Raw genomic sequence first — 144179 nt, 5'->3', positions numbered from 1 at the left:
CTATCATGCTACTAGTTAGCCAGTCGAGCTGATCCCCATTCGACTGTATTAGCTATCATGCTACTGGTTAGTCAGTCGAGCTGATCCCCATTCGCCTGTATTAGCTATCATGCTACTGGTTAGCCAGTCGAGCTGATCTCCATTCGACTCTATTAGCTATCATGCTACTAGTTAGCCAGTTGAGCTGATCCCCATTCGACTGTATTAGATAGCTATCATGCTACTAGTTAGCCAGTCGAGCTGATCCCCATTCGACTGTATTAGCTATCATGCTACAAGTTAGCCAGTCGAGCTGATCCCCATTCGACTGTATTAGATAGCTATCATGCTACTAGTTTGCCAGTCGAGCTGATCCCCATTCGCCTGTATTAGCTATCATGCTACTGGTTAGTCAGTCGAGCTGATCCCCATTCGCCTGTATTAGCTATCTTGCTATTGGTTAGCCAGTCGAGCTGATCTCCATTCGACTCTATTAGCTATCATGCTACTAGTTAGCCAGTCGAGCTGATCTCCATTCAACTGTATTAGCTATCCTGCTACTATTCGACTGTATTAGCTATCATGCTACTGGTTAGACAGTCGAGCTGATCCCCATTCGCCTGTATTAGCTATCTTGCTATTGGTTAGCCAGTCGAGCTGATCTCCATTCGACTCTATTAGCTATCATGCTAATAGTTAGCCAGTCGAGCTGATCCCCATTCGACTGTATTAGATAGCTATCATGCTACTAGTTAGCCAGTCGAGCTGATCCCCATTCGACTGTATTAGCTATCATGCTACTGGTTAATCAGTCGAGCTGATCCCCATTCGCATGTATTAGCTATCATGCTACTAGTTAGCCAGTCGAGCTGATCCCCATTCGACTGTATTAGCTATCATGCTACTGGTTAGTCAGTCGAGCTGATCCCCATTCGCCTGTATTAACTATCATGCTACAAGTTAGCGAGTCGAGCTGATCCCCATTCGACTGTATTAGATAGCTATCATGCTACTAGTTAGCCAGTCGAGCTGATCCCCATTCGCCTGTATTAGCTATCATGCTACTGGTTAGTCAGTCGAGCTGATCCCCATTCGCCTGTATTAGCTATCTTGCTATTGGTTAGCCAGTCGAGCTGATCTCCATTCGACTCTATTAGCTATCATGCTACTGGTTAGTCAGTCGAGCTGATCTCCATTCGCATGTATTAGCTATCATGCTACTGGTTAGTCAGTCGAGCTGATCCCCATTCGACTGTATTAGCTATCATGCTACTGGTTAGTCAGTCGAGCTGATCTCCATTCGCATGTATTAGCTATCATGCTACTGGTTAGTCAGTCGAGCTGATCCCCATTCGACTGTATTAGCTATCATGCTACTGGTTAGTCAGTCGAGCTGATCCCCATTCGACTGTATTAGATAGCTATCATGCTACTAGTTAGCCAGTCGAGCTGATCCCCATTCGACTGTATTAGATAGCTATCATGCTACTAGTTAGCCAGTCGAGCTGATCCCCATTCGCCTGTATTAGCTATCATGCTACTGGTTAGTCAGTCGAGCTGATCCCCATTCGCCTGTATTAGCTATCTTGCTATTGGTTAGCCAGTCGAGCTGATCTCCATTCGACCCTATTAGCTATCATGCTACTAGTTAGCCAGTCGAGCTGATCTCCATTCAACTGTATTAGCTATCCTGCTACTATTCGACTGTATTAGCTATCATGCTACTGGTTAGACAGTCGAGCTCATCCCCATTCGCCTGTATTAGCTATCTTGCTATTGGTTAGCCAGTCGAGCTGATCTCCATTCGACTCTATTACCTATCATGCTAATAGTTAGCCAGTCGAGCTGATCCCCATTCGACTGTATTAGATAGCTATCATGCTAATAGTCAGCCAGTCGAGCTGATCTCCATTCGACTGTATTAGCTATCATGCTACTAGTTAGCCAGTCGAGCTGATCCCCATTCGCCTGTATTAGCTATCATGCTACTAGTTAGCCAGTCGAGCTGATCCCCATTCGCCTGTATTAGCTATCATGCTACTGGTTAGTCAGTCGAGCTGATCCCCATTCGACTGTATTAGCTATCATGCTACTGGTTAGCCAGTCGAGCTGATCCCCATTCGCCTGTATTAGCTATCATGCTACTAGTTAGCCAGTCGAGCTGATCCCCATTCGCCTGTGTTAGCTATCATGCTACTAGTTAGCCAGTCGAGCTGATTCCCATTCTCCTGTATTAGCTATCATGCTACTGGTTAGCCAGTCGAGCTGATCCTCATTCGCCAGTATTAGCTATCATGCTACTGGTTAGTCAGTCGACCTGATCCCCATTCGCCTATATTAGCTATCTTGCTATTGGTTAGCCAGTCGAGCTGATCTCCATTCGACTCTATTATCTATCATGCTACTAGTTAGCCAGTCGAGCTGATCCCCATTCGACTGTATTAGATAGCTATCATGCTACTAGTTAGCCAGTCGAGCTGATCCCCATTTGACTGTATTAGCTATCATGCTACTGGTTAGTCAGTCGAGCTGATCCCCATTCGCCTGTATTAGCTATCATGCTACTAGTTAGCCAGTTGAGCTGATCCCCATTCGAATGTATTAGATAGCTATCATGCTACTAGTTAGCCAGTCGAGCTGATCCCCATTCGCCTGTATTAGCTATCATGCTACTAGTTAGCCAGTCAAGCTGATCCCCATTCGACTGTATTAGATAGCTATCATGCTACTAGTTAGCCAGTCGAGCTGATCCCCATTCGCCTGTATTAGCTATCATGCTACTGGTTAGTCAGTCGAGCTGATCCCCATTCGACTGTATTAGCTATCATGCTACTAGTTAGCCAGTCAAGCTGATCCCAATTCGACTGTATTAACTATCATGCTACTAGTTAGTCAGTCGAGCTGATCTCCATTCGACTCTTTTAGCTATCATGCTACTAGTTAGCCAGTCGAGCTGATCCCCATTCGACTGTATTAGATAGCTATCATGCTACTAGTTAGCCAGTTGAGCTGATCCCCATTCGACTGTATTAGCTATCATGCTACTGGTTAGTCAGTCGAGCTGATCCCCATTCGCCGGTATTAGCTATCAAGCTACTGGTTAGCTTGTCGAGCTGATCTCCATTCGACTGTATTAGCTATCATGCTACTAGTTAGCCAGTCGAGCTGATCCCCATTCGACTGTATTAGCTATCATGCTACTGGTTAGTCAGTCGAGCTGATCCCCATTCGCCTGTATTAGCTATCATGCTACTGGTTAGCCAGTCGAGCTGATCTCCATTCGACTCTATTAGCTATCATGCTACTAGTTAGCCAGTTGAGCTGATCCCCATTCGACTGTATTAGATAGCTATCATGCTACTAGTTAGCCAGTCGAGCTGATCCCCATTCGACTGTATTAGCTATCATGCTACAAGTTAGCCAGTCGAGCTGATCCCCATTCGACTGTATTAGATAGCTATCATGCTACTAGTTTGCCAGTCGAGCTGATCCCCATTCGCCTGTATTAGCTATCATGCTACTGGTTAGTCAGTCGAGCTGATCCCCATTCGCCTGTATTAGCTATCTTGCTATTGGTTAGCCAGTCGAGCTGATCTCCATTCGACTCTATTAGCTATCATGCTACTAGTTAGCCAGTCGAGCTGATCTCCATTCAACTGTATTAGCTATCCTGCTACTATTCGACTGTATTAGCTATCATGCTACTAGTTAGACAGTCGAGCTGATCCCCATTCGCCTGTATTAGCTATCTTGCTATTGGTTAGCCAGTCGAGCTGATCTCCATTCGACTCTATTAGCTATCATGCTAATAGTTAGCCAGTCGAGCTGATCCCCATTCGACTGTATTAGATAGCTATCATGCTACTAGTTAGCCAGTCGAGCTGATCCCCATTCGACTGTATTAGCTATCATGCTACTGGTTAATCAGTCGAGCTGATCCCCATTCGCATGTATTAGCTATCATGCTACTAGTTAGCCAGTCGAGCTGATCCCCATTCGACTGTATTAGCTATCATGCTACTGGTTAGTCAGTCGAGCTGATCCCCATTCGCCTGTATTAACTATCATGCTACAAGTTAGCGAGTCGAGCTGATCCCCATTCGACTGTATTAGATAGCTATCATGCTACTAGTTAGCCAGTCGAGCTGATCCCCATTCGACTGTATTAGCTATCATGCTACTGGTTAGTCAGTCGAGCTGATCCCCATTCGCCTGTATTAACTATCATGCTACAAGTTAGCGAGTCGAGCTGATCCCCATTCGACTGTATTAGATAGCTATCATGCTACTGGTTAGTCAGTCGAGCTGATCCCCATTCGCCTGTATTAACTATCATGCTACAAGTTAGCGAGTCGAGCTGATCCCCATTCGACTGTATTAGATAGCTATCATGCTACTGGTTAGTCAGTCGAGCTGATCCCCATTCGACTGTATTAGCTATCATGCTACTGGTTAGTCAGTCGAGCTGATCTCCATTCGCATGTATTAGCTATCATGCTACTGGTTAGTCAGTCGAGCTGATCCCCATTCGACTGTATTAGCTATCATGCTACTGGTTAGTCAGTCGAGCTGATCCCCATTCGACTGTATTAGATAGCTATCATGCTACTAGTTAGCCAGTCGAGCTGATCCCCATTCGACTGTATTAGATAGCTATCATGCTACTAGTTAGCCAGTCGAGCTGATCCCCATTCGCCTGTATTAGCTATCATGCTACTGGTTAGTCAGTCGAGCTGATCCCCATTCGCCTGTATTAGCTATCTTGCTATTGGTTAGCCAGTCGAGCTGATCTCCATTCGACCCTATTAGCTATCATGCTACTAGTTAGCCAGTCGAGCTGATCTCCATTCAACTGTATTAGCTATCCTGCTACTATTCGACTGTATTAGCTATCATGCTACTGGTTAGACAGTCGAGCTCATCCCCATTCGCCTGTATTAGCTATCTTGCTATTGGTTAGCCAGTCGAACTGATCTCCATTCGACTCTATTACCTATCATGCTAATAGTTAGCCAGTCGAGCTGATCCCCATTCGACTGTATTAGATAGCTATCATGCTACTAGTTAGCCAGTCGAGCTGATCCCCATTCGACTGTATTAGCTATCATGCTACTGGTTAGTCAGTCGAGCTGATCCCCATTCGCATGTATTAGCTATCATGCTACTAGTTAGCCAGTCGAGCTGATCCCCATTCGCCTGTATTAGCTATCATGCTACTGGTTAGCCAGTCGAGCTGATCTCCATTCGACTGTATTAGCTATCATGCTACTAGTTAGCCAGTCGAGCTGATCCCCATTCGACTGTATTAGATAGCTATCATGCTACTAGTTAGCCAGTTGAGCTGATCCCCATTCGACTGTATTAGCTATCATGCTACTGGTTAGTCAGTGAAGCTGATCCCCATTCGACTGTATTAGCTATCATGCTACTGGTTAGACAGTCGAGCTGATCCCCATTCGCCTGTATTAGCTATCTTGCTATTGGTTAGCCAGTCGAGCTGATCTCCATTCGACTCTATTAGCTATCATGCTAATAGTTAGCCAGACGAGCTGATCCCCATTCGACTGTATTAGATAGCTATCATGCTACTAGTTAGCCAGTCGAGCTGATCCCCATTCGACTGTATTAGCTATCATGCTACTGGTTAGTCAGTCGAGCTGATCCCCATTCGCCTGTATTAGCTATCATGCTACTAGTTAGCCAGTCGAGCTGATCCCCATTCGCCTGTATTAGCTATCATGCTACTGGTTAGCCAGTCGAGCTGATCTCCATTCGACTGTATTAGCTATCATGCTCCTAGTTAGCCAGTCAAGCTGATCCCCATTCGACTGTATTAGATAGCTATCATGCTACTAGTTAGCCAGTCGAGCTGATCCCCATTCGCCTGTATTAGCTATCATGCTACTAGTTAGTCAGTCGAGCTGATCCCCATTCGCCTGTATTAACTATCATGCTACTGGTTAGTCAGTCGAGCTGATCCCCATTCGCCTGTATTACCTATCATGCTACTGGTTAGTCAGTCGAGCTGATCCCCATTCGACTGTATTAACTATCTTGCTACTGGTTAGCCAGTCGAGCTGATCCCCATTCGCCTGTATTAGCTATCATGCTACTGGTTAGTCAGTCGAGCTGATCCCCATTCGACTGTATTAACTATCTTGTTACTAGTTAGTCAGTCGAGCTGATCCCCATTCGACTGTATTAGCTATCATGCTACTAGTTAGCCAGTCGAGCTGATCCCCATTCGCCTGTATTAGCTATCATGCTACTAGTTAGCCAGTCGAGCTGATCCACCCCCTCGACTGTATTAGCTATCATGCTACTGGTTAGCCAGTCAAGCTGATCCCCATTTGACTGTATTAGATAGCTATCATGCTACTAGTTAGCCAGTCGAGCTGATCCCCATTCGCCTGTATTAGCTATCATGCTACTGGTTAGTCAGTCGAGCTGATCCCCATTCGACTGTATTAGCTATCATGCTACTGGTTAGCCAGTCGAGCTGATCCCCATTCGCCTGTATTAGCTATCATGCTACTGGTTAGCCAGTCGAGCTGATCCCCATTCGTCTGTATTAGCTATCATGCTACTAGTTAGCCAGTCGAGCTGATCCCCATTCGCCTGTATTAGCTATCATGCTACTGGTTAGTCAGTCGAGCTGATCCCCATTCGCCTGTATTAGCTATCTTGCTATTGGTTAGCCAGTCGAGCTGATCTCCATTCGACTCTATTATCTATCATGCTACTAGTTAGCCAGTCGAGCTGATCCCCATTCGCCTGTATTAGCTATCATGCTACTGGTTAGTCAGTCGAGCTGATCCCCATTCGACTGTATTAGCTATCATGCTACTAGTTAGCCAGTCGAGCTGATCCCCATTCGCCTGTATTAGCTATCATGCTACTAGTTAGCCAGTCGAGCTGATCCACCCCCTCGACTGTATTAGCTATCATGCTACTGGTTAGCCAGTCAAGCTGATCCCCATTCGACTGTATTAGATAGCTATCATGCTACTAGTTAGCCAGTCGAGCTGATCCCCATTCGCCTGAATTAGCTATCTTGTTACTAGTTAGTCAGTCGAGCTGATCCCCATTCGACTGTATTAGCTATCATGCTACTAGTTAGCCAGTCGAGCTGATCCCCATTCGCCTGTATTAGCTATCATGCTACTAGTTAGCCAGTCGAGCTGATCCACCCCCTCGACTGTATTAGCTATCATGCTACTGGTTAGCCAGTCAAGCTGATCCCCATTTGACTGTATTAGATAGCTATCATGCTACTAGTTAGCCAGTCGAGCTGATCCCCATTCGCCTGTATTAGCTATCATGCTACTGGTTAGTCAGTCGAGCTGATCCCCATTCGACTGTATTAGCTATCATGCTACTGGTTAGCCAGTCGAGCTGATCCCCATTCGCCTGTATTAGCTATCATGCTACTGGTTAGCCAGTCGAGCTGATCCCCATTCGCCTGTATTAGCTATCATGCTACTAGTTAGCCAGTCGAGCTGATCCCCATTCGCCTGTATTAGCTATCATGCTACTGGTTAGTCAGTCGAGCTGATCCCCATTCGCCTGTATTAGCTATCTTGCTATTGGTTAGCCAGTCGAGCTGATCTCCATTCGACTCTATTATCTATCATGCTACTAGTTAGCCAGTCGAGCTGATCCCCATTCGCCTGTATTAGCTATCATGCTACAAGTTAGTCAGTCGAGCTGATCCCCATTCGACTGTATTAGCTATCATGCTACTAGTTAGCCAGTCGAGCTGATCCCCATTCGCCTGTATTAGCTATCATGCTACTAGTTAGCCAGTCGAGCTGATCCACCCCCTCGACTGTATTAGCTATCATGCTACTGGTTAGCCAGTCAAGCTGATCCCCATTCGACTGTATTAGATAGCTATCATGCTACTAGTTAGCCAGTCGAGCTGATCCCCATTCGCCTGTATTAGCTATCATGCTACTGGTTAGTCAGTCGAGCTGATCCCCATTCGACTGTATTAGCTATCATGCTACTAGTTAGCCAGTCGAGCTGATCCCCATTCGCCTGTATTAGCTATCATGCTACTGGTTAGTCAGTCGAGCTGATCCCCATTCGACTGTATTAGCTATCATGCTACTGGTTAGCCAGTCGAGCTGATCCCCATTCGCCTGTATTAGCTATCATGCTACTGGTTAGCCAGTCGAGCTGATCACCATTCACATGTATTAGCTATCACGCTACTAGTTAGACAGTCGAGCTGATCCCCATTCGCCTGTATTAGCTATCATGCTACTGGTTAGTCAGTCGAGCTGATCCCCATTCGCCTGTATTAGCTATCTTGCTATTGGTTAGCCAGTCGAGCTGATCTCCATTCGACTCTATTAGCTATCATGCTACTAGTTAGCCAGTCGAGCTGATCCCCATTCGCCTGTATTAGCTATCATGCTACTGGTTAGTCAGTCGAGCTGATCCCCATTCGACTGTATTAGCTATCATGCTACTGGTTAGCCAGTCGAGCTGATCCCCATTCGCCTGTATTAGCTATCATGCTACTGGTTAGCCAGTCGAGCTGATCCCCATTCGCCTGTATTAGCTATCATGCTACTAGTTAGCCAGTCGAGCTGATCCCCATTCGCCTGTGTTAGCTATCATGCTACTAGTTAGCCAGTCGAGCTGATCCCCATTCTCCTGTATTAGCTATCATGCTACTGGTTAGCCAGTCGAGCTGATCCCCATTCGCCTGTATTAGCTATCATGCTACTGGTTAGTCAGTCGAGCTGATCCCCATTCGCCTATATTAGCTATCTTGCTATTGGTTAGCCAGTCGAGCTGATCTCCATTCGACTCTATTATCTATCATGCTACTAGTTAGCCAGTCGAGCTGATCCCCATTCGACTGTATTAGATAGCTATCATGCTACTAGTTAGCCAGTCGAGCTGATCCCCATTTGACTGTATTAGCTATCATGCTACTGGTTAGTCAGTCGAGCTGATCCCCATTCGCCTGTATTAGCTATCATGCTACTGGTTAGCCAGTCGAGCTGATCTCCATTCGACTCTATTAGCTATCATGCTACTAGTTAGCCAGTTGAGCTGATCCCCATTCGAATGTATTAGATAGCTATCATGCTACTAGTTAGCCAGTCGAGCTGATCCCCATTCGCCTGTATTAGCTATCATGCTACTAGTTAGCCAGTCAAGCTGATCCCCATTCGACTGTATTAGATAGCTATCATGCTACTAGTTAGCCAGTCGAGCTGATCTCCATTCGCCTGTATTAGCTATCATGCTACTGGTTAGTCAGTCGAGCTGATCCCCATTCGACTGTATTAGCTATCATGCTACTAGTTAGCCAGTCAAGCTGATCCCAATTCGACTGTATTAACTATCATGCTACTAGTTAGCCAGTCGAGCTGATCTCCATTCGACTCTTTTAGCTATCATGCTACTAGTTAGCCAGTCAAGCTGATCCCCAGTCGACTGTATTAACTATCATGCTACTAGTTAGTCAGTCGAGCTGATCTCCATTCGACTCTTTTAGCTATCATGCTACTAGTTAGTCAGTCGAGCTGATCTCCATTCAACTGTATTAGCTATCCTGCTACTAGTTAGCCAGTCGAGCTGATCCCCATTCGACTGTATTAGATAGCTATCATGCTACTAGTTAGCCAGTTGAGCTAATCCCCATTCGCCTGTATTAGCTATCATGCTACTGGTTAGTCAGTCGAGCTGATCCCCATTCGCCTGTATTAGCTATCTTGCTATTGGTTAGCCAGTCGAGCTGATCTCCATTCGACTCTATTAGCTATCATGCTACTAGTTAGCCAGTCGAGCTGATCTCCATTCAACTGTATTAGCTATCCTGCTACTAGTTAGCCAGTCGAGCTGATCCCCATTCGACTGTATTAGATAGCTATCATGCTACTAGTTAGCCAGTTGAGCTGATCCCCATTCGACTGTATTAGCTATCATGCTACTGGTTAGCCAGTCGAGCTGATCCCCATTCGACTGTATTAGCTATCATGCTACTGGTTAGTCAGTCGAGCTGATCTCCATTCGCATGTATTAGCTATCATGCTACTGGTTAGTCAGTCGAGCTGATCCCCATTCGACTGTATTAGCTATCATGCTACTGGTTAGTCAGTCGAGCTGATCCCCATTCGACTGTATTAGATAGCTATCATGCTACTAGTTAGCCAGTTGAGCTGATCCCCATTCGACTGTATTAGCTATCATGCTACTGGTTAGACAGTGAAGCTGATCCCCATTCGACTGTATTAGCTATCATGCTACTGGTTAGACAGTCGAGCTGATCCCCATTCGCCTGTATTAGCTATCTTGCTATTGGTTAGCCAGTCGAGCTGATCTCCATTCGACTCTATTAGCTATCATGCTAATAGTTAGCCAGTCGAGCTGATCCCCATTCGACTGTATTAGATAGCTATCATGCTACTAGTTAGCCAGTCGAGCTGATCCCCATTCGACTGTATTAGCTATCATGCTACTGGTTAGTCAGTCGAGCTGATCCCCATTCGCCTGTATTAGCTATCATGCTACTAGTTAGCCAGTCGAGCTGATCCCCATTCGCCTGTATTAGCTATCATGCTACTGGTTAGCCAGTCGAGCTGATCTCCATTCGACTGTATTAGCTATCATGCTACTAGTTAGCCAGTCAAGCTGATCCCCATTCGACTGTATTAGATAGCTATCATGCTACTAGTTAGCCAGTCGAGCTGATCCCCATTCGCCTGTATTAGCTATCATGCTACTAGTTAGTCAGTCGAGCTGATCCCCATTCGCCTGTATTACCTATCATGCTACTGGTTAGTCAGTCGAGCTGATCCCCATTCGACTGTATTAACTATCTTGCTACTGGTTAGCCAGTCGAGCTGATCCCCATTCGCCTGTATTAGCTATCTTGTTACTAGTTAGTCAGTCGAGCTGATCCCCATTCGACTGTATTAGCTATCATGCTACTAGTTAGCCAGTCGAGCTGATCCCCATTCGCCTGTATTAGCTATCATGCTACTAGTTAGCCAGTCGAGCTGATCCACCCCCTCGACTGTATTAGCTATCATGCTACTGGTTAGCCAGTCAAGCTGATCCCCATTTGACTGTATTAGATAGCTATCATGCTACTAGTTAGCCAGTCGAGCTGATCCCCATTCGACTGTATTAGCTATCATGCTACTGGTTACTCAGTCGAGCTGATCCCCATTCGACTGTATTAGCTATCATGCTACTGGTTAGCCAGTCGAGCTGATCCCCATTCGCCTGTATTAGCTATCATGCTACTGGTTAGCCAGTCGAGCTGATCCCCATTCGCCTGTATTAGCTATCATGCTACTAGTTAGCCAGTCGAGCTGATCCCCATTCGCCTGTATTAGCTATCATGCTACTGGTTAGTCAGTCGAGCTGATCCCCATTCGCCTGTATTAGCTATCTTGCTATTGGTTAGCCAGTCGAGCTGATCTCCATTCGACTCTATTATCTATCATGCTACTAGTTAGCCAGTCGAGCTGATCCCCATTCGCCTGTATTAGCTATCATGCTACTGGTTAGTCAGTCGAGCTGATCCCCATTCGACTGTATTAGCTATCATGCTACTAGTTAGCCAGTCGAGCTGATCCCCATTCGCCTGTATTAGCTATCATGCTACTAGTTAGCCAGTCGAGCTGATCCACCCCCTCGACTGTATTAGCTATCATGCTACTGGTTAGCCAGTCAAGCTGATCCCCATTCGACTGTATTAGATAGCTATCATGCTACTAGTTAGCCAGTCGAGCTGATCCCCATTCGCCTGAATTAGCTATCTTGTTACTAGTTAGTCAGTCGAGCTGATCCCCATTCGACTGTATTAGCTATCATGCTACTAGTTAGCCAGTCGAGCTGATCCCCATTCGCCTGTATTAGCTATCATGCTACTAGTTAGCCAGTCGAGCTGATCCACCCCCTCGACTGTATTAGCTATCATGCTACTGGTTAGCCAGTCAAGCTGATCCCCATTTGACTGTATTAGATAGCTATCATGCTACTAGTTAGCCAGTCGAGCTGATCCCCATTCGCCTGTATTAGCTATCATGCTACTGGTTAGTCAGTCGAGCTGATCCCCATTCGACTGTATTAGCTATCATGCTACTGGTTAGCCAGTCGAGCTGATCCCCATTCGCCTGTATTAGCTATCATGCTACTGGTTAGCCAGTCGAGCTGATCCCCATTCGCCTGTATTAGCTATCATGCTACTAGTTAGCCAGTCGAGCTGATCCCCATTCGCCTGTATTAGCTATCATGCTACTGGTTAGTCAGTCGAGCTGATCCCCATTCGCCTGTATTAGCTATCTTGCTATTGGTTAGCCAGTCGAGCTGATCTCCATTCGACTCTATTATCTATCATGCTACTAGTTAGCCAGTCGAGCTGATCCCCATTCGCCTGTATTAGCTATCATGCTACAAGTTAGTCAGTCGAGCTGATCCCCATTCGACTGTATTAGCTATCATGCTACTAGTTAGCCAGTCGAGCTGATCCCCATTCGCCTGTATTAGCTATCATGCTACTAGTTAGCCAGTCAAGCTGATCCCCATTCGACTGTATTAGATAGCTATCATGCTACTAGTTAGCCAGTCGAGCTGATCCCCATTCGCCTGTATTAGCTATCATGCTACTGGTTAGCCAGTCAAGCTGATCCCCATTCGACTGTATTAGATAGCTATCATGCTACTAGTTAGCCAGTCGAGCTGATCCCCATTCGACTGTATTAGCTATCATGCTACTAGTTAGCCAGTCGAGCTGATCCCCATTCGCCTGTATTAGCTATCATGCTACTGGTTAGTCAGTCGAGCTGATCCCCATTCGACTGTATTAGCTATCATGCTACTGGTTAGCCAGTCGAGCTGATCCCCATTCGCCTGTATTAGCTATCATGCTACTGGTTAGCCAGTCGAGCTGATCACCATTCACATGTATTAGCTATCATGCTACTAGTTAGACAGTCGAGCTGATCCCCATTCGCCTGTATTAGCTATCATGCTACTGGTTAGTCAGTCGAGCTGATCCCCATTCGCCTGTATTAGCTATCTTGCTATTGGTTAGCCAGTCGAGCTGATCTCCATTCGACTCTATTAGGTATCATGCTAATAGTTAGCCAGTCGAGCTGATCCCCATTCGACTGTATTAGATAGCTATCATGCTACTAGTTAGCCAGTCGAGCTGATCCACCCCCTCGACTGTATTAGCTATCATGCTACTGGTTAGCCAGTCAAGCTGATCCCCATTCGACTGTATTAGATAGCTATCATGCTACTAGTTAGCCAGTCGAGCTGATCCCCATTCGCCTGAATTAGCTATCTTGTTACTAGTTAGTCAGTCGAGCTGATCCCCATTCGCCTGTATTAGCTATCATGCTACTGGTTAGTCAGTCGAGCTGATCCCCATTCGACTGTATTAGCTATCATGCTACTGGTTAGCCAGTCGAGCTGATCCCCATTCGCCTGTATTAGCTATCATGCTACTAGTTAGCCAGTCGAGCTGATCCCCATTCGCCTGTATTAGCTATCATGCTACTAGTTAGCCAGTCGAGCTGATCCCCATTCGCCTGTATTAGCTATCATGCTACTGGTTAGTCAGTCGAGCTGATCCCCATTCGCCTGTATTAGCTATCTTGCTATTGGTTAGCCAGTCGAGCTGATCTCCATTCGACTCTATTATCTATCATGCTACTAGTTAGCCAGTCGAGCTGATCCCCATTCGCCTGTATTAGCTATCATGCTACAAGTTAGTCAGTCGAGCTGATCCCCATTCGACTGTATTAGCTATCATGCTACTAGTTAGCCAGTCGAGCTGATCCCCATTCGCCTGTATTAGCTATCATGCTACTAGTTAGCCAGTCGAGCTGATCCACCCCCTCGACTGTATTAGCTATCATGCTACTGGTTAGCCAGTCAAGCTGATCCCCATTCGACTGTATTAGATAGCTATCATGCTACTAGTTAGCCAGTCGAGCTGATCCCCATTCGCCTGTATTAGCTATCATGCTACTGGTTAGTCAGTCGAGCTGATCCCCATTCGACTGTATTAGCTATCATGCTACTAGTTAGCCAGTCGAGCTGATCCCCATTCGCCTGTATTAGCTATCATGCTACTGGTTAGTCAGTCGAGCTGATCCCCATTCGACTGTATTAGCTATCATGCTACTGGTTAGCCAGTCGAGCTGATCCCCATTCGCCTGTATTAGCTATCATGCTACTGGTTAGCCAGTCGAGCTGATCACCATTCACATGTATTAGCTATCATGCTACTAGTTAGACAGTCGAGCTGATCCCCATTCGCCTGTATTAGCTATCATGCTACTGGTTAGTCAGTCGAGCTGATCCCCATTCGCCTGTATTAGCTATCTTGCTATTGGTTAGCCAGTCGAGCTGATCTCCATTCGACTCTATTAGGTATCATGCTAATAGTTAGCCAGTCGAGCTGATCCCCATTCGACTGTATTAGATAGCTATCATGCTACTAGTTAGCCAGTCGAGCTGATCCCCATTCGACTGTATTAGCTATCATGCTACTGGTTAGTCAGTCGAGCTGATCCCCATTCGCCTGTATTAGCTATCATGCTACTGGTTAGTCAGTCGAGCTGATCCCCATTCGACTGTATTAGCTATCATGCTACTAGTTAGCCAGTCGAGCTGATCCCCATTCGCCTGTATTAGCTATCATGCTACTAGTTAGCCAGTCGAGCTGATCCACCCCCTCGACTGTATTAGCTATCATGCTACTGGTTAGCCAGTCAAGCTGATCCCCATTCGACTGTATTAGATAGCTATCATGCTACTAGTTAGCCAGTCGAGCTGATCCCCATTCGCCTGTATTAGCTATCATGCTACTGGTTAGTCAGTCGAGCTGATCCCCATTCGACTGTATTAGCTATCATGCTACTAGTTAGCCAGTCGAGCTGATCCCCATTCGCCTGTATTAGCTATCATGCTACTGGTTAGTCAGTCGAGCTGATCCCCATTCGACTGTATTAGCTATCATGCTACTGGTTAGCCAGTCGAGCTGATCCCCATTCGCCTGTATTAGCTATCATGCTACTGGTTAGCCAGTCGAGCTGATCCCCATTCGCCTGTATTAGCTATCATGCTACTAGTTAGCCAGTTGAGCTGATCTCCATTCGCCTGTATTAGCTATCATGCTACTGGTTAGTCAGTCGAGCTGATCCCCATTCGCCTGTATTAGCTATCTTGCTATTGGTTAGCCAGTCGAGCTGATCTCCATTCGACTCTATTAGCTATCATGCTACTAGTTAGCCAGTCGAGCTGATCCCCATTCGACTGTATTAGATAGCTATCATGCTACTAGTTAGCCAGTCGAGCTGATCCCCATTCGACTGTATTAGCTATCATGCTACTGGTTAGTCAGTCGAGCTGATCCCCATTCGCCTGTATTAGCTATCATGCTACTGGTTAGCCAGTCGAGCTGATCCCCATTCGACTGTATTAGCTATCATGCTACTAGTTAGCCAGTCGAGCTGATCCCCATTCGCCTGTATTAGCTATCATGCTGCTGGTTAGCCAGTCGAGCTGATCCCCATTCGCCTGTATTAGCTATCATGCTACTGGTTAGTCAGTCGAGCTGATCCCCATTCGACTGTATTAGCTATCATGCTACTGGTTAGTCAGTCGAGCTGATCCCCATTCGCCTGTATTAGCTATCTTGCTATTGGTTAGCCAGTCGAGCTGATCTCCATTCGACTCTATTAGCTATCATGCTACTAGTTAGCCAGTCGAGCTGATCCCCATTCGCCTGTATTAGCTATCATGCTACTGGTTAGTCAGTCGAGCTGATCCCCATTCGCCTGTATTAGCTATCTTGTTACTAGTTAGTCAGTCGAGCTGATCCCCATTCGACTGTATTAGCTATCATGCTACTAGTTAGCCAGTCGAGCTGATCCCCATTCGCCTGTATTAGCTATCATGCTACTAGTTAGCCAGTCGAGCTGATCCACCCCCTCGACTGTATTAGCTATCATGCTACTGGTTAGCCAGTCAAGCTGATCCCCATTTGACTGTATTAGATAGCTATCATGCTACTAGTTAGCCAGTCGAGCTGATCCCCATTCGACTGTATTAGCTATCATGCTACTGGTTACTCAGTCGAGCTGATCCCCATTCGACTGTATTAGCTATCATGCTACTGGTTAGCCAGTCGAGCTGATCCCCATTCGCCTGTATTAGCTATCATGCTACTGGTTAGCCAGTCGAGCTGATCCCCATTCGCCTGTATTAGCTATCATGCTACTAGTTAGCCAGTCGAGCTGATCCCCATTCGCCTGTATTAGCTATCATGCTACTGGTTAGTCAGTCGAGCTGATCCCCATTCGCCTGTATTAGCTATCTTGCTATTGGTTAGCCAGTCGAGCTGATCTCCATTCGACTCTATTATCTATCATGCTACTAGTTAGCCAGTCGAGCTGATCCCCATTCGCCTGTATTAGCTATCATGCTACTGGTTAGCCAGTCGAGCTGATCCACCCCCTCGACTGTATTAGCTATCATGCTACTGGTTAGCCAGTCAAGCTGATCCCCATTCGACTGTATTAGATAGCTATCATGCTACTAGTTAGCCAGTCGAGCTGATCCCCATTCGCCTGAATTAGCTATCTTGTTACTAGTTAGTCAGTCGAGCTGATCCCCATTCGACTGTATTAGCTATCATGCTACTAGTTAGCCAGTCGAGCTGATCCCCATTCGCCTGTATTAGCTATCATGCTACTAGTTAGCCAGTCGAGCTGATCCCCATTCGCCTGTATTAGCTATCATGCTACTGGTTAGTCAGTCGAGCTGATCCCCATTCGCCTGTATTAGCTATCTTGCTATTGGTTAGCCAGTCGAGCTGATCTCCATTCGACTCTATTATCTATCATGCTACTAGTTAGCCAGTCGAGCTGATCCCCATTCGCCTGTATTAGCTATCTTGCTATTGGTTAGCCAGTCGAGCTGATCTCCATTCGACTCTATTATCTATCATGCTACAAGTTAGTCAGTCGAGCTGATCCCCATTCGACTGTATTAGCTATCATGCTACTAGTTAGCCAGTCGAGCTGATCCCCATTCGCCTGTATTAGCTATCATGCTACTAGTTAGCCAGTCGAGCTGATCCACCCCCTCGACTGTATTAGCTATCATGCTACTGGTTAGCCAGTCAAGCTGATCCCCATTCGACTGTATTAGATAGCTATCATGCTAATAGTTAGCCAGTCGAGCTGATCCCCATTCGACTGTATTAGATAGCTATCATGCTACTAGTTAGCCAGTCGAGCTGATCCCCATTCGACTGTATTAGCTATCATGCTACTGGTTAGTCAGTCGAGCTGATCCCCATTCGCCTGTATTAGCTATCATGCTACTGGTTAGCCAGTCGAACTGATCCCCATTCGCCTGTATTAGCTATCATGCTACTAGTTAGCCAGTCGAGCTGATCCCCATTCGCCTGTATTAGCTATCATGCTACTGGTTAGCCAGTCGAGCTGATCTCCATTCGACTGTATTAGCTATCATGCTACTAGTTAGCCAGTCGAGCTGATCCCCATTCGCCTGTATTAGCTATCATGCTACTAGTTAGCCAGTCGAGCTGATCCCCATTCGCCTGTATTAGCTATCATGCTACTGGTTAGTCAGTCGAGCTGATCCCCATTCGACTGTATTAGCTATCATGCTACTGGTTAGCCAGTCGAGCTGATCCCCATTCGCCTGTATTAGCAATCATGCTACTAGTTAGCCAGTCGAGCTGATCCCCATTCGCCTGTGTTAGCTATCATGCTACTAGTTAGCCAGTCGAGCTGATCCCCATTCTCCTGTATTAGCTATCATGCTACTGGTTAGCCAGTCGAGCTGATCCTCATTCGCCTGTATTAGCTATCATGCTACTGGTTAGTCAGTCGACCTGATCCCCATTCGCCTATATTAGCTATCTTGCTATTGGTTAGCCAGTCGAGCTGATCTCCATTCGACTCTATTATCTATCATGCTACTAGTTAGCCAGTCGAGCTGATCCCCATTCGACTGTATTAGATAGCTATCATGCTACTAGTTAGCCAGTCGAGCTGATCCCCATTTGACTGTATTAGCTATCATGCTACTGGTTAGTCAGTCGAGCTGATCCCCATTCGCCTGTATTAGCTATCATGCTACTGGTTAGCCAGTCGAGCTGATCTCCATTCGACTCTATTAGCTATCATGCTACTAGTTAGCCAGTTGAGCTGATCCCCATTCGAATGTATTAGATAGCTATCATGCTACTAGTTAGCCAGTCGAGCTGATCCCCATTCGCCTGTATTAGCTATCATGCTACTAGTTAGCCAGTCAAGCTGATCCCCATTCGACTGTATTAGATAGCTATCATGCTACTAGTTAGCCAGTCGAGCTGATCCCCATTCGCCTGTATTAGCTATCATGCTACTGGTTAGTCAGTCGAGCTGATCCCCATTCGACTGTATTAGCTATCATGCTACTAGTTAGCCAGTCAAGCTGATCCCAATTCGACTGTATTAACTATCATGCTACTAGTTAGTCAGTCGAGCTGATCTCCATTCGACTCTTTTAGCTATCATGCTACTAGTTAGCCAGTCGAGCTGATCCCCATTCGACTGTATTAGATAGCTATCATGCTACTAGTTAGCCAGTTGAGCTGATCCCCATTCGACTGTATTAGCTATCATGCTACTGGTTAGTCAGTCGAGCTGATCCCCATTCGCCGGTATTAGCTATCAAGCTACTGGTTAGCTTGTCGAGCTGATCTCCATTCGACTGTATTAGCTATCATGCTACTAGTTAGCCAGTCGAGCTGATCCCCATTCGACTGTATTAGCTATCATGCTACTGGTTAGTCAGTCGAGCTGATCCCCATTCGCCTGTATTAGCTATCATGCTACTGGTTAGCCAGTCGAGCTGATCTCCATTCGACTCTATTAGCTATCATGCTACTAGTTAGCCAGTTGAGCTGATCCCCATTCGACTGTATTAGATAGCTATCTTGCTACTAGTTAGCCAGTCGAGCTGATCCCCATTCGACTGTATTAGCTATCATGCTACAAGTTAGCCAGTCGAGCTGATCCCCATTCGACTGTATTAGATAGCTATCATGCTACTAGTTTGCCAGTCGAGCTGATCCCCATTCGCCTGTATTAGCTATCATGCTACTGGTTAGTCAGTCGAGCTGATCCCCATTCGCCTGTATTAGCTATCTTGCTATTGGTTAGCCAGTCGAGCTGATCTCCATTCGACTCTATTAGCTATCATGCTACTAGTTAGCCAGTCGAGCTGATCTCCATTCAACTGTATTAGCTATCCTGCTACTATTCGACTGTATTAGCTATCATGCTACTGGTTAGACAGTCGAGCTGATCCCCATTCGCCTGTATTAGCTATCTTGCTATTGGTTAGCCAGTCGAGCTGATCTCCATTCGACTCTATTAGCTATCATGCTAATAGTTAGCCAGTCGAGCTGATCCCCATTCGACTGTATTAGATAGCTATCATGCTACTAGTTAGCCAGTCGAGCTGATCCCCATTCGACTGTATTAGCTATCATGCTACTGGTTAATCAGTCGAGCTGATCCCCATTCGCATGTATTAGCTATCATGCTACTAGTTAGCCAGTCGAGCTGATCCCCATTCGACTGTATTAGCTATCATGCTACTGGTTAGTCAGTCGAGCTGATCCCCATTCGCCTGTATTAACTATCATGCTACAAGTTAGCGAGTCGAGCTGATCCCCATTCGACTGTATTAGATAGCTATCATGCTACTAGTTAGCCAGTCGAGCTGATCCCCATTCGCCTGTATTAGCTATCATGCTACTGGTTAGTCAGTCGAGCTGATCCCCATTCGCCTGTATTAGCTATCTTGCTATTGGTTAGCCAGTCGAGCTGATCTCCATTCGACTCTATTAGCTATCATGCTACTGGTTAGTCAGTCGAGCTGATCTCCATTCGCATGTATTAGCTATCATGCTACTGGTTAGTCAGTCGAGCTGATCCCCATTCGACTGTATTAGCTATCATGCTACTGGTTAGTCAGTCGAGCTGATCTCCATTCGCATGTATTAGCTATCATGCTACTGGTTAGTCAGTCGAGCTGATCCCCATTCGACTGTATTAGCTATCATGCTACTGGTTAGTCAGTCGAGCTGATCCCCATTCGACTGTATTAGATAGCTATCATGCTACTAGTTAGCCAGTCGAGCTGATCCCCATTCGACTGTATTAGATAGCTATCATGCTACTAGTTAGCCAGTCGAGCTGATTCCCATTCGCCTGTATTAGCTATCATGCTACTGGTTAGTCAGTCGAGCTGATCCCCATTCGCCTGTATTAGCTATCTTGCTATTGGTTAGCCAGTCGAGCTGATCTCCATTCGACCCTATTAGCTATCATGCTACTAGTTAGCCAGTCGAGCTGATCTCCATTCAACTGTATTAGCTATCCTGCTACTATTCGACTGTATTAGCTATCATGCTACTGGTTAGACAGTCGAGCTCATCCCCATTCGCCTGTATTAGCTATCTTGCTATTGGTTAGCCAGTCGAGCTGATCTCCATTCGACTCTATTACCTATCATGCTAATAGTTAGCCAGTCGAGCTGATCCCCATTCGACTGTATTAGATAGCTATCATGCTACTAGTTAGCCAGTCGAGCTGATCCCCATTCGACTGTATTAGCTATCATGCTACTGGTTAGTCAGTCGAGCTGATCCCCATTCGCATGTATTAGCTATCATGCTACTAGTTAGCCAGTCGAGCTGATCCCCATTCGCCTGTATTAGCTATCATGCTACTGGTTAGCCAGTCGAGCTGATCTCCATTCGACTGTATTAGCTATCATGCTACTAGTTAGCCAGTCGAGCTGATCCCCATTCGACTGTATTAGATAGCTATCATGCTACTAGTTAGCCAGTTGAGCTGATCCCCATTCGACTGTATTAGCTATCATGCTACTGGTTAGTCAGTGAAGCTGATCCCCATTCGACTGTATTAGCTATCATGCTACTGGTTAGACAGTCGAGCTGATCCCCATTCGCCTGTATTAGCTATCTTGCTATTGGTTAGCCAGTCGAGCTGATCTCCATTCGACTCTATTAGCTATCATGCTAATAGTTAGCCAGTCGAGCTGATCCCCATTCGACTGTATTAGATAGCTATCATGCTACTAGTTAGCCAGTCGAGCTGATCCCCATTCGACTGTATTAGCTATCATGCTACTGGTTAGTCAGTCGAGCTGATCCCCATTCGCCTGTATTAGCTATCATGCTACTAGTTAGCCAGTCGAGCTGATCCCCATTCGCCTGTATTAGCTATCATGCTACTGGTTAGCCAGTCGAGCTGATCTCCATTCGACTGTATTAGCTATCATGCTCCTAGTTAGCCAGTCAAGCTGATCCCCATTCGACTGTATTAGATAGCTATCATGCTACTAGTTAGCCAGTCGAGCTGATCCCCATTCGCCTGTATTAGCTATCATGCTACTAGTTAGTCAGTCGAGCTGATCCCCATTCGCCTGTATTAACTATCATGCTACTGGTTAGTCAGTCGAGCTGATCCCCATTCGCCTGTATTACCTATCATGCTACTGGTTAGTCAGTCGAGCTGATCCCCATTCGACTGTATTAACTATCTTGCTACTGGTTAGCCAGTCGAGCTGATCCCCATTCGCCTGTATTAGCTATCATGCTACTGGTTAGTCAGTCGAGCTGATCCCCATTCGACTGTATTAACTATCTTGTTACTAGTTAGTCAGTCGAGCTGATCCCCATTCGACTGTATTAGCTATCATGCTACTAGTTAGCCAGTCGAGCTGATCCCCATTCGCCTGTATTAGCTATCATGCTACTAGTTAGCCAGTCGAGCTGATCCAACCCCTCGACTGTATTAGCTATCATGCTACTGGTTAGCCAGTCAAGCTGATCCCCATTTGACTGTATTAGATAGCTATCATGCTACTAGTTAGCCAGTCGAGCTGATCCCCATTCGCCTGTATTAGCTATCATGCTACTGGTTAGTCAGTCGAGCTGATCCCCATTCGACTGTATTAGCTATCATGCTACTGGTTAGCCAGTCGAGCTGATCCCCATTCGCCTGTATTAGCTATCATGCTACTGGTTAGCCAGTCGAGCTGATCCCCATTCGCCTATATTAGCTATCATGCTACTAGTTAGCCAGTCGAGCTGATCCCCATTCGCCTGTATTAGCTATCATGCTACTGGTTAGTCAGTCGAGCTGATCCCCATTCGCCTGTATTAGCTATCTTGCTATTGGTTAGCCAGTCGAGCTGATCTCCATTCGACTCTATTATCTATCATGCTACTAGTTAGCCAGTCGAGCTGATCCCCATTCGCCTGTATTAGCTATCATGCTACTGGTTAGTCAGTCGAGCTGATCCCCATTCGACTGTATTAGCTATCATGCTACTAGTTAGCCAGTCGAGCTGATCCCCATTCGCCTGTATTAGCTATCATGCTACTAGTTAGCCAGTCGAGCTGATCCACCCCCTCGACTGTATTAGCTATCATGCTACTGGTTAGCCAGTCAAGCTGATCCCCATTCGACTGTATTAGATAGCTATCATGCTACTAGTTAGCCAGTCGAGCTGATCCCCATTCGCCTGAATTAGCTATCTTGTTACTAGTTAGTCAGTCGAGCTGATCCCCATTCGACTGTATTAGCTATCATGCTACTAGTTAGCCAGTCGAGCTGATCCCCATTCGCCTGTATTAGCTATCATGCTACTAGTTAGCCAGTCGAGCTGATCCACCCCCTCGACTGTATTAGCTATCATGCTACTGGTTAGCCAGTCAAGCTGATCCCCATTTGACTGTATTAGATAGCTATCATGCTACTAGTTAGCCAGTCGAGCTGATCCCCATTCGCCTGTATTAGCTATCATGCTACTGGTTAGTCAGTCGAGCTGATCCCCATTCGACTGTATTAGCTATCATGCTACTGGTTAGCCAGTCGAGCTGATCCCCATTCGCCTGTATTAGCTATCATGCTACTGGTTAGCCAGTCGAGCTGATCCCCATTCGCCTGTATTAGCTATCATGCTACTAGTTAGCCAGTCGAGCTGATCCCCATTCGCCTGTATTAGCTATCATGCTACTGGTTAGTCAGTCGAGCTGATCCCCATTCGCCTGTATTAGCTATCTTGCTATTGGTTAGCCAGTCGAGCTGATCTCCATTCGACTCTATTATCTATCATGCTACTAGTTAGCCAGTCGAGCTGATCCCCATTCGCCTGTATTAGCTATCATGCTACAAGTTAGTCAGTCGAGCTGATCCCCATTCGACTGTATTAGCTATCATGCTACTAGTTAGCCAGTCGAGCTGATCCCCATTCGCCTGTATTAGCTATCATGCTACTAGTTAGCCAGTCGAGCTGATCCACCCCCTCGACTGTATTAGCTATCATGCTACTGGTTAGCCAGTCAAGCTGATCCCCATTCGACTGTATTAGATAGCTATCATGCTACTAGTTAGCCAGTCGAGCTGATCCCCATTCGCCTGTATTAGCTATCATGCTACTGGTTAGTCAGTCGAGCTGATCCCCATTCGACTGTATTAGCTATCATGCTACTAGTTAGCCAGTCGAGCTGATCCCCATTCGCCTGTATTAGCTATCATGCTACTGGTTAGTCAGTCGAGCTGATCCCCATTCGACTGTATTAGCTATCATGCTACTGGTTAGCCAGTCGAGCTGATCCCCATTCGCCTGTATTAGCTATCATGCTACTGGTTAGCCAGTCGAGCTGATCACCATTCACATGTATTAGCTATCACGCTACTAGTTAGACAGTCGAGCTGATCCCCATTCGCCTGTATTAGCTATCATGCTACTGGTTAGTCAGTCGAGCTGATCCCCATTCGCCTGTATTAGCTATCTTGCTATTGGTTAGCCAGTCGAGCTGATCTCCATTCGACTCTATTAGCTATCATGCTACTAGTTAGCCAGTCGAGCTGATCCCCATTCGCCTGTATTAGCTATCATGCTACTGGTTAGTCAGTCGAGCTGATCCCCATTCGACTGTATTAGCTATCATGCTACTGGTTAGCCAGTCGAGCTGATCCCCATTCGCCTGTATTAGCTATCATGCTACTGGTTAGCCAGTCGAGCTGATCCCCATTCGCCTGTATTAGCTATCATGCTACTAGTTAGCCAGTCGAGCTGATCCCCATTCGCCTGTGTTAGCTATCATGCTACTAGTTAGCCAGTCGAGCTGATCCCCATTCTCCTGTATTAGCTATCATGCTACTGGTTAGCCAGTCGAGCTGATCCCCATTCGCCTGTATTAGCTATCATGCTACTGGTTAGTCAGTCGAGCTGATCCCCATTCGCCTATATTAGCTATCTTGCTATTGGTTAGCCAGTCGAGCTGATCTCCATTCGACTCTATTATCTATCATGCTACTAGTTAGCCAGTCGAGCTGATCCCCATTCGACTGTATTAGATAGCTATCATGCTACTAGTTAGCCAGTCGAGCTGATCCCCATTTGACTGTATTAGCTATCATGCTACTGGTTAGTCAGTCGAGCTGATCCCCATTCGCCTGTATTAGCTATCATGCTACTGGTTAGCCAGTCGAGCTGATCTCCATTCGACTCTATTAGCTATCATGCTACTAGTTAGCCAGTTGAGCTGATCCCCATTCGAATGTATTAGATAGCTATCATGCTACTAGTTAGCCAGTCGAGCTGATCCCCATTCGCCTGTATTAGCTATCATGCTACTAGTTAGCCAGTCAAGCTGATCCCCATTCGACTGTATTAGATAGCTATCATGCTACTAGTTAGCCAGTCAAGCTGATCCCAATTCGACTGTATTAACTATCATGCTACTAGTTAGTCAGTCGAGCTGATCTCCATTCGACTCTTTTAGCTATCATGCTACTAGTTAGTCAGTCGAGCTGATCTCCATTCAACTGTATTAGCTATCCTGCTACTAGTTAGCCAGTCGAGCTGATCCCCATTCGACTGTATTAGATAGCTATCATGCTACTAGTTAGCCAGTTGAGCTAATCCCCATTCGACTGTATTAGCTATCATGCTACTGGTTAGTCAGTCGAGCTGATCCCCATTCGCCGGTATTAGCTATCAAGCTACTGGTTAGCCAGTCGAGCTGATCTCCATTCGACTGTATTAGCTATCATGCTACTAGTTAGCCAGTCGAGCTGATCCCCATTCGACTGTATTAGATAGCTATCATGCTACTATTTAGCCAGTCGAGCTGATCCCCATTCGCCTGTATTAGCTATCATGCTACTGGTTAGTCAGTCGAGTTGATCCCCATTCGACTGTATTAGATAGCTATCATGCTACTAGTTAGCCAGTCGAGCTGATCCCCATTCGCCTGTATTAGCTATCATGCTACTGGTTAGTCAGTCGAGCTGATCCCCATTCGCCTGTATTAGCTATCTTGCTATTGGTTAGCCAGTCGAGCTGATCTCCATTCGACTCTATTAGCTATCATGCTACTAGTTAGCCAGTCGAGCTGATCTCCATTCAACTGTATTAGCTATCCTGCTACTAGTTAGCCAGTCGAGCTGATCCCCATTCGCCTGTATTAGCTATCATGCTACTGGTTAGTCAGTCGAGCTGATCCCCATTCGCCTGTATTAGCTATCTTGCTATTGGTTAGCCAGTCGAGCTGATCTCCATTCGACTCTATTAGCTATCATGCTACTAGTTAGCCAGTCGAGCTGATCTCCATTCAACTGTATTAGCTATCCTGCTACTAGTTAGCCAGTCGAGCTGATCCCCATTCGACTGTATTAGATAGCTATCATGCTACTAGTTAGCCAGTTGAGCTGATCCCCATTCGACTGTATTAGCTATCATGCTACTGGTTAGCCAGTCGAGCTGATCCCCATTCGACTGTATTAGCTATCATGCTACTGGTTAGTCAGTCGAGCTGATCTCCATTCGCATGTATTAGCTATCATGCTACTGGTTAGTCAGTCGAGCTGATCCCCATTCGACTGTATTAGCTATCATGCTACTGGTTAGTCAGTCGAGCTGATCCCCATTCGACTGTATTAGATAGCTATCATGCTACTAGTTAGCCAGTTGAGCTGATCCCCATTCGACTGTATTAGCTATCATGCTACTGGTTAGTCAGTCGAGCTGATCCCCATTCGACTGTATTAGCTATCATGCTACTGGTTAGACAGTCGAGCTGATCCCCATTCGCCTGTATTAGCTATCTTGCTATTGGTTAGCCAGTCGAGCTGATCTCCATTCGACTCTATTAGCTATCATGCTAATAGTTAGCCAGTCGAGCTGATCCCCATTCGACTGTATTAGATAGCTATCATGCTACTAGTTAGCCAGTCGAGCTGATCCCCATTCGCCTGTATTAGCTATCATGCTACTGGTTAGCCAGTCGAGCTGATCCCCATTCGCCTGTATTAGCTATCATGCTACTAGTTAGCCAGTCGAGCTGATCCCCATTCGCCTGTATTAGCTATCATGCTACTGGTTAGTCAGTCGAGCTGATCCCCATTCGCCTGTATTAGCTATCTTGCTATTGGTTAGCCAGTCGAGCTGATCTCCATTCGACTCTATTATCTATCATGCTACTAGTTAGCCAGTCGAGCTGATCCCCATTCGCCTGTATTAGCTATCATGCTACAAGTTAGTCAGTCGAGCTGATCCCCATTCGACTGTATTAGCTATCATGCTACTAGTTAGCCAGTCGAGCTGATCCCCATTCGCCTGTATTAGCTATCATGCTACTAGTTAGCCAGTCGAGCTGATCCACCCCCTCGACTGTATTAGCTATCATGCTACTGGTTAGCCAGTCAAGCTGATCCCCATTCGACTGTATTAGATAGCTATCATGCTACTAGTTAGCCAGTCGAGCTGATCCCCATTCGCCTGTATTAGCTATCATGCTACTGGTTAGTCAGTCGAGCTGATCCCCATTCGACTGTATTAGCTATCATGCTACTAGTTAGCCAGTCGAGCTGATCCCCATTCGCCTGTATTAGCTATCATGCTACTGGTTAGTCAGTCGAGCTGATCCCCATTCGACTGTATTAGCTATCATGCTACTGGTTAGCCAGTCGAGCTGATCCCCATTCGCCTGTATTAGCTATCATGCTACTGGTTAGCCAGTCGAGCTGATCACCATTCACATGTATTAGCTATCATGCTACTAGTTAGACAGTCGAGCTGATCCCCATTCGCCTGTATTAGCTATCATGCTACTGGTTAGTCAGTCGAGCTGATCCCCATTCGCCTGTATTAGCTATCTTGCTATTGGTTAGCCAGTCGAGCTGATCTCCATTCGACTCTATTAGGTATCATGCTAATAGTTAGCCAGTCGAGCTGATCCCCATTCGACTGTATTAGATAGCTATCATGCTACTAGTTAGCCAGTCGAGCTGATCCCCATTCGACTGTATTAGCTATCATGCTACTGGTTAGTCAGTCGAGCTGATCCCCATTCGACTGTATTAGCTATCATGCTACTAGTTAGCCAGTCGAGCTGATCCCCATTCGCCTGTATTAGCTATCATGCTACTGGTTAGTCAGTCGAGCTGATCCCCATTCGACTGTATTAGCTATCATGCTACTGGTTAGCCAGTCGAGCTGATCCCCATTCGCCTGTATTAGCTATCATGCTACTGGTTAGCCAGTCGAGCTGATCCCCATTCGCCTGTATTAGCTATCATGCTACTAGTTAGCCAGTCGAGCTGATCTCCATTCGCCTGTATTAGCTATCATGCTACTGGTTAGTCAGTCGAGCTGATCCCCATTCGCCTGTATTAGCTATCTTGCTATTGGTTAGCCAGTCGAGCTGATCTCCATTCGACTCTATTAGCTATCATGCTACTAGTTAGCCAGTCGAGCTGATCCCCATTCGACTGTATTAGATAGCTATCATGCTACTAGTTAGCCAGTCGAGCTGATCCCCATTCGACTGTATTAGCTATCATGCTACTGGTTAGTCAGTCGAGCTGATCCCCATTCGCCTGTATTAGCTATCATGCTACTGGTTAGCCAGTCGAGCTGATCCCCATTCGACTGTATTAGCTATCATGCTACTAGTTAGCCAGTCGAGCTGATCCCCATTCGCCTGTATTAGCTATCATGCTGCTGGTTAGCCAGTCGAGCTGATCCCCATTCGCCTGTATTAGCTATCATGCTACTGGTTAGTCAGTCGAGCTGATCCCCATTCGACTGTATTAGCTATCATGCTACTGGTTAGTCAGTCGAGCTGATCCCCATTCGCCTGTATTAGCTATCTTGCTATTGGTTAGCCAGTCGAGCTGATCTCCATTCGACTCTATTAGCTATCATGCTACTAGTTAGCCAGTCGAGCTGATCCCCATTCGCCTGTATTAGCTATCATGCTACTGGTTAGTCAGTCGAGCTGATCCCCATTCGCCTGTATTAGCTATCTTGTTACTAGTTAGTCAGTCGAGCTGATCCCCATTCGACTGTATTAGCTATCATGCTACTAGTTAGCCAGTCGAGCTGATCCCCATTCGCCTGTATTAGCTATCATGCTACTAGTTAGCCAGTCGAGCTGATCCACCCCCTCGACTGTATTAGCTATCATGCTACTGGTTAGCCAGTCAAGCTGATCCCCATTTGACTGTATTAGATAGCTATCATGCTACTAGTTAGCCAGTCGAGCTGATCCCCATTCGACTGTATTAGCTATCATGCTACTGGTTACTCAGTCGAGCTGATCCCCACTCGACTGTATTAGCTATCATGCTACTGGTTAGCCAGTCGAGCTGATCCCCATTCGCCTGTATTAGCTATCATGCTACTGGTTAGCCAGTCGAGCTGATCCCCATTCGCCTGTATTAGCTATCATGCTACTAGTTAGCCAGTCGAGCTGATCCCCATTCGCCTGTATTAGCTATCATGCTACTGGTTAGTCAGTCGAGCTGATCCCCATTCGCCTGTATTAGCTATCTTGCTATTGGTTAGCCAGTCGAGCTGATCTCCATTCGACTCTATTATCTATCATGCTACTAGTTAGCCAGTCGAGCTGATCCCCATTCGCCTGTATTAGCTATCATGCTACTGGTTAGCCAGTCGAGCTGATCCACCCCCTCGACTGTATTAGCTATCATGCTACTGGTTAGCCAGTCAAGCTGATCCCCATTCGACTGTATTAGATAGCTATCATGCTACTAGTTAGCCAGTCGAGCTGATCCCCATTCGCCTGAATTAGCTATCTTGTTACTAGTTAGTCAGTCGAGCTGATCCCCATTCGACTGTATTAGCTATCATGCTACTAGTTAGCCAGTCGAGCTGATCCCCATTCGCCTGTATTAGCTATCATGCTACTAGTTAGCCAGTCGAGCTGATCCCCATTCGCCTGTATTAGCTATCATGCTACTGGTTAGTCAGTCGAGCTGATCCCCATTCGCCTGTATTAGCTATCTTGCTATTGGTTAGCCAGTCGAGCTGATCCCCATTCGCCTGTATTAGCTATCTTGCTATTGGTTAGCCAGTCGAGCTGATCTCCATTCGACTCTATTATCTATCATGCTACAAGTTAGTCAGTCGAGCTGATCCCCATTCGACTGTATTAGCTATCATGCTACTAGTTAGCCAGTCGAGCTGATCCCCATTCGCCTGTATTAGCTATCATGCTACTAGTTAGCCAGTCGAGCTGATCCACCCCCTCGACTGTATTAGCTATCATGCTACTGGTTAGCCAGTCAAGCTGATCCCCATTCGACTGTATTAGATAGCTATCATGCTAATAGTTAGCCAGTCGAGCTGATCCCCATTCGACTGTATTAGATAGCTATCATGCTACTAGTTAGCCAGTCGAGCTGATCCCCATTCGACTGTATTAGCTATCATGCTACTGGTTAGTCAGTCGAGCTGATCCCCATTCGCCTGTATTAGCTATCATGCTACTGGTTAGCCAGTCGAACTGATCCCCATTCGCCTGTATTAGCTATCATGCTACTAGTTAGCCAGTCGAGCTGATCCCCATTCGCCTGTATTAGCTATCATGCTACTGGTTAGTCAGTCGAGCTGATCCCCATTCGACTGTATTAGCTATCATGCTACTGGTTAGTCAGTCGAGCTGATCCCCATTCGCCTGTATTAGCTATCATGCTACTGGTTAGCCAGTCGAGCTGATCCCCATTCGCCTGTATTAGCTATCATGCTACTAGTTAGCCAGTCGAGCTGATCCCCATTCGCCTGTATTAGCTATCATGCTACTGGTTAGTCAGTCGAGCTGATCCCCATTCGACTGTATTAGCTATCATGCTACTGGTTAGCCAGTCGAGCTGATCCCCATTCGCCTGTATTAGCTATCATGCTACTAGTTAGCCAGTCGAGCTGATCCCCATTCGCCTGTGTTAGCTATCATGCTACTAGTTAGCCAGTCGAGCTGATCCCCATTCTCCTGTATTAGCTATCATGCTACTGGTTAGCCAGTCGAGCTGATCCTCATTCGCCTGTATTAGCTATCATGCTACTGGTTAGTCAGTCGACCTGATCCCCATTCGCCTATATTAGCTATCTTGCTATTGGTTAGCCAGTCGAGCTGATCTCCATTCGACTCTATTATCTATCATGCTACTAGTTAGCCAGTCGAGCTGATCCCCATTCGACTGTATTAGATAGCTATCATGCTACTAGTTAGCCAGTCGAGCTGATCCCCATTTGACTGTATTAGCTATCATGCTACTGGTTAGTCAGTCGAGCTGATCCCCATTCGCCTGTATTAGCTATCATGCTACTGGTTAGCCAGTCGAGCTGATCTCCATTCGACTCTATTAGCTATCATGCTACTAGTTAGCCAGTTGAGCTGATCCCCATTCGAATGTATTAGATAGCTATCATGCTACTAGTTAGCCAGTCGAGCTGATCCCCATTCGCCTGTATTAGCTATCATGCTACTAGTTAGCCAGTCAAGCTGATCCCCATTCGACTGTATTAGATAGCTATCATGCTACTAGTTAGCCAGTCGAGCTGATCCCCATTCGCCTGTATTAGCTATCATGCTACTGGTTAGTCAGTCGAGCTGATCCCCATTCGACTGTATTAGCTATCATGCTACTAGTTAGCCAGTCAAGCTGATCCCAATTCGACTGTATTAACTATCATGCTACTAGTTAGTCAGTCGAGCTGATCTCCATTCGACTCTTTTAGCTATCATGCTACTAGTTAGCCAGTCGAGCTGATCCCCATTCGACTGTATTAGATAGCTATCATGCTACTAGTTAGCCAGTTGAGCTGATCCCCATTCGACTGTATTAGATAGCTATCATGCTACTAGTTAGCCAGTTGAGCTGATCCCCATTCGCCGGTATTAGCTATCAAGCTACTGGTTAGCTTGTCGAGCTGATCTCCATTCGACTGTATTAGCTATCATGCTACTAGTTAGCCAGTCGAGCTGATCCCCATTCGACTGTATTAGCTATCATGCTACTGGTTAGTCAGTCGAGCTGATCCCCATTCGCCTGTATTAGCTATCATGCTACTGGTTAGCCAGTCGAGCTGATCTCCATTCGACTCTATTAGCTATCATGCTACTAGTTAGCCAGTTGAGCTGATCCCCATTCGACTGTATTAGATAGCTATCATGCTACTAGTTAGCCAGTCGAGCTGATCCCCATTCGACTGTATTAGCTATCATGCTACAAGTTAGCCAGTCGAGCTGATCCCCATTCGACTGTATTAGATAGCTATCATGCTACTAGTTTGCCAGTCGAGCTGATCCCCATTCGCCTGTATTAGCTATCATGCTACTGGTTAGTCAGTCGAGCTGATCCCCATTCGCCTGTATTAGCTATCTTGCTATTGGTTAGCCAGTCGAGCTGATCTCCATTCGACTCTATTAGCTATCATGCTACTAGTTAGCCAGTCGAGCTGATCTCCATTCAACTGTATTAGCTATCCTGCTACTATTCGACTGTATTAGCTATCATGCTACTGGTTAGACAGTCGAGCTGATCCCCATTCGCCTGTATTAGCTATCTTGCTATTGGTTAGCCAGTCGAGCTGATCTCCATTCGACTCTATTAGCTATCATGCTAATAGTTAGCCAGTCGAGCTGATCCCCATTCGACTGTATTAGATAGCTATCATGCTACTAGTTAGCCAGTCGAGCTGATCCCCATTCGACTGTATTAGCTATCATGCTACTGGTTAATCAGTCGAGCTGATCCCCATTCGCATGTATTAGCTATCATGCTACTAGTTAGCCAGTCGAGCTGATCCCCATTCGACTGTATTAGCTATCATGCTACTGGTTAGTCAGTCGAGCTGATCCCCATTCGCCTGTATTAACTATCATGCTACAAGTTAGCGAGTCGAGCTGATCCCCATTCGACTGTATTAGATAGCTATCATGCTACTAGTTAGCCAGTCGAGCTGATCCCCATTCGCCTGTATTAGCTATCATGCTACTGGTTAGTCAGTCGAGCTGATCCCCATTCGCCTGTATTAGCTATCTTGCTATTGGTTAGCCAGTCGAGCTGATCTCCATTCGACTCTATTAGCTATCATGCTACTGGTTAGTCAGTCGAGCTGATCTCCATTCGCATGTATTAGCTATCATGCTACTGGTTAGTCAGTCGAGCTGATCCCCATTCGACTGTATTAGCTATCATGCTACTGGTTAGTCAGTCGAGCTGATCTCCATTCGCATGTATTAGCTATCATGCTACTGGTTAGTCAGTCGAGCTGATCCCCATTCGACTGTATTAGCTATCATGCTACTGGTTAGTCAGTCGAGCTGATCCCCATTCGACTGTATTAGATAGCTATCATGCTACTAGTTAGCCAGTCGAGCTGATCCCCATTCGACTGTATTAGATAGCTATCATGCTACTAGTTAGCCAGTCGAGCTGATTCCCATTCGCCTGTATTAGCTATCATGCTACTGGTTAGTCAGTCGAGCTGATCCCCATTCGCCTGTATTAGCTATCTTGCTATTGGTTAGCCAGTCGAGCTGATCTCCATTCGACCCTATTAGCTATCATGCTACTAGTTAGCCAGTCGAGCTGATCTCCATTCAACTGTATTAGCTATCCTGCTACTATTCGACTGTATTAGCTATCATGCTACTGGTTAGACAGTCGAGCTCATCCCCATTCGCCTGTATTAGCTATCTTGCTATTGGTTAGCCAGTCGAGCTGATCTCCATTCGACTCTATTACCTATCATGCTAATAGTTAGCCAGTCGAGCTGATCCCCATTCGACTGTATTAGATAGCTATCATGCTACTAGTTAGCCAGTCGAGCTGATCCCCATTCGACTGTATTAGCTATCATGCTACTGGTTAGTCAGTCGAGCTGATCCCCATTCGCATGTATTAGCTATCATGCTACTAGTTAGCCAGTCGAGCTGATCCCCATTCGCCTGTATTAGCTATCATGCTACTGGTTAGCCAGTCGAGCTGATCTCCATTCGACTGTATTAGCTATCATGCTACTAGTTAGCCAGTCGAGCTGATCCCCATTCGACTGTATTAGATAGCTATCATGCTACTAGTTAGCCAGTTGAGCTGATCCCCATTCGACTGTATTAGCTATCATGCTACTGGTTAGTCAGTGAAGCTGATCCCCATTCGACTGTATTAGCTATCATGCTACTGGTTAGACAGTCGAGCTGATCCCCATTCGCCTGTATTAGCTATCTTGCTATTGGTTAGCCAGTTGAGCTGATCTCCATTCGACTCTATTAGCTATCATGCTAATAGTTAGCCAGTCGAGCTGATCCCCATTCGACTGTATTAGATAGCTATCATGCTACTAGTTAGCCAGTCGAGCTGATCCCCATTCGACTGTATTAGCTATCATGCTACTGGTTAGTCAGTCGAGCTGATCCCCATTCGCCTGTATTAGCTATCATGCTACTAGTTAGCCAGTCGAGCTGATCCCCATTCGCCTGTATTAGCTATCATGCTACTGGTTAGCCAGTCGAGCTGATCTCCATTCGACTGTATTAGCTATCATGCTCCTAGTTAGCCAGTCAAGCTGATCCCCATTCGACTGTATTAGATAGCTATCATGCTACTAGTTAGCCAGTCGAGCTGATCCCCATTCGCCTGTATTAGCTATCATGCTACTAGTTAGTCAGTCGAGCTGATCCCCATTCGCCTGTATTAACTATCATGCTACTGGTTAGCCAGTCGAGCTGATCCCCATTCGACTGTATTACCTATCATGCTACTGGTTAGTCAGTCGAGCTGATCCCCATTCGACTGTATTAACTATCTTGCTACTGGTTAGCCAGTCGAGCTGATCCCCATTCGCCTGTATTAGCTATCATGCTACTGGTTAGTCAGTCGAGCTGATCCCCATTCGACTGTATTAACTATCTTGTTACTAGTTAGTCAGTCGAGCTGATCCCCATTCGACTGTATTAGCTATCATGCTACTAGTTAGCCAGTCGAGCTGATCCCCATTCGCCTGTATTAGCTATCATGCTACTAGTTAGCCAGTCGAGCTGATCCACCCCCTCGACTGTATTAGCTATCATGCTACTGGTTAGCCAGTCAAGCTGATCCCCATTTGACTGTATTAGATAGCTATCATGCTACTAGTTAGCCAGTCGAGCTGATCCCCATTCGCCTGTATTAGCTATCATGCTACTGGTTAGTCAGTCGAGCTGATCCCCATTCGACTGTATTAGCTATCATGCTACTGGTTAGCCAGTCGAGCTGATCCCCATTCGCCTGTATTAGCTATCATGCTACTGGTTAGCCAGTCGAGCTGATCCCCATTCGCCTATATTAGCTATCATGCTACTAGTTAGCCAGTCGAGCTGATCCCCATTCGCCTGTATTAGCTATCATGCTACTGGTTAGTCAGTCGAGCTGATCCCCATTCGCCTGTATTAGCTATCTTGCTATTGGTTAGCCAGTCGAGCTGATCTCCATTCGACTCTATTATCTATCATGCTACTAGTTAGCCAGTCGAGCTGATCCCCATTCGCCTGTATTAGCTATCATGCTACTGGTTAGTCAGTCGAGCTGATTCCCATTCGACTGTATTAGCTATCATGCTACTAGTTAGCCAGTCGAGCTGATCCCCATTCGCCTGTATTAGCTATCATGCTACTAGTTAGCCAGTCGAGCTGATCCACCCCCTCGACTGTATTAGCTATCATGCTACTGGTTAGCCAGTCAAGCTGATCCCCATTCGACTGTATTAGATAGCTATCATGCTACTAGTTAGCCAGTCGAGCTGATCCCCATTCGCCTGAATTAGCTATCTTGTTACTAGTTAGTCAGTCGAGCTGATCCCCATTCGACTGTATTAGCTATCATGCTACTAGTTAGCCAGTCGAGCTGATCCCCATTCGCCTGTATTAGCTATCATGCTACTAGTTAGCCAGTCGAGCTGATCCACCCCCTCGACTGTATTAGCTATCATGCTACTGGTTAGCCAGTCAAGCTGATCCCCATTTGACTGTATTAGATAGCTATCATGCTACTAGTTAGCCAGTCGAGCTGATCCCCATTCGCCTGTATTAGCTATCATGCTACTGGTTAGTCAGTCGAGCTGATCCCCATTCGACTGTATTAGCTATCATGCTACTGGTTAGCCAGTCGAGCTGATCCCCATTCGCCTGTATTAGCTATCATGCTACTGGTTAGCCAGTCGAGCTGATCCCCATTCGCCTGTATTAGCTATCATGCTACTAGTTAGCCAGTCGAGCTGATCCCCATTCGCCTGTATTAGCTATCATGCTACTGGTTAGTCAGTCGAGCTGATCCCCATTCGCCTGTATTAGCTATCTTGCTATTGGTTAGCCAGTCGAGCTGATCTCCATTCGACTCTATTAGCTATCATGCTACTAGTTAGCCAGTCGAGCTGATCTCCATTCAACTGTATTAGCTATCCTGCTACTAGTTAGCCAGTCGAGCTGATCCCCATTCGCCTGTATTAGCTATCATGCTACTGGTTAGTCAGTCGAGCTGATCCCCATTCGCCTGTATTAGCTATCTTGCTATTGGTTAGCCAGTCGAGCTGATCTCCATTCGACTCTATTAGCTATCATGCTACTAGTTAGCCAGTCGAGCTGATCTCCATTCAACTGTATTAGCTATCCTGCTACTAGTTAGCCAGTCGAGCTGATCCCCATTCGACTGTATTAGATAGCTATCATGCTACTAGTTAGCCAGTTGAGCTGATCCCCATTCGACTGTATTAGCTATCATGCTACTGGTTAGCCAGTCGAGCTGATCCCCATTCGACTGTATTAGCTATCATGCTACTGGTTAGTCAGTCGAGCTGATCTCCATTCGCATGTATTAGCTATCATGCTACTGGTTAGTCAGTCGAGCTGATCCCCATTCGACTGTATTAGCTATCATGCTACTGGTTAGTCAGTCGAGCTGATCCCCATTCGACTGTATTAGATAGCTATCATGCTACTAGTTAGCCAGTTGAGCTGATCCCCATTCGACTGTATTAGCTATCATGCTACTGGTTAGTCAGTCGAGCTGATCCCCATTCGACTGTATTAGCTATCATGCTACTGGTTAGACAGTCGAGCTGATCCCCATTCGCCTGTATTAGCTATCTTGCTATTGGTTAGCCAGTCGAGCTGATCTCCATTCGACTCTATTAGCTATCATGCTAATAGTTAGCCAGTCGAGCTGATCCCCATTCGACTGTATTAGATAGCTATCATGCTACTAGTTAGCCAGTCGAGCTGATCCCCATTCGACTGTATTAGCTATCATGCTACTGGTTAGTCAGTCGAGCTGATCCCCATTCGCCTGTATTAGCTATCATGCTACTAGTTAGCCAGTCGAGCTGATCCCCATTCGCCTGTATTAGCTATCATGCTACTGGTTAGCCAGTCGAGCTGATCTCCATTCGACTGTATTAGCTATCATGCTACTAGTTAGCCAGTCAAGCTGATCCCCATTCGACTGTATTAGATAGCTATCATGCTACTAGTTAGCCAGTCGAGCTGATCCCCATTCGCCTGTATTAGCTATCATGCTACTAGTTAGTCAGTCGAGCTGATCCCCATTCGCCTGTATTACCTATCATGCTACTGGTTAGTCAGTCGAGCTGATCCCCATTCGACTGTATTAACTATCTTGCTACTGGTTAGCCAGTCGAGCTGATCCCCATTCGCCTGTATTAGCTATCTTGTTACTAGTTAGTCAGTCGAGCTGATCCCCATTCGACTGTATTAGCTATCATGCTACTAGTTAGCCAGTCGAGCTGATCCCCATTCGCCTGTATTAGCTATCATGCTACTAGTTAGCCAGTCGAGCTGATCCACCCCCTCGACTGTATTAGCTATCATGCTACTGGTTAGCCAGTCAAGCTGATCCCCATTTGACTGTATTAGATAGCTATCATGCTACTAGTTAGCCAGTCGAGCTGATCCCCATTCGACTGTATTAGCTATCATGCTACTGGTTACTCAGTCGAGCTGATCCCCATTCGCCTGTATTAGCTATCATGCTACTGGTTAGCCAGTCGAGCTGATCCCCATTCGCCTGTATTAGCTATCATGCTACTAGTTAGCCAGTCGAGCTGATCCCCATTCGCCTGTATTAGCTATCATGCTACTGGTTAGTCAGTCGAGCTGATCCCCATTCGCCTGTATTAGCTATCTTGCTATTGGTTAGCCAGTCGAGCTGATCTCCATTCGACTCTATTATCTATCATGCTACTAGTTATGCAGTCGAGCTGATCCCCCATTCGCCTGTATTAGCTATCATGCTACTGGTTAGTCAGTCGAGCTGATCCCCATTCGACTGTATTAGCTATCATGCTACTAGTTAGCCAGTCGAGCTGATCCCCATTCGCCTGTATTAGCTATCATGCTACTAGTTAGCCAGTCGAGCTGATCCACCCCCTCGACTGTATTAGCTATCATGCTACTGGTTAGCCAGTCGAGCTGATCCCCATTCGCCTGTATTAGCTATCATGCTACTAGTTAGCCAGTCGAGCTGATCCCCATTCGCCTGTATTAGCTATCATGCTACTGGTTAGTCAGTCGAGCTGATCCCCATTCGCCTGTATTAGCTATCTTGCTATTGGTTAGCCAGTCGAGCTGATCTCCATTCGACTCTATTATCTATCATGCTACTAGTTAGCCAGTCGAGCTGATCCCCATTCGCCTGTATTAGCTATCATGCTACTGGTTAGTCAGTCGAGCTGATCCCCATTCGACTGTATTAGCTATCATGCTACTAGTTAGCCAGTCGAGCTGATCCCCATTCGCCTGTATTAGCTATCATGCTACTAGTTAGCCAGTCGAGCTGATCCACCCCCTCGACTGTATTAGCTATCATGCTACTGGTTAGCCAGTCAAGCTGATCCCCATTCGACTGTATTAGATAGCTATCATGCTACTAGTTAGCCAGTCGAGCTGATCCCCATTCGCCTGAATTAGCTATCTTGTTACTAGTTAGTCAGTCGAGCTGATCCCCATTCGACTGTATTAGCTATCATGCTACTAGTTAGCCAGTCGAGCTGATCCCCATTCGCCTGTATTAGCTATCATGCTACTAGTTAGCCAGTCGAGCTGATCCACCCCCTCGACTGTATTAGCTATCATGCTACTGGTTAGCCAGTCAAGCTGATCCCCATTTGACTGTATTAGATAGCTATCATGCTACTAGTTAGCCAGTCGAGCTGATCCCCATTCGCCTGTATTAGCTATCATGCTACTGGTTAGTCAGTCGAGCTGATCCCCATTCGACTGTATTAGCTATCATGCTACTGGTTAGCCAGTCGAGCTGATCCCCATTCGCCTGTATTAGCTATCATGCTACAAGTTAGTCAGTCGAGCTGATCCCCATTCGACTGTATTAGCTATCATGCTACTAGTTAGCCAGTCGAGCTGATCCCCATTCGCCTGTATTAGCTATCATGCTACTAGTTAGCCAGTCAAGCTGATCCCCATTCGACTGTATTAGATAGCTATCATGCTACTAGTTAGCCAGTCGAGCTGATCCCCATTCGCCTGTATTAGCTATCATGCTACTGGTTAGCCAGTCAAGCTGATCCCCATTCGACTGTATTAGATAGCTATCATGCTACTAGTTAGCCAGTCGAGCTGATCCCCATTCGACTGTATTAGCTATCATGCTACTAGTTAGCCAGTCGAGCTGATCCCCATTCGCCTGTATTAGCTATCATGCTACTGGTTAGTCAGTCGAGCTGATCCCCATTCGACTGTATTAGCTATCATGCTACTGGTTAGCCAGTCGAGCTGATCCCCATTCGCCTGTATTAGCTATCATGCTACTGGTTAGCCAGTCGAGCTGATCACCATTCACATGTATTAGCTATCATGCTACTAGTTAGACAGTCGAGCTGATCCCCATTCGCCTGTATTAGCTATCATGCTACTGGTTAGTCAGTCGAGCTGATCCCCATTCGCCTGTATTAGCTATCTTGCTATTGGTTAGCCAGTCGAGCTGATCTCCATTCGACTCTATTAGGTATCATGCTAATAGTTAGCCAGTCGAGCTGATCCCCATTCGACTGTATGAGATAGCTATCATGCTACTAGTTAGCCAGTCGAGCTGATCCACCCCCTCGACTGTATTAGCTATCATGCTACTGGTTAGCCAGTCAAGCTGATCCCCATTCGACTGTATTAGATAGCTATCATGCTACTAGTTAGCCAGTCGAGCTGATCCCCATTCGCCTGAATTAGCTATCTTGTTACTAGTTAGTCAGTCGAGCTGATCCCCATTCGCCTGTATTAGCTATCATGCTACTGGTTAGTCAGTCGAGCTGATCCCCATTCGACTGTATTAGCTATCATGCTACTGGTTAGCCAGTCGAGCTGATCCCCATTCGCCTGTATTAGCTATCATGCTACTGGTTAGCCAGTCGAGCTGATCCCCATTCGCCTGTATTAGCTATCATGCTACTAGTTAGCCAGTCGAGCTGATCCCCATTCGCCTGTATTAGCTATCATGCTACTGGTTAGTCAGTCGAGCTGATCCCCATTCGCCTGTATTAGCTATCTTGCTATTGGTTAGCCAGTCGAGCTGATCTCCATTCGACTCTATTATCTATCATGCTACTAGTTAGCCAGTCGAGCTGATCCCCATTCGCCTGTATTAGCTATCATGCTACAAGTTAGTCAGTCGAGCTGATCCCCATTCGACTGTATTAGCTATCATGCTACTAGTTAGCCAGTCGAGCTGATCCCCATTCGCCTGTATTAGCTATCATGCTACTAGTTAGCCAGTCGAGCTGATCCCCATTCGCCTGTATTAGCTATCATGCTACTGGTTAGTCAGTCGAGCTGATCCCCATTCGACTGTATTAGCTATCATGCTACTGGTTAGCCAGTCGAGCTGATCCCCATTCGCCTGTATTAGCTATCATGCTACTGGTTAGCCAGTCGAGCTGATCACCATTCACATGTATTAGCTATCATGGTACTAGTTAGACAGTCGAGCTGATCCCCATTCGCCTGTATTAGCTATCATGCTACTGGTTAGTCAGTCGAGCTGATCCCCATTCGCCTGTATTAGCTATCTTGCTATTGGTTAGCCAGTCGAGCTGATCTCCATTCGACTCTATTAGGTATCATGCTAATAGTTAGCCAGTCGAGCTGATCCCCATTCGACTGTATTAGCTATCATGCTACTGGTTAGCCAGTCGAGCTGATCCACCCCCTCGACTGTATTAGCTATCATGCTACTGGTTAGCCAGTCAAGCTGATCCCCATTCGACTGTATTAGATAGCTATCATGCTACTAGTTAGCCAGTCGAGCTGATCCCCATTCGCCTGTATTAGCTATCATGCTACTGGTTAGTCAGTCGAGCTGATCCCCATTCGACTGTATTAGCTATCATGCTACTAGTTAGCCAGTCGAGCTGATCCCCATTCGCCTGTATTAGCTATCATGCTACTGGTTAGTCAGTCGAGCTGATCCCCATTCGACTGTATTAGCTATCATGCTACTGGTTAGCCAGTCGAGCTGATCCCCATTCGCCTGTATTAGCTATCATGCTACTGGTTAGCCAGTCGAGCTGATCCCCATTCGCCTGTATTAGCTATCATGCTACTAGTTAGCCAGTCGAGCTGATCTCCATTCGCCTGTATTAGCTATCATGCTACTGGTTAGTCAGTCGAGCTGATCCCCATTCGCCTGTATTAGCTATCTTGCTATTGGTTAGCCAGTCGAGCTGATCTCCATTCGACTCTATTAGCTATCATGCTACTGGTTAGCCAGTCGAGCTGATCCCCATTCGACTGTATTAGATAGCTATCATGCTACTAGTTAGCCAGTCGAGCTGATCCCCATTCGACTGTATTAGCTATCATGCTACTGGTTAGTCAGTCGAGCTGATCCCCATTCGCCTGTATTAGCTATCATGCTACTGGTTAGCCAGTCGAGCTGATCCCCATTCGACTGTATTAGCTATCATGCTACTAGTTAGCCAGTCGAGCTGATCCCCATTCGCCTGTATTAGCTATCATGCTGCTGGTTAGCCAGTCGAGCTGATCCCCATTCGCCTGTATTAGCTATCATGCTACTGGTTAGTCAGTCGAGCTGATCCCCATTCGACTGTATTAGCTATCATGCTACTGGTTAGTCAGTCGAGCTGATCCCCATTCGCCTGTATTAGCTATCTTGCTATTGGTTAGCCAGTCGAGCTGATCTCCATTCGACTCTATTAGCTATCATGCTACTAGTTAGCCAGTCGAGCTGATCCCCATTCGCCTGTATTAGCTATCATGCTACTGGTTAGTCAGTCGAGCTGATCCCCATTCGCCTGTATTAGCTATCTTGTTACTAGTTAGTCAGTCGAGCTGATCCCCATTCGACTGTATTAGCTATCATGCTACTAGTTAGCCAGTCGAGCTGATCCCCATTCGCCTGTATTAGCTATCATGCTACTAGTTAGCCAGTCGAGCTGATCCACCCCCTCGACTGTATTAGCTATCATGCTACTGGTTAGCCAGTCAAGCTGATCCCCATTTGACTGTATTAGATAGCTATCATGCTACTAGTTAGCCAGTCGAGCTGATCCCCATTCGACTGTATTAGCTATCATGCTACTGGTTACTCAGTCGAGCTGATCCCCATTCGACTGTATTAGCTATCATGCTACTGGTTAGCCAGTCGAGCTGATCCCCATTCGCCTGTATTAGCTATCATGCTACTGGTTAGCCAGTCGAGCTGATCCCCATTCGCCTGTATTAGCTATCATGCTACTAGTTAGCCAGTCGAGCTGATCCCCATTCGCCTGTATTAGCTATCATGCTACTGGTTAGTCAGTCGAGCTGATCCCCATTCGCCTGTATTAGCTATCTTGCTATTGGTTAGCCAGTCGAGCTGATCTCCATTCGACTCTATTATCTATCATGCTACTAGTTAGCCAGTCGAGCTGATCCCCATTCGCCTGTATTAGCTATCATGCTACTGGTTAGTCAGTCGAGCTGATCCCCATTCGACTGTATTAGCTATCATGCTACTAGTTAGCCAGTCGAGCTGATCCCCATTCGCCTGTATTAGCTATCATGCTACTAGTTAGCCAGTCGAGCTGATCCACCCCCTCGACTGTATTAGCTATCATGCTACTGGTTAGCCAGTCAAGCTGATCCCCATTCGACTGTATTAGATAGCTATCATGCTACTAGTTAGCCAGTCGAGCTGATCCCCATTCGCCTGAATTAGCTATCTTGTTACTAGTTAGTCAGTCGAGCTGATCCCCATTCGACTGTATTAGCTATCATGCTACTAGTTAGCCAGTCGAGCTGATCCCCATTCGCCTGTATTAGCTATCATGCTACTAGTTAGCCAGTCGAGCTGATCCCCATTCGCCTGTATTAGCTATCATGCTACTAGTTAGCCAGTCGAGCTGATCCCCATTCGCCTGTATTAGCTATCATGCTACTAGTTAGCCAGTCGAGCTGATCCACCCCCTCGACTGTATTAGCTATCATGCTACTGGTTAGCCAGTCAAGCTGATCCCCATTCGACTGTATTAGATAGCTATCATGCTACTAGTTAGCCAGTCGAGCTGATCCCCATTCGCCTGTATTAGCTATCATGCTACTGGTTAGTCAGTCGAGCTGATCCCCATTCGACTGTATTAGCTATCATGCTACTAGTTAGCCAGTCGAGCTGATCCCCATTCGCCTGTATTAGCTATCATGCTACTGGTTAGTCAGTCGAGCTGATCCCCATTCGACTGTATTAGCTATCATGCTACTGGTTAGCCAGTCGAGCTGATCCCCATTCGCCTGTATTAGCTATCATGCTACTGGTTAGCCAGTCGAGCTGATCACCATTCACATGTATTAGCTATCATGCTACTAGTTAGACAGTCGAGCTGATCCCCATTCGCCTGTATTAGCTATCATGCTACTGGTTAGTCAGTCGAGCTGATCCCCATTCGCCTGTATTAGCTATCTTGCTATTGGTTAGCCAGTCGAGCTGATCTCCATTCGACTCTATTAGCTATCATGCTAATAGTTAGCCAGTCGAGCTGATCCCCATTCGACTGTATTAGATAGCTATCATGCTACTAGTTAGCCAGTCGAGCTGATCCCCATTCGACTGTATTAGCTATCATGCTACTGGTTAGTCAGTCGAGCTGATCCCCATTCGCCTGTATTAGCTATCATGCTACTGGTTAGACAGTCGAACTGATCCCCATTCGCCTGTATTAGCTATCATGCTACTAGTTAGCCAGTCGAGCTGATCCCCATTCGCCTGTATTAGCTATCATGCTACTGGTTAGCCAGTCGAGCTGATCCACCCCCTCGACTGTATTAGCTATCATGCTACTGGTTAGCCAGTCAAGCTGATCCCCATTCGACTGTATTAGATAGCTATCATGCTACTAGTTAGCCAGTCGAGCTGATCCCCATTCGACTGTATTAGCTATCATGCTACTGGTTAGTCAGTCGAGCTGATCCCCATTCGACTGTATTAGCTATCATGCTACTAGTTAGCCAGTCGAGCTGATCCCCATTCGCCTGTATTAGCTATCATGCTACTGGTTAGTCAGTCGAGCTGATCCCCATTCGACTGTATTAGCTATCATGCTACTGGTTAGCCAGTCGAGCTGATCCCCATTCGCCTGTATTAGCTATCATGCTACTGGTTAGCCAGTCGAGCTGATCCCCATTCGCCTGTATTAGCTATCATGCTACTAGTTAGCCAGTCGAGCTGATCTCCATTCGCCTGTATTAGCTATCATGCTACTGGTTAGTCAGTCGAGCTGATCCCCATTCGACTGTATTAGCTATCTTGCTATTGGTTAGCCAGTCGAGCTGATCTCCATTCGACTCTATTAGCTATCATGCTACTAGTTAGCCAGTCGAGCTGATCCCCATTCGACTGTATTAGATAGCTATCATGCTACTAGTTAGCCAGTCGAGCTGATCCCCATTCGACTGTATTAGCTATCATGCTACTGGTTAGTCAGTCGAGCTGATCCCCATTCGCCTGTATTAGCTATCATGCTACTGGTTAGCCAGTCGAGCTGATCCCCATTCGACTGTATTAGCTATCATGCTACTAGTTAGCCAGTCGAGCTGATCCCCATTCGCCTGTATTAGCTATCATGCTACTGGTTAGCCAGTCGAGCTGATCCCCATTCGCCTGTATTAGCTATCATGCTACTGGTTAGTCAGTCGAGCTGATCCCCATTCGACTGTATTAGCTATCATGCTACTGGTTAGTCAGTCGAGCTGATCCCCATTCGCCTGTATTAGCTATCTTGCTATTGGTTAGCCAGTCGAGCTGATCTCCATTCGACTCTATTAGCTATCATGCTACTAGTTAGCCAGTCGAGCTGATCCCCATTCGCCTGTATTAGCTATCATGCTACTGGTTAGCCAGTCGAGCTGATCCCCATTCGCCTGTATTAGCTATCATGCTACTGGTTAGTCAGTCGAGCTGATCCCCATTCGACTGTATTAGCTATCATGCTACTGGTTAGTCAGTCGAGCTGATCCCCATTCGCCTGTATTAGCTATCTTGCTATTGGTTAGCCAGTCGAGCTGATCTCCATTCGCCTGTATTAGCTATCATGCTACTAGTTAGCCAGTCGAGCTGATCCCCATTCGCCTGTATTAGCTATCATGCTACTAGTTAGCCAGTCGAGCTGATCCCCATTCGCCTGTATTAGCTATCATGCTACTGGTTAGCCAGTCGAGCTGATCTCCATTCGACTCTATTAGCTATCATGCTACTAGTTAGCCAGTTGAGCTGATCCCCATTCGACTGTATTAGATAGCTATCATGCTACTAGTTAGCCAGTCGAGCTGATCCCCATTCGCCTGTATTAGCTATCATGCTACTGGTTAGTCAGTCGACCTGATCCCCATTCGACTGTATTAGCTATCATGCTACTAGTTAGCCAGTCAAGCTGATCCCCATTCGACTGTATTAGATAGCTATCATGCTACTAGTTAGCCAGTCGAGCTGATCCCCATTCGCCTGTATTAGCTATCATGCTACTGGTTAGTCAGTCGAGCTGATCCCCATTCGACTGTATTAGCTATCATGCTACTAGTTAGCCAGTCAAGCTGATCCCCATTCGACTGTATTAACTATCATGCTACTAGTTAGTCAGTCGAGCTGATCTCCATTCGACTCTTTTAGCTATCATGCTACTGGTTAGCCAGTCGAGCTGATCCCCATTCGCCTGTATTAGCTATCATGCTACTAGTTAGCCAGTCGAGCTGATCCCCATTCGCCTGTATCAGCTATCATGCTACTGGTTAGTCAGTCGAGCTGATCCCCATTCGCCTGTATTAGCTATCATGCTACTAGTTAGTCAGTCGAGCTGATCTCTATTCGCCTGTATTAGCTATCATGCTACTAGTTAGTCAGTCGAGCTGATCTCTATTCGCCTGTATTAGCTATCATGCTACTAGTTAGTCAGTCGAGCTGATCTCTATTCGCCTGTATTAGCTATCATGCTACTAGTTAGTCAGTCGAGCTGATCCCCATTCGCCTGTATTAGCTATCCTGCTACTAGTTAGCCAGTCGAGCTGATCTCTATTCGCCTGTATTAGCTATCATGCTACTAGTTACCCAGTCGAGCTGATCCCCATTCGACTGTATTAGCTATCTTGCTACTAGTTAGCCAGTCGAGCTGATCTCCATTCGCCTGTATTAGCTATCATGCTACTAGTTACCCAGTCGAGCTGATCCCCATTCGCCTGTATTAGCTATCATGCTACTAGTTAGTCAGTCGAGCTGATCCCCATTCGCCTGTATTAGCTATCTTGCTACTAGTTAGTCAGTCGAGCTGATCCCCATTCGCCTGTATTAGCTATCATGCTACTAGTTACCCAGTCGAGCTGATCCCCATTCGCCTGTATTAGCTATCATGCTACTAGTTAGTCAGTCGAGCTGATCCCCATTCGCCTGTATTAGCTATCTTGCTACTAGTTAGCCAGTCGAGCTGATCTCCATTCGCCTGTATTAGCTATCATGCTACTGGTTAGCCAGTCGAGCTGATCCCCATTCGCCTGTATTAGCTATCATGCTACTGGTTAGTCAGTCGAGCTGATCCCCATTCGCCTGTATTAGCTATCATGCTACTAGTTAGCCAGTCGAGCTGATCTCCATTCGCCTGTATTAGCTATCATGCTACTGGTTAGTCAGTCGAGCTGATCCCCATTCGCCTGTATTAGCTATCATGCTACTGGTTAGCCAGTCGAGCTGATCCCCATTCGCCTGTATTAGCTATCATGCTACTGGTTAGTCAGTCGAGCTGATCCCCATTCGACTCTATTAGCTATCATGCTACTAGTTAGCCAGTCGAGCTGATCCCCATTCGCCTGTATTAGCTATCTTGCTACTAGTTAGTCAGTCGAGCTGATCCCCATTCGCCTGTATTAGCTATCATGCTACTAGTTAGCCAGTCGAGCTGATCCCCATTCGCCTGTATTAGCTATCATGCTACTGGTTAGCCAGTCGAGCTGATCCCCATTCGCCTGTATTAGCTATCATGCTACTGGTTAGCCAGTCGAGCTGATCCCCATTCGCCTGTATTAGCTATCATGCTACTGGTTAGCCAGTCGAGCTGATCTCCATTCGCCTGTATTAGCTATCATGCTACTGGTTAGCCAGTCGAGCTGATCCCCATTCGCCTGTATTAGCTATCATGCTACTGGTTAGCCAGTCGAGCTGATCCCCATTCGCCTGTATTAGCTATCATGCTACTGGTTAGCCAGTCGAGCTGATCCCCATTCGCCTGTATTAGCTATCATGCTACTGGTTAGCCAGTCGAGCTGATCTCCATTCGCCTGTATTAGCTATCATGCTACTAGTTAGCCAGTCGAGCTGATCCCCATTCGCCTGTATTAGCTATCATGCTACTGGTTAGCCAGTCGAGCTGATCCCCATTCGCCTGTATTAGCTATCATGCTACTGGTTAGCCAGTCGAGCTGATCCCCATTCGCCTGTATTAGCTATCATGCTACTGGTTAGTCAGTCGAGCTGATCCCCATTCGCCTGTATTAGCTATCATGCTACTAGTTAGCCAGTCGAGCTGATCTCCATTCGCCTGTATTAGCTATCATGCTACTGGTTAGTCAGTCGAGCTGATCCCCATTCGCCTGTATTAGCTATCATGCTACTGGTTAGCCAGTCGAGCTGATCCCCATTCGCCTGTATTAGCTATCATGCTACTGGTTAGTCAGTCGAGCTGATCCCCATTCGACTCTATTAGCTATCATGCTACTAGTTAGCCAGTCGAGCTGATCCCCATTCGCCTGTATTAGCTATCTTGCTACTAGTTAGTCAGTCGAGCTGATCCCCATTCGCCTGTATTAGCTATCATGCTACTAGTTAGCCAGTCGAGCTGATCCCCATTCGCCTGTATTAGCTATCATGCTACTGGTTAGCCAGTCGAGCTGATCCCCATTCGCCTGTATTAGCTATCATGCTACTGGTTAGCCAGTCGAGCTGATCCCCATTCGCCTGTATTAGCTATCATGCTACTGGTTAGCCAGTCGAGCTGATCTCCATTCGCCTGTATTAGCTATCATGCTACTAGTTAGCCAGTCGAGCTGATCCCCATTCGCCTGTATTAGCTATCATGCTACTGGTTAGTCAGTCGAGCTGATCCCCATTCGCCTGTATTAGCTATCATGCTACTAGTTAGCCAGTCGAGCTGATCCCCATTCGCCTGTATTAGCTATCATGCTACTAGTTAGCCAGTCGAGCTGATCCCCATTCGCCTGTATTAGCTATCATGCTACTGGTTAGCCAGTCGAGCTGATCCCCATTCGCCTGTATTAGCTATCATGCTACTAGTTAGTCAGTCGAGCTGATCCCCATTCGCCTGTATTAGCTATCATGCTACTATATATATATATTGCTCTACATGTTGACACTTATGTAAACATATATAGAGAATTATGATTTTATTTACATGTGTAAAATGTTTTAGTTGTATTATTATATCTAGTATAAATTGTTTTAAATAAATAAAAATTATTAATTTTATTATTTTATTATTTTATTGTTGTTATTGTTGACTGGGTTTGTAACCAATATATTTTATATTATTTACAGACGTTCACAACACACAGTATAGACGCTGATAATAATCTGTAGTGTTTTAAGTTATATTATTGATCAAATATCTGTAATAATTTACTGATTTTATTAGATCTTTGTTTCCGCTGCTCCTTTAAAACCTCTCTCGGTTGCCATGACACCCAGCAGTCCTCCGCGCTTTACGACAAACCGTATTCTGCGCTGCTCACCGAGCCGCTAGGAAGATGCTAGCGTCCAGCGTTTAACCGTGAAAGTGCGCCTCCAGACAAGCCCCTGCAGCCCCGACCGCACAGCGGGAAAGTGTCCGGGCAGAGGCGAGGTGTCTGCGGCAGAGTGAGCGATAATGGACAGGTAGGCGAGAACGTGTGAGGGGATGTGTGCATGGATGCTAACGTAGCATGTTAGCTCACTAACGTTAGACAGACGGGAGGCAGGTTAGCACAAAGGGCAGGGATACAGCACTGCCTCCTCAGCTCTGGTCCTCCCAGCACCACCTACATATTGAGATTGACCTGAGGGAACCTCCTCTCATCCTCAACATACACTGCCACCATCCTTCCCCAGTCATTACTCTCAGTACTCTCAGTACTCCTCAGTACTCTCAGTACTCCTCAGTACTCTTAGTACTCCTCAGTACTCTCAGTACTCCTCAGTACTCTCAGTACTCCTCAGTACTCTTAGTACTCCTCAGTACTCTCAGTACTCCTCTACTCTCAGTACTCCTCAGTACTCTCAGTACTCCTCAGTACTCCCCAGTACTCCTCAGTACTCCTCAGTACTCTTAGTACTCTCAGTATTCTCAGTACTCCTCAGTACTCTTCAGTACTCCTCAGTACTCCCCAGTACTCTCAGTACTCCCCAGTACTCTCAGTACTCCCCAGTACTCTCAGTACTCTCAGTACTCTCAGTACTCCTCAGTACTCTCAGTACTCCTCAGTACTCCCCAGTACTCCTCCGTACTCCCCAGTACTCCCCAGTACTCCCCAGTACTCCTCCGTACTCTCAGTACTCCCCAGTACTCCCCAGTACTCCCCAGTACTCCCCAGTACTCCTCAGTACTCCCCAGTACTCCTCAGTACTCCTCAGTACTCCTCAGTACTCCCCAGTACTCCTCAGTACTCGTTACTACAGATCACTACAGAGCCCCTGAGGTGTCAGGGTAGAGCAGTAATGTGTAGAATCTCAAAACGTCCCCTAACCCCTAACCTGCCACTACCACATTCATCAGAGGACTGTTAAGTCTTTATTATTCATTATCAAAGACAGCTCAGGGGGGTAAATCCGAGGATGAGGAGGAAAGAAAAGGAGTGAAGACTAAACCAAGAGAACAATTTATACTAAACTGAGGGAACGATATACGTATATACTAAACTGAGGGAACGATATATGTATACTAAACTGAGGGAACGATATATACTAAACTGAGGGAACGATATACGTATACTAAACTGAGGGAACGATATACGTATACTAAACTGAGGGAACGATATACGTATACTAAACTGAGAGAACGATATACGTATACTAAACTGAGGGAACGATATACGTATACTAAACTGAGGGAACAATATATACTAAACTGAGGGAACAGTATACATATATTAAACTGAGGGAATGATATATATTAAACTGAAGGAATGATATATATTAAACTGAAGGAATGATATATACTAAACTGAGGGAATGATATATACTAAACTGAGGGAACGATATATACATATACTAAACTGAGGGAACGATATACGTATACTAAACTGAGGGAACGATATACGTATACTAAACTGAGAGAACGATATACGTATACTAAACTGAGAGAACGATATACGTATACTAAACTGAGAGAACGATATACGTATACTAAACTGAGGGAACAATATATACTAAACTGAGGGAACGATATACGTATACTAAACTGAGGGAACGATATACGTATACTAAACTGAGGGAACGATATACGTATACTAAACTGAGGGAACGATATACGTATACTAAACTGAGGGAACGATATACGTATACTAAACTGAGGGAACGATATACGTATACTAAACTGAGAGAACGATATACGTATACTAAACTGAGGGAACGATATACGTATACTAAACTGAGGGAACAATATATACTAAACTGAGGGAACAGTATACATATATTAAACTGAGGGAATGATATATATTAAACTGAAGGAATGATATATACTAAACTGAGGGAACGATATACGTATACTAAACTGAGGGAACGATATACGTATACTAAACTGAGGGAACAGTATACGTATACTAAACTGAGGGAACGATATACGTATACTAAACTGAGGGAACAATATATACTAAACTGAGGGAACAGTATACATATATTAAACTGAAGGAATGATATATACTAAACTGAGGGAACAGTATACATATACTAAACTGAGGGAACAGTATACATATACTAAACTGAGGGAACGATATATACATATACTAAACTGAGGGAACGATATACGTATACTAAACTGAGAGAACAGTATACGTATACTAAACTGAGGGAACGATATACGTATACTAAACTGAGGGAACAATATATACTAAACTGAGGGAACAGTATACGTATACTAAACTGAGGGAACGATATACATATACTAAACTGAGGGAACGATATACGTATACTAAACTGAGGGAACAGTATACGTATACTAAACTGAGAGAACGGTATACATATACTAAACTGAGGGAACGGTATACGTATACTAAACTGAGGGAACGATATACGTATACTAAACTGAGAGAACGATATACGTATACTAAACTGAGGGAACGATATACGTATACTAAACTGAGAGAACGATATACGTATACTAAACTGAGGGAACGATATACGTATACTAAACTGAGAGAACAGTATACGTATACTAAACTGAGGGAACGATATACGTATACTAAACTGAGGGAACAATATATACTAAACTGAGGGAACAGTATACATATATTAAACTGAGGGAATGAGATATATTAAACTGAGGGAACGATATACGTATACTAAACTGAGGGAACGATATACGTATACTAAACTGAGGGAACGATATACGTATACTAAACTGAGGGAACGATATACGTATACTAAACTGAGGGAACGATATACGTATACTAAACTGAGAGAACGATATACGTATACTAAACTGAGGGAACGATATACGTATACTAAACTGAGAGAACAGTATACGTATACTAAACTGAGGGAACGATTTACGTATACTAAACTGAGGGAACAATATATACTAAACTGAGGGAACAGTATACATATATTAAACTGAGGGAATGAGATATATTAAACTGAAGGAATGATATATACTAAACTGAGGGAACGATATACGTATACTAAACTGAGGGAACGATATACGTATACTAAACTGAGGGAACAATATATACTAAACTGAGGGAACGATATACGTATACTAAACTGAGGGAACGATATACGTATACTAAACTGAGGGAACAATATATACTAAACTGAGGGAACGATATACGTATACTAAACTGAGGGAACGATATACGTATACTAAACTGAGGGAACAGTATACGTATACTAAACTGAGGGAACGCTATACGTATACTAAACTGAGGGAACGCTATACGTATACTAAACTGAGGGAACGCTATACGTATACTAAACTGAGGGAACGCTATACGTATACTAAACTGAGGGAACGCTATACGTATACTAAACTGAGGGAACAGTATACGTATACTAAACTGAGGGAACAGTATACGTATACTAAACTGAGGGAACGCTATACGTATACTAAACTGAGGGAACGCTATACGTATACTAAACTGAGGGAACGATATACGTATACTAAACTGAGGGAACGATATACGTATACTAAACTGAGGGAACGATATACGTATACTAAACTGAGGGAACGATATATACGTATACTAAACTGAGGGAACGATATACGTATACTAAACTGAGGGAACGATATACGTATACTAAACTGAGGGAACAGTATACGTATACTAAACTGAGGGAACGATATACGTATACTAAACTGAGGGAACAGTATACATATATTAAACTGAAGGAATGATATATACTAAACTGAGGGAACAGTATACATATACTAAACTGAGGGAACAGTATACATATACTAAACTGAGGGAACAGTATACATATACTAAACTGAGGGAACGATATATACATATACTAAACTGAGGGAACGATATATACATATACTAAACTGAGGGAACGATATATACATATACTAAACTGAGGGAACGATATACGTATACTAAACTGAGGGAACAATATATACTAAACTGAGGGAACAGTATACATATATTAAACTGAGGGAATGAGATATATTAAACTGAAGGAATGATATATACTAAACTGAGGGAACGATATACGTATACTAAACTGAGGGAACAGTATACGTATACTAAACTGAGGGAACGGTATACATATATTAAACTGAGGGAATGAGATATATTAAACTGAAGGAATGATATATACTAAACTGAGGGAACGATATACGTATACTAAACTGAGGGAACGGTATACATATATTAAACTGAGGGAACGGTATACATATATTAAACTGAGGGAACGGTATACGTATACTAAACTGAGGGAACGGTATACGTATACTAAACTGAGGGAACGGTATACGTATACTAAACTGAGGGAACGGTATACGTATACTAAACTGAGGGAACGGTATACGTATACTACACTGAGGGAACGGTATACGTATACTACACTGAGGGAACGATACATATACTACACTGAGGGAACGGTATACGTATACTAAACTGAGGGAACGGTATACGTATACTAAACTGAGGGAACAATATATACTAAACTGAGGGAACGATATATACTAAACTGAGGGAACGGTATATACTAAACTGAGGGAACGGTATACGTATACTAAACTGAGGGAACAATATATACTAAACTGAGGGAACGGTATACGTATACTAAACTGAGGGAACAATATATACTAAACTGAGGGAACGATATATACTAAACTGAGGGAACGGTATATACTAAACTGAGGGAACGGTATACGTATACTAAACTGAGGGAACAATATATACTAAACTGAGGGAACGATATACGTATACTAAACTGAGGGAACGATATACGTATACTAAACTGAGGGAACAGTATACGTATACTAAACTGAGGGAACGCTATACGTATACTAAACTGAGGGAACGCTATACGTATACTAAACTGAGGGAACGCTATACGTATACTAAACTGAGGGAACGCTATACGTATACTAAACTGAGGGAACGCTATACGTATACTAAACTGAGGGAACGCTATACGTATACTAAACTGAGGGAACAGTATACGTATACTAAACTGAGGGAACAGTATACGTATACTAAACTGAGGGAACGCTATACGTATACTAAACTGAGGGAACGCTATACGTATACTAAACTGAGGGAACGATATACGTATACTAAACTGAGGGAACGATATACGTATACTAAACTGAGGGAACGATATACGTATACTAAACTGAGGGAACGATATATACATATACTAAACTGAGGGAACGATATACGTATACTAAACTGAGGGAACGATATACGTATACTAAACTGAGGGAACAGTATACGTATACTAAACTGAGGGAACGATATACGTATACTAAACTGAGGGAACAGTATACATATATTAAACTGAAGGAATGATATATACTAAACTGAGGGAACAGTATACATATACTAAACTGAGGGAACAGTATACATATACTAAACTGAGGGAACAGTATACATATACTAAACTGAGGGAACGATATATACATATACTAAACTGAGGGAACGATATATACATATACTAAACTGAGGGAACGATATATACATATACTAAACTGAGGGAACGATATACGTATACTAAACTGAGGGAACAATATATACTAAACTGAGGGAACAGTATACATATATTAAACTGAGGGAATGAGATATATTAAACTGAAGGAATGATATATACTAAACTGAGGGAACGATATACGTATACTAAACTGAGGGAACAGTATACGTATACTAAACTGAGGGAACGGTATACATATATTAAACTGAGGGAATGAGATATATTAAACTGAAGGAATGATATATACTAAACTGAGGGAACGATATACGTATACTAAACTGAGGGAACGGTATACATATATTAAACTGAGGGAACGGTATACATATATTAAACTGAGGGAACGGTATACGTATACTAAACTGAGGGAACGGTATACGTATACTAAACTGAGGGAACGGTATACGTATACTAAACTGAGGGAACGGTATACGTATACTAAACTGAGGGAACGGTATACGTATACTACACTGAGGGAACGGTATACGTATACTACACTGAGGGAACGATACATATACTACACTGAGGGAACGGTATACGTATACTAAACTGAGGGAACGGTATACGTATACTAAACTGAGGGAACAATATATACTAAACTGAGGGAACGATATATACTAAACTGAGGGAACGGTATATACTAAACTGAGGGAATGGCTTGTTAATCTCATGGAAAGATTAATTAACTGTGGAAATGGCTTATTAAACTAAACTCCTACAGAAAGGACTTACTTAACTTAGGGAAAGACTTATTAGAAATAAAATGATTTAATTAATTGATAGTTACTTAATTAATTGAGATAAGAGTGAATGTCATATTTTCTACCTTGATATGTTTATGTTAAGTTTTTTATTCGTTTCAGTCATAATCTCTCTTGATAGAATGACTTCTTTTTAACAATAATATCACTTATTGTCAGAAAGCAATTCCCTGAAAGAGGGAGTTGTGTTGCTACAGTACGCTGCATTCATGTGGAAATGATGTCTGTGTTCACAGTGTAATGGAGAACAGTGGCTCCCCATAGAAGTGCATTGCTTGGCTGGGTTAGCTGTCATTGCTACATGCTGTGTTGAGATCGGTGGAAGAGCCAGTGAGAAGGTCCCGAGGGCAGCACTTTTAAAGCCCATCCGACTGCCAGAGGGCTGGCATGCCTCACATGTGAGTACTGCTTTAGCTTTGAGGACTTTGTCTGGTAAGTATGTAAAGCACATTGCACTGAAGAACTCTGAGAGTATTTAAACTGTTACTGCTAAATATACGTTTACTTTATAATGACTGTATAATAAAGACAAAAAATATTCAGTAATAACCGGATAATAACCCAGAGTTCAATGCACCCTTTTTATGAATGTATATGAACTTTTGGGCTGAAGCCAGACCCCCCCACCCCTTGCTTAGTATATACCAAGCACAAGAAGTTAAGGGGAGAGGAGCATTTTATAGGGTGTGTTATAATGAAGAGGAGGATTTTGGGTGTGGTCCTTCTCTCCGTCTTTCTTAACTCCATTAAAACAGCGTCTCAGGTGTCAGACAGTGTATTCCTAACCATTTACTGTGAACAAAGAAGAAATTCACATAAATTAACCTTGATTATTTACTTCTGCACAAAATTAGAAAATCGATGAACTTCTCCTGTAAGTTCTAACAGCGAGGACTGGAGGTCTGGTTTCAGACCATGTAAAGCCCCCATTTTTCACACCGAACCCCTGTTTTCTAACCCTTTTAATTCCTTATATCCTCATTTTCTTCTTTCTTTTCTCCTGTAGGGTCCTGCTGTGGAGTTGCCATGCCAGCGAACTGAGAAGTCATGCAGTAGACATGAGGTCAGGAGGTATTTCCCCAGCGCTAACACACAGCACTCTATGCCTACAGCTCGTTCTCTCTCAGTGTAATGCCCAAAGCGACCCATGAGACATCGGAAAGGTCCTGCCTGTGGGCCTTCCTGAAGCCGGGGGCCTTCCCAGCCCACTCATGCCTGTGATCCCGATCCCGCGGCGGGTGCGCTCCTTCCACGGCCCCCACACCACCTGCATGCACTCGGCCTGTGGCCCGGCGCGCACCTCCCAGCTGGTGCGCACCAAGTACAACAACTTCGACCTGTACCTGAAGTCGCGCTGGATGTACAGCTTTGTGCGCTTCCTGCTGTACTTCGGCTGCAGCCTGTTCACCTCCCTCCTCTGGGTGGCGCTGTCTGCGCTGCTGTGCGTGCAGTACGTCTCCGTGCGAATCTTCCTGCGCCTCCAGTACAAGCTGTCGGTCATTCTGCTGCTGCTGGGGCACCGACGGCTGGACTTCGGGGTCCTGAACGAACTGTTTATCTACAGCATGCACGTCACCATGTTTCTAGTGGGGGGGCTAGGCTGGTGCTTTATGGTTTTTGTGGACATGTAGAGACAAATGACGTTAATGAGGCTTGATTTGAGCGTACAGTGAAAAGGGTGATGCTTTGAATTGGTGTGTTTCAATGTGTGCGTCAGTCCCACATGAATGAAATGCACTGTAATAACACAGCTATGACCAAGAGTGGAAAGAAATATGAGTGTATGTCCAGCAGTTCTTCTAAAATTTAGATTTCCAATAGGGAGAATGTCCCCATTTGCTGCAGTAACCGTCTCCACACTAGATAATGGAACATCTGTGAGGTCAGATACGGATGTTGGATGGTTAGTTCTTCAACTCTGGCTTATTTCAGAGGTATTGGATGGAGCTTCATCACTCCAAACCCCATAGAGAACCTTACAGCCCAATGTTTCCCATTCTGTTTATCAGTGCTTTTCTATAGAGATCATTATACAATCTGTGTGTAAACATCTGCCTCAGCAATAGGGGCACCTTATATTAGCTGAAACCATATTTTTTATGTATAGAGTATAAGGATGTATTGAATGGAGCTGCATTTCAGAGACTTCATAACCCTCTGGCCTATCTCTACCAGCTTTGGGCATGGTGAACTCATGGGCTCATCTGAAGCTCCTCCAGAGCATCCTGTCCTATTGGTCAGTGCTTTCCCAGACTGATTATCATACAAGCTGTGTGAAGGAATGTGTCAGCAAATTCAGGCTCCTTAAAGTAGCTAAAATCACTCATTAGAGAGGGTGTCTGGATACTTTTGGACATATAAGGAGGTATTTGATTGCTCTAGACCAGCCTCAGCTTTGGGCATGGTGACCTTAGGCTCATCTGAAGCTCCTCCTGAGCATCCTGTCCTATTAGTCAGTGCTTTCCCATACAGATTATCATACAAGCTATGTAAGCAAATTAAGGCACCTTAAAGTAGCTGAATAGTAGCTCACTCATTAGAGAGGGTGTCTGGATACTTTTGGACATATAAGGGGGTATTGAATGGAGCTGCATCACTCCAGCTCTCCATAGAACCTCGTAACCCAATGCTGGATGGCTTTCAACCCAATCTAGCCCACTCCTTCACCAGACGTGATGACCTTAGGGTGTTCCCATTCCCATTTTTAATGGATATTATACAAGCTGTCAGCAGTAGGTGCTGAATTCACTCATTAGAAGGGCTGTCTGGATACTTTTGGACACATCCTGTGTGGAATTCATGTGGAATACGTTTAAATCAATTTCAACGCATCACCTTTTTCAAGATCCGACTCGCCCGTCATTGTGCCATCTGTTTCATACACTAATGGACATAAGTACACAACCAAGCACTACTGAACATATTTAATGGCTTGAGGACCAACCCAGACCAGCTGATGAGGCTCGGTCCAGGTTCATCAGAGCTAAACCTGCTTGCATTGTTGTAGAACCGACTGTTTAGAATTAAGGCTGCAGTCACTATGTCTTAAAGGAGTACTTCAGCAGTACTAAACCCTGATCTATATTTGCTGGACCTGCAGCATTGTGTTGATCACCACAGACAATAATTTTGCTACATCCCCCAGAACTGAGGAAAGAACAGAAAACCTACTGACTTTCAATAGAAGCCAATGGGCAGATGCTGAAATCAGTATTTAGTCCAATTGTTGTTGTTTTATTTCCCCCACATACAGACAATAAAGATTAGGATAAAAAAACAATGATTTCTGCTAGTTACATTTAAAATGTTACATTTATTTAAAATATTTAAACACATTTTTAAGATGTACAATTGCCAAATATTGTACACAATTGTAATGATACACAAACGCCACGGTTCGTACCGCAGTTTATGGTACAAAGGAGCCGGGGTGGTGGACATCAGACTATCCCAGGTTTCTTTTCATTTAATTTGAACTATAAACAAGAAAGTCTGTTTGTCTGTCTAGTGCCATATAGCGCCCCCCTGAGGTAGCTAATACAGCCTGTGCTGTGTTACAAGGCGAACAGGACTACAGGTACCATAGCAGAACTATAGCTGTAGTACACACACTGTTATGCCCCTACTGCATCCAATTAAACGGCACTAATTACAGTCTCTGTAACGAAACTCGCAGTTGGTCGGTGTTCGTTAAGCTCTGACGATATCGGTGATAGACGTGTAAAAACACACAGCATTCACAGCAAACCTGAGCACAGTTCAGTAACAAAAACAATGGTTGTGTTGTCCTCCTGCAATTAAAACATAGTGACTGTAGTTTTAACTTACGTGTAGAAAGTGTCATATTGTCTCGTGATCACGCGTGACGGGGTGGTCTTTTTTTTGTTTGTTTTTTGTTGATATGTGCCAATGCATCATCTTGCATACCTTTGCTGTCATAGCAAAACCTCATTCTCTCTGGAATGGTTGCTTTATTGAGAAAGGAGATTGCAAGGAGAGTGTGTTAATGTCATGTTGAGTAATTGTGGAGCATTTCTAGTGGTCCGTTCAGCATCACAGAGCAACTGGTCATTTCTAATGGTGCATTAATATTAGGGATGTAGCAATATGGGAATCCTGTTGTTGTTGTTTTTTTGTAATGTACAAATTTCCCTGTGCCAATACATAAACGTAAATTGGGACTAAATTCATTTGGATCAGAATTACAGAGATACAGAGCATTTATTAGTAATAGGGCTGCACGATATTGGGGGGGGGGGCAACAGTGCAATATCTAAATATATAAATATATATAAACTTTTTAATATAAAAAAACAAACACCAGATTTTCCAGTTGTCTGTGATCCAACATGTCATGATATTAATAATGCATTCAGTATATTCAATATTGGAGGTAAAATCTGACTCATTGAAAGTCAGATCAGTGTGAATTGCTGTACAGGCTGTTAAAAAACAAACAATAAAAACAATTAAAAAAGAATAATTAGACATCGCACAAGACCTTGCACATCCTGCAGTGTGACGATCGTGTGTGCGCACACTGCAATAACCATGCAGAGACGATATATTGTGCAGCCCTATTTATTAATACAAAAAATGCAGGTATTTTACTGCAATACCCCAATCTCACGTATGCCGTCTTCTCTTCTGGAGCTCAGTAAACACATACCAGTCAGATCTGATCTCAGTTTACCGGTTTACATCAGTTAGCAGCTGATACTGATAACATTATTCATTACTGAAATAAATAATGAAATAAATAAATGAGTTTGTGAGGTTTTGATATGACAGCAATTAAAGGACTTCTCTCAAGAACACGATCAAGAACACTCTTAGGAAGCTGTTATTAGATTTATTCTAAAATTGGGCAGAAAAAATACTAAATACTGATGTTATTAGATTTTTCTAAATACAGGAGAAAAAAATCACAAAAAATAAAAGAATACTAATATTATTAGAATTTTTCTAAAATTGGGGAGAAAGAAATCACTAAATATAAAAGAATACTGATGTTAATAGAAATTTTCTGAAATTCAGGAGAAAAAAAATCACTAAATATAAAAGAATACTGATGTTATTAGAAATTTTCTAAAATTCGGGAGAAAAAAATCGATAAAAATAAAGAATACTGATGTTATTCGAAATTTTCTAAAATTCAAGAGAAAAAATCGCTAAAAATAAAAGAATACTGATGTTATTCGAAATTTTCAAAAATTCGGGAGAAAAAAAATTGCTAAAAATAAAAGAATACTGATATTATTGGAATTTTTCTAAAATTGGGGAGAAAGAAATCACTAAAAATAAAGAATACTGATATTATTGGAATTTTTCTAAAATTCAAGAGAAAAAAAATCACTAAAAATAAAGTATACTGATGTTATTAGAAATTTTCTGAAATTCAGGAGAAAAAAAATCACTAAATATAAAAGAATACTGATGTTATTAGAAATTTTCTAAAATTCGGGAGAAAAAAATCGATAAAAATAAAGAATACTGATGTTTTTAGAAATTTTCTAAAATTCGGGAGAAAAAAAATCACTAAAAATAAAGAATACTGATATTATTGGAATTTTTCTAAAATTCAAGAGAAAAAAAATCACTAAAAATAAAGAATACTGATGTTATTAGAAATTTTCTAAAATTCGGGAGAAAAAAAATTGCTAAAAATAAAAGAATACTGATGTTATTAGAAATTTTCTAAAATTCGGGAGAAAAAAATTGCTAAAAATAAAAGAATACTGATATTATTGGAATTTTTCTAAAATTCAAGAGAAAAAAAACACTAAAAATAAAAGAATACTGATGTTATTGGAATTTTTCTTATTAAAAACAGTTTCTGGGTTTCTGGAGGAATAACGTTCTTCTTAAGCATGACTTAAGTTTCTTATTTTAGACACTTGTGTGAATCCGGCCCCAAGTTCCTTAGACCAACAACACTAGACCCTTTTCTCCGAAGCCAAACAGACCATGATCTCCATGCCCCATGTGTCACTGCGCCTCGTTTAGGCGCCAGCCTGACACAATCTGCTATTGTTCGGGGATCAAGACATCATATGCCTCATACTTGGCCCAGCGTTCGCTTTTGTTTTTGTGAAAGTGAAGGCACTCCACTGACATTTAGGCCACTGTACACACGTCAGAGCTAACTGGGCGAATATGCCTGTGTGGAAGCGCTAACGCTACAGATATCATCAGTCAAGTACCAGCGCTGTGAGGGGAGCGTGGCCGGCGTGGCTAGAGCGGCCGAGTTCATGTCTTAATGCTTGGGAAATGCATTTACAGCGAAGTTCACCGGCCTCTCAGGAACAGCAGCTTTTTTATCAAATAAACCAGTTTTGAGTTGAAGGCCTCCTGTGCTCTCTGTGCTTGAGTTATACGAGTGTATACAGCACAGAAGTTTGTGGACACCCCTTTTAACGAATGCATTCGACTACTTTAAGTTGCACCCATTGCTGACACAGGTGTCAGTCCTATTCTTTTGGCAGTACTTCTCTACAGGGACTAGACAAGCTGTGTGTGTGTGTGTGCATTTGCACATCTGTGTCAGCAATGGGTGCAACTTAAAGTAGTCGAATGCATTCGTTAAAAGGGGTGTCCACAAACTTTTGGACGTGTAGTGTGTATGAATGGTGTATGTAGGTAAAATACATGAACCTTTAAAGTACTCCACTAAATTGGCCCAATCGGCACTCAGCACTCTTCTGTTTAGAACCCATGTCCAGACACTGTCAGTATTAACTGTGTGGACGTCCCCCTGCGTGAAACATCAGTAAATGAGCTGCAGCTGAAACTGCTGCTTAAACACTGTGTAAGATGTTCAGTCTTTGGCTCCGCCCCCTCAATCTGTTTACTGTTTATTCCCATCTGCAGGTTAGAGCTCCCCCTATCACATGGAGGAGGTTGTCTTATTCTTAGACTCCTGACCATGGAGGGCTGTGGTGTCGATTGTGGGATTTGAACTAGACCTCCTGAGTCTCTTGACCTGCAGGCAGTTAGACAGTCACTCCACTCTAAACCGGCCCTACAGTCTAACTGCTGCTCATCATCAAGTGTGAGAAGGTCAGAAGCTCAAATCCCAGCAAGGCCTCAGCTCTCCACTGTGAAAACCCATCCTCCCAGTCTAGAGATGTCATGTGAGATTACTTTAAAAAGCAGGCAGGTGTCTATAAACTTTTGGACATACTCCACCTCCATAATGTTATGTAGGTCCCCCAAATCAGCTCAGGCATGGACTCTCTAAGACCTCTAAGGGCGTCCTGTTGTATCTGGAGACCTTCAGACATTAGCAGCAGATCCTTAAGGTCTGAAGGTGTGAGGTGGGCATCAGTAAGCCTTAGCTGCCCATGACCCTGTTGCTGATCACCAGTTGTCCTTCCTTGTGGCACTTTTGGTCGGTGCTGACCCCTGCATACCAGGAACACCCCACAAGACCTGCCTGCCTGATGTTTTGGAGATGTTCTGACCCAGTCAATGTCTAGAACCTCACAGTTTGGTTCTTCTCAAAGTGTCTCAGATTCTTACTCCTGTCCATCACCCTCATCACCTGTTCACTCACTGCCTATTATGTAGAGCCAAAACTGGACATTTCAGTCATTTCACCAAGTATGTGACACATACAAGTAATTTTACTTAGAGTAACACAAGTATGACATTTAACAAACACACAAACTATAGTGTGTGTGGTCAGCTTAAAACAGCATACTCTACTCTACGCTAGTTTGTAGACATACATGTGTTTTAATGTTGTGTCTGGAGTACAGCTGTTCATATAGGGGTGACAGCCTGGCCCCAAAGCTGGCACCTTTCATCTTGGACACTTTCAGGACATTTTACTGTACCAAATTATACAGTAGGGTTTCTAGACATGCGTAGACATTTTAATGTTGTGTCTGGAGTACACAGGGGTCAAACAGCCAGGCCCTAGAGCTGGCACCCTTCAGCCTGGACACTTTCTGGACATTTCGAGCTGGTTAAAGTGTGTGTGGTCAGCCTAAAATGACATCCTCTACTGTAAAACTTTGTACAGTAGAGTTTATAGACATGCGTAGACATTTTAATGTTGTGTCCAGAGTACAGAGGGGTGAAACATCCAGCCCCTAAAGCTGGCACCTTTCATCTTGGACACTTTCTGGACATTTTGGGCTGGTTATAGTGTGTGTGGTCAGCCTAAAACGACATCCTCTACTGTCCAAAGTTGTGCAGTAGAGTTTGCAGACACTAGTTTCTAGACATACATATGTTTTAATATAATTTCTGGAATACAGCTGTTCATTTAGGGGTGACACTAAAGCTGGCAGCCTTCAGCCTGGACACTTTCTGGACATTTTGGGCTGGTTATAGTGTGTGTGGTCAGCCTAAAACGACATCCTCTACTGTCCAAAGTTGTGTAGTAGAATTTTCAGACATTAGTTTTTAGACATACATATAGTTTAACATCATTTATGGAGTACAGTTGTTCATATAGGGGTGACACAGGCAGGCCCTAGAGCTGGGACCCTTCAGCGTGGACACTTTCTGGACATTATTAGCTGGTTAAAGTGTGTGTGGTCAGCCTAAAATGACATCCTCTACTGTAAAACTTTGTACAGTAGAGTTTCTAGACATGCGTAGACATTTTAAAGTTGTGTCCAGAGTACAGAGGGGTGAAACATCCAGCCCCTAAAGCTGGCACCTTTCATCTTGGACACTTTCTGGACATTTTGGGCTGGTTAAAGTGTGTGTGGTCAGCCTAAAACGACATCCTCTACTGTCCAAAGTTGTGTAGTAGAGTTTGCAGACACTAGTTTCTAGACATACATATGTTTTAATATAATTTCTGGAATACAGCTGTTCATTTAGGGGTGACACTAAAGCTGGCATCCTTCAGCCTGGACACTTTCAGGACATTCAGGACATAGACATGCATAGACATGCCATAGGGGTGCACCTGGGGGGGGGGGGTGGTGAAACAGCCATGCCCTAGAGCTGGCACCTTCAGCTAGGGGCACAGTGCTAATAATGCTAGCTCACATGCTCTATAAGCTGTATTTCCCAGAGCTTTGAAGTGAATCTCTCAATCCCAAGAGTTTTGGGGGTTTTTTGGTGGGGGGCTCAGGTCTACCCTCTGCACACTGCCTGTGTCTTTAAAAAAAACAACACACTCCCTAAACGACTGGAGAATGATGTCAGGCTAGTCCATGTGAGCTGCAATCACTTCCTGGCCTGACTGAGAGAGAGAGAGAGGGGTGAGAGAGAGAGATGGGGGCAGAGCAGCTGAAGTGAAGCTGAGGGTCGTGCTAACAAACCCTGGAACAAGTTTGCATCTGAGCAGGCAGCCCTGGCAGCTCTGCTGTGTATGGAGGAGCCCCGGACTGGGTAAATCAGGCTGTTTATTATAATTTCACTCTCTTTTTCTGCTCCTCCGGCTGTGCTTGTGTCTTTACAGCACTGCTGGCATGCTCGCGTCTGGTTGCCATGTTTTATTTCCTAGTTCTCTGCTCTATATGAATGTAATAAGTGTATTAATAGGCTGCTGTTATTGTTATTAGAATTGCGGTGTCGAATGTGCAGCAGCTGGGTCGCGTGCACTTCGCTCGACCACCGCTGTGTTGTTTTTTTTTTTTTTGTTGTTTTTTTTTTGTGTGTTTTGTACTGTTTGTGCCCACCACCGACCCCGCAGTTGGCATCGACCCGACCCGCTGATGGTAAGAAAAATATACAGATAAAAAAAATCAGCGTTTTTAACGATGTGATGGAATGTGGGCAGAAACGCGAAACGCCTCGCGCCGCTTCGCACTTTATCCGTGCCAGCGTTGCATGATCTGAAATGCGCTGGTTGCGTCACCGCACAGTAACCAAACTGCAGCGCTATACACCACACATGAATATGCAGTCTCTCTCTCTCTCTAGCACACACACACTTACACACGTACACATACACCGTGCAACGGAATCTGGGCCATACCGTTGAGGGACGTTTGGAGCTATTTGAGCGAGCACGCGCAGCCTAAAACAGCAGCCCGTGCTGCACAGACCGCTGGAAAGTTTACCCTGCAAGAAAAGTTAGTGTCCCGTCATGGGACGCACACGTTTCTGGTACATGTGTGAAGCTGCACTGGGCTGAATTGCATATGCATGCTTACTTCAAGAGCAGGGGTCTCAGAAACCCACTTTTGCTCCTTTAAGATCATGTGAACACTGAGCTGCATTTTCTAGACGCACCAGGAAAGTTGGGCCTTGCTGGACAGTCATGTTTTATTGTGCAAATCTGCAAAGATTTGTACTGGAAGAAAGATGCTAAGAAAGTTGCTGGACACCCCTGCTAATGAATGCATGTGCACACACACGCACATGGCAAGTGGCGCCATGCTGCCTAATAATGCCAGGCGTGGGCTAGTAGAGGGGTATATAAAGCCCCCCAGCACTGAGGAGCAGTGGAAGAACTGTGTGGAGCTTCATCCAGTACTTTTGGGATACTGAATTGGGCAGTTGGGGATGAGGTGGGGGCCTGACCTCACTAACACACCTTGTCACTGAATGCAATCAAATTCTCACAGCAATGCTCCTTCAGAATCTAGTGGAAAGTCTTCTTCTGCTTCTCTGGACAGTAGAGACAGTTACTCCAATAAAAGGAGGATCAGCTTTTTTAAAAGCCTTGATTTTAGAAGAAGCAATGAATGAGCAGGTGTCCCAATACTTTTGTCCATATAGACAAAAACAACAGAACCTGGGCCATAACCTGATGGACACTGCCTTGAACACAAGTTAGTGTCCCTTGATATAAGGAATGATCTTCTGGTATATGTAAATATAGGTTGGCTGGATTCTCTGGCTCATGTCTAACCACAGAATATTTCTGTACTGAGTGTGAATGAGTGTGTGAACACTGTTAATTCTCACGTTCACGCCATAAAGTTCATATTTAAAAGTGAGCTGCATTTCAAATCAAGTCAAATTTCACATTTACTTTATAAGAATATATATATATATATAAAAATCTCTATATATAGACTATGTTTATAAGATAAATAAGAGTATATACTTAAGCTAAATATACATAAATATATAGAAGTATATAGTCTGAGTTAAGAGATTAATAAGAAGTGGATAAATTATAGTTATAAAATTATAAGTTATAGTATAAATATAGTATATAGTATAAATTATATATAATGATAGTAGATATGTAATCATTCATAGTGGTTGCTGAATAATTTGTAGTAGATTCTGAATAATGCCAAGCAGTAGCTGAATCCATTATATTGAATACTAAATAATTCATAGTGGTTATAGGATAAATGATTGGAGATAATTAATTATTTATAGTGGTTATTGGATAAACGATAGTAGATGCCTAATAATTCATAGTGGTTATAGGATAAATGATAGATAATTAATAATTCATAGTGGTTATTGGATAAATGATAGTAGATGCTTAATAATTCATAGTGGTTATAGGATAAATGATAGATAATTAATAATTCATAGTGGTTATTGGATAAATGATAGTAGATGCTTAATAATTCATAGTGGTTATTGGATAAATCATAGTAGATAATTAAGTAATTCATAGTGGTTCTAGGATAAATCATAGTAGATAATTAATTATTCATTGTGGTTATTGGATAAATGATAGTAGATGCTTAATAATTCATAGTGGTTATTGGATAAATGATAGTAGATGCTTAATAATTCATAGTGGTTATAGGATAAATGATAGTAGATGCTTAATAATTCATATTGATTATTGGCTAAATCATAGTAGATAATTAATAATTCATAATGGTTATAGGATAAATCATAGTAGATAATTAATAATTCATAGTGGTTATTGGATAAATTATGGTAGATGCTTAAGAATTCATAGTGGTTATAGGATAAATCATAGTAGATAATTAATAATTCATAATGGTTATAGGATAAATCATAGTAGATAATTAATAATTCATAGTGGTTATTGGATAAATTATGGTAGATGCTTAAGAATTCATAGTGGTTATGGGATAAATCATAGTAGATAATTAATAATTCATAGCGGTTATAGGATAAATCATAGTAGATAATTAATAATTCATAGCGGTTATAGAATAAATCATAGTAGATAATTAAGAATTCATAGTGGTTATTGGATAAATTATGGTAGATGCTTAAGAATTCATAGTGGTTATAGGATAAATCATAGTAGATAATTAAGAATTCATAGTGGTTATAGGATAAATCATAGTAGATAATTAAGAATTCATAGTGGTTATAGGATAAATCATAGTAGATAATTAAGAATTTATAGTGGTTATAGGATAAATCATAGTAGATAATTAATAATTCATAGTGGTTATTGGATAAATTATGGTAGATGCTTAAGAATTCATAGTGGTTATAGGATAAATCATAGTAGATAATTAAGAATTCATAGTGGTTATAGGATAAATCATAGTAGATAATTAATAATTCATAGCGGTTATAGAATAAATCATAGTAGATAATTAAGAATTCATAGTGGTTATTGGATAAATTATGGTAGATGCTTAAGAATTCATAGTGGTTATAGGATAAATCGTAGTAGATAATTAATAATTCATAGCGGTTATAGAATAAATCATAGTAGATAATTAAGAATTCATAGTGGTTATAGGATAAATCATAGTAGATAATTAAGAATTCATAGTGGTTATAGGATAAATCATAGTAGATAATTAAGAATTCATAGTGGTTATTGGATAAAAAAATTAATTAGGAGTGAGCACAGTCGGCTTAAAACAACTTCCGCTACGGTACAGATTACTGTACAGTTTACCCAGCAAGAACAGCAGTGTTTATGTGGGTGTATATATTTTCTATAAGGGTATATAGATATAGATATAGATATAGATATAGATATATATGTATATAGATGGATAGATGTATATAGTAGTGAATGCTGTATTACGCTGTAATGAGCCACACAGACTGTAGCTGAAGTGCTGAAGTTTACCCGGACTGCATGTGACAGTCAGTGTTATCAGCATCTCAGTGACCGTGTTTATGATCAGCGTACGAAAGGACGAGCTAACGCTAACGCTCAGCAGTGATCACGAGCTCGGCGTGTCTGTACAGCCGGAGTGGAGCTGGCTTAGCTGAGGTGTTTCTCCTCTCGGCCTCGGAGTCAATGTTGATTCAGAAGATGACTAACTTGGAGAAAGGAAGCTTGGTCATAGGAGAGAGTGTATGTCTGCATGGAACTTGATGACCCATGCGTGTGTGTGTGTGTGTGTGTGCGTGTGTGTGCGTGTGTGTGCGTGTGTGTGCGTGCGTGTGTGTGCGTGTGTGTGTGTGTGTGTGTGTGTGTGTGTGTGTGTGTGCTGTTTGCTGTCTGGTTTCCAAGACATGTGACTGTGCACAATGCTGCCTTTCCTATGCAACTAGCGTGTGTTCATCATGGCATTTCCTGCACTCTCTCTCTCTCTCTCTCTCTCTCTCTCTCTCTCTCTCTCTCTCTCTCTCTCTCTCCCTCTCTCTCTCTGTCTCTCTCTCTGTCTGGCTGGCTGTCTGGCTCTCTGTCTGTCTGTCTCACACTGAAGCAAGAGTTCATACACATTTTCATTAAACCCCCCCTAACAAAGTTAGTATCTGAACTTTGCTCCATTAGCTTTACACTGGAGCTACAGGGCTAATGTAGCTAACACACCCTCTCCTCGAACCGTGTGGAGGTGTTCACTAATAACCTGTAATAGACCTGATTATGTGTTTCTGACACTGTGCTGCTAAAATTCAGGCTCGTAGCTGTAGCCTCATAGTCGCAGTTCACTAATTTACTGGATAATTCATAGTGGTTTTCAGATACATTGCAGTAGACACTCAGTTCATAATTCATAGTGGTTGCTGAAGAATTTGTAGTAGATAATGAACAGCAAAGTAGTAGCTGAATCAGTCGTAGTAGATAATAAATAACTTAGTGGTAACAAAATAATTCATAGTGGAGACTGTAGAATTCACAGTAGTGTCATTCATACTAGTTTTAAATAATTGATTGTAGTAACTGAATAATTCATTTGTGTTTTTTAATATTTCATAGTAGTTATAGAATACAGATATATAGTATATAGCATACTACTACAGTAGTATTGAGAATAATTCATAGTGGACATTGTAGAAGTCACAGCAGTAACTAGAAATTCTGTATGTTTTTAAATAATTCACAGTGGATACTGAATTATTCATAGTGGTTTTCGTATACATTGTACTCAATTCATAATTCATAGTGGTTGCTGAATAATTCATAGAAAGACTAAATGTTTCATAGTGGTTATTGGATAATTCATAGTGGTTTTCAGATACAGTGTAGTACACACTCAATTCATAATTCATAGTGGTTACTGAATAATTCATAGTAAAGACTAAATGTTTCATAGTGGTTATTGAATAATTCATAGTGGTTTTCAGATACAGTGTAGTACACACTCAATTCATAATTCATAGTGGTTGCTGAATAATTCATAGAAAGACTAAATAGTTCATAGTGGTTATTGGATAATTCATAGTGGTTTTCAGATACAGTGTAGTACACACTCAATTCATAATTCATAGTGGTTGCTGAATAATTCATAGTAAAGACTAAATGTTTCATAGTGGTTATTGAATAATTCATAGTGGTTTTCAGATACATTGCAGTAGACACTCAATTCATAATTCATAGTGGTTGCTGAAGAATTTGTAGTAGATAATGAACAGCAAAGAAGTAGCTGAATCAGTCGTAGTAGATACTGAATAACTCTTAGTGGCTACAGAATAATTCATAATGGTATCATTCATAATATTTTTATAATAATTGATTGTAGTAACAGAATCATTCATAGTGTTTTTGTCATAGTAGTTATAGAATACAGATATATAGTATATAGCCTACTACTATAGTAGTATAGAAAGTAATTCATAGTGGATACTATAATTCATAGCAGTAACTAGAAATTCACAGTGGATACTGAAATAATTTACAGTGGATACTGAATAATTCATAGTGGTTTTCAGATACATTTCAGTAGACACTCAATTCATAATTCATAGTGGTTGCTGAAGAATTTGTTGTAGATTATGAACAGCAAACTAGTGGCTGAATCAGTCGTAGTAGATAATAAATAACTTTTAATAGTTACAAAATAATTCATAGTGGAGACTGTAGAATTCACAGTGGTATCAGTCATACAGTTTTTAACTGATTGTAGTAACTGAATAATTAATAGTGTTTTCAAATATTTTATAGTAGTTATAGAATACAGATATATAGTATATACTACTACAGTAGTATTGAGAATAATTCATAGTGGACACTGTCGAATTCACAGCAGTAACTAGAATTTCGTATGTTTTAAAATAATTCACAGTGGATACTGAATATGTCATAGTAAAGACAGAATAGTTCATAGTGGTTTTCTGATACATTGTAGTAGACACTCAATTCATAATTCATAGTGGTTGCTAAAGAATTTGTAGTAGATTATGAGCAAAGTAGTAGCTGAATCAGTTATAGGACATACTGAATAATTTAGAGGCTACAAAATAATTCATAGTAATAAATAATTGATTGTATATACTGAATGCATTGTAGAAACAGAATAATATATGTGTTTTAAATAATTCACAGTGGTTACTAAATAATCCATAGTAAATACAGAATAATCCCTGGTGGGTGCTAAATAAGTCATAGTAAATACTGAGTAGTTCATAGTGGTTACTGGATAATTAACAGTAGTTGCTGCAGAATTCATAATGGTTTATAGATCATTTATGGCATATACTGAATAATTCATAGTGGTTACTGGATCATTCATTGTATCTACTAACTCATTAGTAGTGATTCCTGGATTCCTGGATAATTAACAGTGTTTGCGGGAAAATTCATAGTGGTTTATGGATAATTTATGGCAATTTGTGGGTAATTCATAGTGGTTCCTGCATAGTTCATAGTAAATAAAAACTAGTATTAAATGAGTGAATATATTGCTATATAAACATATCACGTATATTTTTATATATTTTTCCTTATTATCAATGGAAATATGACACAGTCGTCCTGAAGCCTGAATTGTGTTCATACTTACACCATATTTATAGATAACTGTGAGTCATACAGGATCAGAAACCACATAATCAGGTCTGTTAGCGATTACTGAACACCTCCACACAGTTTGACGCAGTGTTGCTCCAATGCAGAAGTAAAAAGTCTGATTCAGACTCCGGACTGAACTGTGCTCTTCAGCATTCCTGCTACTGCTACAGAAGAGAGCTCGCAGTGCTGCTGTGTGATGTGCATTTGCAACTGTTTCTTCCTTGGCATCTTATCATGCTTCATTCCATCCCAGTGTGTGTGTGTGTGTGTGTGTGTGTGTGTGTGTGTGTGTGTGTGTATGCAGTAAAGATTTAGCTGGATTGTGTGTATCATTACTGCTGTAGCCCTGCGTTTGGGCCCACGGGGTACACACCAGTATTAAGTACAGCTGTTACTCCAGCAGGCATGAGCAGAACTCTGTACACACCAGATCCAGCCAGGCCGCCTTTATGAAGCCCTTCAGCTCAGACTGGAGGTTTATATAAACTCAGACACATACAGTCAGTTAACTCCTTAGACTCTCTCCTGTGAGAGAACTCTTCAAAACTCTTCTATTATTATAATTCATACTGGATACTGACTAATTCATAGGGGTTACTGAATCAGTTATAATGGTTATGGGCTTATTCCAAGTAGATACGGAATAATTCATAGTGGTTGCGGAATAACTCAGTAGGTACTGAATACATTTGTAGTAGTAAAAAATAATTCATAGTGGTTACAGAATCATTTATAGTTACTGGATCATTCATTAAAGTGAATTATCTGAATAATTTATGGTGGGTGCTGAAATATTTAAAAAGGTTATTGAATGAGTTTACTGGATAATTCATAGAGGATACTGAAGACTTATTGTGTTGAATAGTTCATAGTGCTTTTGAAGTCACAGTTATCTGTACTGGATAATTCACAGTAGATACTGAAGAATTCATAGTAGTTATTAAATATGTTGTAATAGTAATTAATAAGTAATAATAATTATGAATAAAAGTTATTAATAATAATTAATAAGTAATTAATACTAGTTAAGTAATTCATAGTTACTTAATCATAATTGTAACTGGGCAATTAATAAAAGATACTGGATAATTTATAGTGGGTGCTGTTTAAGTTACTGGAAAATCCATAGAAGATCATTAATAATTTATAGTAATTACTGAATAATTTATAGTACACAGTATTTTTTTTTATCATCCATAGTGGTTATTGAATAATTTTAGATACTGAATAATGCATAGTAATTACTGAATGATCTGTAGTAGATAATACTATGAATAATTCATAATGGTTACAAACTGATTCTTAGATGTTACTAAAGTATTCTTAGAAGATAATTAGTAATTGATAGTAGATACTGAATAATTCATAGTAGGTACTACATACTTTGTAGTAGTAATTAAATAATTCATAGTAGTTATTTAATCATAGTAGTTACTGGACAATTCATAGATACTGAATTTATAGTGGGTGCTGAATAATTGATAATAGATACTAAATAGTTTATAATAATTACTAAATAATTAATAGCAGTTGCTAGGTAATTCATTATGATTACTGAATAATGTATAGTAATTATTAAATATTTAAACGTGGTTACTGAATAATTAATAGTAGATAGTAAATAATTCATAGTAGATACTGAATAATTCATAGTGGTTACTGAATAATTCATAGTAGTTACTGAATAATTCATAGTGGATACTGAAGAATTCGTAGTAGATACTGAATACATAATAGTAGATACTGAAGAATTCAAAATACATACTACATAGTTCATTATAGTCAATAAATAATAGGTAATTCATTATGGTTGCTGGATAATTTATAGTATATTCTATCATAAACTGTGTTGTTGAGTAATACATAGTAGTTGCTGAATAATGCATAATAGAAACGTATAATAATTCTTAGTGGTTTTTAAGTAATTCATATTAAAAATTTAACAATTCATAATGGTTGCAGAATTGATATCTCTATGTCGTACATACTGAGTAATTCATAGTGGATGCTAACATATCGTGACATTACTGCAGTCCATAGCTACGGACGTATAGCCGCTCTGTAGCCCTGTAGCCGCCCTCGTTCTCAGGAGTCACAGGGAATCCAGTCATCTGCCCTGCACTCGGCCTGGCCCTCGTGTGTTCTCACACAACATACAAGGCCATGTTTTTCTTTCTCAACGCAAGCCTTTAACAACACCATCCTCGGCTTGGCTGGCTGCCAGCCCCGAGATGACGTGCAACAGCTGTATTTTTGCAGCATGTCCTGGGTTGCCCTATGCAGGCCGAACTCTACCAAGCATTCCACACGGGGGGCTGAAGGGGGCCGTGCCAAACGAACTGGGGCTTTAAGTTTACTTTACATGCTGTGTCCCACAGTGAACCCGTACAAACCTCCACTGAACCCCACCACGGCACCCCCCCTTCCCCCACCGCCTACACCACAGGATGCTCTTGTTACCCACAAGCAAGCCATTAGTCTTGGGACTCTATAATGGGTCTGTAAGCTTTGCACTGAGTTGCCAGTTTATCGGAAACACCTCCCATACAGAATGCAGCCAAGCTGTTACTGTAACCTTTATCAGCCCCCTCTAATCCATCCATCAATGAAAATGGACCACCATAGGACCAGAGGTTGTGTGTGTGGTTGACCGTTCTCTGCACAGCAGTGACCCTGATATGGTAGTGTGGCGTGTGTGTGTGGTACTGGTACCAGTTCTGTTTTCATACCGCGGTTCACACATACAGTCTTGTGCAAAAGGTTGAGCTCAAATTTCATTCATTTATTATTTATTAATTATTTATTTATTATTTATTGGTCAGGCTGGTTAGAGCTGACAGAAAGGCTACAGTAGCTCAGATATCCACTCTCTACAATTGCGGAGAGCAGAAAAGCAGCTCGGAATAAGCAACACCAACAACCCCAACCTTGAGGAGGGTGGATGAGCTACAACAGCAGAAGACCACGTCAGGTTCAGAAGACCACTTCTTTCAGCCAAGAACAGAAAGCTGAGGCTGCAGCAGCTCTATCGACTGGAGCTCGGTTGCTCCCGAGGAACATCACACAGATGGTCGGGTCAGAGTTTGGCGCCAACAGCATGAGTCTGTGGACCCAACCTGTCCAGGCTGGTGGAGGTGGTGGTGTAATGCTGTGGGGAAGGCTTTTTTTTTGGCACACTTCGGGCCGTTAACACCAATCAGTCATCACTTGAAGGCCACAGACTGTTTGAGACTGTTTGAGGTCTTCCCAGTCACCAGAACTGAATCCAGTAGAACCCATTTGGGGTTCTGTGGTAGGACTTTCCCAGAAGTTCTACCAACAGAAGCCACTTCCCAGAAGTGTAGAAGCCGCTAGGGCCGCAAAAGGAGGACGAACCCCCGTTAGAACCCTTTCAGAGTTCAGAAGAAACGCTAGACGGCGTCTCCAGACTTGCGTTCGACGTCCCGTCGCTTGTCTTTAGTGGCCGGCTGGTCAGATGGCTTACTTTAGGGAGTGTATATGAAATAGTCAGAGCGGCGCTGTTATGACAGGTGGTATGACATGTTTATGACACATTATAACAAGCACGGCCAGGAAGCATTTCCACACCAAACATCTATACCTCACAGTCGTCTCATGTGAGCTGTGTTTGTCCTTTTTTCCTCTGTTGTTTATTCAGAGCTGGCCAGACTCATGCTGCCTCTTGGCCCGTGCAGCTGCGTTGGCCCGGCGTGTATGAAGCGAGCGCAGAGCCCAGCACAGTTCATGTGTTCTCTCTCCTTTGCTGTCCTGATGAGACAACGGGAGAACAGTGGTCACGCTTTCATGAGACAAGGCATCCGTACGTGCTGTTAACAGCTCTAAGCAAGGCGACGACTCCAAGACCCACATTTAAATCAACACTACGTAGCAGCTGTACCTTCAGACAGCTCCTACGAGCTGCAGGAGGAGAACCTCTCTCCAGAACTGCTGCTGTGTAACGCTGCAGAACCCATAGAGTCATACTAGTGTAAAATCCTGTAGTATTACTCTCCTGCCTCAGCCTCTACCTTCAGATCAAGCTTCTGGAGCTTCTCTCAGCTTGTCCAGAAATGCATGTGTACAGCTGTCCCGATTTGCATTTACTGCAGTGGAGTAAAAAGGAATTACACTCTGCAACTGTAGGGGGAGCCCAGGAGCAAAACCATTAAATTATTGCGGGGGGGGGGGGCTATGGACACTATGGTAAATTTTTCACCAAATTATCAAATATTTTGTTGTTTTGCTCCTGGGCTCCCCCTATAGTTGCAGAGTGTAGTTTACTGTTACTCCACTGCAGTAAATGCAAATCTGGACAGCTGTACACTGTTCTTGGAGACTGATGTAGTTAACAAGTTACGACGTACCGATATAGGAATTTTGGGCTGTTCCTGATATCTGAGATATCTGCTAATGGTGATACATAAACATGTATTAAGAGTAGAGCAGGGCCTAAACCCACCTTGATCAGCATTACAAAGAAATATTACACCAAAGGACAGACAGGTGGACAAACAAATGGATGGACGAAGGTGAAGGCAGATGGACAAAAGAATGGATAGACAAATTAACAGACACACACAGAGGAATGAATGAATGAATGAATGGGTGAGTGTATAGACAGATGTAGCGATGAACCAACAAATGGATGAATGACGGATGAATATTTCCTGAATTAATGAATGCATGGATGAATGAACGAACAGAGGACTGATTGAATAAGGGAATGAGTATTCAGGTGGATGGACAGGTGAACAAACAGATGGCTGGATGAAGGAATTAATACATGATCTGACAGATGGACAGATGAATGAAGGAATGAACAGACATATCGATGATTGAATGAACAAATGGATGAATGAATGAACGAACAGGCTGATGGAGGAATGTGTAAATGGACGAATGTACTGACTGATGGCTCGATGAACAAACGGATGGATGAATAAATGGACGAATGTACAGACAGATGATTGAATAAACGGACAAATGTTTAGATGGATGAATGAACGGATCAGTTGTACAGACGGATGAAGGAATGAACGAACAGACCGATGGATGAATGTGTAAATGGATGAATGTACTGACATGATTGAATGAACGGACAAATGTACAGACGGATGAATGAATGAACAGATCAGCTGTACAGACAGGTGGATGGATGAACGGATGACTGTACAGACGGGTGGATGGATGAACGGATGACTGTACAGACAGGTGGATGGATGAACGGATGACTGTACAGACAGGTGGATGGATGAACGGATGACTGTACAGACAGGTGGATGGATGAATGGAGGACTGTACAGATGGGTGGATGGATGAACGGATGACTGTACAGATGGGTGGATGGATGAACGGATGACTGTACAGACGGATGAATAAACGGATCAATTGTACAGACAGGTGGATGGATGAACGGATGAACGTACAGATGGATGAATGATTCAACAGATCAGTTGTACAGACAGGTGGATGGATGAACGAATGACTGTACAGACGGGTGGATGGATGAACGAATGACTGTACAGACGGGTGGATGGATGAACAGATCAATTGTACAGACAGGTGGATGGATGAACGAATGACTGTACAGACGGGTGGATGGATGAACGGATCAATTGTACAGACAGGTGGATGGATGAACGGATGACTGTACAGACGGGTGGATGAATGAACGAATCAGTTGTACATACGGGTGGATGGATGAACGGACGAAAGTAATGACTGATGGCTCGATGAGCAAGCGGATGGATGGATAAATAAAATGGACGAATGTACAGACAGAGTGACGGATGAACGAACAGACAGTTGACTGAATAAATGGACAAATGTCAAGACGGCTAAACGGACGGACGGATGGATAAATACATGAATAGCCCAATGGGTGGACAGACAAACAGACAGACAGGCGACAGGCCAGTAGAGAAAGCAGGGATCTTGACTTCCCAGTGTTTGCTTCTTCAGCTTGGGCCTTGTCTGGTGGACTACAGGACTCTTGGGGTGGGGATGGTCTTAGTCCAGTCCGATGGCAGAGTTTTTGCCTCCCGCCTGCGCTTGTTAGTGACTTTGCGGAGGGGTCGTTTTTTACCTAAATAGGAAGCGCGGCAGGCAGTTCTTCTGACGTGCCTTCAAGGGCCAGAAGTTCAGGAGGACACGGTTCCTGCCATCTAATATTCAGCGTGAGTTGTTCAGAGTGCCTGAACCCTCGCTCGCGCGTATTAATAGAAACTACGCACCTCTCACTATGTCTACTATGTCATGAGATACTGGCATGCAATACTCAGACAGGCCTCGCTATACTGTACATCAGCCTGAACTCAGCTACACAAGCACTGGCTGATGCAGCCTGAGCCCGTTACTGGATACACGATCAGCCATTACATTAGAACCAGGTAATGAACCAGTGGATAACACTGATGATGTGGTTCCAGGTTAGGCAGCAGGTGAACAGTCAGTTCTTGAAGGTGATGAGTTGGAGTTGAAGCAGGAAAAAATAGACAAGAACCAAACTGTGAGGTTCTAGATGTTGACTGGGTCAGAACATCTCCAAAACATCAGGAAAGCAGGTCTTGTGGGGTGTTTCCAATATCCAGTGGTCAATACCTCCCAAAAGGTCATGGGCACCCAAGGCTCACTGATGCTCATGGAGGTCTTCAGAGGTTTTTGCAGAATTGTATATGGTTTTAATGTTCTGGCTGATCGGTGCAGCTCCTAAATAAGAAGAAATGTGAGCTCAGTAAGGCAGGAAAAATGGACAAGTCTAAGAATCTGAGACATTTGTCAAGAACCAAACTGTGAGGTTCTAGATGTTGACTGGGTCAGAACATCTCCAAAACATCAGGAAAGCAGGTCTTGTGGGGTGTTCCCAGTATCCAGTGGTCAGCACCCACCAACAGGTCATGGGTACCCAAGGCTCACTGATGCTCATGGAGGCCCCACCTCACAACTTACAGGACTATAACGATCCACATTACCGTCTAAAGGCGTCCAGAATCTGAGACATTTGTCAAGAACCAAACTGTGAGGTTCTAGATGTTGACTGGGTCAGAACATCTCCAAAACATCAGGAAAGCAGGTCTTGTGGGGTGTTCCCAGTATCCAGTGGTTGATACCTCCCAACAGGTCATGGGCACCTAAGGCTCACTGATGCTCCTGGAGACCCCACCTAACAACATAAGGTGTCCAGAATCTAAGTCCCTTCGTCAAGAACCAAACTGTGAGGTTCTAGACGTTGACTGGGTCAGAATATCTCAGGCAGGTCTTGTGGGGTGTTTCCGGTATGCAGTGGTCAGTCCCTACCAAAAGTGGCATGCCATACCAGGGGCACCCAAGGCTCACCGATGCTCATGGAGGCCCCACCAGAGGTCTTCAGAGGTCTTCAGAGGTTATTGCAGAATGTTACATGGTTTTAATGTTCTGGCTGCTCGGTGCTGTTCCTAAATAAGAAGAAATGTGAGCTCAGTGTGGCGCTCTACTAAGCGCCCGTCGCTCTGTAAACAGCCGATAGCTGCTGTGAGGTGGTGTAAGTTATTGAGGTATTGCGGTAGTGTGTGGGCGGTGTGTGTTCACGCCTTTCCTTTTGTTGGAGGATAAACAGTAACTTATCTCTCCCCATATGCTTTTCTTTTTTCGTGGAAAACCTGTTCACCCGCACTCAGTCATGATTCTGAGTACTGAAGTGAAAGGAAAGCACAGATCCGCTGAGGGGTGGAGGTGGTGGGTGGGGGTGGGGGTGAGGGTGGTGGAGAGGTCAGGGTGCAGTGTGTACAGCATGGAACCAGTGAAGGTATGCTTTCCAAGAAATGCTGCATTAAAGGGCCCGTTTTGTCAGTAAACTCTCCATAAAGCAACATTCTGGATCCGCTATGTCGCCAAATCCATGTCCAAAAGTTTGTGGACACCTCTTCTAATGAATGCACTCAGCTACACACAGCTTGTCTAGCCTATTGGCTAGATGCCTCCTAATGCCAGGTGTGGGCTAGAGGGGTATCAAGCCCCCCCCACCCCCCCCACCCTCCTCTACCCAGCATACAACTGTGATGCTTTTGGGATGAGTTGAGGAGACGAGGAGTAGATGAGGTGGGGTGGTGAGTATCTATCCAGCATCCTGACCTCACTGACGCTTTTGTTGCTGAATGCAATCAAATCCTCACAGCAATGCTCCTCCTCCAACGTATTTCCCTGGACAGTAGAGACAGTTACTCCAACAAAAGCAGGATCAACCCTTGATTTCAGAAGAAGCAATGAATGAATGAGCAGGTGTCCCAATACTTTTGGCCCTTTAGCGTATGCAGAGTCATTGCTGTTATAGAAGAACTTCCTAATTTAAAGAGAGCGCCTAAAAGAGTTGTAACGCTGAGGAGTGTCCAAATACTTTTGTCCATATAAGTGTATCGGACAAAATAAAAGTCCCTAATGCAAACGATGCAGTAACGGGGGCAAGCGCTCCATCACGCACAGGCCGTGTCAAAATAAAAGTCACTAATACAATCGAACAAACTGATCATGTCAAAATAAAAGTTGCTAATGCAAATTAACTGACCGTGTCAAAATAAAAGTCACTACTGCAAACAAACAAACTGACCGTGTCAAAATAAAAGTCACTAATACAATTAAACAAACTAATCGTGTCAAAATAAAAGTCACTAATGCAAACAAAGCAGTAACACAAAATACTTTCAAAACAAGCTAAAATTAGTGTCTCACATTTGTCTCCCTGATGGAAAAACAATTTTATTATATATTAGTAAATATATATAAATCAACCTCAAGCTAAAATTAAGATCTGATAGCTACATAAGAGTTATTTCATAATTGAGCAATTCATAATCTGAATAATTGATTATTTGTTTTAATAATCCATGGATGTTTAATAGGTTTAATGTAGATATATTTGACTATTAAAAATAATCCGAAATGCTGTTTATCTTTGTTTATTGTGTAAAATAATTAAATCTACTTCCATTAGAAGTTAGAAAACTGCTGTTTTGGAGGTTTTGAGCGACAGTGACTGAGGTGTGAGAGATTTAAGACTGTATAACGTTTTCCAGAATGATCCGGAAGCAGCAGATGATCAGATCATGTGAAGCCTTTAGCCTTTAGCCTGTAGCTGCTACAGTAAGAGTCAGAGTGAGTACAGGAAGCACCTCTGTGGAGCCGTAGATTATTGTACAGGGCTCTGTAGCCTCGACTGTAGAAGTTTGGTATGGCCTTTGTGTGTGTGTGTGTGTGTGTGTGTGTGTGTGTGTGTGTTTGTGTGTGTGTGTGTGTGTGTGTGTGTGTGTTTGTGTGTGTGTGTGTTTGTGTGTGTGTGTGTGTGTGTGTGTGTGTGTGTGTGGATATGATGAGAGTTAAATTAAAGGCCCTTTTCTTCTGCCTCTCCCCTCCCCCCCGCTCTCTGTGTGAGATTTCTGGTAAGTGACATGGCTGGCCTTTGGCATAACGCCTGGCATGATCACATGGTATGGATGTCACGCCAGTTTGTGTGCGTGTGTGTGTGTGTGAGTGTGTGTGTGAGTGTGTGTGTGTGTGTCTCTGTGTGGGAGGGAAGGAGAGAGTGAGAGAGAGAGAGAGAGAGAGAGGGGCGAGCTAGACGGAGAGAAAATGAGTGTGCATGTCTGTGTTTGTGTGTGTGTGGGATGGAAGGAGAGAGTGAACGAAAAAAGGATGTGTGTGTTATGAGTGTGTGTGGTGTGTGTGTGTGTGTGTGTGTGTGTGTGTTTTATATTTTACAAAGCATTTATTTTTGGTTGCTGAGGTTAAAGCTGGGTTGGGACATATACAGTGCATGCAAAAGTTTTGGCCCCCCAGTCAGAATCTGCTGCTGTGAACAGTTAGATGAGTAAAAGATTGGATCTCCAAAAGGCATCAAAGGCATCAAAGCTAAAGATTAAACACGCTGTCTTTATGTGGACACTGTATGTCCACATATTTATGGACACTTTAAGCTGCACCCTGTACTGACACAGTTGTGCAAATGCGCACACTCACACAGCTTGTCTAGCCCCTGTAAAGAAGAAGTACTGCCAATAGAATAGGACCCTCTGGAGCAGATCAACATCATGACCCTATTGGCAGCATGCTGCCTAATAACGCCAGGCGTGGGCTGTATATAGTAAAGCAGCGAAAAAATAGAATGCCATGGTTTTTGCATGACAACAATGATAGATATAATATATATAATGTAGGACATATTATTGCATTTAAGACATGTATATATAATACATGAGGAATCATATGCTTTAACAAATCAATATTTGATGTATAAATAATGAATATCTCCCTTTTTTGCAGTTATTTGATACAAACTGTATAAATAATACATATGGAACATATTATATCACTCTTCATATGTAATGTATATGGGACATTTTGCAATAAATAAATAGATTAGATTAGAATAGAATAAATGTTTATTATGTTAGGACTGGGCAATTAATTCATATTTTATAACCTCTAACCGATGTAATCTTAGCCGGTGGTGTATATATATATATACTATATACAAACAAACATTTAAATATACCAATAGAAATGCTCCAAAATGTCTCTGAATAAAATCTTTCTTCGTTGACCTCCATTGAAAGTTGAGAAGCTTTTTTCCTTGACCTGTAAAGCTGCAGTTTTAGAGATACAAGGTTTTTGTCTGACAACGATATGGGGCATACATACTGCATAAATGATACATATACATATAAATGATATACATATACTATATATAACTAATAGATAAATGTTGCTATAATCAGTGGATACATGTTTATTATGTTAGATCTGGGCAATTAATCAAAACGTAATCAAACTGTCATTCTCAAGCTCTAATCAACATAATCTTAGCCATGTTGATTATTTGGTGTTTTTATAATATGACCATTTTCCTAAAAAATGATTTAAAAAAGCACAATAAATCACAATTCATCCAGCATTTAATATCATATCCCCTGTGTCGTGATACATATGTGTTTAATACCTGCTGTTATAACAGATTGCTGTGTAGTGTGTGTAGTGTGTGTGTGTGTGTGTAGTGTGTGTGTGTGTGTGTGTGTAGGCTGTGTGTGTCCTTTAGTGAGTGGAAGTTTGTAGGCAGTTTCTTTCCATCTTTTAACCATAAATGAAAGTTCAGGCCTTCCACAGAGAAGTGAAAGCGTGTGATGGGTGTGAATGAACACACACTGCTTTGTGTGTGTGTGTGTGTGTGTGTGTGTGTGTGTGTGTGTGTGTGTGAGTGAGTCATCTCCACTAGAAGAGCTAGAAATGCAAACACTAGTGTAACTGTCATGCAAGTGTGAAAAATCATAGAATAGCTAATAAAGCTCTCAGTCAGTGGAAATGGCTTTATTCATGATACGCTAGTGTCCTCTCTACTGGCTCTCACTACTGAACCAGGAGGCTAGTGTCCTCTCTACTGGCTCTCACAACTGTACCAGGAGGCTAGTGTCCTCTCTACTGGCTCTCACTACTGAACCGGGAGGCTAGTGTCCTCTCTACTGGCTCTCACTACTGTACCAGGAGGCTAGTGTCCTCTCTACTGGCTCTCACAACTTAACCAGGAGGCTAGTGTCCTCTCTACTGGCTCTCACAACTGAACCAGGAGGCTAGTGTCCTCTCTACTGGCTCTCACAACTTAACCAGGAGGCTAGTGTCCTCTCTACTGGCTCTCACAACTGTACCAGGAGACTAGTGTCCTCTCTACTGGCTCTCACAACTTAACCAGGAGGCTAGTGTCCTCTCTACTGGCTCTCACAACTGTACCAGGAGACTAGTGTCCTCTCTACTGGCTCTCACAACTGTACCAGGAGACTAGTGTCCTCTCTACTGGCTCTCACAACTTAACCAGGAGGCTAGTGTCCTCTCTACTGGCTCTCACAACTGTACCAGGAGGCTAGTGTCCTCTCTACTGGCTCTCACAACTTAACCAGGAGGCTAGTGTCCTCTCTACTGGCTCTCACAACTTAACCGGGAGGCTAGTGTCCTCTCTACTGGCTCTCACAACTGAACCAGGAGACTAGTGTCCTCTCTACTGGCTCTCACTACTGTACCAGGAGGCTAGTGTCCTCTCTACTGGCTCTCACAACTGAACCAGGAGGCTAGTGTCCTCTCTACTGGCTCTCACTACTGTACCAGGAGGCTAGTGTCCTCTCTACTGGCTCTCACAACTTAACCAGGAGACTAGTGTCCTCTCTACTGGCTCTCACAACTGAACCAGGAGGCTAGTGTCCTCTCTACTGGCTCTCACAACTTAACCGGGAGACTAGTGTCCTCTCTACTGGCTCTCACAACTGAACCAGGAGACTAGTGTCCTCTCTACTGGCTCTCACAACTGAACCAGGAGGCTAGTGTCCTCTCTACTGGCTCTCACAACTTAACCGGGAGACTAGTGTCCTCTCTACTGGCTCTCACAACTTAACCGGGAGACTAGTGTCCTCTCTACTGGCTCTCACAACTGTACCAGGAGGCTAGTGTCCTCTCTACTGGCTCTCACAACTTAACCAGGAGACTAGTGTCCTCTCTACTGGCTCTTACTACTGTACCAGGAGACTAGTGTCCTCTCTACTGGCTCTCACTACTGTACCAGGAGACTAGTGTCCTCTCTACTGGCTCTCACAACTTAACCAGGAGGCTAGTGTCCTCTCTACTGGCTCTCACAACTGAACCAGGAGGCTAGTGTCCTCTCTACTGGCTCTCACAACTGAACCAGGAGGCTAGTGTCCTCTCTACTGGCTCTCACAACTTAACCAGGAGGCTAGTGTCCTCTCTACTGGCTCTCACAACTTAACCAGGAGACTAGTGTCCTCTCTACTGGCTCTTACTACTGTACCAGGAGGCTAGTGTCCTCTCTACTGGCTCTCACAACTGAACCAGGAGGCTAGTGTCCTCTCTACTGGCTCTCACAACTGTACCAGGAGACTAGTGTCCTCTCTACTGGCTCTCACTACTGTACCAGGAGACTAGTGTCCTCTCTACTGGCTCTCACAACTTAACCAGGAGGCTAGTGTCCTCTCTACTGGCTCTCACAACTTAACCAGGAGGCTAGTGTCCTCGCTACTGGCTCTCACAACTGAACCAGGAGGCTAGTGTCCTCTCTACTGGCTCTCACAACTGAACCAGGAGGCTAGTGTCCTCTCTACTGGCTCTCACAACTGAACCAGGAGGCTAGTGTCCTCTCTACTGGCTCTCACAACTGAACCAGGAGACTAGTGTCCTCTCTACTGGCTCTCACTACTGAACCAGGAGGCTAGTGTCCTCTCTACTGGCTCTCACAACTGTACCAGGAGGCTAGTGTCCTCTCTACTGGCTCTCACAACTGAACCGGGAGGCTAGTGTCCTCTCTACTGGCTCTCACAACTGAACCGGGAGGCTAGTGTCCTCTCTACTGGCTCTCACAACTGAACCAGGAGGCTAGTGTCCTCTCTACTGGCTCTCACAACTGAACCAGGAGGCTAGTGTCCTCTCTACTGGCTCTCACAACTGAACCAGGAGACTAGTGTCCTCTCTACTGGCTCTCACTACTGAACCAGGAGGCTAGTGTCCTCTCTACTGGCTCTCACAACTGTACCAGGAGGCTAGTGTCCTCTCTACTGGCTCTCACAACTGAACCGGGAGGCTAGTGTCCTCTCTACTGGCTCTCACAACTGAACCGGGAGGCTAGTGTCCTCTCTACTGGCTCTCACAACTGAATCAGGAGACTAGTGTCCTCTCTACTGGCTCTCACAACTTAACCAGGAGGCTAGTGTCCTCGCTACTGGCTCTCACAACTGAACCAGGAGGCTAGTGTCCTCTCTACTGGCTCTCACAACTTAACCAGGAGGCTAGTGTCCTCTCTACTGGCTCTCACAACTGTACCAGGAGACTAGTGTCCTCTCTACTGGCTCTCACAACTTAACCAGGAGGCTAGTGTCCTCTCTACTGGCTCTCACAACTTAACCGGGAGGCTAGTGTCCTCTCTACTGGCTCTCACAACTGAACCAGGAGACTAGTGTCCTCTCTACTGGCTCTCACTACTGTACCAGGAGGCTAGTGTCCTCTCTACTGGCTCTCACAACTGAACCAGGAGGCTAGTGTCCTCTCTACTGGCTCTCACTACTGTACCAGGAGGCTAGTGTCCTCTCTACTGGCTCTCACAACTTAACCAGGAGACTAGTGTCCTCTCTACTGGCTCTCACAACTGAACCAGGAGGCTAGTGTCCTCTCTACTGGCTCTCACAACTTAACCGGGAGACTAGTGTCCTCTCTACTGGCTCTCACAACTTAACCGGGAGACTAGTGTCCTCTCTACTGGCTCTCACAACTGTACCAGGAGGCTAGTGTCCTCTCTACTGGCTCTCACAACTTAACCAGGAGACTAGTGTCCTCTCTACTGGCTCTCACAACTGTACCAGGAGGCTAGTGTCCTCTCTACTAGCTCTCGCTACTGTACCAGGAGGCTAGTGTCCTCTCTACTGGCTCTCACAACTTAACCAGGAGACTAGTGTCCTCTCTACTGGCTCTCACAACTGAACCAGGAGGCTAGTGTCCTCTCTACTGGCTCTTACTACTGAACCAGGACACTAGTGTCCTCTCTACTGGCTCTCACAACTTAACCAGGAGACTAGTGTCCTCTCTACTGGCTCTCACAACTTAACCAGGAGGCTAGTGTCCTCTCTACTGGCTCTCACAACTTAACCGGGAGGCTAGTGTCCTCTCTACTGGCTCTCACAACTTAACCGGGAGGCTAGTGTCCTCTCTACTGGCTCTCACAACTGAACCGGGAGACTAGTGTCCTCTCTACTGGCTCTCACTACTGTACCAGGAGGCTAGTGTCCTCTCTACTGGCTCTCACAACTGAACCAGGAGGCTAGTGTCCTCTCTACTGGCTCTCACAACTTAACCAGGAGGCTAGTGTCCTCTCTACTAGCTCTCACAACTGAACCAGGAGACTAGTGTCCTCTCTACTGGCTCTCACAACAATCTCTACTGGCTCTCACAACTGAACCAGGAGGCTAGTGTCCTCTCTACTGGCTCTCACAACTTAACCAGGAGGCTAGTGTCCTCTCTACTGGCTCTCACAACTTAACCAGGAGGCTAGTGTCCTCTCTACTGGCTCTTACTACTGTACCAGGAGGCTAGTGTCCTCTCTACTGGCTCTCACAACTTAACCGGGAGGCTAGTCTCCTCTCTACTAGCTCTCGCTACAACATTAACCAGGAGGCTAGTGTCCTCTCTACTCTCAACTTATGCACATTCTTGACAATGTCCAAATATAATTTTCCAGCTTGCTTTGTTTGCAAATCAGAATGAACTCTTTTTAATGTCTTATATTTACAGAAAACAATGAATGAGCAGGTGTCCCAATACTTTTGCCCATGTAGTGGTTAGATATTTATAGTAATGTAATGCACAAATGTTGTTGAGCGTCTGTAGTCCGGTATTAATCGCAGTGGTGGCTCAGTGGCTCAGAGCAGTGTGTTATCGATCACATGGTTGTGGGTTTGTTGCCCCGGTCCACTAAGCTGCCACTGCCGGACCCTTGAGCGAGGCTCTTAACCCCCTCTGCTCCAGAGGTGCTGTAGCAGGGCTGACCCTGTGCTCTGACCCCAGCCTCTCTAAGCTGGGATATGTGCAGAGAAGAATTTCATTGCTCGTTATCATTTAGAAAGGAGCGCCGGTGGTCCAGCCAGGGGGTCTCTGACAGTTGCACAATACGATCTGTGATGTGTAATGGGATTTTTTGTGCGTTCACTTCCACTCCAAGCTGAAATACTAAATGGCCCTGTTGCGTTTTGATCTGCAGGGTTAGACATGCTGCAGCACGGCCTATGCAAGCTACTCGAGCAGGATTGCACATTAGGACGGTTTACGACATTCCCCACGGCAGTGTCCTCCCTCCCTTTTTGGGCTGCTTTATTACCCCCCACGGTTGTTTTGTGGACAGTGTCCCGTGCACTGTGTGTGCTGCTTGTGTCCCATGCCAGATTGTTGGGGCAAATCCAGGAGAGAGTGGAAAAAGCCTTGAACCCGAGGAGGCCAGAAGTCCTCTGCTTCCACTCCTGCTCTCCTGGGCGTAGCTGAGTCCTTCAGTTCGTGCATTAAAGGGATAGTTCAGTGCGAAATCACACGTACATGATTGATCACTGACCTGAGATGCTGTCAGTCAGACAAGGCAGGTTTGATATCTGACTGGTGCTTCTTTAGTTTGCAACAGAAGATGCTAGGCTAACATTGCTAACAAACACTGGGCTCAGACTGTCACCAATGTCATCTCAGTAAATACACGCCCCCAAACACATCTCCGAACACTCTCAGAACTTCCCCAGTGGCCTCTGGCCTTAATTATGCACTGCATGTCCAAATGTTTGTGGACGTCACTTCTAATAAATTCATTCAGCTACTTTTTGCTTGTCTGGGTTCTGTAGAGAAGTACTGCAAACAACCAAAGCAGGATAAACTCTTTTATACCCTTGATTTCAGAGGAATTAGGTGTCCCAATACTTTTGCCCGTATAGTGTACCTCGCAACCACTATGGACTACCTGAAGAGACACAAAGTGAAGCTTTTTGAGTGGCCCTCGCAGTCCCCTGACCTAAATATTATAGACTACATGTGATTAGGAAACAGCTGTGCAGCTGTTAGGGCTGGGCGATATGGTCAAAATATTATATCGCAATGTTAAAATATCGTCATGTTGCCCAGCCTCAGCAGCTATCTAACCCCTTAGCATCTCCATAACAGCAGATTTACAGAGGAAGGACAAGACCTTAACTTTCAATGCAAGTCAGTGGAAAAAGATTTTCTCCCAGGTCATTTTGAAGCATTTCTATTGGTCAGAAACGGCAAAACGGCAAAAACAGTGGCGAAATAGTGTTCAACACTAATGACCTACATATACAATATAGATTAAACTATTATAAACTGCATAACAGCAGGTGCTGGAATCACGATAATAATTATTAATATGTTTGAAATAAAGAAAATTCTGGATATTGATTATAATATTCAGCATTAATGTTAGCATTAATATTCAGCATTAAGTGCTGTTCACATGCGTGCCTACTGTAACCCACCTGGTATGTATGCTATGATCAACAGAATCCATGTACAGTTATTTCTGTCACATATGTTCTCTATCTGTCTGTAGAGCCAACACAGCTGTTCACTCATGTCCCCCGATCTGATTCAAGTCCCGTAAGGCTGAACAGAGGCAGATATCGTCCCAATCCGAGTATTTTAGCCAGATATCGTCCCAATCCGAGTACCTTAATGCTGAACATTGGCAGATATCGTCCCATTCCGAGTATTTTAGCCAGATATCGTCCCAATCCGAGTACCTTAATGCTGAACATTGGCAGATATCGTCCCATTCCGAGTATTTTAGCCAGATATCGTCCCAGTCCGAGTACCTTAAGGATCAGCATAGGCAGATATCCTAGTCTGAGTGCCTTAATACTGAACATAGGCAGATATCGTCCCAATCCGAGTACTTCAGGCAGACAGCATCCCAGTACGAGTACCTAAATGCTGAACATTGGCAGATATCGTCCCATTCCGAGTATTTTAGCCAGATATCGTCCCAGTCCGAGTACCTTAAGGATCAGCATAGGCAGATATCCTAGTCTGAGTGCCTTAATACTGAACATAAGCAGATATCGTCCCAATCCGAGTACTTCAGGCAGACAGCGTCCCAGTACGAGTACCTAAATGCTGAACATTGGCAGATATCGTCCCAATCCGAGTATTTTAGCCAGATATCGTCCCAATCCGAGTACCTTAATGCGGAACATTGGCAGATATCGTCCCAATCCGAGTATTTTAGCCAGATATCGTCCCAATCCGAGTACCTTAATGCTGAACAGAGGCAGATATCGTCCCATTCCGAGTATTTTAGCCAGATATCGCCCCAGTCCGAGTACCTTAATACTGAACAGAGGCAGATATCGTCCCATTCCGAGTATTTTAGCCAGATATCGTCCCAATCCGAGTACCTTAATACTGAACAGAGGCAGATATCGTCCCAATCCGAGTATTTTAGCCAGATATCGTCCCAATCCGAGTACCTTAATGCTGAACAGAGGCAGATATCGTCCCATTCCGAGTATTTTAGCCAGATATTGTCCCAATCCGAGTACCTTAATACTGAACAGAGGCAGATATCGTCCCAATCCGAGTATTTTAGCCAGATATCGTCCCAATCTGAGTACCTTAATACTGAACAGAGGCAGATATCGTCCCATTCCGAGTTTTTTAGCCAGATATCGTCCCAATCCGAGTACCTTAATGCTGAACAGAGGCAGATATCGTCCCATTCCGAGTATTTTAGCCAGATATCGTCCCAATCCGAGTACCTTAATGCTGAACAGAGGCAGATATTGTCCCATTCCGAGTTTTTTAGCCAGATATCGTCCCAATCCGAGTACCTTAATGCTGAACAGAGGCAGATATCGTCCCAATCCGAGTATTTTAGCCAGATATCGTCCCAATCCGAGTACCTTAAGGATCAGCATAGGCAGATATCCTAGTCTGAGTACCTTAATGCTGAACATAGGCAGATATCGTCCCATTCTGAGTATTTTAGCCAGATATCGTCCCAATCCGAGTACTTCAGGCAGACAGCGTCCCAGTACGAGTACCTAAATGCTGAACATTGGCAGATGTCCTCCCAGTCCGAGTAAATAATGCTGAACATAGACAGATATCCTCCCAATCTGAGTACCTTAGGCAGACCATGTCCCAGTCCGAGGACCTTAATGCTGAATATCGGCAGACAGTGTCTCAGTCCGAGTACCTTAATGCTAAGCATAGGGAGATATCGTCCCAATCCGAGTATTTTAGGCAGATCTCGGCCCAATCCGTGTACCTAAATGCTGAGTATCAGCTGATACCAGGTGAGCATCAGATAATACCAATCTGATACCGAGTACCTTAATGCTGACTATCAGACAATACCATTCCAGTCCGGGTAACTTAATGCTGAGTGTCAGCCAATACCAATCCGAGTACCTTAATGTTGATGATTCACAGATAATGATTCTATACTGAGTAGCTTAATGGTGACTATCAGATAGTACTAATCTGATCTCAGAACCTTAACGCTGAGTATCAGCTGATAATAATCCGATCTGAGTACCTTATTTGTATCAGCTCATACCGACCCAATCAGACTTAATGATTTCCCCACTGCCTGGGGGCTGGGAATACTCTGCCAGAGCACAGTGGTAAAAACAAAGGATCGGAACTGGGTCAGGCCTGAAACAGCTAATTCACAGTTAAAACGCACCTGGATTAGACCTGATCCTGTTCCACTGGATCAGATCAGGGCCGGCCGGTCTGTTTGTCTGTCTGCATGCATGAAATGAAGCTCATTCTTCGGATTAAAAACTGATCTTCTGATTCGTGCAGGCAGCCCACAGTTAGCTTTGACTAGCTGATTCATACACATCTACAGGTGGAGCTGCTAGGTAGGCAGACTGGTTGCAGCCAGCAGGATCCTGTGTGCTCAGATAAGCTGCTTTACTTTGAGCTGACTCATATTCTGACTAACGCGTTGGGGGGTTAAACGTATCTAGCAGTGCGTTGCCGGGGAATTCTGCACATTGTCAGCGAATTTCTTCATCTTGTCCAGGAAGACTTACAGCAGTACTGTGCAGTAACATCACTGTGCGAATGTGCCGGTGCATATTCTTCAGTTAAGGGAACTTTTCTGTTCCCAGTTTATAAATTCATGCTAGAAATGCTTTGATATAAATAAATAGCTTCGCTATTAAATATTATTTACTCCACCAGCAAATTAATAAAAAAGCAAGTAATATATATATTATATTTTAATATTAAATAAATAAATATATTTTAATATTAAACTGATATGAGGACAAGCTAAAATTTAAAACAGTTCAATAAAAGGATGATAAAGTAATAATAATAGTAGTATTATTATTATTCCTAATAATAATATAAATGTAAACAACAATAATAAAATAATAAATAGTGGTAAAATATTGACATATTTTATTAAATATGTTTAATTCAATTTTATTAACATAATAATAACAATGATAATAATAATAAAAATAAAAACAACAAAAATAATAACAATAATGTAAATTATATTACAATAGTTAATAGTAATAGTAATAAAATAGCAATAATAATAGAAATAAAAACAACAATAATAGCATTAAGGTACTCGGATTGCACCGAAACCTTGAAGCTTACTGATGCCCTACTTTTATTTTTAGCATAAAAAAATTGTTTGCATATTTTATTCTGAAACCAAACATTTAAACAACCAGTAAAAGCCATAAACATAAACAGTCATAAACAGGTCTTACCATCAAACAGACTTTAATAAACTTTAAACACCTTTTGTTTCCATGTTTGTTGGGTTTCAGCAGCTTGTTTAAAGGAAACACACAGACGTGTAGTAGCTTTTTACACAGAGACTAGGGATGCACTGATCCGATACTAGAATCAGATATCGGTCCGATACTAATCGATAATACCCAATAAAAATCGGCCCGATAGCTGGATTGGGTATCAGATAATTTGTCTGATCCAAAGGGCTGATCCATTTTTACGGAACCCGATTCTCGCACCACCAGAATCTCACCCAGGATCAGAGTAACCTGCAGATGTGAAACACATATCATAGCAAACAGCAAGTGTGGTCCGTCGACCCGTCGTCATCTCTCAGCGACTAATCCAGCCCGTCTTCCATATAAAGAGAACTGAGAAGGGAGGGGCTGCTCGCTCCTCTTTAGTCTCACAGTCTTCCAATTTCAGAATAAAAGTCCTGAGCCCAGACAGCACTGTGTCGAGGTCCAGCATAGTTGTTAATATTCATTTTATATTTTAGTAACAAATAAATAGAAATTGGGTTCATTAATATCTGTGTTTATTTGTTACAGTTTGTTTATTTGTTAATTTATTAAGTATTGATTATGTCAATCCTGCTACCTTAAGTCTCTCCCAGATGGTCAGGTGTATGGTTTAATAATTTACCAATAACCACGGCCAATACGCAAAGTTCATGTAGCGGTATCTGTATCGGAACAGAAGAGGATGTATCAGTGCGTCCCTAACAGAGTCACTACAGAAGCCCTTTAATAATCTCAATAACAATAGTAAAATATGAATAATAATATAAATAAAAACAACAATAATAGTAATAATCGTTAAATAAAAAATTAAAATGATATAAAATTAAATGAAAAATGGCAAAAGAAAAAGTTGAACTCAACTGAAGCAGTTACAGGCTGTCTGAAGGTGTACAAAGTTCACGTAGCGGTATCTGTATCGGAACAGAAGAGGATGGATCGGTGCGTCCCTAACAGAGACGTGGGCCTGAATGTGGAATCACTACAGAAGCTCTTTCTGTTTCTGAACTGGTGTTTTTTCACGGCTCTGAAATGTGAATTCAGACCCCAGTTAAAAGCTAATCTTATTCAGCATAAGAAATAAAAATGCACAGCCCATAAAAAGTGGAACTCCATAAATGTCAGGATTTAGAGCAGAGTATTGAGTATTTAAGTCAGAGCTGGTATCGGTATCGGTACTTGGTATCAGAAAGGAAAAAGTGGTAGCAGTGCATTCCTAGTCGTAACCATGAAAACCAAGACTGACTGGCAGTCGTGAGAGAAGAGTGAGATTATGATGATTGGAAAAGTGAGAAATTGAATCATGGATTCCTTCAGAACCTGGAGTAGATTTATTCAGTGTCTGTTAATCAATTACCGTTAATTAATCAATTAATCAGTCATTCAATCAAGTAATCAGACTTTATTTTAACTTAGAAATGCATTGTGGGTCATCCTTGGTTTCAGTGCAGCCGAGCATTGAGAAACTTTATAAACACACTAACAGTCAAGCAGAGTAAATGTCAAAAGAAAAAATATCTATTTAATTAAGCCAATTAAATTAATTATGCCAAAAATGTAAAATAAAGCCAATTAATAAAAAAGCAATAAAATATCATTTTAATCTTATGGGCTAAAATAAAAGTCTTATTTAAAAAGTAATAATAATAATAATAATAATAATAGTTTTATTATTATTATTATTAATACTAATAATAATGGCAATAAAAACAACTAAATAAAATGGATAAAAACAGTAGTAAAAATAGTAATGTTATAAATGATAATAATAATGTCAATAACAATAGCAGTAAAAATGCAAAATATACATAATATAAAAAATTCTCAAAATATAAATGTAATCAATAACAATAGAAATAGTCAAATATTGACAATAATATAAATAAAAACAACAATAAAAGTAATAGTATGAATAAAAACAGCAACAACAATAATAATAATCTTTAAATTAAATGTAAAAAATATATAAAATTAAATAGAAAATTAAGTTAAAAAAAAAAAAGGTAAGGTTTAACTCAACTGAAGCAGTTACAGGCTGTCTGAAGGTGGTTAGGAACAGAAGCAGTATGAATGATGGAGTGACACCAGTGAGCTGAGCTTAAGAGACTCCAGTAGTAAAGTCCAGCTCACCAGAGTTTCACCGGGTGATCCGGTCATTAGCTTGACAGGAGCCACTGAAGATGAAGATGAAGAAGTCAGTGTTTTTCCCTTCACCTAATAGTGGTACTAATGTTATGGCTGATTGATGCATAAGAGAGTTTTAATTGGTTCATTTAATGTGTGTGAGCCCCCCCCCCCCACACACCTGTGTCCGCAGTGGGTGCTCCTAAAATACTCTGTTAAAAGGGAAGATCCTTCAGGGCCTTTTAGAGGTTCTTCCATTCGAAACCAGCGCTTTAAGGAACCTGATCTGAAAGGTTCCTTAAAGCGCCTTTAAGAGATTCCTTAAGTTTCAGATTTCCTCAGGGACCTCGTCTGAAGCTCCTCCGGGTGCACTTGCTGAAGGTGTGTAGTTCAGAAAGGCCGAGCTCAATAGCAAATGTGAGAAATGATTCACTGAATCATTTTTGGAGTCATTCAGAACTGAATCGAATCATCGCCGGTTTCGTCGTTTAGATTCGACTCTTTATCAGCGACTCCGCATTGGGTTTGGTAGGACTGGCAGTCGAAACAGTCGAAACAGTTAGCAGCCAGGGCTGTCATATGACGGCGGAGCTGACCTTTGACCCCCTTTAGTGGCGGTAAAAAAAACCATTTTACAGTTTTGCCGTCTGTTGTAATTTAGAGTTCCTCTCTGTTCCAGCCACAAACCACAAGCACTTTTCTTAACAGCTGCTGTGATAATAAAGAGACACCCACAGTCGTAAACCTAATGAAAATAGACGAGACGACAGCGCCGCCGCTTCAGCTTGAAGAAAGCTGGTGCTAAATCACAGGCCGGGGGCCGGGAGCCGGGAGCCGGTACCGTACACAGCGAGTCTCTTGGCGGTGCAGTGGTGCAGGAACAGAGACACAGCTGGGACACAGCTACTCAGAGAACACGGCCATCAAAACTACACAGTATCCCACAGTGCATGGAATTATGCAGCGGCCAGCCATAACATTAAAACCACTGACATTGAGGATCTTCATCTACAGCCGCTTCCGTCAAGGGGTGGGAACCACACATATCGGGCGCACAGTGGACAGGCAGGTCTTGTGGGATGTTCCCTCCTGGTATGCAGGTGTCAGTACCTACCAAGAGGGCTCCAAGAATGGACAACCAGTAAGTCATGGGCGCCCAAGGCTCACGGATGCTCGTGGAGGCCCCGCCTACCTCACAACCTACAGGACTTAGAGGATCTGCTGCTAACGTCTGAAGGTGCCTAGAGACCGCTGGAGACTATCAGAGGTCACCATGTTCAGAGGGACAGTTGGGCCCATAAAGCTATTTATAGGAGATGAGATGGTGCAGGACGTTCATGTGTAGAGCACATGCTCACCAAACCCTGTCCGTCACCCTGACTGAAGCCCAGTGTTCACAAATTACAGCAAAAATAAACAGGGACTGAAATTGAGCTTTATGGTAATTGACAAAAGTATTGGGACACTTGCTCATTCATTGTTTCTTCTGAAATCTGGGGATTAAAAAAAAAGAGTGGATCCTGCTTTTGTTGAAGTAACTGTCTCTACTGTCCAGGGAAGAAGAAGGATGCTTTCTACTGGATTTTGGAGTAGAGCATTGCTGCGAGGATTTGATTGCATTCAGCAACAAGAGTGCGTTAGTGAGGTCAGGCTGTTGGATAGATCACCACCCCCCCCCCCCCCCCACTACAACTTAGTATCCCAAAAGTACTGGATGGAGCACCACCATCCATCATTCCAGAGAGCACCGTTCTTCCACTGCTCCACAGCTCAATGCTGGGGGGCTTTATACCCCTCTATAGCCCACACCTGGCATTGGGTATTAGCATGCTGACAGTAGGTTCATGATGTTAATCTGCTTCAGAGAGTCCTATTCTATTGGCAGTGTTTCTCTCTACAGGGACTAGACAAGCCATATATGTGTGTGTGTGTGTGTGTGTGTGAAAGCAGACGATTGCACTTCATTAGAAGGGGTGTCCACAAACTTTTAGACATGTTTTGGACATAGTGGTCTCAGATTGCTGGTTTCACTTGCTTACGTGAACTAGTCTATCGACCTCAGAACCCTCTAAACGGACATACACAGGAAACCAACCCCAGACCACCTCCGAAGGTGGTCTCAGGATGGTTCGTTTGTGGCTTGTGTGGTGGTCTGATTGATGATTTGGGCATCGTAAATGGAAAGCAGCCCAGCCTGCCTCACGTTTCGATTCTTGGGCAAAGAACTTTGAGGCTTACCCTGCAAACGCCATCACAACACACACACACACACACACACACACACACAGCCTATAGAGCCTGTAGAGAGGTATTGCCAATAGAATAGCCTAGGACCTAATGCCAAACGTTGACTAGAGGGGTATAAAGCCCCCCAGCACTGTGGACTGTTCTCTCTGGAATAGTGGATGCAGTGAACACACACACACACACACTAGTGATCTAGCACACACTATGACAGTGAGCACATGTGCCTGCAGTGGTGGGCAGCCATCGCTTCAGCACCCAGGGAGCAGGAAGGGTGAAGGGCCTTGCCCTTGCCGACCCTGTCCTCGCTCTCAGATCTACAGGACACTGCCCAGCTTGGTTTCTTACTACTACTGGTCTTAGGTTCACTTGCAAAAGAGATGAAAATGTTAAGTTGACGTTCCACGCTTAAATAAATGATAAGCAAATGAATGAAACTATAGGAGCCTTCAGAGCTTTGGAAGCCAAATCCGAAAGAAACCAAGACAAACAGAATCCATTGGAGCACAGGACTGACAGGCTTCACATATTACAGCAGTTTGCTGTTGTGTGTACAGGGTCGTGGTCCTGCGGTCATTAGCGTGAAGGGTTTTTGCGTACGCTGACAGTGGGGGGTCACTGAGCTGGAGATTTGACTATAAAGTCAGTCTTAGAAGTGTTTACATACATTGGGTGGATGATCCTTCAGACACCAGCTGTTGTGTTTGTAGATTTCAGAGTTAAAGAACCTCCACATCAGGAAGGTAAAGAAGCCTTAAACTGTCTACTATTCATCTTCCTTAAAAATGGTTTAATCAAAATAATGGTTCTCATTTGATCACTGGCTCTGTGCATGGTCAGATGATGCTGCTGTATCGTACGCGATCTATATACACATATCTATATCTAAACAAATAAAGTCTATGATAGAATAGAATAGAATACGCTACAACACAATATGCTGTGAATAAATAAAGTACGATAGAATACGCTATGGTAGCATACACTGCATTAGAATATGCTATCATAGCATACACTACTATAGAATACGCTACTATAGAACATGCTACTATGGAACACACTTCTATAGACTGCGCTACTATAGGTATACGCTACTATAGAATACACAACTTTAGAATACACTAGTATAGAACATGCTACTATAGAATATACTAGTATAGAATACACTACTGTAGAATGTACTACTATACAATACATTAGTATAGAACATGCTACTATAGAATGTACTTGTATAGAATATGTGACTACAGGTATACGCTACTATAGAATATACTGCTATAGAATACACTACTACAGGTATAGGCTACGATATAATACACTAGTATAGAATACAGTACTATAGAATGTACTACTATAGAATATACTAGTATAGAACACACTACTGTAGAATGTACTACTATAGAATATACTAGTATAAAATACGCTACTGTAGAATACACTAGTATAGAACATGCTACTATAGAATATACTAGTATAGAATATACTAGTATAGAATATGCGACTACAGGTATACGCTACAATAGAATACACTGCTATAGAATACAGTACTACAGGTATAGGCTACGATATAATACACTAGTATAGAATACAGTACTATAGAGCATGCTACTGTAGAATATACTACGATAGCATGCACTTCTATAGGTATGCATTACGATAGGATACTCTACTATAGAATACGCTTCTATAGAATAGACGACAATAGAATATGATGCTGTAGAACACAATAGAACACGCTGGAGTTCGCTACGCTGGTTCTGCCTTCAGTTGATTGTATGTGTTTAGCATGAGCAGTGCTGAGGTTCGCCGCGCTGCTTTTCTGTCGGGTTCTGAATGTTCCTGAAGGCAGCGCTGTCCGCCTCCTGTGTCCGATAGCAGGCAGCATGTGCTCTGTTTTAGACTACCCTAACCCAAAAACAGCAGGACGAGGCAGAACAGGAGCAGACGGAGACAGAGACTTCTTGTCTGATGGAACGAGGCCATGAGACGTCTCTAAAAGCGCGCTGATAAAATCAGGTGCAGGCGAGGAAGAGGAAAACGGCTCTGGCTCAGTCTGTTCTCTTCTGTTCAGAAGTTTTTGGACGCTCTGCCTTCTTCTTTCTGCTGCTGAAATGTTCTAATGATCAGTACAGTACCATACACAGTCATATCAGAACATTATGACCACCCCTGGAGTCTATCAGCTCCACCTCCCATAATGCAGCACTGTGTAGATCTATAAGTCCAGACCGTCTCCATCTGTTTCTCTGCAGACTCTGTTATCAGCCTCCCCCTCTCACCCTGTGTGTTCTTCAGTGGTCAGGACCCCACAGGACTGACCACCACAGAGCAGACTGTAGTAGTATTTGGGTGGAGGGTCAGCATTCTCAGCACTGCAGTGACCCTGACTGGCCTGGTGGTGGTGTGTGTGTGTGTTAGTAGTGTGTGTTGTACAGCTGCTGGTGGTGCGAGTGGATCAGATGCGGCAGTGCTGCTGGAGTGTTTAAACACTGTATCTGTCTGTCCACTCGCTGTCCACTCTTATCTCGCTGGTCCAGCTTGTAGATGAAGGTTAAGTGATATGGTGATCTGCTGCTGCACAGTTGGTGTTGGTCATCCTCTAGTCCTTCATCAGTGCTCTCAGGACGCTGCTGGCTCGATACTTCTGGTTGGTGGGCTATTCTCAGTCATTCCACATTACAGTGAAATATACAGTTATGGATATCTACACTAATTCTGCTTAGGAGGGAAAATTAGGACGACCGTATTTTGGTTTCTAAAGAAGAGGACACTGAGGACAGACGGGTGTCCGCCATGGTTAGGATGTTGTGGCCTAGGGGCTTCCAATAGGCCTTGTTGTAGGACCAAGGCAGTGTGCAGCAGTATGTGGGAGGGTGCGAATTAAATAACGTTAATATATAAACACTGACTTTTTTATTATTATCAAGTCATAAGTCATAAGTAATAATTTGTCTTACTAACCAGCTTTAATGGTCAAATAAGCTCTTTTATTTATTTATTTTTAGACACTTTTTGGTCCTCTTGGTATATCTGATATGGTGTGGCCTCCCAGAATCGTCTGAAATGGTGCGTCCCGTATTGAACCAATTCAGTCCAATATTTCCATAAATGTCCAGTACAGACGTGAGTGGGAGGAGTCACATCCTTGGCTGGACAGCGTCAGTGGAGATGATTACAAGGCAAATTGTAAACAATGGGCAAAGCTTATTTTAGTAGACTGTTGTGGTTTGATTGATTGTTTAGGATGTTTTTAATATATTTTAATATTTTAGATTATTTATGTAATTAAGTAATATTCAGTACTATCAGCCAATAAATAATAATATATATTAATAATAATAAATATAATAAATATTATATATGGCCATTTAAAGAACAAATCACATTAATAGTAAATAAATAAATGGATTAAACCTTTATTCTTTATTCTTAATAAATATACACATTTCCTAGATTACAAATGTTTGTAGTCAGGCCCGTGGTGCTCATGGCCCAGAGGAGCCGTGGTGGGCGTCCCTTATTTTCATTTGGGAAAGGTGGCAGCCCTAATCCGACAGGCTATAACTGTGTGCGTGATTGATTTGACTGTTGGCTGATAAGGAAAACCTCATTGTTTGTATTAATATTAGTGTTAATCAATTAAAAAAGGTTTAATGGTGTTAATCACAACAATTTTCATCAAGCCAAAACGCTAGCTAGCACATCCTTGAGGTTTTGGGTGGGAGAACTAATAAATACCTAATAAACTGTCTACAGTTTTTTTATTATAAAATCTGAGTGTAGTTTGGAGAACTTTAGTCTCGAACCTGACGAAGCTCAGACTCAGAAGTTTTAATGGAAAAAAGCTTCACCAACTTTTTAAGAGATAAATGGACGATCCGTCATTGGGCTGGATTAAGCTAAGCACTAAGAGAGGAGCAGCAGTGTGTGTGTGTGTGTAAGTGTGTGTGTGTGTGTGTGTGTGTGTGTGTGTGTGTGTGTGTGTAAGTGTGTGTGTGTGTAAGAGAATGAGAGTTACGAGATTTAATCCATATTTCAGCAGAAATACAGTGTAATCTACCCTCTGAGCTCAACAGTAGCGATGCTGTGTTTACATCGCTAAGTAAAAGCGCTAATCCGTCACTAGCCTCTGTAAAGAGAGAGAGACCTACGGGAGGGAGTTGGGGCCAAACTTCGTAAAAAAAAAACTTCGTAAAAAAAACTTCGTAAAAAAAAAACTTCGTAAAAAAGGTGAGCGGGATAACGTTCACAGGTTGATCGTGAGCGTTAGCGCAATAACGTTGTCGGCACTAGCAGGAGTCCTCAGGCCGTACTCAGGCCGGGCCCCTGTGTTTTTGTGTGTGTGTGTGTTTTTGTGTGTGTGTGTTTTGTGTGTGTGTGTGTTTTGTGTGTGTGTGTATGTGTTTTGTGTGTGTGTGTGTTTTGTGTGTGTGTGTGTTTGTGTGTGTGTGTGTGTGTTTCCGCTCTCCGTTCTGCTTCAGAGGGAATCAGGGCAGTTTGTCCTTAAATCCAGAGACTGGACGGTAGAGGAGCGCTGCAGTTTATCCTCTCATGAGCAGATTTAATGAGTCCTCCCTACTTTACCCAGTGTGCTGTTCTCTACTCACAGCCTCACAGACGGTGCCGCTGGTCCAGCCTGGCTCTCCTCTTTTTACAGGTCAGCAGAGTCAAGTAGATCAGGCCAGTAAAAAGGCCTCGTTCCTCACAGTTCCTGAGGGTGACTGTATATTTTTCAAAAACAAAAATGGAATTCTTGATTAGAAATGTATTAATATTATGTATTAATAGATTACTTTTAATTACTATTAATGTAATAATAATAAGCATTAAGGGTGTGTATCCAGTAGAGCTGGGCAATATGACAATATTTTATATCATATCGTGATAAATGAGATTAATTTTTTTATTTTTTCTGCTAAAACTTTGTTCTAAATGTATTTTATTTTATAGAGGGTTTATTTTATAGAGGGTTTATTTTATTGTGTGTTTATTTATAGATTGTTTATTTTATAGAGGGTTTATTTATAGATTGTTTATTTTAGGATTTTTACCATATCGCCCAGCCCTTCTGAATCCAGGCAGTATGACTACTCCTTATGGCTTTTATAAATCTGTAGATCTGATATTATTACTAATACAGTTTAACAGTTGATATCTGAAACGATGTGGAGTGTAATAGCTGGGTGTTTGTCACAGACACTATCTAGAGTACAGTATCTAGTACCAGAATGAGTGAGCTGAACTCTGTGATGTGTGTAGAGACTCCACCTTTACTACAGGATCGATCAGGCGAGCTCTAGCTAGTCCGTGCCATGCTGAGTGCAGTGCAGTGCATTATGAGAGGTCTCTCCAGGCCTGCTGTCACGGTGGAGGCTCCGCTCGGCTGGAGTGCTTTGTATGAGTGTTTGTTGACCGCTCGTGCCCAGCAGGCCTCATTACTGGAGCTGGTGACTTCAGAGCTCCAGCAGAAAGGCCTGCTGCTCCTGCTGCTGCTGCTGCTGCCACTGGTGTTGCTCATCTGCCAGAAGCAAACTCCCCAGAAGTGAGCTGGGAACGGCACAGCTGCTCTGGCTCCGGTTATCGTTGGAGGAAGTGGTACACCGTCAGAAAACCACTGGCAGCCACAATTGGCCTAGCTCTCTCTAAGGTGGGTAGATGACACTATCCCCCCATATCACTCTAGCGTGGCGCTGGTCGTCACTGCCGTCTGCTGGCTGGTGCGTCAGAGCCGGGTATACGGCACGTTGGTTGGTTGGCTGGTGACGTCTCATCGGCGGCAGTTCGAAAAAGAGGTGTGGCTGGATGCACACGTGTTGGAGGGGGGGCGTGTGTTGGTCACGTCCTCACTAGTTGCGTGTGATGGGGGGGGATATGTACGGGTTGGGTAATTGGCGATCTAAATTGGGGAGAAAACGGGTAAAAAAAATTTGACATAAATGAAAAATAAATAAATAAATAAATAAATAATTCAGACCCCAAAACCCGGCCCACCCTATTTTCCTGTAAACAATGGGAGCTGGGGGGGTCATCTTTGTGTTAGAACGTCTGGTGCTACAGTGGATCCGTTGATGTACACTGTTAAAAGTATGAGATACTTGAGGGACGTTTGGAGGTTCTTCAGTTTGAAACTGTGAGGAACTTAAGGTTCCTCAAAGCACCGTAAGAGCTTCCTCCACAGTCTCAAACTGAAGAACCCCTAAGAACGTATATTTTTAACCTCGATTATAGAAGTAGTAGAATGTGCTCAGTTTCCAAAGGTGTCAAAGAAGTATTGACACTCATTCCTCAGGTAGAAGTGAGTGGAGATACGAGGGTTTAAAAGACTTCTATAGAAGCTGAAGTATCAACTGAAGCTTTTTACTCCAGTAGAAGTGTAAAAGTACTGGTTACAGAACGACTTCAAGTAGAAAAGTAAAAGTAATGGAAGGAAAACAAAGACTGAAAGTGAAAATGAAGCATTTCAGTAATATCAGCTCTATTAAAGGAGCGTCTCTGTGCTCTACTGAGCATTAACATGAGCTTCATGGAGGAAAATATGAGGAGTCGTTGTCTAGAAGTTCTGTAAAGCTGCAGAAAGTCAGACTTCAGAGGCGTGTGATCAATAAGCTTTATTGGAATGTAAATGTGGGGCTCAGTCGGGACGTTTCACTGCAGCTCTCTTGAGTCTCTGCCACGGACACAGTCTTCATACTAGACTACAGACGTCTGCTGTGAGCTCGCTGGAGAGTGACGGGACGTGTGCAGGTGTGATGATCTCTTATAAACCAATAGGGAGTCAGAATGGTGTGTGTTTATACTTCTCATCCAATCAGGATCAGACTCACACTTTCGGGATGGAGAGATTTATCTGGAGAGGGTTTTTATTGATGACGAGCCGGAATGAAAACAGAGGGAAATGAAATAGGAGGAACGAGGCTGTTTTTAAAATGTAAGGAGGAGAAAGTTCAGATAATTGGGGGAAAATGTGAGAAGTAGAAGTAAAAAGTCGACTCAAAAACAATTACCTTTTACCTTAGTTTTGAAAAGAGGAAGTGTCCCCCTGGTTTAGGCATGATGTTAATTGATGCTATTAAGCTACTTGTTAGCTACATTAGCGTAGCACTGCAGCTCCAGTGCCAACGCTAAAAATGGAAGCACTGAGCTTCCGCTGGGGAGGTGGAGAGGGTCAGGGGGTGAAGAGGGATGGGACGGGGGGTTGGGGGGGGTCTATCCTTATTAGAGATTCATCTTTGTCCAAGTGTAGCGAAACTCAATTTGGACCTGACCGATCGAGCGTCCACTTCAGGACGCCTGTGAAGCGGACAGTGTGCTGGAATAGCCTCGGCTCCTATCTCTCTCATCATGTGATTCACTGCTGATTAGATTCAGAGAAACTGGGTGTCGTCTTATTCGGCCCATGAAGACTTCCTGCCGTGAGCAGTCCTTCCATTAGACATATAATGGAGTCGCATGCAGAGCATACCGTGGGTCATGTGTCATATAGCCCATAAAGACTGCTGGGATATTTCTGTAGCGCTTTATTGAGGGCTGCTCAGTAACACACACGTCTTAAGATTAAATATGGTATTTAAAAAGCAGCACAGATTCAGTTAGTAACACATGATAACCGGTTTATGTCGGTATTAGAGATCTGGGTGGGAATGAAAGACTAAAATAATAATAAATAAAAAAACATTTGATTGAATTATTGAGAATTGGTAATAATATAAGATAAATATGATGATGATAAGAGGCCTCCATCCATCAGCTGCTTATTTACATCTAGCTGAGGCAGGAGATGTTGTTGTTATACACTGTTGTTGTATATCAATCTCCCTCTTGGTGGCGTAATAGAGCACTGTTTAGATCCAGATCTACAACTCACAGTAAGAGATAGCCAGGTTAAACATGGTGGAGGTAGTGTCACACCCTGTTACTGTAACTAAGACCTCCAATCTCCCTCTTGGTGGCGTAATAGAGCACTGTTTAAAAGTAGATCTACAACTTACAGTGAGAGATAGCCAGGTTAAACATGGTGGAGGTAGTGTCACACCCTGTTACTGTAACTAAGACCTCCTTACGTTTTTTCATTTCTTTTCATGTTTAATTTTTCTTTTCCACTTTTCGTTTTTAGTTTTCTAAACCTTCTATACAGTGTTTACATTAGGACCTTTTTATTTTCCATTTTTTTCATGGAAAAAAATGCTAAGCATCCTCTGGTGTCTTCTAGTCGACATGATTTCAGCTGCCGCCTGCCGCAGTAAGGACCTGCCCTGAATCTGGTTCATTTGTGAGCTTTTTACAGCAAACGAAAGCTAACAGAGCCGTATTTGAACTGATCAGATTGGAGATGTTACCAGTTAGCAGCTAAAACAAGGCCAAATTTGTCTGTTCCACCTTAAACGATGCAGCCGTCACCTTCTGCTGCTGAAATGTACCCAACAGCTGCTGCAGTATTTAAGGTGGAATGGAGGGTTAGCATTAGGAGCCTTGTTTCTGCTGCTAACTTGGTAACATCAGCGCACTGATCAGCTCTAATAAAGCTCAATTTTCTTTTGTTTAGTGAAATAATGCCACAAATGAAGTGTTTTAGGGTTTAGGGCAGAGCGTCAGATGGCAAGGTGGAGTGCGTGAGTTAATCTGAGGAAGAGGAGGATCTAAACTTGTCACTCTTCCACAAAACGTTGCTTTATTTTCTGCTGTTTTTGCCTTCAGATATCACAGGATACTTTCAGACGTTAGCAGCAGAGCCTTCTTTAAGTCCTGTAAGTCGTGAGCTGAGACCTCTGTGAGCATCACTGAGCCTGAGGTCACCGGTCGTCCTCCCTCGAGTTGCTTTTAGTAGGTACTGACCACTGCAGACCAGTTCAGGGAACACCCCACAAGGCCTGAAGCTCTGACCCAGTCGTCTAGAACAGCTGCCTAGCATATCCTCCCCCTGACCCGGAGCCACTGTAGATGAAGATAATCAGTGTCATTCACCTCACCTGGCAGTGGTGCTAATGTTATGGCCGATTTTGCAGGCGAACCGGCTTGTAAATAAGGTGCTGGCGATGTTTTTTAGTGGGTCAGCACATTTCTGCACAGTCTCTCGGCGTCTATATTAAGGAACGTGATGGGCATGTTGGCCAGAACCGAGATGACGGGCCTTTATTGGTTAACACGGCTCTGACAGCTATTTCATTACAGACACAGGAGCTTCATTAGTGTTTAGTCAGGGAGTTTGCTCGTGGTATGTGCTGGATTCTCCGATCCGTGCAAGACCACGGTCATCAATTCTCAGCAGTTCGGCCATTTACGTGTATCATTTTCCGATTTTTAATTTTACATACGTTTCCTACCTTCGCTCTTACATTAGGACTTTCCATTTCTCTTTTTTTGGTTTTCCCCTTTTTCAGTTTTTTCATTTTCATTTCTTTTCATGTTGCTTTTTTCTTTCTTTTTTTCATTTTCCATACCTTCCGGACTTTTTTATTTTTTCATTTTTGTTTATTTTTTTGTTTTCCCTGTTTTTTTTTCCTTTTTCCGTTAATTTTATTTTTTATTTGTATTTTTTTTTCATTTCTCCATAATGTCCACACCGTCATTTAGCATTTGTTTCTATTTTTCATTTTCCACTTTTCCAGTTTCCTGTTTTCCAGTTTTATTTTAATTGTCCTTTTTTATTTCTGTTTTTTCTAATACCTTTTGGTATATCAAGCTTATCAATAAACCAGGTTCATTTCTACATTTGGGAAACCTTGAAACCTCTAAACCTCCAAACCTCTAAACCTCTAAACCTCTAAACCTCCAAACCTTTAAACCTCCAAACCTCCGAAACCTCCAAACCTCCAAACCTCCAAAACCTCCAAACCTCTAAACCTCCAAACCTCTAAACCTCTAAACCTCCAAACCTCTAAGCCTCTAAACCTCCAAACCTCCAAACCTCCAAAACCTCCAAACCTCTAAACCTCCAAACCTCTAAACCTCTAAACCTCTAAACCTCCAAACCTCTAAACCTCAAAAACCTCTAAACCTCCAAACCTCTAAACCTCTAAACCTCTAAACCTCCAAACCTCTAAACCTCAAAAACCTCTAAACCTCCAAACCTCTAAACCTCCAAAACCTCTAAACCTCCAAACCTCCAAAACCTCAAAACCTATAAAACCTCCAAACCTCCAAAACCTCCAAACCTCTAAACCTCTAAACCTCCAAAACCTCCAAACCTCTAAACCTCCAAACCTCCAAAACCTCCAAACCTCCAAAACCTCCAAACCTCTAAACCTCCAAAACCTCCTAAACATTTAAACCTCCAAACCTCTAAACCTCCAAACCTCTAAACCTCTAAACCTCCAAACCTCTAAACCTCTAAACCTCCAAAACCTCCAAACCTCTAAACATCCAAAACCTCTAAACCTCAAAACCTCCAAAACCTCAAAACCTCCAAAACCTCTAAACCTCCAAACCTCCAAACCTCCAAACCTCAAAACCTCCAAAACCTCTAGAAAGTTGTGAACTGCCTGTCCAGCTCAGTCGACTGTACATTAGAGACACGCCCAGCGAGAGAATGAGCTAGAATCAGGGTTCAGGAGCTGTCCTGCTCAAACAGAGCACTTACTAAACTTCAGTCTCACAAAATCACGAGACTGATCTCCAGACCCCCGTCCCACCCACACCCAGTGGCTAGACCTGTTGCCAGGGAGCTGTACTGCGTCCATCTGCACTGACTGTCTGCTGTGCTCTTAGTTCATGAGAAGCGCCGCAGTGTTTGAATATTTATAAAGCAGGATCGTCCATAAGGGGAAGGGAGGCCGGTCAGTAAGGGCCAGACGTCCAGGCTGTGAGTGTGTATGTGGGGGGGGGGGGGGGACTTCATTAGTTCATTTTACATGAACTAATGAAGTCTATTTTCTGTAGAATTGATCAGTTCAGCAGATTCAGATTGTCTGCGTCAGTTCGTCAGTTCTGTTCCCTCTGATTAAAACAGTTTCTAATACAGAACATGTGACCTGCATTCAGTGATGTCACTTCCTCTGGCAGAAAACGTGGAAGGCAGTGAGATATGAATCAACAGTATATTTATTATTAATCAGATTTGATTAATAATTAATCAGATAATGTGATCTTGAGTGAATCTCCCATTCAGCTTTTTTAAATGTGTTTAAAACCCATAAAATAGTGTAAATATATATACACACACACACACACACACACACATATATATATACCTTATTGGTATAAGTGTGTGTATGTACTGCATGTATATAATCTATAGCAGTAAAGGCTGGTAGACGGTGGTGGTTCTTGCCGTAGGGTCTCTGTGTCCTCCAGGCTTCAGCAGGGCTGTGGGGATTAGCGGTGCAGGTTGGTGGGTTCATTTCTTTTATATTGTTATCAGAGATGTGCAAAGTCTAAATTTAGTGTGTGTATGTGTGTGTGTGTGTGTGTGTGTGTGTGTGTGTGTGTGTGTGTTCACTCGCTTGTCCTGACTTGACATTATTTCACACATACACACACACACACACACACACACACCCCACCCTTGCGTTCATGTGTGTCTGCAGACTCTGTACCTTCACTCTGCACTGCAGCACAGTGTTTACATTAGGAGAGGGGGGGGGTGGATGAGTGAAGACTGAGAGAGAGAGAGAGAGAGAGAGAGAGAGTAGAGAGTCAGAGTGAGAGACAGCGAGAGAGAGAGCAGGAAACATATGGAAAGGGAGGGAGAGTCAAAAGAGAGAGAGTGAGTTAGAGAGAGAGAGAGGTAAAGTAAAGGAAAGGAGAGAGAGTCAGAGAGAGAGAGAGAGGTAAAGTAAAGGAAGGGAGAGAGTGAGTTAGAGAGAGAGAGAGGTAAAGTAAAGGAAGGGAGAGAGTGAGTTAGAGAGAGAGAGAGGTAAAGGAGAGAATATACAAGAGAGGGGGAAAGAGAGAGAAATAAAAAGTGAGAAAGTAGAGAGAGCCAGGAGGCCAGAGAGAGAGAGAGAGAGAGAGAGAGAGAGAGAGAGAGAGAAACTAAGGGTGAGACGGATGGGAAAAGGTGAGAGAGAGAAATGGGAGAGAGAGGTAAAGTAATGGACATAAAGACTAAAACCCCTCAGTGAACTGTACCACCCCGTTACACACAGACAACACTGTACCACTCCGTTACACACAGACAACACTGTACCACTCCGTTAAACACAGACAACAAGACTGTACCACCCCGTTACACACAGACAACACTGTACCACCCCGTTACACACAGACAACACTGTACCACTCCGTTACACACAGACAACACTGTACCACTCCGTTACACACAGACAACACTGTACCACTCCGTTAAACACAGACAACAAGACTGTACCACCCCGTTACACACAGACAAGACTGCACCACCCCGTTACACACAGACAACAAGACTGTACATCCCGTTACACACAGACAACAAGACTGTACCATCCCGTTACACACAGACAACAAGACTGTACCACCCCGTTACACACAGACAAGACTGCACCACCCCGTTACACACAGACAACAAGACTGTACCACCCCGTTACACACAGACAAGACTGCACCACCCCGTTACACACAGACAACAAGACTGTACCACCCCGTTACACACAGACAACAAGACTGCACCACCCCGTTACACACAGACAAGACTGCACCACCCCGTTACACACAGACAAGACTGTACCACCCCGTTACACACAGACAAGACTGCACCACCCCGTTACACACAGACAACAAGACTGTACCACCCCGTTACACACAGACAACACTGTACCACTCCGTTACACACAGACAACACTGTACCACTCCGTTACACACAGACAACACTGTACCACTCCGTTACACACAGACAACACTGTACCACCCCGTTACACACAGACAACAAGACTGTACCACCCCGTTACACACAGACAAGACTGCACCACCCCGTTACACACAGACAACAAGACTGTACATCCCGTTACACACAGACAACAAGACTGTACCATCCCGTTACACACAGACAACAAGACTGTACCACCCCGTTACACACAGACAAGACTGCACCACCCCGTTACACACAGACAACAAGACTGTACCACCCCGTTACACACAGACAACAAGACTGTACCACCCCGTTACACACAGACAAGACTGCACCACCCCGTTACACACAGACAACAAGACTGCACCACCCCGTTACACACAGACAACAAGACTGTACCACCCCGTTACACACAGACAACACTGTACCACTCCGTTACACACAGACAACAAGACTGCACCACCCCGTTACACACAGACAACAAGACTGTACCACCCCGTTACACACAGACAACAAGACTGTACCACCCCGTTACACACAGACAACACTGTACCACTCCGTTACACACAGACAACAAGACTGTACCACCCCGTTACTCACAGACAAGACTGCACCATCCCGTTACACACAGACAACAAGACTGTACATCCCGTTACACACAGACAACAAGACTGTACCACCCCGTTACACACAGACAACACTGTACCACTCCGTTACACACAGACAACAAGACTGTACCACCCCGTTACACACAGACAAGACTGCACCATCCCGTTACACACAGACAACAAGACTGTACCACCCCGTTACACACAGACAACAAGACTGTACCACCCCGTTACACACAGACAACAAGACTGCACCACCCCGTTACACACAGATAAGAATGTACCACTCCGTTACAAACAGACAACAAGACTGTACTTCAGGTTTGTGTTTATTTCTCTTGAGTTCTGCTTGCTGAAGGTTCGATTTAGATACACTATGTGGACAGAAGTATTTGGACATCTGTTAATCGTTGAAATTAGGTGCTTTTTAACCTGCACGCTCCTCACTAAGCCCTGCCTCCACATTTTCATAAACCTGAACTATGTAGTTTACCCCTTTAACAGTCACACTAAGAAGAGCATTTTCAGATAATCTAATATTGGTAACTTTGTGTTCCTGGATCCCCATTATTAAATTTTATTTTCTGCCTCAGATAACTCTTTCAGGAAGTGGATACCTAAGTCAACCAGCTGGTTGACTCGCCCAGTTAGGGTAAATCTAGGTCTGAACTAATAATAATGTAATACAGTTTACTGAGCTAAATGAAACATGGATATCTGTGTCCATTCCTTCAGTTACAGCCTCATGTACGAGTAAATGGATGTTTATAGCCCCCTATCTGTGTTCCCCTGTAAACGAATGTGACCGCTCGGTTGAGTTGCCCAGTTAGGGTAAACGGAATTGAACGCTTACATTAGCTCAGCATAAACACTGCACAAAGGTTAGGTCTCTATCTAAATAGCTGTAGCTACAGCTACTCAATGCCCAGTATTCTTCAGTGAGGCTCTGCTATGATGGCTAGGGCAGAAATAATAAGTACTACTAGCTCAGATGTTATCATGTAAGGAGCAACTGCCGGTCTGAAGGTGGAACACACACAACTGGCCTTCACACACAACTTTACACTGAGCTAATGTAGGCATCCAGTTCCGTGTACCCTAACTGGGCAACTCAACCAAGCGGTCACACTCGCTTTACGGGGAAGTTAGTCAAGAAAAATAGAATTGTGAGGGTGTGTAGAATATTAAAATTTTATCATTTCGTTTCTTACATTGTCTGACAAGACGCGCCACATTAATACACTCCCTTTTTTCCTTAGCTTTCAGACACTGCCACCCTGTGGATATACTCAGCCTTACACACTCTATTCAATAAGGGGAATAAGGTCAAACTTGCCAGTGATGGTTTTTACAGCAATTTGACCGTGAAATAAGGTCTCCTGCACTGTTTCAATGCCTGTTAGAGGGTTAGGAGTGTCGCTGGTAATCTGTGAATAATCGTCGGACGATAACGCCAATATTACCAGACTGCCGGTGTATCGGTGGGCCTCTTGCTGGTAGTTTCAGTGGTCTCAGCATTTTAGGGCTGCCAGCTTTATTAAGACAAATGGTTGAGAGGGGAGTTTAATAACCGTCTGCACAGAGTCTATTAGAACAGCCTCAGCTCAGACAGAATGGAGAGGAGCTTGTTTGTAGTCTGGGAGCGTTACAGTGGCGCCGTCCTGAGACCAGAGAAGAATACGTGAAAAGACAAAACGCTGCTAATGCTCAGTACACAGCACACACGGCCCGTAGCAGCCGACCAGGTGGAGCTTCTTTGTAGTCCGAGTGTGTTACGGCTGCGAGAAGCGCAAATATTCCACAGTGCTGAAATGTGTTCTGGCTTGTTAAGCTGAGTCCTGAGGAGTGAATTATGCAGAGCTCACAGATAGGAGGACGCGTCCAATTACTTTCACACAGAGAATTAGGCCACGTTTCTGAATTTTAAAATGCAGTTTTTAAATGCAGTTTTTGACTTTTTACGTTAGTTAATAATTAATTCCATTAATTACAGTCAGACACGAAGAACAGACTTAAAGGAGAAGTTCAGGGAACAATCACATGTACCCAGTCCCACGCTCACCTCACATGTAGTCGATCAGCCAAGGCATGTTTGGTGTCTGAAGTTTACTTAATGAGCTTTGCACTAAAGTTATGCTAATGTAGGCTAATGTAGCTAAGAAAGACTTGGGGCCCTATTTTAGCAAACTTTAGGCGAGCCGCCAGCTGCAGAGCTTAAGTTTAGGGGCGTGTCGGTATGCGTGGTATGGTAATGGTAATGGTAACGTCGGGAGGGTCGCCTTGCTCGGCTTGAAGCGCTCAAAAGTCATGTACTGAGTCTCTTAATGAATCATGGGTGTTTTTTTGGGGGGCGTAACGTGCAGTAATAAACCAATCAGCGTGTCTTTCGCCACCGCTCCCTTTAAGAGCCAGGTGCGGTCAGACTGACCTTGGCGGGTTGCTATTTCAGTGGTGTAAAGCGTGGGGGGGAGGGGGGGGGTCAGGCTGCACACGCCTGTGTTGACAATTCACTGCTGAGATAGCAACGAACGTCTGACTGTTGACGAACGTCTGCCTAGACTGTTTTCAGTCAGTGGAGCTCCTGCTGTCTTTTCTGTTGCCAAGATACACAGCAATATGATGGAAATTGACCTGAACACCCCTCATTTCGAGACCACCGCGCCCATCGGAAGCACTGTTGGCGGGGTGTAAAATAGGGCCCTAGAAGTCAACGGTCATCCAAATCTTTTCTGTAGACGGAGCCAAGGAATACATTGGTCAGCGGATTTAGTTCCGTGAGTATTTCGTTTAAAAGTGATATTATTTTATTTCATAAATAAAATGAATAAATATAATTAAAATATAAATAAATAATTAAACTTTGACACTAAAACAGACTCAAATGACTAGTACTTAGTCTAGGATTAGACTAAGGGACGCAGCTATCGATCACATTAGTAAACCATGACGATATCTCACTCAGCCCAGGTGTCTCCGATCAGCAGAGCGAATCATATTTCTGTAAAATCCCGTGATGTTTAGGGATGCCCCGATCCGATACTCTGTGAGGCATGTGGTTTATTAATTCAACGACTGTATCGGATCAGTATCACTGGCCACTTTATTAGAAACACCTGACGTCTTCAGAGAGCTTTGCACGGTTTGCAACTGTTCGGTTAAAGCAGCAGTTTCCCACTTACTGGCCACTTTATTAGAAACACCTGCCTTGTGTTTCCGCTCACTGGCCACTTTATTAGAAACACCTGCCTTGTGTCTCCGCTCACTGGCCACATTATTAGAAACACCAACCATGTGCTTCCGCTCCTTGGCCACTTCATTAGAAACACCTGCCTTGTGCTTCCACTCACAGGCCACTTTATTAGAAACACCCACTACCCTTGTTCTTCCACTCACTGGCCACTTTTTTAGAAACACATACCTTGTGCTTCCACTCACTGGCCACTTTTTTAGAAACACATACCTTGTATCTGCCGATATGCAAAGTTTATATATTTATATCAGAAAAAGCTGAATCTCCACCGCCTCAGTCCACAAGCTTTTCTACCTTCAGATCCTGCTTATGGAACCCTCAGCTTGTCCAGAAATGCACGTGGTGTCTCAAAGCGCAAACAATACACTTGCCGACTGTAGGGGGAGCCCAGGAGCAAGGAATGCCAGTTCTCTCATACTGCTGCTTTAACAGAACAGTTGCAGAGCTTTCTGAAGACGGTCTCAGGACGTTCTCATGACGGTCTCAGGATGGTCTCAGGACGTTCTCGGGACGTTCTCGGGACGTTCTCAGGACGGTCTCAGGACGTTCTCGGACAAACATCACCAAAGCAAAGCCTGTAGCGGGACTGGAGCTGGGTTTCTACACTTGAATGCATTTTAATGGCCTGAACTTTTATATAGTGAATAATCCTGAATAATCAGCCAGAAAGCGTGACAGCTCCACCACCACCTCCGAAGTTGTGTGGTTTTTGGAAGAACATCTTATGGAGATAAAAGCAGTGACCGATGCATTCTGGGTCTTTTTTTCTCCTTCCTTTGCGAAGTGTAATGTTTTCTTAGCTCCTCTTTTGTCTCGATTTGCATCCTATTTGGCAGGAGACGTTGTCTTTGACCGTCCCATCTGCCGCTGCCACATGATATGTGAAACATTTTGGGGCTGTCAGAATCGCGGCTTTCTGAATGACGCTGTCTTCCCAGCCGTCACGTGTCTTACATTTAGGTCCGTGGCTGAGGCTGACCTCCTTCAGCGGCTTTGTCTCGCTTTATTTTTTTCTGTGAGTTCTTGCGATTGTTTTGACACCTGGACAAGAAAATAAGTGCCACTCAACTCCTGTCGGATCCGCCGGCATGCGTGAAGGCCGCAGCTCCAGGAAAGCAAAGCGAAATGAATTCCGTCTGAATGTGCAGGCTCAGACAGATCACTCAGAAATGGTCACAGACAGAAAGCAGAGCCTGACTGCCTTTGTTTCGCTCCGGCCTTGTTGTTCTGTAGAGCTGCTCGCTGTCTGCCGGCGTCGCGGCGCGCCAGCCTTCCCTCCAGCTTTGGTCTGTCCCCACAGAGGAACCTATAGAGAGATGTTCGCCTTTTATTCCAGAGCAGACAGAGACAGCAACAGCAGAGAGTGAAGCACGCTGTGTGTCCAAAAGTTTGAGGACACCCCTTCTAATGAATGCTACTACTGTAAACTGAATGTGCCCACAGCTTGTCTAGTCCCTGTAGAGAAGAAGTACTGCCAATAGAATAGGACTCTCAGATAAACATCATGAACCTCTATTGGCACCATGCTGCCTAATAAGGCCAGGCGTGGGCTAGAGGGGTATAAAGCCCCCCAGAACTGTGTTCTCTGGAATGATGGTGGAGGAGCTCCATTCAGTACTTTTGGGATACTGAGTTGGGGAGGATGCAAGGTAGGTGGGGTGGTGATCATCCAACAGGCTTGTCTTCACTAATGTTAAACATGTGCTTCCACTGACTGGCCACTTTATTAGAAACACCTACTACCTTGTGCTTCCACTCACTGGCCACTTTATTAGAAACACCTACTACCTTGTGCTTCCACTCACTGGCCACTTTATTAGAAACACCTGCCTTGTGTCTCCACTCACTGGCCACTTTATTAGAAACACCAACCATGTACTTCCTCTCCCTGGCCACTTTATTAGAAACACCAACCACATGCTTCCGCTCCGTGGCCACTTTATTAGAAACACCAACCACGTGCTTCCGCTCCGTGGCCACTTTATTAGAAACACCAACCGTGTGCCTCCACTCCCTGGCCACTTTATTAGAAACACATACCTTGTGCTTCCGCTCCGTGGCCACTTTATTAGAAACACCAACCACGTGCTTCCGCTCCGTGGCCACTTTATTAGAAACACCAACCGTGTGCCTCCACTTCGTGGCCACTTTATTAGAAACACCTACTTTGTGCTTCCACTCACTGGCCACTTTATTAGAAACACCAACCCTGTGCTTACACTCTTTATTGGAAACACTCACAAGCATAAACTCTTTATTAGCCTTGATTTCAGATGGAACAGTGATAAATGAGGAGGTGTCCCAATACTTTTGTCCATACAGTGTAGTAAAGCAGTTTTGCGGCTAATGTAAACATGATTGTTCAATTAATCAATTGATCAAATTATGAAGTTAATTTGATTTGGACTTCAAGCAGTAGTTTATCGTAGTACTTTACACAATGTCCCACTAAGCCTAATGTACACGGTCTGTCCAAATGTTTGTGGACACCCCTGTGGAGCAGTGGGACTGTGTTCCCTGGAGTGATGGATGGTGGAGCTCCATCCAGTACTTTTGGGATACTGAGTTGGGGATGATGATGTGGTGGGGTGGTGATCATCATCATCATCCAACATCCTGACCTCACTGATGCTCTTGTTGCTGAACGCAATCAAATCCTCACAGCAGTTCTCATCCAAAATCTAGTAGAGATTCTTCTTCTCTGAACGGTAGAGACAGTTACTCCAACAGAAGCAGGATGAAAGCATGTGAATCGGATCCAGTTGGATTCAGTGTATTGCGCAATATCCCTCTCCCTATGGAGTGATGAAGCTTTGGTGCTGAGGTGGTGGTATGGGGGCCCCAAATGAAAATCTGGGCCCCGTAAAGGCTTGTGCTGGGAGAAATCGTGGTGAAAAGCCTGTCACGGGTGCAGATTTGAGCTCATCTGTGTGGTCTGGCTCCGCTACGTTCGCTAACACATTCCGTTGTGATGAATAACTGGGTTGATATCTTTGGCCACTTGGCGTAAGGGTGATGAAAGTGGGTTTGATTGATGCCGTGTGGCTGGCATTAGCCGACAGATCGGGTTCATGCTTCCACATCAGCCCTTTTTCTTAGCCCTTTTCGTTTGCTGTGCTGTTCTAAATTCATGCAACTAGGGATCAATACTGATCGGTACCGATCCGATCTGATCCGATCTGATCCAATCTGATCTCTGTGTTTCTATAAATCCTACAGCTCCAAAGCTTAGATAAGAAAATCTGCAGCCAGAGAGGAAGGCCTACAGAAGTACGTTTACAAAAGTTTGTGGACACCCCTTCCAGTGAATGCTACTTATTCAGCTGCTGTAAACTGAATGCACCCACAGCTCGTCTAGCTCCTGTAGAGAAGAAGTACTGCCAATAGAATAGGACTCTCTGCAGGAGCAGATCAACATCATGACCCTATTGGCACCATGCTGCCTAATAAGGCCAGGCGTGGGCTAGAGGGGTATAAAGCCCCCCAGCATTGAGGAGCTGTGGAGCAGTGGAGGAGCTGTGTTCTCTGGAGTGATGGTGGTGGTGGAGCTCCACCCAGTACTTTTGGGATACTGAGTTTAACTAATTCACTCTTTACCTGCTGCGTCTCGTTTACAGCGAGGCTAACTGAGCTAACGCTAAGCTAAAGTTTCCCTCTTCCCCGAACTTTCCGCTCCACCTTAAATAATGCAGCAGTTCCGCTCTGGTGCTGAGCTGTACTCACTGTAACTGCGGCTCTATTTAAGGTGGAAAGGAGAGTTAGCATTAGAAGCTAACTTTAGCTTCTGTTTTGGTGACATTAGAAGCCAGCTTTAGCTTTAGCTTTAGCTGTTTTGGCTGCTAACTGGTAACGTCGCCGCTCTTATCAGTTCAAATAAAGCTCTGTTCTGTTTTCCTCACTGAAATCAGGTCCCAGGTGAACTCTGTCTGGGGCCGTTTTCCAAAAACATGACAAGTTCGTCCGCAGCAGCTGAGGGTCACGTCTATGAATGGCACCTAGAGTGGATACCTGATCCATTACAACTACATAGTGATATGTAATTAAGCAATTATATTTACCTATATGTAAAAAATATACTACATGTGTACATACACCGCCAGTCAAAAGTTTTAGAACACCCTCTGCTTTTCTTACTGTACCGTCTCAACACTGCCGCTCCACGTGCAGTCAAACCTGCAGCTCCAGCTGAAGTATTTAGTTCATAGTTTCCCTCAAAGGCCCAACCAGTTTATGCAGGTATGAATTATTCAGTATCCACTATGAATTATTCAGTATCTATTATGAATTATTCAGTATCCACTATGAATCTTTCAGTATCTATTATGAATTATTCAGTATCCACTATGAATTATTCAGTATCTATTATGAATTATTCAGTATCCACTATGAATCTTTCAGTATCTATTATGAATTATTCAGTATCCACTATGAATCTTTCAGTATCTATTATGAATTATTCAGTATCCACTATGAATCTTTCAGTATCTATTATGAATTATTCAGTATCCACTATGAATGATTCAGTATCTAATATAAATTATTACAGTAAAAGTAATGCGTAATGTATTTAATGAATTGATTTTAATGAATTTTAATATGGGAATATGAATAAAAAGGACCTTTTAAAGATCTGGTTTGATGGCTTTGAGACGAGCTCTTCAGGAAAGCTAAAACTCCAGATATGGACTTCAGGAATGACTTCAGAAGATGGCATGCTTCTGTTATAGCCGCTGATAACTGCTCAGGGATTTCTAAGGGCTGAAAAATCTCCCTATCAATATTTATGCGCTTGGCCGGAGTGGAGGCTTTTGTATTTGTTCAGCATTGTGTTGCGCTGCCTCTCGGGTTTTGGGCTGGAAGTGTGAAGCTTGCTGAAAGCCGTACGGCGAGCGTTTGCTTTTCTTCGCTCGTACTGTCCTTAAATGACTTTCCTTCTGTCTCACACCCTTCCCCCTCCCACCGCCGTCTCCTTCTCTGTAACTGTAGCCTGTTTTCTCTGCCCTCCCTCCCTCTCTCCCTCTCTCTCTCTCTCTCTCTCTCTCTCTCGCTCTCTCTGCGACGTATAGATGCTGCATTGATTGCACACACACACACACACACACACACACACTCACACACACACTCACACACACACACACACACTCACACAGAGCCTCTCCCGCCTTTTCCTTTCATCACTGATACACTGGAGCTGGGCTGCAGCAGCACTTGTTGAACTCAGCCAAAGAAACGAGGAATACAGAGAGAGAGAGAGAGAGAGAGAGAGAGGGCGAGAGACAATCGCACAGCATTAGACTTCACACTCTTCCTCTATTCCGGACCGTTCGGTGGCTCTGTGGCCAACACGGTCCACTCCAGCCCGACTGAGGACGGACCGTGGGCAGGTCAGACTTTTTCTACTGTAGGATTGTGGGGAAGAGTGCAGGGGTGGGGGCGGAGGTGGGGGCAGAGGTGGGGGCAGAGGGGTGGTGGAGGGAGGGGAGGGCCGGGGAGGGGATGGTGGCCTTTCAGTTACTGTTCCTGGAAATCTGCTGCAGCAGATTTCTCAAGAGTGTAACTGGTGTGATTGTGAGAGTCACTCTGACTGTTTGTGTGTCTCCTGGTAGAGGGTAGAGACCGCCGTGAGGAACGGAGGGAGAGGGGGACGGGGGGACTGGGAAACTGTTGTTTTATGAAGGGGCTGTACCTGTGTTTGGTGGATACTGGGTGTATGTGCCGCTGCCTCGCCTTCAGAACGTACTTTGTTTGGTGTTGTGGCTGATGGGGGGGGTTAGGGGGTTACTGTGGAGAAGTGGGATTTTCACCAAACTATTACTTTAAACCCTAAAACTCTCATATTTATGAGATTTCTGTGCATTTCTGATTCTGATCGTTCAGTCTTGTGTTTATGCTGCTATTCTCTACTGCTGTGTTTCACTCTTTTGATTTTAACGCTGGAAAATTGTGATTTTCCCATAAACTGTCACTTTTAAAACATAAAACTTATATTTGTGAGACTTTTGAGAGATCATCATTGTTAGAATTTGGAAAGTATATTTCTATATTATGATTAAACTGGAATTAGAAGGTGAAATTCTTGAAATTTTTGAAGATTTTGTGCCTAAAACTATTGCTTTAAAAAGGCAAAACGTATATAAAACTTTATATTTATGAGATTTCTGTGCATTTCTGATTGTTTAGTCTTGTAGTTATGCTGCTATCCTCAAATTGCCACTTAAAAAATATTGACTTCATATTTGTGAGACGTTTAAGAGTTCATCATTGTTATAATTTGGAAAGTATGTTTCTATATTATGATTAAAATGGAATGAGGTGTTAAAATTCTTGAAAATTGGGATTTATGGCCCTAAACGTCTCACCATTTGTGAGACGTTTAATAGTTCATCATTGTTATAATTTGGAAAGTATATTTTTATATTATGGTTAAACTGGAATTAGAATTTGAAACTCTTGAAAATTGGGATTTATGTCCCTAAAACGATTGCTTTAAAAATATCGTCCAGTCTTGAGAAAAACTGTGATTTTTCACAACAAAAAAAAACATCTCACCATTTGTGAGACGTTTGAGATTTCATCATTATTATAATTTGGAAAGTACATTTCTATATTAGGGTTAAATTGGAATAAAGAGGTGAAATAATGGAACTTTTGGATTTTTACCCCTAAAAACATTACTGTTTGATACATACCTTTTGTCCCTGCCCCCTTTTGTGCATTTGTCTCTCACAATCCATGTTAATGTCTCTGGCTTTATAGTGTGGACAGTTGGGATTTGTTCTGATGGCAGTATATTCTGAAGTATATTCTGAAGTATATTCTACAGCCATATGAATTACCAGTATCAGTAACGGTGATAAACAGCATTGCTTTGCATTGCTTATTGAATAAATTTGGCTTAGACTGACAGATATTTTAAAAACTGTTTGTTTTTTTTACTAAACTGTCTCTTAAAAAAGATCTTTAATAAATTCTTTACCAAACTATTTTTAAAGATGCTTAGGGGGAAAAAACATCATCTATTCACTTTTGATCTATTCCCCCAAACCGTCACTTTAAAAAGATTTTAATCAATTATGTTTCTGAGACATTTGAGCATTCATCATTGTTACAGTTTAGAAAGTACATTTCTATATAATGGTTAAACTGTGAAATGATTGAAAACTGGATTTTTTTTGTCCCTAAAACTTGATTTTAAAAGTCTTCATCATATATCCTTATATATACATCTATAGCCAGATGAATTAGCAGTATCTGTAACAGTGATGAACAGCAGGTTCTGTACTTTGCTTGTTGAATAAAGACAGATTGTGGAAAATGGTGATTTTTCACTAAACCATCTCTTTAAAAAGATCAAACTCAAATATTGGTCATTGTCTTGTCTTCAGTTTGACTATGTTTTGTATTGCGGCTGGTTAGAGGTAAAAGGGGTTACTTATCTTTACGAGATTTTTTATGAGATCAACATAAACAACATCAACATATATTTTGCTAATTGATTAAATTTGGCCTAAGGGGACATATTTTAGAAACTGTAAAATTGAGATTTTAATCAAATGTTCATTTTAAAAGATAAAAAACAATATTTGTGAGACATTTGTGTGTTTGTTATGGCATCGTCTTTAGAAAGTACTCTGTTTTGTTTTACTGCTAATCAGAGGAAAGTCGTAAGGACAGATTTTTAAAGAACTGGAAACTTGTTTGGGCTTTTTTGTTTAAACATAAAACAAATATTTGTGAGATTTGTGAGTTTGTCATTGTCTAAATTTAGAAAGTTTTTTTTTTTTTTACAAAACTATTGCTTTAAAAGATAAATGTTATTTTGTATTTCTGATTATCTCTTTAGATCACAGCTGATTTGGGGTAAAGGGGGTAGTTGTTGAAAAGAGGGATTTTCACAGCACAAGATATGCTGTATTTATTATTGTTACGGTTACTGTTCATACGACTGGATTTACTTACTAACTGTGATTTCTCATCAAACTGGCTTTAGGAAGACAGATATATTGTATTTGATAGATACTTTGTGCGTTCTCTGCATTCTCAATGTCACAGTTAATGGTAATCTGTTTGGCTTTAAAATGTGGATACTTGTGAGTCTTTTTGCCAAACTGTTTAAAAATATAAAGCTCAAATATTTATAAGAAATTTGCACATTTATCATTGCAGTGTTTACAGAGAAAAGGCCATCTTTTACCATTTTGCTTTAAAAAGGCAAAATGCACGTTTGCTAGATAAATTAATATTTCTGGCTAGAACTATTACCTCTAAATGTTTTTATTTATTTGTTTTTACTAAATGATTGCTTTAAAATGACAAAACTCTTGTGTTTGTAAGATATTTATGCATTAATCATCATCACAGTTACTGTTAATTCATCAGGCTTCAGAATCTACTTCATATGGTATGTTTTGGCTTCTTAACTACAGTTGAAAAACTGGAAAAGTGTGATTTGTTGCCAAGCTGTCATTTTAAAATGACAAAGTGTTTATTGAAAAAGTGTTAATTTCTCCCTGTCAGCATTTCTGTTGAAGAGTTCGTTGTTCAGAATAATAAATATTATCAGAACACAAACTAAACAGCAGCTTTACAGGAGAAGGAAAAAACCTACTTAACTTTAATAGAAGTCAGTGTAAAAAGATTTTATTCCAGGTAATATTTGAGCATTTCTATTAAGTTCTGATACAGTATAAAGAACCACAGTATGATTTGTATTATGGAGAAAAGTGAAAAACAAAAATGGAGATATGAGGTTTTTGCTCTGGCAGCAACAATATTATGACTCATTTAAAAACAAAGCACTGTTTTCATGTGTCATGAGTGACTAATTGTGGGGAAAAAAGTGGAAATTTGATTGTTTTCACTGATTTATCGCACTGTAAAAGTAACTGGTGGATAATAGTCATGATGAGCGGGGTTTATTCAACTCTAATAAATAATTAGAATTAAATAACCATTTATTTAAAGTGTTTAATTAAGTGGAACAAACCTCATCTTCATTTCTGTCTTTTGAGTCATTCCGTGGCTGATTTACTAGAATGTGCTGGGTCATCGTCATGTGGCATGGTTCACCTCTGCTTCAGCTTCATTTTTTAGATTCTAGCTCAAAACCATGATCCAAACTGTGCTGGTAAACCTTAGTCTTGCCCTGTTTTTCTTGACAGCAAAAGTTTCGTGGTTTTTCCACATGACTGTAAATAGAACCACAATAACTTAGAGAACGTTTATTTTCTAGGTTCTTAGAGTTCCACTACTTTTGGTACTACATAGAAGTCAATGATGATTTTTAAGGGTTAAAGGGTCAAATGTCTTAATAGTAAAAGCTATGTAGAACCATTACAGCTCCAACTATTCAGATGATTTAATGGTTCTTAGCCTGCTGGAGGTTCTATACAGCACCTAAGTGGGTTCTACTAATGAACTCTTTTTCAGAACTGTATAGAAATCTTTTATGATCCTTTTTTTTGTATATTTTTTTTAAAAAGGGTATAGAATCGTGGCAACTTATTTTGATGCTTACATGGTTATTTATATTAGTAGAAACCATTTTGTAGGTTCTATATAGCATGAAAGCACTATAGTACTATAAAAAAGTTATTCAAGAGTTCTTTAGTAAAAAATGGTTCTATATAGAATCAAGACAACTCATGTCTTAATAGTTCATTGGATTGGTGCAAAACCTTCTACAGGTACATATACAAGAGGGTTCCACTACTGAACCACTTTTCAATACTATATAGATGTTTTTGAAGATCCCTTAAATAAGGGTTCTTCAAGGGTTCCTTAGTAAAAACAAATGAGTCTGTGTAACCACAACAACTCAAATAACTATTTGCATGATTAAAAAGGGTTCTTCTTGAGTTATTTAGTAAAAACAAGGGTTTTATTTAGAACCACAACAATTAAAAAAAAAAACATTTGGATGCTATTTAGAATCATAGAAGCATGACAATTCAAAGAACCATTTGGATGCTTAATAATTACGGATTGATGCAAAACCTTCTGCGGGTTCTACATAGCACCAAAAAGGGGGTTCCACTATTGCATCACTTTTACAGTACTATTTAAAAATCTTTGATTCTTTTTTAAAGGGTTCCTCAAGGGTTCTTTAGCAAAAACAAAACAATGGTTCTATTTAGAACCACAACAACTCAAAGAACCATTTGGATGCTTAATAATTTCGGATTGGCGCAAAACCTTCTGCAGGTTCTACATAGCACCAAATTGGGTTCCACTATTGCATCACTTTTTCAATACTTTTGGTTCTATTAAAAATCGTTGATTCTTTTTTGAAGGGTTCCTCAAGGGTTCTTTAGCAAAAACAATGATTCTATTTAGAACCACAACAACTCAAATAACCATTGGATGCTTAGTAGTTCATTGGATTGGTGCAAAACCTTTTTGCGGGTTCTACATAGCACCAAATAGGGTTCCACTACTGCACCAATTTTTCAGTACTTTGGTACTTTTGGTACTTTTTAGTACCTCAGTTTGGTCAGTAATGTAGCTCATGACTGACTGACTGACAGTGCAGTCTCTCCCAGCTGTCAGACAGACTGCAGTTGACAGGTGTGTGTGTGTGTGTGTGTGTTCCCACCATTTGTATTCTTTAAAGAGTGTAAACCCGGCGCTATTGATCGAGCTACAGCAGAAGCCGTTCTCATTTCTGTCACGTTACGCTGCTGATGTCTGTCTGTCAGGCCTGTAACGGATTATTAGTATTAGTGTCCGCTCAGAGCGGCGCCGGCCGGGAGATTACTGCGCTACGTGTCGTATTGTGACATTTTCCGCTTATTGCGATTGTTTTACAGAGGGTTCTGATGGCTTTCGCATGACTCATTCTGTCTGTCTCTCGCCCTCCCTCTCTTCCTCTCCTCCGTCTCTGCATCCCTCTCCCTCTCTGAACTGAATTTCAATCTGTCGGCCGTGCGGACGCGACAAGAACCCGCCGCTTGGCGTTGCCATTCAGGACACGCGATGTTCCTCCACCTCCACCTCCACCTCTCTCTTACTCCTCTTACTTACCTACGGCAGCAGGTGCATTAAATGGCCCTGATCACAGAGAACCACATGTTCCTCACCTTTTTCCTTTTCGTGATGAGTCGAGGGCGGATGTGAGCGGTGGAGAAGTTTCGAGACTTTAACTACTGCGACTTTAAAAGCTATCAATTTTGTGATGTCATAAAAACCAGCTCATTTGCATACGGTGGTTTCCGTTAGCTGAGTGGAAGATGGACTGATCTCTGAAAGCCATGAATGCCATGAAAGCCTTGAAGTTACAGCTGACAGATTACCCTCTTCTCAGCATTTTGTACAGAAGGGAAGAATGATTAGAGTAAGGTAGAACACAATCCAACACAATCTCCCACAATGCACTGGGGCCCGCAGCTCACGGGGGCGCCAAGTGGCTCGTCTGTCTATGGCCTGGAGGTCATGAGTTCTAATCCCGAGCCGTGCCGCTTTGCCATCAGCAGGCGGAGTCTGAGAGAGCACAGTTGGCCACGCTCTCTCTTTCTCCAGGTGGGTAGAGGGCGCTCTCCCCCCTCATCCCTCTTAAGCGATGTTGGCCGGCACGGGCGTCTGTTAGCTGGTGGTGGTGCTGGGGACCCGGCGCTTTCCTCCGAGCGTGTCGGCCGCCTGACGATGTCCGAAAAGAGCATCGCTAGTGCTAGGGTGTAGCGCAGCGTACTACAGCAGCGTAGCTTATTACAGCAGCAGAATATGGACCAGCATGCATTGTGAGTCTCTTTGTTGCTAAGCAACAGACGATGAAAACGAAAAACGAAGCTGACAGCGTTTTCTCGTATAAGCAGGTAATCGTTACGAGCCACTGGATGCCGTGAATTTCACATATTTCCCCATGCAGTTCAGTAACAGTAGGTATAGGTTGCTCAACAACGGCCCCTTAACAGCTCAGCACTTTTCTACGCTCAGTTGGTGTGTGTGTGTGTGTGTGTATGTGTGTGTGTGTGTGTGTGTGTGTGTGTGTGTGTGTGTGGAAATTCAACATGACTCAGCCTCTCATGTGTTTGTTTATGTGACCTGTGTTGACACTAGATGACAACAGGAAGTTGATAAGGAAGTGTCTGAATTCACTAGTGTTGACGCTGCTTAGTAAGCTGAGTAGTGCCTCCCGGTGGCGGGCAGAAGTACTGAGGGAACATGCACCTGACCAGGAACTCTGACTCCACAGACCTTGTACCAGCAATCAGCAGCCAGGCCCTTAGCCGAGCTCTCTGAACATTAGCAGAACTGATGCTCCACAGAGCAGGAGGAGACTGTAAGAACCCTAAGGAGCTGTTTTCACTAGGGGCCATGTAACCCCAAGGGCCTTTGTACTGTAAGAGATTTTTTCAAGGGCCTTTTAATTTTAAGAGCCTTAGGGTAACTAAAGGCCATTTTACCCTAATAGCCTGTATACCCTAGGGGCCCTTTTATTCTAAGGGCCTTTTAACCCTAAGAACCCTTTAACCCTAAGAGCCTGTGTACCCTAAGGGCCATTTTATTCTAAGAGCCTTTTTACTCTAAGAGCCTGTATACCCTAGGGGCCCTTTAATTCTTAGGGCCTTTTTACCCTAAGGGCCCTTTTATTCTAAGGGCCTTTAACTATAGGAGCCCTTATATTCTAAGGGCCTTTTAACCCTAAGAGCTTGTTTACCCTAAGGGCACTTTTATTCTAAGGGGCCTTTTTACCCTAAGAGCCTTTTTACCCTAAGAGCCTGTGTACCCTAGGGGCCCTTTTATTCTTAGGGCCTTTTTACCCTAAGAGCCTGTGTACCCTAGGGGCCCTTTTATTCTTAGGGCCTTTTTACTCTAAGAGCCTGTATACCCTAGGGGCCCTTTTATTCTTAGGGCCTTTTTACCCTAAGGGCCCTTTTATTCTAAGGGCCTTTTTACCCTAAGGGCACTTTTATTGTAAGGGCCTTTTTACCCTAAGGGCCTTTAACTATAGGAGCCCTTATATTCTAAGGGCCTTTTTACCCTAAGAGCCTTTTTACCCTAAGAGCCTGGGTACCCTAGGGGCCCTTTTATTCTTAGGGCCTTTTTACCCTAAGAACCTTTTTTACCTTAAGGGCCCTTTTATTCTAAGGGCCTTTAACTAAAAGAGCTTTTATATTCTAAGGGCCTTTTTACCCTAAGGGCACTTTTATTGTAAGGGCCTTTTTACCCTAAGAGCCTTTTTACCCTAAGGGATGTTGAGTCGTGAGGGACCGCTGCATCCACAAAGCAGCCAGCATTGTGGATGACTCCACCCACCCTTCACACAGACTGTTTTCCCTCCTGCCATCAGGAAGAAGGGACCGCAGCATCCGGTCCAACACGACCAGACTCTGCAACAGCTTCTTCCCCCAAGCCATCAGACTTCTCAACTCCAGAGACTCTCTCTCTCTCTCTCTCTCTCTCTCTCTCTCTCTCTCTCTCTCCAACCATTTACCCCAGACAATAAGGGAAGCATTTGCACTAATAACCTTACTACCTCACTGGACTCAGTATTTATTACACACTGCATAATTTGCACACTACCCCTAAACTATTTATTATATTGTGTTGTGTTGTCTGTCTGTACTTGTACTGTGTTGCACTTGTATCTGTATGCACTGTATCTATGTTGCACCATGGTCCTGGAGGAACGTTGTTTCGTCTCACTGTGTCCTCTGTATGTAGTTGACTCGACTTGACTTGACTTGACTTTTGAGCTCTGCGGGTCTGGAGCTGGGCTGTTCTGCAGGACTGTTTAAATGTGATTAAAGTTAATTTCATGAATTTCTGAATTCTGACCTTTACTTTTACTATTTAAAAAATCTTTCAGTTCACGTCTCGACATAAATCTGTTTTTTGCTGTAATGTTGAAGTGTGATTATGTTGTATGAGTCAGGCGTGAGTTCTGATCTGTATGGACAGATTTTCATCCAAAAATGAAAGAAATAAAACATGACTGTAGTTTTTTTTTTTTTTTGCAAAACAACATTCAGTTTACTTTCCGTATCAACAGCCTCGAGTCTTCTGACGGTTTCTGGTGGTTTTTGTGTCGGGCGATGAAAAAATATGGCAATGATGTAAAGTAAGGTTTTTTTTTTTTGTGAAGAAATTCCTCTGAAATCGGAGAAAGGAAACTGCTGTGGATCAGAAGATTAGAATCTCTCCCGCAGTTTTCCCAATCTTTCAATAAGGGATGCGACCGAACGGGAGTTCTGGTGCCAGGATCCAGTACTCTTCATGTATGTACCTTCTGTATCCAGCAGTTCTGAAGCCGATGTTGATACATGAGACTGTTTATATGGTTGTGGTGGGAAGTTGACCTACACTCATCATGGACGTGGAGGTCATGGCAGTATTGGGCTTTCGGTGATTTCAGTGATTTCGGTGTTTTCTCGTAATCTCATATCTTGACCAGATGCTTTTGCTTCTAGCAGAATTGGGGTTGGATATGTAACCACTACTCCTGGGAGAACCGTTCGAGTTCAGATAAACGGGTTGGTTTTTAAGCGTCCACATATTTTCAGTAGGGTTAAGGTCAGGACTAGGCTAATACTAGTCTTCCGTATTCATTCCACACCACCAGGGGACACTGTCCAGTTGGAACAGCTAACTGTGTCCAATTTCCTAATGTCTAGCTGATGGTTTAGGGTTCTGCTGAAGAATGCTGTTGAAGATAGTCCTCCTTCTTCATTATTCCACCCACTCCATCCAGCCCCAGAGCATGATAAGCACGAAGCTACCACCACCAGGCTTGACAGGTGGTACACTGTTCTTGTGGTTGAATGCCTCACCTTTGCTTGTGGCACTTCTGGTGGCCGCATCTGACCATGAAGCATTTCTTCAGGACTTTGTCTTTGCTTCAAACGAACCTCTGCTTGGGCTGTTCCTGACCACCTGAACCTCTGCTTGGGCTGTTCCTGACCATCTGAACCTCTGCTTGGGCTGTTCCTGACCATCTGAACCGCTGCTTGGGCTGTTCCTGACCATCTGAACCTCTGCTTGGGCAGTTTCTGACCATCTAAACTTCTGCTTGGGCTGTTCCTGACCATCTGAACCTCTGCTTGGGCTGTTCCTGACCGTCTGAACCTCTGCTTGGGCTGTTCCTGACCATCTGAACCGCTGCTTGGGCGGTTCCCGGCCATCTGAACCTCCGCTTGGGCTGTTCCTGACCATCTGAACCACTGCTTGGGCTGTTCCTGACCATCTGAACCTCTGCTTGGGCTGTTTCTGACCATCTGAACCTCTGCTTGGGCTGTTTCTGACCATCTAAACTTCTGCTTGGGCTGTTCCTGACCATCTGAACCTCTGCTTGGGCTGTTCCTGACCATCTGAACCTCTGCTTGGGCTGTTCCTGACCATCTGAACCGCTGCTTGGGCGGTTCCCGGCCATCTGAACCTCCGCTTGGGCTGTTCCTGACCATCTGAACCACTGCTTGCGCTGTTCCTGAGGGTGACTGTTTGGCTCCACCTCCCAGTAACTTGTTCTTACGTAGCTTGGAGTCTACGATCCTCCTACTCAGATCTGCACTGAGCTCCTTGGGCTTTCCCATTGGTCTGCTCCATCAACATTTAAGTTGCAGCCATTGCTGATGCACATAGAGCTTGTCTAGACCCTGTAGAAATGTACTGGTAATAGAATAGGACTCTCTCTAGCAGGTAAACATCAACCCATTGAGCTGTGGAGCAGTGGAACTGTATCCTCTGGAATGATGGGTGGTGGTGCTCCATCCAATACTTGTGGGATACTGAGTTGGGAAGTTGGGGATGATGAGGTGTGGTGGTGACCTCACTAACCAACGCTCTTGATTCTCTTTGATTTCAGAAGAAACGATAAAGCAGTAGGTGTCCCAATACTTTTGTCCATGTAGTGTATCAGCTTCAGGTATTGGACAAATCCAAGTACCTAGTGTATGAGAATAATCTCATATGTGGACAAAGGTCAAGGGTATTAACATGAGGTTTGTCCCCCTTCACACTAGGCTTCACACTAGATGTTGGAACATTGCAGTGATGAAAATTTGATTGCATTCAGCCACTAGTGAGTTTAAGTGAGGCTTTACAGTTTAATGGATCACAGTGTCTCACAGTGTCCTCCCTTCCTCTCTCTCTCTTCACCTTTCTTACCTTGTGTCCCTTCTTCTTCTCCTCAGATGACCCGCCGCTGTCTGGACGTCTGAAAGCCGGCGCCATGTCCCAGCTGCTCCACGTGGAGATCCCCAACTTCGGCAGCACGGTGCTGGGCTCGCTCAACGAACAGCGCCTGCTGGGCCAGTACTGCGACGTGTCCATCCTGGTCAAGGGCCAGGCCTTCAAGGCCCACCGGGCGGTCCTAGCCGCCAGCAGCCTTTACTTCCGCGACCTGTTCAGCGCCAGCACCAAAGCCCAGTTCGAGCTGCCTTCGTCGGTTACTCCGGCCTGCTTCCAGCAGATCCTGTCCTTCTGCTACACTGGGAAACTGACCATGGCTGCTAGCGAGCAACTGGTGGTCATGTACACTGCCGGCTACTTGCAGATTCAGCACATCGTGGAAAGAGGAATGGACCTCATGTTCAAGGCCAATTCGCCTCACTGCGATTCGGCCACAGCTACTATAGACGAGCCTGGCTCGGAGCCACAGAGTCCCAGTAATAATCCCAATCATAACCCCAATAATAACCCACTATCCATGCTCGGACCTCCGGGGTGGTCACCTTCACTGGTGGCCCCTACCAGAAGGATCAAGTTAGAAGGCAGCGAAGCGCCGTTAAACCTGCAGGGCAGCAAAAAAAGCTCCAGAGAGGGTGCGTCACGCAGCAGCTCCCTTCTCTACGCTGGAGGGGCGGGGTTTTACCCGCCAGGCGTGCAGGCGTATCCCATAACCCCTGGTGAACGTTCCAGCCCAGGAGCGTCCAGCCTGCCCACCACGGACAGCCCCACGTCCTACCAGAACGAGGACGAGGAGTTCGAGGAAGAACCCTACGACGGCATCACAGAGGAGGCCTTCAGCCAAATCTACGGGCGCACTGCTAACCCTTACGGAAGTAATCAACTTACATTTACAGTATTACAGCATTTACAGTACCACCCTAACCCACACACAGTCAGCATGCTGAGCTGCTTACATCTGATTGCTTTTACCCTAGATCTGGTCCAACTAGTGCCACTGTGGTGTATTTAGTAATGGTGGCGTTCTTCAAAAAGTTGGGGCTCATTGAAAAATTCAAGGTTTTCGGTAGTAAATACAAGATTATGGTGGCATATTAAGTGGAAATTTCAGAAAGTTGGGGAAATAAAAAAAATCTGAGGTTTCCACCCAGTAAATATGACATTGTTGTAGCATATTTACCAGTAGAAACTTCAGAAAGTTGAAGCTCATCAAAATATTGTAGGTTTCCACCAGCAAATACAAGATATGAGAGGCATATTTACTAGTGGGATCTTTGGAAAGTCGGGGCCCATCGTAAATCTAAGGTTTCTACTAGTAATCTGTGGGTAACACTGTGGTGGCGTGTTTACTAGTGAACAGTAGAGAAATTTAAGGTTTTCAGTAGTAAATACAAGATTATGGAGGAAGGTTTTTAGTGTAAATTTCATAAAGTTAGGGAAATCAGAAAAATCTGAGGTTTCCATACAGTAAATATGACGTTGTGGGGGAGTATTTTTACCAGTAGAAACTTCAGAAAGTTGGAGCTCATCAAATCTTGTATTTGTTAGTGGAAATCTCCAATATTTTAAGTTTTTTTAAGTTAAGACGGGCCCATCATAAAATCTGAGGTTTCTACTAGTAATTTGTGGGTAACACTGGGGTGGCGTGTTTCCTTGTGAAAAGTAAAAAAATTCAAGGTTTCCACTAGTAAATACAAAAAAGTATGTGAAATCAGAAAAATCGGGGAGAGTTTGGAAGGTTAAATACTGAACTTTCCCGTCACCAGCAATGCCCCAACACTAGGGCCGCCTCTTTTCCAACTCGGAGGGAAGTGCAGCTCCCCAGCTCCGATCCACCTAGTAAATATGACATTTTTGTGGCGTATTTACCACTAGAAACTTCAGAAAGTTGGAGCTCATCAAAAAATCTGAGGTTTCCACCAGCAAGATATGATATACCAGCATATATATAAGATATGAGAGGCATTTTTACTAGTGGGCTCTTTGGAAAGTCGGGCCCATCGTAAAATCTCAGGTTTCCACTAGTAATTTGTGGGAGCATGTTTACTAGTAAAGACATTAGTAGAGAGACATTCAGGGTTTTCACTAGTAAATACAACATTGCGGTGGCAGATTTAACAGTGGATATTTCAGAAAGTCTGGGCTGATTGCAAAATCAGACATTTCCACTAGTAAATAAGAGATTATGGAGGAAATTATACATCACTTTCAAAGGCCCTACAATAGAGCCCTGTGGGACTCCAAAGGACATGCTGAAGCAAATAGTTGCCAGATAATTCACTTTAATCATTTCTGCATTAGACTTAATTACTGAACATAAAACCCAGGGTTCAAGGGGTAAACTTTAATGGAGGTCAATGTAAAAATAGTTTATTCCAGGTCATTTTGGAGCTTTTTCTATTGGTCCGTTCATCATGACATTTTGACACACTGTATGGTTTTTATACTCCACACGGCTCCGTCTATCATCGGCTCAGTCAGGTCACGATGACAGCGATATCTGTCCGTGACTTGTGTTTACCAGCGTCTCGGGCAGCAGTTCCCAACGCTGTCTCGGGTATTTGCTTGCGAGGCTCGGTGGCGGGCATGAATGAACACTGTTATGACATCTTGTTGTAAATTGTTTACGATACGTATGTATGAGCTTTGTGTTCGGGTGCATTAGAGCAAGTGTCTGAGAAGGGCTGCTCACTGCTCTCTGTTTAACAGTGATGATGCAGATGAGGGCTGAAGCTGGTCTCTACATGTTCTATCAGCTCTGCTGTGATGACTTACGTACACACAACTCCCAGGAGGGCCCCAGAGCCTAGTGGATGTGTTAAAGGGCCCTTATCAGTGATGGAAAAGCAAAATGTTTGATCCTTTAGTGCGTTTAGTGCTTTTAGTACCTTTAGTGCCTTTAGTGCCTTTATTGTCTTTAGTGCTTTTAGTACCTTTGGTGCCTTAAGTACCTTTAGTGCCTTTATTGTCTTTAGTGCCATTAGTGCCTTTTGTGCCTTTAGTATCTTTAGTACCTTTGGTGCCTTAAGTACCTTTAGTACCTTTAGTGCCTTTATTGTCTTTAGTACCTTTTGTGCCTTTATTGTCTTTATTGTCTTTAGTGCCTTTATTGTCTTTAGTACCTTTATTGTCTTTATTGCCTTTAGTGCCTTTATTGTCTTTATTGTCTTTAGTGCCTTTATTGTCTTTAGTACCTTTATTGTCTTTATTGCCTTTAGTGCCTTTATTGTCTTTAGTACCTTTAGTACCTTTAGTGCCTTTATTGTCTTTAGTGCCTTTATTGCCTTTAGTGCCTTTAGTACCTTTAGTGTATTTAGTACTTTAGTGCCTTTGGTGCCTTTAGTACCTTTAGTGTATTTAGTACCTTTAGTACATTTAGTGCCTTTGGTACCTTTAGTGCCTGTAGTGCCTTTATTGCCTTTATTGCCTTTAGTACCTCTAGTACTTATAGTACCTTTAGTACCTTTAGTGCCTTTAGTACCTTTAGTACGGTCACTCTCTGGGCCATGTACTAAACTGCCAACACAGCCTGTTGGAAATGAATTAGTTTTGTGATGTCACAAAAAACTACATTTCCATACATGCACCCATCCAGCCTATAGCAGTTTAGCTCCGCCCACTCACACTAAAGTTATAAAGAGTGTTTCAAAGCTGATTTTTGTATATTTGATTAAATCTGATAAAAAAAATTATGACTAAATAAACTCAATTAACAAAGAAAATTAATAAAGATTTTAATTATTTTTAAATGAAAAGAAAAATGAAATGCCTGACAGAAATCTGTGGCATGGTCTTCTACAGGCTTAATATGCAACTATTTTTCATTAAATATAAATAAATAATCAAACTAAACTCTGATTTAGATTCTGAAATATTTCAGATAAAAAAGCAAATATTTGTCTTTAGTCTCTTTCCGACCAAACGAACGGTTTATAGGTCTAAACGGAAAGACCGGCCTGGCCTGTAGAAATCACAAGGCAGATGGGTGGTCCTACTTTCCTGAGTTCAGACGGGTCCAGGGATCAGCAGAGATCTCCAGAACCTCTAGTCTGAATTAACTGTAAATAAACCCACTGCCTTCATTACATCTGCCCAGATAACTGGAGAATGGGCGAGTGTAGCAGCCTCCCCATTTCAGTGTTGAGGGGATTCTTGCAGTTAGGATTCCCCTTCAGAAATGCCTCTATACTTTACATCTGTTCTATATTACGGTTATTGCTGTCTTGAGTTTCCCCCCATAGAAGCTCCAGATCTGATCAGAACAGATAAAGCAGGTAACATGAATCCAGTAAAAAGGAGAAACAAGAGCTTCTCATTCTGAAGAAAGAAAGTAGTGAGGTCTTGTCGGTGAGCTAGTCTGAAGAACAGAGCTCGGTTCCTCCAGGGTTCTCCTGGACGCCCCCCAGTCCAGCCAGCACAGCGTGGAGGATGTGTTCACCTCCATCAGCAGTAAATCAGCATCACCTGATTTACCATCATTAAGCCCTGATTTACCACCAAACCAGGTGTTGATCTGAGTTGACTTTGAGGATGTTCTAATGATGAACACAGTGATGGAGAACCACCACCACTTTCATTAGTGTTTATTCATATATCAGTATCTAAACCCTAGCTAACATTAGCTCTTCATCATTGTCTGATCATCTGTGGGCAGCCCAGATCGCTACTGGCTGCCCGACCCGCGCCGCCTGCTTGGTCTGCGCAGCTTTCCCGGGTTCGGATGGTCTAGAACCTCCACTGAGCTTCTCTACCTGCTAATTGACCTTTAATCAAATGACACTCCTGTTCTCTAGCATCTCTCAGAGAACCTTTTCCAGCACCTTCATCTTCGAGACTATAGGCCCTTTGGTGTTGGAGATAATGCTCTTCTGCAGATCAGATAAGCTGCAGTGGAGGAGAAAAGGAGGCGGTGGGGAAAAAGTTTGAGTCAAAGCGAAACTCCTTCGCCTCTCTCTCCCAACTGTTCCCCGAAACCCTTTTATAGATCAGTCCTACATAGCGCTGCAGAAGCTTATCAGACGCTGTGCTCCTCTCTAAATGAGGAGAGAGGTGCTTTCACACCGAGCTTTATTTCCATCTAATGAATCACTCAACCGTCCAGGCCTGACTCAGAACAGGAGCCACAGACTGAGAGACAGACTTCTGAGACATTAAAGAGAAGAGCTGGCCTCAGCTCGGGGTCCACCTGCTTCAGCGAAACGGCCTGAAGGTGGAGGTGTAAGAGAGAGAGAGGGGTGGGGGTGCTGCACTGGCCCCTTCATCACTTACCCATTCAGCTGTGATCGGATGCGGAGATCAGCCTCAGTGATCAGACAGTAAAGGATCTGCAGGTCTCCTGCTGCCGTAACTGACTTGATCTGGTTGCAGGAGTAAGATTGTAATGAAATGTAATAAATAAACAAACAAACAAATAAATAAATAAACACATCCAAAAAAATAGAAGTTTGAGTACAAACATAGTTTTATATCATTTTTATTCATATATTTATTATCTATTTACTTTTTAAGAGGACATTAAGAGCTTCATACTGGATATTAATGTTATTAGAGCTTCATACTGGATATTAATGTTATTAGAGCTTCATACTGGATATTAATGCTATTAGAACTTCATACTGGATATTAATGTTATTAGAACTTCATACTGGATATTAATGCTGTTAGAGCTTCATACTGGATATTAATGTTATTAGAGCTTCATACTGGATATTAATGTTATTAGAACTTCATACTGGATATTAATGTTATAAGAGCTTCATACTGGATATTAATGTTATTAGAACTTCATACTGGATATTAATGTTATTAGAGCTTCATACTGGATATTAATGTTATTAGAACTTCATACTGGATATTAATGTTATAAGAGCTTCATACTGGATATTAATGTTATTAGAGCTTCATACTGGATATTAATGTTATAAGAGCTTCATACTGGATATTAATGTTATTAGAACTTCATACTGGATATTAATGTTATAAGAGCTTCATACTGGATATTAATGTTATTAGAACTTCATACTGGATATTAATGTTATAAGAGCTTCATACTGGATATTAATGTTATTAGAGCTTCATACTGGATATTAATGTTATTAGAGCTTCATACTGGATATTAATGTTATTAGAACTTCATACTGGATATTAATGTTATAAGAGCTTCATACTGGATATTAATGTTATTAGAGCTTCATACTGGATATTAATGTTATTAGAGTTTCATGCTGGATATTAATGTTATTAGAACTTCATACTGGATATTAATGTTATTAGCTTCATACTGGATATTAATGTCATTAGAGCTTCATACTGGATATCAATGTTGTTAGAACTTCATACTGGATATTAATGCTATTAGAACTTCATACTGGATATTAATGTTATTAGAACTTCATACTGGATATTAATGTTATTAGAACTTCATACTGGATATTAATGCTATTAGAGCTTCATGCTGGATATTAATGTTATTAGAGATTCATACTGGATATTAATGTTATTAGAACTTCATACTGGATATTAATGTTATTAGAACTTCATACTGGATATTAATGCTATTAGAGCTTCATGCTGGATATTAATGTCATTAGAGCTTCATTCTGGATATTAATGTTATTAGAACTTCATACTGGATATTAATGCTATTAGAGCTTCATTCTGGATATTAATGTCATTAGAGCTTCATTCTTGATATTAATGTCATTAGAGCTTCATACTGGATATTAATGCTATTAGAGCTTCATTCTGGATATTAATGTTGTTAGAGCTTTTTATAAATATATTTGCCTAGGTTAGTTTTACATTATTAGGATAAGAGAGAGCTGTGAACAGTAGTTTGGGTTTCAGGGCACAATGGAGGTAAGCTGCTGACTGTAAAGTAGCTACGTTTGCCCTCCATGCATCCATTCATCCATTCAGTTCAGTCTCAGCTTCAGGCCCTGCAGGAACTGAGGAACCGGGGAACTTAGGACCTGGACTCAGTCAGATGCAGTGCAGTCAGATCGGGGCATGAGGTTTTGTCAAAGTCTCCAGTTTCACATATTCCTGAAATCCATTCTATCTGTAATGAGTTAGGACACAGGAGGGTGACATTGTGGGATATTTGAGAGCAGTCTTTATGTGTGTGTGTTTGTGTGAGTGTGTGTGTGTGTGTGTGTGTATATACTGAGTAACAGTAAGATTGTAGAGGTCAATTAAAAGAGGATCAGGAACAGACAGAAACCAAAACTCTTCTCACTGGAGCCGGCGCTACATTAAAACCTGTATTGAATTTTAGCAATTAAAGTTTGATGGGGCCGCAGGACATGCCGGCTGGGAGGAAGTGGTGTGCTGAAAGCTTTAAACTTGCGTTTCTCCACACTTGGGTGAGGAATCCATCCGTTAGCCCAGAAGAGAGCGCTGAGAACGGCTCGCTATCAGCTCGGAACTGTGAAACTCAAAGCCACCGTAAAAAATAAACACATGAGCCGCCACTTTTCCCAACTTTCGCCGAACTGGAAGGAGGTCAGTGAGGACAGCTTCAGTCTGTGATCTTATAATGAATGGATTTGGAAAACGATTCAGTGAATCGGGTAATCCTAAACGACTCCCTGTGATTCAGTGCAGTGAGTCTGAGCCAAATCAGTTTGTGTCATGGTCGAATTCCAGGTATTCCAGATGTTGCGAGTGTTAGCGAGTCACATCGTTTTACAGCTTTTAATAATTTAGCAAATTAAACATCGGAAAAACAGCTGGGATATACAAAACAATTTATATTTAAAAAATATTTAATATACCATGCATTTGGAAAGCCTCCAGACCCTGCTTTAATATCCCATAATAAAAAAAAAGTTTGTGGACACCCCTTCTAATGAATGCATTTGGCTACTTTAAGTTGCAGCCATTCTGGACACAGGTGTGCAAATGCTCATACACACAGCTTGTCTAGTCCCTATAAAGAAGAAGTACTGCCAATAGAATAGGACTCTCTGGAGCAGATCAACATCTTGAGCCTATTGGCACCATGCTGCCTAATGCCAGGCGTGGGCTAGAGTGGTATATATAGCCCACCAGCATAGCAGATCCTCTCAAGCTCGCAATGTAGAGATGCTGATTGGGTTCAGGTCAGGGCTCCGGCTGGGCCACTCCTCTGTTGTCCTGTCTGTGAGCTTAGGGTCATTGTCTTGGCCCTTTCATTAAGAAGATCTCTGTACTCTCTATTCAGCTTTTCCTCCCTCTACCCTGACCAGTCTCCCTGTCCCAGCTGCTGAAATACACCGCCACAGCATGATGCTGCCACCACCATGCTTTGTAGGGATGGTATCGGCTAGGTGAAGAGCAGTGCCTGGTGTCCTCCAGACGTGACGATTGGAACCGAGGCCAAGATGTTCAGTCTTGGTTTCATCCGACCAGAGAATCTGGTTTCTCACAGTCCTTTAGGTGCTTTTATGTGTCTTTTACTGAGGAGAGACTTCAGTCTGGCCACTCTTACATAAAGCAGCAGTGGCAGTTTTAATACATATTTTATGCGAAATTTATATGAAAAAAATGAACTGAATTTTATGAATTTATGAAGTTCTCATAAATGAAATAACATTGTTCATGATGAATGGACCAAAATAAATTATTTTTTATTAATATGTTAATAAAATAAGTACTTTTTAAAAATTGTATTACATTTACAAATATATACTATCACTGTCTGAATATTAAAAATGAATTTGAATAATATTAACATTAATATTATTAAATCAATACTAATTTATTCACTTATTATATATAAAATATTAGATATAATATAAAAAATGGTATTACTAAATAAATCCTAACTCTGCACACTCTGATTCTCCACCTTCAGCACATCTTCCCACTCCTGCTGCGTCCGGTGGTCTTGGTTTGACGATGTATGATGTTTGATGATTGTGGACGTTTCCTGTCCCGCAGATTCAGATAAGCCGGAGATGGCGGCTGTGCCCCTCCCGCTGGAGAGCCGCCCCTGTGTGCTGCTGCGGCGGGACCTGGTGGCTCTGCCTGCCAGTTTAATCAGCCAGATCGGCTACCGCTGCCACCCCAAACTCTACACAGAGGGAGACCCTGGAGAGAAGCTGGAGCTGGTGGCAGGTGGGTGTCAGATCCTGTGTCCCCTCTCAAAGCTGAGGTCAAATCTGAGGTCGGGGGTTCACATGCATGCATACAGTGGCACGCAACGGTTTGGGCAGCCCTGGTCGACATACTTCTTACTGTGAGGAGAGGCACCAAAAGATATAGACGAGCCATTTCTTTAATATTTTAAAAATATATATATATTTTTATCTGTAAAATGTTTAAAATATTATGAAGGTTGTATCAGTGCAGGAGTCGCTGCACAGTAGAGCTTACGGACAAATCCTCACAGCAGTGCTCCTCCGAAATCTAGTAGATAGCTTCTTCTTCTTCTTTCCTGGACAGTAGAGACAGTTCCTCCAACAAAAGGATGCAGGATTCGCTCTTTTTAATACTTTTGATTTCAGAAGAAACAACGAATGAGCAGGTGTCCCAATACTTTTGTCCATAGATGTAAATCACAGCCCTGCGCATGTCTCTGCATGACTAGATGTGAATGTAGACGTGGGTGAGAGCTGGCAACCCTCCCTCGAACCTTCCTTATTCAGTTGGTCTTACGTTTACCTCACGGGCGGCGTGTAAATATTGCTAAAGCCCTAAATCTGCCAAGGCAGCGATTTACTCGGCCGAGGAGCCACCGATCCAGAAGCGTACGCGCTGAGGTAATGGACCCGAACCGATGTCTTTCCGTTGTATTTCCATGTTTTGGCTATTTCCACCACCAGAGGTTATTATTCCAGCTCCAGTCTGTCTGCTGAGGCACAACAGTGCAGTGTTGAAGGACACAGTGTTGTCTGTGCTGCAGGTACGGGGGTGTTCATGACCAGAGGACAGCTGATGAACTGCCACCTGTGTGCTGGCATTAAACACAAGGTGCTACTGAGGAGACTGCTCGCGACCTTCTTTGACAGGTTTGGGACTGGAACCACATCATTTCATACACAAACATACACTGTGTGTAGTTCGCTCTGCTGTCTGTGTGAGTCATACGATTGACATGCCTCTCAGCCAATCACAACAATCTCTGAACCCTCCCAGCAGTACCAGCAGCTCTGCAGTGAAGATCCAGTAGAACTGGCATTGCTTTGTTAGTTTGTGCCACTGAGATTTTAGCACACGTCCCATAGAGACTCACAGGTAGTCTGAGCTAAACGTTTGATCCCCATAGCAACAGTTACTACAGGAGGCGGGGCTGAATTTAGCAAGCAGCCAACTGAAATAAAAGGATAAAGGTAAAGGATAAAGGTGCACGTATTCGTCACTGTACAGTGTACACTGTACAGCGAAATGTGTCCTCCGCATTTAACCCATCTGGTAGTGAACACACACTCACACACACACACGTGTTAGGGGCAGTGAGTACACACACACACCCAGAGCGGTGGGCAGCCAACTCCAGCGCCCGGGGAGCAGAGAGGGTAAAGGGCCTTGCTCAAGGGCCCAACAGTGGCAGCTTGCCGAGCCTGGGAATCGAACCCACAACCCTGTTATCGATATCCCGGCGCTCTAACCGCTGAGCCACCACTGCCCCAAATAGGCCCAGCATCGTTAAAACCGTCTCTGGACTGGTAGAGAGAGAGTGTTCGGTGTGATGCTCGCTCTACCATTTCAGAATCGGTGTGTTCTACGATGGTTTTGTGAAACCAGAGACTGAACTGAACCGAAATGAACCGAATTTAAATACATTAAATTGAATTAAAATTAACTGCATTAAACTGATTTGAAATCAAACTGAGTTAAACTGAAATGAACTGAATTTAATTTAATTTAATTGATTTGGGCAATTTAGTTCAACTGGACTGAACTGAATTAAACATATTAAAAGCATAGGATAGTGTATAGGATATTATAGTGTATAGGATAGTGAATAGGATATTATAGTGTATAGTATAATGTATAGTATAGTGTACAATGTAGTGTATATTATAGTGTATAGGATAGTGAATAAGATATTATAGTGTATAGAATAGTATAATGTACAGTATAGTGTATAGGATATTATAGTGTATAGTATAGTGTATAGGACTGTGTATAGGATATTATAGTGTATAGTATAGTGTACAATGTAGTGTATAGGATAGTGTATAGGATATTATAGTGTATAGTATAGTGTATAGTATAGTATAGTGTATAGGATCGTGTGTAGGATATTATAGTGTATAGGATAGTGTATAGGATATTATAGTGTATAGTATAATGTATAGTATAGTGTAGGTGCACGTATTTGTACAATGTAGTGTATATGATAGTCTATAGTATAGTGTATAGGATAGTGTATAGTATAGTGTATAGTATAATGTACAGTGTAGTGTATAGTATAATGTATAGTATAATGTATAAGATAGTGTATAGGATAGTGCATAGGATAGTAAAGTTTATAGTATAGTGTATAGTATAGTGTACAGAATAGTGTATAGAATATTATAGTGTATAGGATATTATAGTGTATCGAATATTATAGTGTATAGTATAGTGTATTGGATATTATATTGTATAGTATAGTGTATAAGATAGTATAGTGTATAGTATAGTGTATAGTATAGTGTATAGGATATTATAGTGTATAGGATGGTATAGTGTATAGTATAGTGTATAGGATAGTATAGTGTATAGGATAGTGTATAGAATAGTGTATAGAATATTATAGTGTATAGTATAGTGTATAGTATAGTGTATAGGATAGTATAGTGTATAGGATAGTGTATAGAATAGTGTATAGAATATTATAGTGTATAGTATAGTGTATAGGATAGTATAGTGTATAGGATAGTGTATAGAATAGTGTATAGAATATTATAGTGTATAGTATAGTGTATAGTATAGTGTATAGGATAGTATAGTGTATAGTATAGTGTATAGTATAGTGTATAGGATAGTATAGTGTATAGTATAGTGTATAGAATAGTGTATAGAATATTATAGTGTATAGTATAGTGTATAGTATAGTGTATAGGATAGTATAGTGTATAGTATAGTGTATAGAATAGTGTATAGAATATTACAGTGTATAGTATAGTGTATAGGATAGTATAGTGTATGGTGTGTAGTATAGTTTACAGTATAGGACAGTATAGTGTGTAGAGCTGGAACTTAATTACAGGGTTGAGCTCTACTCTATTACTTGTCTCCAGAGAACCCCCTTTTAGCACCGTTTTTTAAGATTGTGGGCTTATTGTATTGCAGTTGGGCTGGAGGGCTGATATCCATCAGCAGGGTTGGAGATATCTGATATTTTGTTTTCTCATGAGTTCTTCCCTCTATGCCCTCTGGTGGTTGCTTGGTTCATCTACAGGAACACTCTGGCCAACAGCTGTGGAACTGGCATTCGCTCCTCAACCAGTGACCCCAGCCGGAAACCTCTAGACAGCCGAGTGCTCAACGCTGTCAAACGTAGGTCAAGTTTTATGTTAACTACAGGCATGTGAAAAAATGAGGACACCCCATGAAAACTCACAGTTAAACATCTGGAGGTTGGATCTTCATGCTGTGAGTGTGCTGGACGTACGACAGTAAAACTCTATGTGTGCTTTTCCCTCTCTCTCCTCCAGTGTACTGTCAGAACTTCGCCCCCAACTTCAAGGAGAGCGAGATGAACGTGATTGCGGCTGACATGTGCACTAACGCACGGCGCGTTCGCAAGCGCTGGCTGCCCAAGATCAAGTCCATGCTGCCCGACGGGATGGAGGTGTACAGGGGGGCCGGGGGGTTGGCCCTGGGAGCTCCTGGAGCTGGCGTTCCGTTGACCTTTGATCCGGAGTTCAAGCCTCTGACCCCGTCGGGCCTGGTTTTGGACCAGCGGCTGTTCGGAGAGCGAAAGGATGCGGAGAGAACGCTGCAGCTGGACGGGGACAGTCCCGAGCACCAGGAGGGGCCGGAGCCCGAGCTTTCTAGCGTCCGGGGCCAGGAGGAACCCAAGGAGGAAGAGGAGGAAGACGGAGCGGCAGCGGAAGGTGTGGACGGGACGCTGGGGGCCACTCTGTTAATCCTGGGGGCTGAGGCGGCCATGCGCAGCCAACGGACCCTCGAGGGACAGCAGGAGGAGGAGTTTGTTGAAAGTCTGAGGATAAATGGGCAGTGAAGTCCAAGCAACTCGCCTGCACTCGTCTCTATAGCGCCCCCCTGCTGCTCTTCATGACTATACAAGCCACACTCGCAGTGCATAACTCCACCACACTAACATAATGGGTCCCAGTATTGAGCCCTGGAGTACGCCTAACCTGCAAATTTCAGCATTGTCCCTGCTTTTAAGCTCTATTTGAAGGCATGGGTTCATTTAACCTTGGACGGTGCTGTAATTTAAATGATTACTGATGGAATTTGTGATTTTAATCCAATGTAATTTTTATTAATTATATTATTAATCACTTTTTTCAGAACTTTTAACTTTACATTAAAAATAGAACTGACACAAACTTATAAAAAGTACAGTACAGTTCGCAGCACAGTCAAGAAATTAGGAGTACAAAGAAGAGGGCTGACGTTGATTTTTATATGGAGGCAGTCAGTAGTTTAGTGAAGCCAAGAGAAAATTTCTGAATATTAAAAAAGGCAAAATGCAAATTAAGAGCAGATTTTGCTGTCTGGCTGCCAATCAAATTGCTAAAATGTAGTGGCAGATCATTACAGTTAATTAATCACTACATTCATTGAAGCTAGGCAGCTTAACCCAGCTCAACACACCCACTTCAACTCAAGAAGGGCTTGTTTTTATCTGATTGGTTGGGTGAGATGTGTTTGAGCAGGAAAAAAAACAAAAATCACCAAAATGCACCAAAACGCAAAAAGCAGGGCTACTCCAGGACCAGGACAGGGAACCTCTGCACTAACACACATCACAGCAGTGCATTTGGGTAAAGGGGCAGAGTTTGAAGGATAAACAAACACAGGCATTGCTGAAATCCTTTGAGAAAAGCAGAGATTCACACTTTTCTAAACCACTTTGTTTAAGCTAGGGCTCTGCAGCATGGTCTCTGAAGATGCGTCTACTTAAAAAACCACACAGGTACAAAGTATGTGATATTTATCACAGTATTTTCACACATTAAAATTATACACTTATAGCGATAAGTGCAAGTGCAGTGATTTTATCAAAAATTCAAACATTTTGTATTTATAAAAAATAACCTGGGCCTGTATATGAGCCTACTTTACCATGCTGCAATTCCTCGCTCTCATGTGATACAGGTTACATACTAGTTTTAATGGCAGTTACTGAATATTTAGTACTAATAAAAAGTACTACTAAGTCTAATTCTGCTCTGTTGATCATTAAAAATGCAGTTCAGAGCCAATATAGTACTGACAGTATCCATGATGCCATGATGCGGACTAATGAGATCAAATTGCTCATCAGTGTTTCTAAGTTCAGCCATGTTCATGTTCACTGGCTTCCTGGAGGCTTTCAGCACCCTGACTGGACCAGCCCCTCCGTGCTTGATGGCAATGGTCAAAAGCCAGTCTTTTTTACTGTCCCACCAAAACCCCCCAGTACACCGGCCACCACTATGTGTCTATATGGAATCTTTAGGGACTATTTTGCAGCTCGACGCCCTGCATGCACGTATCCCTCCACCATTTTAATGATATCTGATTTTTAAAACACATTATAGACCTAAAATCTTCTCAGCAGTGTGGTACTACAGTGTCTCAGCCAGCAGACAGGGTATTCATCACCATTAGGCGTAGTAACTCTTTCTGTGAGGGAGCTTTTAGAGGGTTCAGACGTCTGGTTCCATTCACCACCACTGTGGACAGCTCTGACTGGGGACATTTCTCCAGAACGGAGCGTTTCGCACCAAAGCCACTCTGATTGACTTTGTTCTCTTCTTAATCCATTAATTGTGTACAGATTTCTGAAAAGTGGTGGACTTCTCCTTTAATACATTTCATGGCATACAAACAGGACTTAGCCGATCAGACCTCAGTAATGAACGCAATGCCTGTGTTTATTTAGATGACAAACTCTCTCTCCTTCTCTCTCACACACACACACACACACACACACACACACACACAGTCCCTGACTTGTGATTTAAACCCACTGACGCACACACACACACACACACACACACACAAGCAAGCAACACTTCCCATAAAAGCCCTTCAGAGTGGACTGTGTACGTGCTAAGACATTTCAAATGCCACATCACGCACACACACACACACACTTAACACACACTCACACCTAACACACACACACTTTAACACATACACACACTAAATACAAAGGCGCTTGCATGCAAAAAAAACAGTCCACACAGCCACAATGTAATCTGCACCCCCAAATAAACAGAGAGCGCTACCATTTCCCTGAAGATCTATCGTTTATCGTCGGAGGAGAGACACCTTTTCACTTTTCTCTGAAACCTGCGGCCTGATTTCTGCTGAGTTTGGCTGGAGGTGAAGAAAAAAAGGTAACCTGCCAAGAGCAACAGGCAGGGGAACTGTTTTTCAGTGCGAGCGACAGAAGAAAGAGTTTAGGATCCATGCATTTTG

The 144179-nt window shown here is 43.2% G+C and overlaps 2 protein-coding genes across 2 annotated transcripts; both read left to right on the top strand.

Moving 5' to 3' along the window:
- Positions 1-48664: 48664 nt before the first annotated feature.
- tmem250 (transmembrane protein 250) lies at positions 48665-61438 on the top strand. The gene is made up of 3 exons (XM_072692703.1): positions 48665-48821; positions 55330-55491; positions 56100-61438. The coding sequence occupies exon 3, from the start codon at positions 56305-56307 to the stop codon at positions 56722-56724; it is 420 nt and encodes a 139-aa protein (XP_072548804.1). The 5' UTR covers positions 48665-48821; positions 55330-55491; positions 56100-56304; the 3' UTR covers positions 56725-61438.
- A 2923-nt stretch (positions 61439-64361) lies between these two features.
- On the top strand, positions 64362-141864 carry LOC140571785 (nucleus accumbens-associated protein 2). Its single transcript, XM_072692710.1, has 6 exons — positions 64362-64447; positions 128609-129478; positions 137526-137702; positions 138490-138595; positions 140977-141074; positions 141233-141864. Exons 2-6 carry the CDS (start codon positions 128647-128649, stop codon positions 141760-141762), a joined length of 1743 nt encoding a protein of 580 aa, XP_072548811.1. The 5' UTR covers positions 64362-64447; positions 128609-128646; the 3' UTR covers positions 141763-141864.
- The last annotated feature ends 2315 nt before the right edge of the window (positions 141865-144179 follow it).

This window comes from Salminus brasiliensis, chromosome 1 (assembly GCF_030463535.1).
Source record: "Salminus brasiliensis chromosome 1, fSalBra1.hap2, whole genome shotgun sequence".
NCBI lineage: Eukaryota > Metazoa > Chordata > Actinopteri > Characiformes > Bryconidae > Salminus > Salminus brasiliensis.
Note: the sequence above shows the minus strand (reverse complement) of the source record. Positions and strands in the feature narration are given on the sequence as shown.

Coding starts and splice junctions, on each gene's coding strand:
- tmem250 (XM_072692703.1), top strand. CDS start 56,305: ATGCCTGTGATCCCGATCCCGCGGCGGGTGCGCTCCTTCCACGGCCCC.
- LOC140571785 (XM_072692710.1), top strand. CDS start 128,647: ATGTCCCAGCTGCTCCACGTGGAGATCCCCAACTTCGGCAGCACGGTG. Junction 137,703..138,489: donor GAAGCTGGAGCTGGTGGCAG/GTGGGTGTCAGA, acceptor TCTGTGCTGCAG/GTACGGGGGTGTTCATGACC. Junction 141,075..141,232: donor AGTGCTCAACGCTGTCAAAC/GTAGGTCAAGTT, acceptor TCTCTCCTCCAG/TGTACTGTCAGAACTTCGCC.